At 32.0% G+C, this 144,179-nt stretch overlaps 6 protein-coding genes and 1 pseudogene across 15 annotated transcripts; 4 read left to right on the top strand and 3 right to left on the bottom strand.

Annotated features, from left to right (window-relative positions):
- The first annotated feature begins 3,554 nt into the window (after positions 1-3,554).
- On the top strand, positions 3,555-7,796 carry LOC118045801 (peptidyl-prolyl cis-trans isomerase CYP40). 2 transcript variants are annotated; one of them, XM_035054515.2, is made up of 10 exons: positions 3,556-3,820; positions 4,541-5,041; positions 5,265-5,352; positions 5,493-5,545; positions 5,770-5,874; positions 6,544-6,619; positions 6,983-7,020; positions 7,115-7,188; positions 7,267-7,361; positions 7,599-7,796. In XM_035054515.2, exons 1-8 carry the CDS (start codon positions 3,650-3,652, stop codon positions 7,166-7,168), a joined length of 1,086 nt encoding a protein of 361 aa, XP_034910406.1. In that variant the 5' UTR covers positions 3,556-3,649; the 3' UTR covers positions 7,169-7,188; positions 7,267-7,361; positions 7,599-7,796. The 2 variants fall into 2 exon arrangements, with proteins under 2 accessions (XP_073265196.1, XP_034910406.1); XM_073409095.1 differs by lacking the exons at positions 5,493-5,545; positions 6,983-7,020; positions 7,115-7,188; positions 7,267-7,361; positions 7,599-7,796 and having other exon boundaries at positions 3,555-3,820; positions 6,544-6,566.
- Positions 7,797-28,253: 20,457 nt separating this feature from the next.
- On the top strand, positions 28,254-33,277 carry LOC118045802 (CDPK-related kinase 5). The gene is made up of 11 exons (XM_035054518.2): positions 28,254-29,014; positions 29,477-29,607; positions 29,764-29,805; positions 29,938-30,046; positions 30,809-30,887; positions 30,987-31,283; positions 31,365-31,477; positions 32,054-32,161; positions 32,259-32,321; positions 32,400-32,567; positions 32,737-33,277. Exons 1-11 carry the CDS (start codon positions 28,442-28,444, stop codon positions 32,875-32,877), a joined length of 1,824 nt encoding a protein of 607 aa, XP_034910409.1. The 5' UTR covers positions 28,254-28,441; the 3' UTR covers positions 32,878-33,277.
- A 1,496-nt stretch (positions 33,278-34,773) lies between these two features.
- On the top strand, positions 34,774-37,582 carry LOC118045803 (uncharacterized). 2 transcript variants are annotated; one of them, XR_004687040.2, is made up of 10 exons: positions 34,774-34,929; positions 35,030-35,127; positions 35,310-35,427; positions 35,507-35,568; positions 35,652-35,703; positions 35,815-35,920; positions 36,139-36,237; positions 36,333-36,450; positions 36,526-37,083; positions 37,174-37,582. XR_004687040.2 is itself a non-coding variant. In XM_035054519.2 (9 exons), exons 1-9 carry the CDS (start codon positions 34,826-34,828, stop codon positions 36,960-36,962), a joined length of 1,194 nt encoding a protein of 397 aa, XP_034910410.1. In that variant the 5' UTR covers positions 34,774-34,825; the 3' UTR covers positions 36,963-37,582. The 2 variants fall into 2 exon arrangements, 1 of the variants encoding a protein (XP_034910410.1); XM_035054519.2 differs by having other exon boundaries at positions 36,526-37,582.
- A 1,176-nt stretch (positions 37,583-38,758) lies between these two features.
- Positions 38,759-41,482, bottom strand: LOC118045804 (uncharacterized). The gene is made up of 5 exons (XM_035054520.2): positions 41,006-41,482; positions 40,353-40,615; positions 40,115-40,208; positions 39,903-40,014; positions 38,759-39,377 (listed from the first exon to the last, which is right to left on the bottom strand). Exons 1-5 carry the CDS (start codon positions 41,139-41,141, stop codon positions 39,179-39,181), a joined length of 804 nt encoding a protein of 267 aa, XP_034910411.1. The 5' UTR covers positions 41,142-41,482; the 3' UTR covers positions 38,759-39,178.
- Positions 41,483-53,781: 12,299 nt separating this feature from the next.
- On the top strand, positions 53,782-68,989 carry LOC118045805 (uncharacterized). Of its 3 annotated transcripts, XM_035054521.2 has the most exons (24): positions 53,782-54,186; positions 54,260-54,372; positions 54,469-54,634; positions 54,774-54,874; positions 55,385-55,457; positions 55,562-55,697; positions 56,718-56,878; positions 57,428-57,552; positions 57,634-57,733; positions 60,002-60,098; positions 60,367-60,418; positions 61,109-61,210; positions 61,284-61,430; positions 61,574-61,736; positions 61,842-62,072; positions 62,158-62,312; positions 63,495-63,623; positions 63,731-63,848; positions 63,989-64,184; positions 64,382-64,493; positions 64,576-64,730; positions 66,051-67,476; positions 67,597-67,791; positions 68,163-68,989. In XM_035054521.2, exons 1-24 carry the CDS (start codon positions 54,051-54,053, stop codon positions 68,631-68,633), a joined length of 4,860 nt encoding a protein of 1,619 aa, XP_034910412.1. In that variant the 5' UTR covers positions 53,782-54,050; the 3' UTR covers positions 68,634-68,989. The 3 variants fall into 3 exon arrangements, with proteins under 3 accessions (XP_034910412.1, XP_073265185.1, XP_034910413.1); XM_073409084.1 differs by lacking the exons at positions 57,428-57,552; positions 57,634-57,733; XM_035054522.2 differs by lacking the exons at positions 53,782-54,186; positions 54,260-54,372 and having other exon boundaries at positions 54,498-54,638.
- Positions 68,990-70,436: 1,447 nt separating this feature from the next.
- Positions 70,437-75,155, bottom strand: LOC118045776 (uncharacterized; annotated as a pseudogene).
- Positions 75,156-82,210: 7,055 nt separating this feature from the next.
- Positions 82,211-91,789, bottom strand: LOC118045806 (uncharacterized). Of its 6 annotated transcripts, none has more exons than XR_004687046.2 (5): positions 91,585-91,789; positions 88,972-90,853; positions 86,014-88,065; positions 83,824-84,305; positions 82,211-82,626 (listed from the first exon to the last, which is right to left on the bottom strand). XR_004687046.2 is itself a non-coding variant. In XM_035054523.2 (4 exons), exons 1-4 carry the CDS (start codon positions 91,656-91,658, stop codon positions 84,261-84,263), a joined length of 4,053 nt encoding a protein of 1,350 aa, XP_034910414.1. In that variant the 5' UTR covers positions 91,659-91,789; the 3' UTR covers positions 82,211-84,260. The 6 variants fall into 6 exon arrangements, 1 of the variants encoding a protein (XP_034910414.1); XR_004687045.2 differs by having other exon boundaries at positions 82,211-83,126; XR_004687043.2 differs by having other exon boundaries at positions 82,211-83,134.
- Between the last annotated feature and the right edge of the window lie 52,390 nt (positions 91,790-144,179).

Here is a 144,179-nt window from a genome sequence, read left to right on the forward strand (position 1 = left end):
CATGGCACAATAAATATTTGATTCTTTCATAGCCTACTATATGGATAACTAACATTTATGCTATGAAAGGAACTTGATTTATTATTGATATAAGTAAACACCATAAATACTTGACAATATTTACAAGTATTGACATTACTCAAATAAAGTAATTAATATGATCATATTAATAAATTAAAATGAGTCATAATGATAAATCATCTTATGTGAACCTTTTGTGTGTGTGGTTTCAAATTGAGTAATAAAAAGAGTTTGGACTATACTTATTTGAAATATCATTAGTGGATCCTCTAACCTTAACAATCGTTTTATCTTTGTTTAATCTTAATATTAATATCACATCTCAAAGTTCTCTTCAACTCAGTTTCTCTTTATTATTTGTGGTTTTGTATAATTAACCTCCATGTGGATCGACCCCGGTCTTATCGGGTTATTTATTGCTTTAACATTCCTACACTTGAAAGAAGACACCAATCATTTGATTTTGTCAAGAGGCTAACAACCATGGCTAATAGGTTAATTCAAGAGTGGTTTTGAGTTTATTTCTAGTTTGATTTGAAGTGGTTTTGGTTGGAAGAATTGGTAGAGATAGATTGTAAAGGGTGGTTTACGATAAAGAGAGTATGGCAATCATAGATGGTGGTTCAGGTGTGTTGGTCATCGTGTTAAGAGAGGAAACATCGATTGGATAAAGAGGTTATGTGTAGATTGTTATGTTGTTTTTTGTCTTATGTGGAGATGGATTGAAAGTGAAGGGGCAAGAAAGATGGAAAGTGGTTATGAAGTATTTAAAAGGAGAGAGATTATTGTGGTGAAAGAGAGACTTGGTGGGTGATCTTTAGTGTTCCATCTTCTATGTTTTCCTAATGATGGTTCTATTATGGTTTTTCTTTATATTGCCTATTTTCTTTCTTGTTTTTTTTATGGAAAGAAAAGACTAAAAGTTTGGATTTGAATGCTGGAAATCTAGGGTTTTAATTGCCAGGAATTTGTTAAAAATATTGGATTGAGAAGCTGGGTTTAATCACGTAAGAATATGGTTTGAAGAGCTATAATTAGAAGATTCCAATCTCTTGTTTAATTATTTGAATTAATTTGGGATTAAATTGAATTAAAACAGTTCAATTGAACTTAATTGGATTGAAATCAATGAATTAATTGGATTAAATCGAATTAAATGGATTGAATTGCACTGGGTTAAAACAAATAGGATTGAAATGAAGTAATATAAATAACCAATTAATCCTTTAAATATTTTATCCTTTTCATTACAATCCTTGGATCTTGGATTTTTTCCAATTTTACTCAAAAAAGGTTAAATCTTGAATTCTATCTCAATTTAATCCATAAATCAAATCTTTCCAATTTAGTCTTTATTACTCACATTCTTGCAATTTCAACCGAATTTGTCATTAAATCTTTTTTTTTTTAATTTTTAATTGCATCCTTAATTGAGTCAGATCTCTAAATTTAATCATTTGTTGCAATTTCATCATTGACTCTCAAAATTATGCCTAGTTTTGATTATTTTTCTTCAATTAAGCCCTTCATTGATTTATAACTTGGCTATTGGTTTTAGAATTATTGTAGAAATTCAATTTTCTTTCACTCTTAACCAAATTAAATTAAACAAAGCCTTTTTTCTCAATTTTCTCTTCAATTTAAAATCGTTAATTGTGGCCCTAAAATTTCTCAAACTTTTTTTTTTTTCTTATTATGCTTAATCATCGGGCCACTTTCAACCCTAACTATATATTTTTTGTATTTTTTATGATTTTTTATACATAAAAAATAAATAAAAATGAAAAAAATAATGAAATTATTAAAATTAACTAAGGTTATTGAAAAAAACATATTTTTTGGATTTTTTCTAATTTTTGAAATATGTAAAAAAAAATAGGGGTAAAAAATTGATTTATAACAAAACTCATAACCTAGGTTATGAGACCTTAATAGCCTCATAGAAGATAAAGTATAAAAACGACCCAAGTCAACCCGAGTTAACCTGTTAAACTTTCTACCCGAGTAATATGCAATTGGGATAAACCCATAAAAAAAAATCAAAACAAAATATGAAGTTCCATTCTCAATCAATCAATTCTTAAATGAACTAAAAAAAATGATCTAAGAAAATGACACTGTAAAACAACTTGAGTCTATCCAGACTACCAAACCCATGAATTGGATCATGAAAGCGAGATAACTTTATATAAAAAAAATAAAAATAAATTATGAAGCATAATATCTAATCAAACCCAATATTGAAGGACGAAATTAAAATATATATATACCAATTAGAAGAAAAAAAAATTGAGTCAACTAGGTTAATTCATCAAACACGTGACACAAATCATGAGATTGAGATGACCCCATGGAAAGCAAACTATAATAAATTAAAAGCTAAATCTCTAATAAACCAAATGTTGAAGTATGAAATTAGAAAACAAAACAGCATAGATTAAAAAAAAATACAAAAAGAAAATATTATTGCAATGAATAGTGTTTTGTGAGGTGATTTATAATAAAACACCACCTCTTATAGTTTTTTTTTTTGTTAATGTTAATAAAAAAAAGGAGGATAAAATACAAATGGAGTTAATTTAAGTTAGCTCGTTAAACACATGATTTACGTTATGAGACCGAGATAACCTCATAAAAAGTAAATTGAAAAAATAACCTGGGTTAACTCAAGTTAACTTGCCAAACTTATGACTCGGGTCTATGAGACTAGGATAACCGTATAAAAAATAAATCAAAACAAATTATAAAACTCAATTCTTAATCAACCAATTATTGAAGGGATTGAAAAAAAATTCAATCTAAAAAAAGAATACAATAAAATAACTTGAGTCTACCCATATCATAAAACATGTGATAACCTCATAGAAAACAAATAAAACAAATCATAAAGCTTAATTCCTAGTCAATTTAATGTTGATGAAATTAAAAAAAAAAAAACTCAAATCTATTAGGTTAACTCTTCAAATCACAACACAGGTAAATAACCACATAGAAAATAAATCACAATAAATTATAAAGCACAATCTGTAACAAATTAAATGTTAAAGAATAAAATTAAAAAAAAAAAAAAGAAAAAAATTATTGCAATGAATAAAGTTGTGAGGTGGTACACAATAAAAGCACCACTAAAATCTAATTTCTAATAAATCAAATAAAAAAAACATAAATAAATAAATAAAAATGCAGTTACATTGAATATTGTAGTGTAAGTGCACCACCTCTTTTAATGTTTTTTTTTTTTACTGTGCGGCCCTTTTTAGTTTTTTTATAATGTTTTGTTAATTAATAATAATAAGAATGCACGCCAAACTAGACTTTGTGCCACGTATATGGCTGGTTGAATCACAAAGTGACAAGTAACTCCCAATGCCAATCTGGCCCACTCAAGCAGTGTAACGAACGGTCTCGATTAGCGTATAAATCAGAGGTAAAGGGGCCCAACAACCCAATCCTATGGCCACAATTAAAACTCTCATAGATAATAATAAATAAAGAAAGATAGAGACAGAACCGCGTATATAAAAAGAGTTGAGACCCTTCACAGCTCGCTTCTCTTTTAGAGTTCAAAAAAATAAGAAAGCGGGTTTTAGGGTTTTTGAGCTGAGAGATAAAAAAGATAGAAAAAGAGATGGCAAAGCCAAGATGTTATTTAGATATAAGTATCGGAGGAGAGCTAGAAGGGAGAATAGTGGTGGAGTTATACAAAGATGTTGTCCCTAAAACTGCGGAGAACTTCAGGGCTTTGTGCACTGGTGAAAAAGGCATTGGACCCAACACTGGTGTCCCTCTTCATTACAAGGTCGGACTCTGACTCTTCCCTGTTTTCACTCCCTGCTGTTTTTCATTTACTTCCCTGAACTTCCTTTGTATTTGCCCTTGCTTTTCTTTTGACTTAATTCTTGATGTTTATGTTTAAAGAAAATGACATTTCTTCTTCAAATTTCTACTCTTTCTTTCTTTTACTTTCGTTTTCTTTTGAAGTAACATTCTCTTGTTTCTCTGTCTTGCTTGTTGCTAAAAGAAATGGTTTTTTCTTGATTATACTATCTTGTTATCATGTTTATTGCTTTAATATTTCTAGCTTTGTTTGTGCATTGTGTATCGAGAGAAAGAGAGCTGTGGTTCTTAGTGTGAAGGGATTTTTTCTTTTCTTTTTTTGCGGAGTACAATAAAAAAGAGTTTTTGTTGTCTATGTAATTTTGTTCACCAGTAAAGCATTAGCTTCCTGGGGCGTTGTGGATTTTGTCAAACTTGTAAATTTGGATGTGTTTGGATATCTGTTAATACATTTTGATGTGGAGAAAGTTATTGTCACCTATGTTTGGTGTTTTTTCTTTAAAAGATCATATCTTTGAGCAGTAACCTAGTTTATTAATTGATATATCTACTTTGGAGATGACTTCCTAACTTTGGCTGCTGGCTTATAGCTGATGTGCTTAATTATGAAGCTCTGCTTTAGTCAGATTGTTTGTGATTCCATGTTTTGTATTACTGATGGAGGCTTATTGTTTAATTTCAGGGGGGTCGTTTTCATCGTGTTGTCAAAGGTTTTATGATACAAGGTGGTGACATATCAGCAGGGGATGGAACTGGAGGAGAATCTATATATGGATTGAAATTTGAGGATGAAAACTTTGAGTTGAAACATGAAAGAAAAGGAATGTTGTCAATGGCTAATATGGGCCCTGACACCAATGGATCTCAGTTTTTTATCACAACCACTCGAACTTCTCATCTAGATGGAAAGCATGTTGTTTTTGGGAAGGTAATCAAAGGAATGGGAGTGGTTCGTTCTATTGAGCATGTTGTGACTGAGGGAGGTGATTCTCCCTCTCAAGAAACAGTAATTGTTGATTGTGGGGAAATTCCTGAAGGAGAGGACGATGGGATATCTGACTTCTTTAAAGACGGTGATACTTATCCTGATTGGCCGGCAGACCTAGACATGAAGCCAGATGAGATTTCTTGGTGGATGAAGGCAGTTGATTCGATCAAAGCTTTTGGAAACGAACAGTACAAGGTAGCTCATGTACACAATTGTTTTTCTTGTTTTAGATCAGTTTCATTTGAATGAAATCATAATTTGTAGATACATACAGAGTTTTTCTTTTTTCTTGTTATGGGATTGTTCCTGTATGTTTTACAATATGAATTCCTAAGCCAGTTTGATCTTTGGATTTCCATTTGCTTGTATGATTATACTTCTGGTCTTAACTAGATGTTGACTCCTGTTCCTACCGCAGAAGCAAGACTGTAAGATGGCTCTTCGAAAGTACCGCAAGGCTTTGCGCTACCTGGATGTTTGTTGGGAGAAGGAAGACATTGATGAAGGTACGTTCTTCATTCCCTCCTGTTATGTTGAGAACTAGCACTATCAGTCTGCTACTTTAGCTTTTTTATTCCTCCTGGTGATTTGATGACTGCTGCTTCTTGTTTTCCTTTTCTTTTCTTTTTTCCTTGTTGTTATATAGAGAAGAGCTCATCACTGAGGAAGACAAAGTCTCAGATATTTACAAATAGCTCTGTACGTTCTGAAAATATTATCCTGGTCACAGTTCATGGGGACATTTATAGTTCTTGTAATTGACAAAGATCTTTGTAGTAAATTTGCTTTCTAATTTATTAAGAATGCTATTAGATTCTTGTTTTTAATACATGTAGAATTTCCTTTTTTCTTTTTTTGTCATTCATCTGTAATGTTCTCCTTTTTTTATCTGCATCCTTGATTATCGTACATTTTTGCCTTAGGCTTGTAAACTGAAGCTTGGAGATATTAAAGGAGCATTATTGGACACAGACTTTGCCATGCGTGATGGAGAAGACAATGCAAAAGCTTTTTTCCGCCAAGGCCAGGTTTGTATCTTCCCTTTATGAAAAGATTTGTTATGAGGTGCTCCATGCTTTTTTTCCATCGCTTGGAATTTTCACATCATTGTTAGGATCCAAAATAATTTAACTTGTCCTTTCTTATTTTATTTTTTATTTTTTACTTGTAATTTTCTTTCTTCCACTTTCCTTTTCAGTGATAACTTGCATTATGCTACTTCCTAGGATAATTGCACAATTCCTTGTCTCTTCTCTATGAAAAGAGGGTTTAAGCTCAACAATGTAAACAAAATGGTAGATCTGAACTAATTTAACAACTAGGGATCATAACTATGAATTAAGAATTGAAATGAAGCATGCTAAAAACTGGACAGAATGCAAGTGTGATGTTATTTGAAGCATATACAGTTTTAAGAACCAGCATTTTAACATGTAATGAAATCATAAATTTTGTCTTTTAGATTAATATGTATTTTAATTGATTCTAATTTCATGCGCTCATATTTCTCAACAAGAAAGTATTTCTTGATTTTAGTTCAAATAATATCATCATCTCACAGTTGGTTTTAGCATTGATATATCAGATGCTTTTGTCAGACTGTTTATTATAGCATCGTAGCTAGATCCCAGCAATAGCATTAGGAACCTCTTGATGTGTATACCAATATTTGTTTAATGGTTTCATGTCGATCTCAGGCATATATGGCACTCAATGACATAGACGCTGCAGTTGCAAGCCTCAAGAAGGCTCTAGACTTGGAGCCCAATGATGGTCAGTGATACTTTTTGTTTGGCATTCTAGTTATTGCTTATCAACAAGATTATCAAGATCTATTTATAGAAGCTTTGTGTTAAGACTTAGCATTGTGGTGGAAATGATGGAGCTTTTTGTTTTAATTGATGTTTTTGCCATTCTTAATTAATGATATAATATCAATTTTTTTCTTTCTATTATTGTTACTGAAGGGACTGTGTATATAATGTTATTAAAACCAAAGTTGGTTGAATGCAAGCTGTGTTTTTTGCCATGTTTTCTTTCATTGTTACATTAGATAAGTGAATTCATGGTCACTGTGAATTCTAAGAATATGCAAATATTACTACCTTCACCCTACTGTCTTCATGTGTATTTCAGGAGGAATAAAGAAGGAGCTTGCCAGTGCTAGGAAGAAGGTGAACAAGTTGTCTGCTGTTTTGTCTCTTTTTCTAAACGTTATATGTTCCTTCTTCCTGCTTCTAAAGGTTTGCTCTGTTGAAAATACTACAGATTGCTGATAGGCATGATCAGGAGAAAAGGGCCTATGCTAGAATGTTTCAATAGCGTGTTCAGCTGGTAACCTGGTATGGTAGTTTCCTTTGTATTTGCTATACTATAAATTATTTTGATGTTAGCTTACTATTTCTTGCTTTGTAATACAGGTTATTACCTGTTGCTTGGTCCGTTCACTTTTGATTTCTCACATGTGAGGTTGTATAATCAACGGTTTACGGGTCTCTGTCTGCGTAATCATCAGGTAGCGATGCTGCGCCTATGGCTATTTAATTTCCTTACAGGTTGTGTAATATGGCCCAGTTCGCAAATAAGAATACTCATTTTCTAAATGTATTGTTTTTGTGCAATTCTTAATGAACCAAAACCTGGGTTAAAGAAAAGAGATCTTAAAACTCCTATTGTGCACTTCCTCGTGGTGGATTTTCTAGGAAATTGTCTGCTAGTTGTGCTCATCTTCTAATGAATTTCTCCCATTCAGGTTTTCTTTTGAGGACATATAAAGCAGCCAGATCTTTGGAAAGGGCCTTATTTTTACCCTTGAGAAGGCAAATTGGAAAGGCACTGATTTTGCTCAGTTTTTTGGTTATACTTTGTGTACTGGTCGACGCTTGTCTCTGCTACTTTACTTGCTCAAATTGAATCGTCTAGTTTATACAATGGATATTTTGATTTCAAATGCATGATTTTTGTTTGTCATTCACAGCATGTGTTCCTAATTTTGCTTTTGTGAGATACTATTATACGGATAGGATACCATCCAAATTGATCTGAACAAATGAGAGTTTTTTTTCTTTTAGTTATTTTAAAATCCGATTAAAATTAGACCTGAAATGTAAATATTAATAATATTACTTTATATGTGGGATACTCATAGTTTGTTATTGAATATAATATACATACCTCAATATTAATGTTTATATATATTTGAATAATAAGTACTCGAAACATGATGAATGATGTACAAATATGAATGATAGGTAATATAAATATTAGTTTTAGATACAAATATGAGAATAATGTAATACAAACTTGATATGGTGCAGTTTATTATTCACTATAATAATAAGATGATGGTTTTGCCTTTTCTTAAAAAAAAAAAAACCACTTGTATTTGTTTTAGGGATTTTTTTATTTTTTTACATGATGTATTAGTCATTAAAAGATTATTTGTTATATAATTTTATTTTTTGTTTTATAAGCACAATAAAATAATTTAATTACTTTCAAATTCAAAATTTTATAAAATTGATTTGGCGCATGATTGTCTTTTTACTTATTCATGTACAATAAAAGGTATACTTTTTGATTCAAAAGATTAAAATCATAAGTTTAGTGGTTTTTTGGTTTTTTTATTTTTTATAATTACTAGAGTAATCAAGAGTATTTTTATCTCTTAACATCGATTAAATATTATTTAATTTTACAAAGTTGTTGGCATTTGTGATATATGCCCTAGCATAGAGGAGGTACTTGTGCCCTTTGAGCGGTGCATTTAGTGCCTCCCAACAACATAGGTATTCCAACATGTCGCTGAATGTGTTGTTGCGTCCACTTCCTCTAGATGTGGTCCATATCGGTGGTGGTGGGCTAATTTATCATTGGTCAATCTTTTTTTTTTTTCTTTTTCTCTTTACTACCCTAAAAATACATGTTGGTTTTTTTTATTGTTGATATTTCAACTTTTATTTTTATTATTTTGATTTTTAATTTTAATTTTAATCCATGACTATTTTATTTAAGTTTTATTTGTTTTTAATTTAGTCTGTTAATTCTAATATGTCATGTATAAGTTTTTTCAATCTGGTTTTTCTTCTTTTGATTTCTATTTTTTCTTTCTTGGCTTGTTTGTAAAAGTTTTGATGTTTTCAATCTCGTCATTTAATCCAAGTTTATCATGTATTGTTTTTTCTAATTTGATTCTCATTCTTTTGATATTTTTTTCCTTTTGTTAGATTTTTTTCTTTTCAATTTAATCTTCCATTCAAAAAGATTTCCTTGCCCTCTAAATTATTTTTTATTTTGATTTTCACTCTCATTATTTTAATTAATTTATTTTTTTTAAGATTCTTTAGTTTTATAATTTTTTTTTCTTGATTTTATCTTTCGATATTTGATTTGCTTGAGAATTGGGTTTCACAGCTTTTTCATAAATAGTGTTTTCAATATAATAACCCGGGTCACGAGTTTGAAAAGTTAATGCATGTTTACATCATTTTTTTTGGATTATTTTATTTTCTGATTTCATTGTTCGACATTGTTTGTTTTTAAAAAAAAGTAACTCGGTGGCTTTCTTCAATTTTATTTATTTTTTAGTTATTTCAATAACATAACCTGAGTCACAAGATTTGTGGATTAACCCAGGTTAGCTCACCTTTTATCACCTAAATTATATTTTTATTATCCTACATTAAAATTAACTTGATTTATTTTTGTTTTTTTTTCTTAATTAAGTTACGTATTATAAAAGAACTGTTTTTAACTTACCGTGGTCTGTTTTACTATACAATTGTTGGTTTACTATAGCTATTTTTTTATTCTTTAATTAAAATAAAAGTACTTTATTAAACCCAATTAGAACTATAAAGTAAAATGTAAGTCTTTTTTTTTTTTTGTTCTTTCATAACATGCTTGTATAAAAAAAAATACAGGCTCTTGGTGTAGCGCGGGCTAGGTCTAGTGTCTTGTAAATACTGTTAAATCAAAGGAGAACTATGAACTTGGGACTTGTGTCCCTCAACCTCAAGGCTAAACACAAACTCAATTGATTTTCTCAAAAGAGCCAAAATTATTAATATTAAATATATTAAAATATAAATGAGTTGTTAAAATAACTTTTTTTTCATTGAAATCCACATAAAAAAAGATCATATTTACACTATTTAAAAAGTTATATTAGCAATTTAGTTCTTCAAAATGACTTTGATATTGGACATGCTTCATATTAGTTCTTTATTGCTCCATCATTTCTGACGCACAATTCATTCAAAAATCTTCCTAATTGGGTTGGGGGCACATGATAACCCCAAAAAGCCCATGTTATTTACTTGGCTCCAAAATTGTACAAAACAGGCTTCCAAGCTCAATTTTATTGATTTTTTTTTATTTCTTAAATATATTTGAAAATTCTTAATTGGTATTTATTTTTTAATTCAATGTAATTTAGTCTAACTAACTAAATTTTGCAAACATAAAGTAAAGCTTGACTCTTTTTTCTTACATAGATTGACTTGCTGAATTAATACAAACACAAGAGCTACAAGAAGGGGTTTTCCATTAAATTATTTTATATTTATATTTACTTCAACTTCGAAATGAATTATTTACTGTACTATAATTGAATTTAATTATAATACTAAAATTGATTTCAATCTCACTTATTTAGAACAAATATCTTCTATTATGAATTCAAATCATTTCATTTTCTATCCTCCTCCCGTACCTATTGTCTTCCATAATGTTTTCTTCCTCTCTCTAAAAACCCCCCTTTGTCAACCACAGAGACCCTCTTTTCCTTTATTTGAAGCACAGATAGTACAAAAATGAGAAGAGAAAACGATGGATATTTTAGGATATTAATTTTCAACATTGATTCCTCCATATCATTGCAGCAAATAACAGGGGCTGGGGTCGAATTAATTTATTTTTGCACTGATCTTCAAAATTGTTCTTAACATGATAATTGAATTGAATTCAAAGTATTATGTAATCTATATTATAAAACTATGATAACTCTATAAAAAATAAATTAAAATAAATTATAAAAGCAATTCATAATCAACTCAAATAATAAAAAATAAAATTAAAAAAAATTAAAAAAATATCTAAACCAATTAAGGTTAACTTGTCATACCTGCAACCTGAGTTGTGAGATTGGAATAACTCAATAGAAAGTAAATTAAAAAAAAAAATTAAAGCTCACTTCCTAACCAACCTATGGTTAAAGAAATGAAATAAAAAAAATTAATTATAAAAAAATTATATAAATAAAAAAAACACAAATCTAACTTGGACTAACTTATAAAACTTGTGACCTAAGCTACAAGACCAAGATAACTTCAGAAAAGGTAAAAAAAAAAAAAATGCAGCTTCATTGCCAACAGATCCAATATTAAAATCGAGAAAAAAAAAACTATATCCATAAGATTGAGAGAACTCTATATAAAACAAATTGAAGGAAATTACAAAGCTTGATTCTCAAACAACATAATATCGAATGATGAAATTGAAAAAAAAAAACTAAATAAAAAAGATTGAGTTATTGGAGGGTTAAATAAAAAAAATATTCAATTAGCAAATGACCTGAAAAATAAATAAATAATATATGAAGCTCAATTTTCAAGTAACCCAACATTGAATGATAAAATTGATAAAAAAAAAATCAATTAGAAAAAACAGCAAGAAAACGCAACTTGAGTCAACTCAAATTAACTTGTTAAACCTGCAACATAGATCATGAGATTGAGATAAATTCATAAAAAGTAAATATAAAACGCCACTTCCATCAAATCTAATATTGAAGGTTAAAATAAAATAAAAATCTAAATCCATAAGATCGATATATAACACAATAAAAAAATTAAAAAAACAACATAAAGCATAATTTCTAAAATAATCTAATATTGAATGATACAGTTGAAAAAAAAACAATTGGGTTCTTGAATGGTGAAATTAAAAAAAAAAACTAATAAAAAAAACACAAAATTTTATTCCAATATGAATAGTGTTTTGTGGGTGAGGCCCAAGTGATGCAGCCACACTCATTAGTGTTTTTCTAATTAATTAATAATTGAGCAAAATGAATAGGATATAAGTTTTTTTACTGAAGTACTAGACATAATTTACTATGGATTGTTATAGTAAAATTATCATTTTATCCTTGGATGGAAAAGGTTGGAAGTTGGAACCATTGTGGTGGGGGAAATTAAGTTTTTTTCACGGACTCATTAATCATTAAAAGATTATTGGGGGCATATATAGTCTTTTATAAATTTCTGTATAATCAAATTACATTTTACCCCCAAAGTCAACAAAATTTAGAATTGTAGACTAACAATATTCTTTACCCTTAGGTTAGAAAAACATAAAGTTGTCGATCAAATGGTTTTTTTTTTTTGTTTTTCCCTTTTTAAAATATGGTAAAATTATGTATTTGCCTTTAGCAAAGATAAAAAAAAAAAAATAGGGTATGCATTTGGGGGTTTTATTTTTCCTTTCACACATGTTTTTTTTTTTTAATAATTTCCAGTGTCACAAGGGTATTTTGGCATTTTATGTTGAATTTTTAATTTTTTATTCAATAAAAATTACCGGCAAGTGTTCATTACACGCCGGTGAGCTGGTGGCATTCGTGGCATTTGAGCGGCACATGCGATGCCCCCCTATTGTATAACCTAACCTTTTGTTGTGTTCTTGAAAGCGCCTCATGTTCTTTTTCTTCTGGTGTGGTGTGTGATGAAGGATGATGGATGGTTTGTCGCCGATGGTCGTCTCACTTTTTGTTTTTCTTATTTTCCCTCTCCTACAATAAAAGAGCACTATTATCCTCTTTGATTTTAATATTTCAATTTCAATACTTAATTTTTTTATTTTTAATTTTCATTCTTATTCTTTTTATAAAAGTTTTATTAGTTTTCAATTTAATCATTCAATTATAATTTTTCATATGTTATTTTTCATTTCAACCCTTATTCTTTTAAAATTTAATTTTTTTTCCTTAGCTCTTTTGTTAAAGTTTTATTGGCTTTCAATTTCATCATTCAACTCAAGTTTATATTGTTTCATTTTTTTTTTCAATTTAACGCTTATTCTTTTGATTGTTTTTTTCTTTTGTTAAAAATATTTTCATTTCAATTTAACCCTCCTATTGAAAAACTTTTAGTTTGCCCTCTAATTTATTTATTTATTTCAATTTTCACCCTCATTCTTTTAATTATAATTTTTTTAGATCATTTTGTGTAATTAATTTTTTTTTCCTGATTTCATCCTTCAACATTTAATTTATTGGGGATTGAGTTTTGTATTTTTTTTTTCATGTGTAGTGTTTCCAATCTAATGACCCAGATCATATGTCTGAAAAGTTAATGTTGTTTGACATCTTTCTTTTTTTTTTAGCTCATTTTCTTTTATGATCTTCTCGTTCTCCTTTAGTGATTTTTTTTATTAACAAAAAGATTGGTTTTGTGATTATCTTTAATTTCCTTTCTATAAGTTTATCCTGGTCTCATGATTTAAGTCATCATTTTTGAATGCTTTTTTTTTCATAGATTTTTTTTTAAAAAAAAAATTGTTTTGTTTGTATTTTATTTTTAAAGATATTATTCTAATTCATCTATATTTTTTTTGATTTATATGGATAAAATTTATTTTTCAAGATATAAAGTATTTATTCATAAATATTATTTCTGATATGTTCAATCTTGCGTAATGTTTTTTAGGGGTTGGGTGTATGCAATCAGTTTCATTTTTATTTTTATTATTTTTTTATTGATTTAAATAAACAAGTTCAACTCACCCCATCGAGTAAATATCTTATTTTGTGTGATTAAATATCTTGATTTACATTTATTTTTTGTTTTTTTAACTTTTGTTTCTTTTATTTATTGTTAATAATTTTTTTGTTTATTTATATAAATGGTTATCAATTTTGTTAATTAGATGCTTGCATATATTTTTTTATTTATACTTTAAATTTTTCATTTAACAAAACACATCAAAATAGCCTACACATTGGTATTTTAAAAAAAAAAAATTGTAAAATGTGGCAGAGTACGAGTTAAATATTTATATATATAACATGTCATTTTTTATTTTTTTATTTTTTTTATTAATGTGAATGTTTGAGTCAGCTTGCGTGCACCTTAACTAATCTCACAGGTCCTGAAATTAACGACAATATAAGTCTCTAATGACTATCATATTAGTAACCATATGGCTCGAATCTAAAACTACAGGAGGAGTAAACTCAAAGTCCCAAACTCTTACTACTAGAAACCTATTAGATGATTATAACATGTCATTTTTTGTTCTAACATGTGATCCCAATAAATTGACAAGGCTTATGTTGCCTAATGTGGAACACATTGATTGAAGTTGCCTGGCCCTGACATTTAATCCGCATCACAAGTCATTTTAACATGGTAGCAACATTACCGAGCATGTTTATATTTGTATTTTAAAAAATATTTTTTTTATTTCAAAGTAATATTTTTTGGTATTTTAGGATCATTTTGATGTGTTGATATGAAAAATAATTTTTTTAAAATAAAAAAAAATATTATTTAGATGTATTTCCAAATATAAAATATTTTAAAAAGTAACAACTATCACACACTCCTAAGCATAAGAGACAATTCACATTCATACTTAACATAGTGCGTCAATTGAAAAAAACAATCTATTAGATGCATCTATAGTAATGGGGTGGGCCTTCTTTTTTCATAAAATATGATATTTTTAAAATATTTTTTTATTTATAAATATATTAAAATAATATATTTTTTTATTTTAAAAATTTATTCTTAATATTAATATATCAAAATCATTTAAAAATATATATTAATTTTTTTTTAAATAAAACTTTAGATAAACAATGTTTTGGTTTTGGTGTGAAATGCACTCATATAGTGCAATGGCATTATGACAGTTATAAAAAATCGTTACAGCTTCACTTCTGTTGGTATTGATGATAAAGTTGGTCTTAGCTTTCTCTTAAGTGGTTTTTTTTTTTTTTTCCCCTTCAAGATCATTTTGACTTTGGGCTTGAGAAAATAAAAATGCCTTTGGATTATGTCCACAATGATGATGGTCAAGTTTTATAGTGACTTTGAGAAACAATAAACACGAGATGGCATGACTGTGTACTGTCACGGGTTTATAAAACAAATATATTTAATAGTGTTATAATTGTGAATCAGCGCTAGATAAGTAATAGAAACTAAAGGTATGATGGAGCCAATATTTCATGACGAAAAAAAAAGTTATGTTGGTGATCAAAAACTTAGACACTGAACAAAATAATTTGTAGCAATCCATAGTATTTTATGAGAAAAGATACAGTGCTTTCGCCATATGATTTAGTTTTTCTGCTAATAAAAAGCAAAAAAACGTTACAAAGCTAAATTCTTTACCAACTTAATATTAAAAAAGAAAACCCAACAAAGATCATTTTGGAAGGAAAAAAATCATGACAAAAAACCTTTAAGCAATTGACAATGTTTTGTGAGGAAAACTACAATGCTTTTCCTAATAAAATAAAATAAAATAAAAAACCATTTAGAGAAGTACTGTAGCAATCCACAGTGTTTTGTGAGAAAAACTACAATACTTTCCTTATATGATTTAACTTTATTGTAATTATAATTCTTAACCAACTCAATATTAAAAAAAATCAACAAAGATAATTTTGAAAAAAATCATATGAGAAAACACTGCAACAATTCATAGTGTTTTAAAGAAAAAAATTACAAAGCTAAATTTTTAATCAGCTCAATATTAAAAAAATCAAATCGACAAAGACAATTTTAGAAAAATAATAATAAAAAAAAAACACCAAAAAAGGAGGGGAAATCGTGTTGGAAACACTGTAGCAATTCACAGTGTTTTGTGATGAAAGCTATAGTGCTTCCCCACATGATTTAACCTTATTTGTAATGATTTGTAATTATAATTCTCAACCAGCTCAATATTAAAAAAATAAAATTAACAAAGATAATTTTTAAAAAAATCATAAGAAAAACAAACCATGTGGAGAGACACTATAGCAATCCATAATGTTTTGTGAGGAAAACTACATTGTTTTCCCCATATGACTAAGCTTTATTACAAAGTTAAATTCTAACCAACTTAATATTAAAAAAAAATCGACAAAGATAACTTTGGAATAAAATATTACAAAAAAAGAAAACATAAAAGAAACTGGAAAAAAACCATGTGAGGAAAAACTGTATTAATCCATAGTGTTTTGTGAGGAAAAACTTGTATTTACTTGTAATTGCAATTCTTAACCAGGTTAATATTTAAAAAATAAAATTGGCAAAGATAATTTTCGGAAAAAACATAACAAAACAGAAAAAACCCATGTGGAAAAAAACATTGTAGCATTCCATAATAAGTTGTGAGGAAAGTTACAATGTTTTTCTCATATATTGTAACTGTGATTTTTAACCAGCTCAATATTTAAAAAAAAAAAAGATAATTTTGAAGAAAATCATAAAAAAAAACAAGAAAAAAAACCATGCAGAGAAACACTGTAACAATCAACAATGTTTTAAAGAAAAAAATTACAAAACTAAATTCTCAATCAACTCAATATAAAAAAAATTGATAAATATAATTTTGAGAAATAGAAAAATAAAATAGAAAAACTATGTGGGAAAACATCACAGCAATCCATAGTATTTTAAAGGAAGAAAAATTACTAAGCGAAATTTTTAACCAGCTCAATATTTAAAAAGTAAAATCAACAAAGATAATTTTGAAAAATAAAATAAAAAATAAAAAAGAGGAAAGTTGAAAAAAAAAAAAAAAGGAAAGCAATTTTGAAAAAAAAACGAAAGAAAAGAAAAAAGAGAAAGTTGGAAAAAAAAATGAAAAAATACAATAAAAAAAATGAAAAAAAAAAGAGGGATGCATTGTGGATTATTGTTGTAATCCATGGTGCATTTAGATGTAAGGAAACAATGATTTTCTCACACCATTTAGTTGTATGTATAATTAATACTTTCTATTAAAAATAAAAAGAAAAGAAAAAAAAATAGTATTGTGCCTTATTTAGAATATAAAGATATTTGAGAATATAATAGTAATTATTTTTTTAAAAGAAATTTAGAAATATATTAAAATAATATATTTTTTAAAATTTATTTATAATATTAGCATAACACAATCTAAAAATATTACAAAATGAATTTAAAATAATTTTTTTTTAATAAAAATCAGATTAAAAATCAATGTGCAACACCTCCGGATTCTTTACTAACGAACAAATCTTATGAGCGGACCATCATCGAGGCAGAGAATATATTTATCAATGAAATCATTAAAATCTTAAATGCTCTTATTAAAAACGACAAGTTCAAGCACCATGCCATGCCATACCATACCATAACATTATGTCATTTAAGCATATGCAACAAGTTAATAGTGTATAGCATTTTGTCATGTTGATGATTTAGGGCATGTTTATTTTTGTGTTATAAAAATGCTTTTAAAAAAATATTTTTTTAATTTTTTTTTACTTCAAATTAATATTTTTTTTTTAGTATTTTTAAATCATTTTGATGTACTGATATTTAAAATAATTTTTAAAAAATAAAAAAAATATTATTTTGATATATTTTCAAGTAAAAAACACTTTAAAAAACAACAATCATTACATTTTCAAACACAATCTAATTCAAATAAAAATGTCATTTAGGGAGAGCTTGTGTTCTTTACAGAAGTTTATTTCCTTAGTCAACTCGTCACCTACTTTCATTTTGAAGGGGTGTTTATGAGTATAATATTGATTATTTTTAAAATATTTTTTTATTTTAAATTATATTAAATAATATTTTTTTAAAAAAATTATTTTTAAGTTGAGTATATTAAAATAATTTAAAAATATATATAAAAAATTATTCCTAAATTGTGGATTTCCGGCTCCAAAAGGAAGAAGCAGGCACATAAAGCATCATCATTACCCTCATCATTCATAATTACAGCAGTCAAAATCTTATTCAATTGCTAACCTGGGCACCTTTTCTTGAACCAAAGATGTCTTTTGCTGTGTGCAAACTCAAAGTGGTATAATCAAGCCATCGGTCAGCTTCCCAGCATATATATGCGGGTTGTTATGATGTGTGTAGGAGTCTTTTGGGAGCCGATTTGCGAAATGAGTTCAAATTCTGTTATTTTTATCTTTAACCATACGTTTCACTTTCTTGAACTTCGAGCCCGTTCACACCTGTTTATGGTCTTATACCATATAAATACCCCTTAAATTATATGATTTTTTTTATTTCAATCCCTAAATTATATGGTATTTTAATCGACACCCCCTCATTTAGTTTTTGATTAGCCATTAAAAATAACATATTTTTGTGAAAAAAAACACAAGTAACTAATAAGAAAGAAAATAAATGTTGACGGCTGAAGTCTTTACTATAAATGATGTTTAATGATAAAATACCAAGATATTTTCATTGGCGGAAGTTGTTTCTTTTACGTATTTTGATCGTTGATACTTTACAAAAAGTAATATTTATAGTTTTTGTTAATTGACTAGAAAAAAATGGATTGAATTGTGATAAAAGACATATCAAATAGAATACCTTAGCGGTTGGAATAATCATACCATTTCCTTAATTTATCATGTTGGATTTCTTTAATTTATTCCGAGAATCCTTTATCGTAACTTATTATCATTATTATTGGTCTAATGAGACAAATAATCGAGTTAGAGTTGATGCTTTTTTTCATTTTTTTTTTTCATTTTGATTCTCTTTAAAAAAATGAAAAAGAAAAACAAGAGGCAACAAATAGTTTACTTTAGAGCGTATTTGGTAGTGTGGTAATGGTTGCTTTTCAAGTAACTTTTCGTTTCGAAATACATGTCAATAATGTTTTTTTATTTTTTAAAAATCATTTTTGACATCAGCACATCAAAACGATCCAAAAAGTACAAACCACACTTAATTTTAACAAAAAAAAAATTTCAAAATTTTGCAAAATGCAGGTAGAAACGCAACCCCAAACGGGCTCTTAGCAGATGACTTAATGCTTGCTTGTTTGAAATCCTGCCACCAAAAATAAATGAAAAATTTAGGTGTTTTGTTTTGAACTCATAATTTATTTTTCAACTCATTTCACTTTAAACACTTAATAAATACTTTTTAAAACCCTAAAAAACGAACTTGTCAACCTAAATAACAAAAAAAATAATAATCTAAAAACACAAATTAAATTAATAAAAAATTCTCTCCACCCTGATCTACTTTTTAAATCCATTTAGAAGCCCAAAACACCTCAATCACACTTGTATCTCCAAGAAGATACCTTGACAACAAGTTTTCAGCCCCCCAGCCCTCCATTCCGGAGCATGAAAAAAATCAAATCTTGGAGCAATATGTAAGAGCCCCAAAAAATAGGGTTTAAAATAAAATGTAAAAAGGTCTAGGGACTTAAAAAGATAACCCCCCTCCCACAGTAAACCCCCAAAACAAAGTGTTTATGAATTTCTTTCAATGTCATTTTTTTATCTTAATTAAATTTAATCTATAAATTTGTTTGATTTTTGTCAATCAAGCATTCATTTAATATCAAAATCTTTTTAAAACATTACAAGAAACCTTGCAAAGTTAATCGAGCCATATAATTAATCTAATTTTAAATTAACTAAATTTAAAGTGATCAATTTAAAAAATATCATTTTTATTTTTGGAGTGCAATCTTATGACTATTATGAAACTAGTTTAAGAAAACTTTTTGATTTTTTAAACGCAAAAGTTAGCAATAAGATGATGTGTTTTTCACATTAGGATTAGGAAGGGAAATAAATTACCATGATAAAATGTTTTGTTTTGTTTAGATCATTCTTTATTAATCAAGAAGATGGATCGAGTTCCTCTATATAATTTTAATATTAATTAAATAATTAAAAAAACAATTATATGGGGTCAGTTTTCTAATTAATATGAATAATGAACCAGATTAATATATTTTTTAATCATTTACATAACAATCTCGTATTGTACTTCAAGTGGTTAGCACACAAGTCGAAGCCATAATCGCTAGTTTAGACCTTGTTTGCTTTTGTGTTTCAAAAGAATTTTTAAAATTTTAAAATTTTTATTTTATTTTTTTATTCAAATTAATATTTTTTTGATGTTTTTAAATTATTTTGATGCGCTGATATCAAAAATAATTTTTTTTTAAATAAAAAATTTTATTTTAATATATTTTTAAATGAAACACAATTTAAAACAACTACAAATATATTCCTAAACACACTTTGTTACTTGTGCTTTAATGTTTTATTTTAGAAGACAAACAACACATTTGTTTTTTAAAAAAGAGATGGAATTGGGCTAGGTATATTGGCTTTTGTTAGGGCACCTGTCCATCTGCCTGATTATTTTTATAAGACTCAACATATCGTACCTAAGTTTTTTTATTTTATTGGTTTTTTTTTTATCTTGTCTTTTTTAAAAAAAAATTTATCTCTTAGTATAAAATTTTTATTGAATTTTATTATTTAATATTGGGTTGATGATAAATCAATTTTTTTTATCATATAATAAAAAAATAAAAAAAAATCTAACCTAATAGAGTTTATAATCCAACTCATGAGTTTGAATGGCCAATTAATGTTAAATTAATCTTTTTTTTTAGACTTGTCAAATTGACAAAGTTATTTTAAAATAATTCTTATACAATTTAATTTAAAATCTTAGATAATCAAAGAGTTGAATTGAGTGTATTCAATTTTTAATTGTGTTTTATTTTTTATCTTTTGATTTTTTTTAATTTTATTTTTTAATATAAGATTCTTGTTGAATTTTATAATTTAGTATTTGGTTGATAAAAAAATAATCTAATTTAATAAAGTTTATAACTCAACTTAGATAGACTAATTACGGTTAAATTAATCTTTTTTTTTGGACTTCTTAAATGGGCAAAGTTATTTAAGATAAGTCTTATTCAATTTAATTTAAAATCCTCGAAAATCCAAGAGTCGGATTCATGTATTCAAATATGAACAGTTCGTACCTCTACAGCCGTTTTTTTTTTTTCCTTCGACGGCAGCTAGCTGTCGTGTAGTTCACAGAATGGGATTTACGGATTCAAAGGGATTTACGGATTCAAAGGAATTTACTATTATTTTCAGCAAGAGATTGCATAAGGAATGAGATCACATAGGATTTGGAGCAGCATGAAATTGCATCATGAATGATATCAACTTGTCATGAATATTGCTCCGAAAAGACCATTGTAAGGAGTCTTGATTCTCTCAATAAAAAATAAAATAAAAAAAGTAATTTAAAAGCATCAGAGCTCTGTAATTACCAGCACTTGACGAAATCAAATCTCTTTAATTACAGGAAAAACCCTATGTCACATGGCCACCTCAGGCTTGCTGGACCGCTACTACGGTCTACATGCATTGTTGGTCGACGCTCTCTTTCATTTTTATTCTTATCTTTTCCGTTGACAAATTATAAGCAGCAATATCCCCATTTTTTGACGGGCCTGCCGCATCCTGAAAAATGGTTTGTTTTTGTGGTTATTTATGCGTTTAAAGCCAACCTAGAAAAACAAATATTTAGGACAGTTTGAGAATGCGGTTTTTTTTTTTTAAATTTAAAATTAATTTTTTTTTATTAAAATTTAATATGATTTATATGTTTTAGATTATTTTGACATGTTGATGTTAAAAATAATTTTTTTTAAAATAAAAAAAATATCATTAACATGTAGTTTGGCACGAAAAGTTATTTGAAAAGCAATCGTTACCACACTGTCAAATACACTTTTAGTACTGACTAAAGAACTTAATTTACTATGTGCATGGACCTTAATAATTTCTGTGTTAAAAACACAGGCTAACTGGAAGCAGCACGTGTCCATTGTTCATGTGAACAGTAAAGAATTTTACTGTTTACTTGAACAATGCTGCATGTTTTTACTGTAATGGCCGGATCGAATCTGGTTCAAATTTAAATATATTGAACCAGGCCTGATCCAATCAAAAAAAAATAATTAATTGTGTTTTATTGATGACGTAGTATTTGCAGAATTTGATCGCAATCCCAATTTTATTCTTGTTTATATTTTACTTGATGTTATTGCGCGCTTAAGAAATCAAGAAAACTGTAATTCTTGTCGAAATTTAACTACAATTTTAATCAAATATATTTAAATATTTAACAAACCTAGTGTTTTAAAACCTAGACCGGCCCGGCGGGTCGACCCGGGACCCGGCCGACCTGGGCATGAGACCGATCCGGGTGGAGGCCAAAACCCGCTTGGGAATTGGCCTGGCCAGACCCGGGTGAGACTCGGTCAATTTTTTATTTATTTTCCCTGTCATTAAACGACGTTGTTTAATGACATCTGAAGACTAAAATCCTAAAACGCTGAACACTGAAGAATAACGAAGCACTTAACAATTAGGTTAATCTGTATTTGAAGAAGAACAAAGAACTGAAGAAGAAGAACAATTAACCATTGATCTCAGCAAAAAAGGTTTGAATCTCCTTCTTTCACTCTCTGTTTTGTTTATTCTTGGCCGTTTTCTCATTTCTGGCATCAATTTCAGTTGCAAGTTTCAAGTTTTCAACCCGATTCAAGTTCATCCTGCTTTGACTGAAGTTCATCCTTCTTTCCTCGCTGCCATCGATTTCTCTAGACCAATTTCTGCATCAATTTCCTCAGCCCTCAGTATGTTTCTCCAACTTGATTGCTGCTACAGTTTCTGTAATTTCTTCTACCGCTGTTTCTATAGCCCGATTTCAATAGAATTGTGTTGTTTGCATCAATGGAACTAAGTTGTTTGTCTGCATGATGAACTCTAAATGATTTTATGCCCAATTTCTTTAGCTGTTCTATAGCTGTTACCATGATTTTATGCCCGATTTCTGCATCAATCTTTAACTGATTTTGTTCTTCGCCGATTAATTATTTGTTGATTTGTTTGATTCTGTGATGTACTTATGGTTTTTTTTATTCTGTGATGTGATGGACTTATGGTTTGTTTGATTCTGTGATGACTTATGTTGTTAACAACGGTTTGGCAGTGAATGATGTTGTGGTGTTACCAATGGTTTGATGTTGTTATCTCTCTTTGATTGTTGAATTGAGAAATGAGAATAATTTTCAATTAGAAGGAACAAATGACTATTACAATACTCTTGGATTGTAGGATTGGTAATTAGAAACTTATGCAATTTTATTGCATTATGTTACCACTGCAGTGTAGGAACTAGGAACAAATAGAAATGAACTGAGAAATGAGAAAAAATGGCAATTAGAAACTTATGCAATTTTATTGCATTATGTTACCATTGCAACGTAGGAACTAGGAACAAATGACTGGAGGATTCCCTTTTTTTTTTTTTACATTGCACAGCATGTTCATTCCTTTTTTTTTTTTTTTTTAAAGGGGGTGATTTAAATTATACCAGGTTTTAAAATGTCTTCACATGATGGTAGTACTCCAAGTAGTGATCCTTCAACGGCCCAATCATCTCAACCTTCAATTTCCATGTCAAGTGGTAGTAGAGGAAGAACAGATTTAGCATGGGGTCATTGTAGAGAAGCTCTTGAACTTAGTGTTGGATGTAAAAAAAACTAAATTAGTTTGTTTGTATTGTGCTAAAGTATTTGCGGGTGGTGGTATTAATCGATTTAAGCAACATTTAGCTGGAGCTAAAGGAGAAGTTGAACAATGTCTCAAATGTCCTCCTGATGTTCGACATCAAATGCTTTTGAACCTTAAAGGAAATGTTAAAACAAAAAAAAGAATTAGAGAAATACAAGTAGATTTTAATCCTTTGAATGCACAACAAAGAGAGCATGAAGAGATGATGATTAGGCAATTAGAAGATGATGATGGTGATGATGATAAGGAGGAGGATGATGAGGATGTCAGTACTAAAAAACATAAGTTACCACCGAAAGTTGCAAAAAAGAAAAAGATTCAAAGCACCGGTACTGTAAAACAATCAACTACAAGCTATGGAAAACAGAAGAAATCCGCAACATTAGGGACATATTTTATGCCAAGAACAACTCCTGGTGCTCAAAAGTCTCTTCAGAGGGCCAAGGAAAGAAGCAATTGAACGGTGTGATCTTGCTTTAACGAATTGGATGTTTGATGCATGTGTGCCATTTAATGCTGTTAACTCTGTGTATTATCAGCATGCCATAGATGTTGTAACAACCATGAGTCCTGTTTATAAAGGACCAAACTTGCTTGATATCCGTGGTTATTACTTGGCAAAAATGGTTGATGAAGTGAAGATTTATGTTGAGAGTTATCGGGAGATTTGGAAGAAGACTGGTTGCACATTAATGACTGATGGATGGATAGATCAGAAGAGGAGGACTTTAATTAACTTCTTAGTATATTGTCCTAAATGAATAGTTTTTTTGAAAACAGTCGATGTATCAAATGTCTCAAAAACTGCTAGATTGCTGTATCAGTTGTTTAGATAGGTTGTTTTGTATGTTGGGGTAGAAAACATTGTGCATATGGTGACTGATAATGCTGCAAATTATGTTGTTGCTGGCAGGTTATTGATGGAAGAATTTCCTTCAATATTTTGGTTTCCTTGTGCTGCTCATTGCATCAACCTCATACTCTAGACAATTGGTAAATTGTAGTCAATTTGTTGTGTTGTTGAGCATGCTTCTGGTATCACAAAGTATATTTATAATCATTGTTATCCATTGTATTTGATGAGGAAGTTCACTAGAGGAAAAGAAATACTTCGTCCAGCTCCTACTCGTTTTGCAACCAATTTCATTGCATTGCAAAGCATTTTAGCTCATAAAGATGAGTTGAGAGCTATGACGACATCTAGGGAATGAGTCTCATCTGCTTATGCTAAAGATATTAAAGGAAAAAAGTTTGTTGAGAGTGTGCTAGACTCTTTGTTTTGAGAAGAATGTGCAATAATTGTGCGAATGAGTGAACCTTTAGTTCGAGTTCTACGATTGGTTGAAGGTGATGATAGACCTTTGATGAGATATTTGTATGATGCTATTCATCATGCAAAAGAAGAAATGATGAGGAGATTTCAAAAGAGAAAGCCTAGAGTGAAACCTTTTATAGACATTATCAATAATCGGTGGGATGGACAATTTTATAGAAATCTTTATGTAGCGGCATTTTGGTTGAATCCTCGATTTCAATATAATGCAAATATAATGGATAAACATATGAGCACCATTTCTGCACTTCTAGATGTTCTTGAGAAGTATGCACATGAAAATCTATCATTGCAAAGTAAGATTACAAGTGAGATGAAGCTTTTTAGGAATGCTGAACATGACTTTGGCCGAGTGTCCGTAAAAAATAATCGCACCCTTATGCCTCCAGGTATATAATTTTTATATTTAAAAATATTATTTGACAATCTTACACTTTTACTTATTATTTTTTTGTATAGATGAACGGTGGATGACATTTGGAACCAGCGCTCCAAATCTACAACAATTGGCTATACGAGTGTTAAGTCAAGCTTGTAGTTCTTCGGGATGTGAGAGAAATTGGAGTATGTTTGAACATATTCATTCCAAGAAGAGAAATAGATTGGAGCACCAAAGGCTTAATGACCTTGTTTACGTCCACTGCAATCTAAGTTTGAAACAAAAATATTTTTCTTTTCTCTAATTTCTTAAATATTATTTTATCTTGTTTAGTAGGATTATTAATACTTATATTGTGTTTACCTTCACTTTTAGGAATTATTGGAAAGGATAAAATTATGATCCAATTAATGTTGAGACAATTTTTGATATTGAAAATTGAGTGGTCGAAGATGACCCATCAATCTTGACAACGAAAGAAGTAAAGAGTTTTCACCAAGTTCTATCAACTATGACCTTACAAGATACTTTAGATGATGGTAATTAATGATTAATTATTTAATGATAAATATTATTTAAAATAAAGTTTTGTTTAACACATAATATTTATGTCTTAATTGTGTTTGAAATGTAGATGTCATAAATGTTAATGATATTGAAGATGATTGTGATGATGAAGTTTCAAAGGAGCATGCTGATGATTTATTAGGTGTTGACGAGATTGGCTCCATTCCATCGACATTTGATCCAAATTTTTCTTCCATGGAGACAGAAGAACCTAATTATTAGTGAATGTGTTAATTCAACATAAGTGAATGTGTTGTTGTTTTAAATATTTTAGAATTTATGTTGTTGGATGTTTCGTTTTAAATATTTTAGAATTTATGTGGTTGGATGTTTTGTTTTAAATATTTTATAATTTATATTTGGTTTATGTTGTTGGTTTATAATTTATATTTGGTTTGTGTTTTGAATATTGAATTAAATTTATGTTGTTGGTTTATAATTTATATTTGGCTTATGTAAGTGTTGCATTGTAATTAGTTATGTATTTTTTTTTTATATATAGTTTTTTTGGGTTAACCCATCTGACCAGTGACCTGATCACTTGACCAGATCGGGTTTCAAAACTATAAACCAACCTCAACTAAAAATATTTTTTATAAAATAATTTTTATCAAATGATAACTATAAAAATTATTGCAATATCAAAGACACTGGGCACCGTTTTCGTGCAAAGATGGGTAACATAAAGTCATAAATGTAGTTATACAAGGCCAGATGAAAAATTATGGCCATCACTTTTCAGTTTCTTTTGATAAAATCATCTAATTTTATTGGATATAAAAAAATATATAAACCGTTAGCTTTATTGGATACCAAAAAAAGGGATTGAATATAATCCAGTCTGTCGTTATTAAGAAAAAATAAATAATCTTGTTAGATGCCAAATAAATTGTGCAGTCCAAATCTTATTTTTTAATTGGGATATTTCAGATTTTTTTTAAACGCATGCATTCTCCCAAGAGCCGTGGGATATTTCTTTTTAATTGGGATATTTCTTATTTTTGTTTTAAAAAAAATTTATATGGACTCTAAAAGGATTCAAGCGAGTTAAAAAATTAAAAAAAATAAGCCTGCTATAAGGAACCAAGGCGTTATGCGATGCATACTCCCCTGATTGTTGAAAAAAAAATTTAATTTTTTAAAAATTGAGTGCGGTTTGTATTTTGGATCGTTTAGATGTGCTGATATTTTTTAAAAAAATAAAAAATATTATTGGCATGCTTTTCAGCAAAAGTAACTATTAAAAAACAACCACTATTACACTTTCAAATATCTTTATAGTGTAAATTTTCCTCATTGATTGCTCTCAATTTCATGTGGATAGAGACTTGGTCATGCTTCTTAAAAAATAATGTACCTTGTCAGTGAGACATCGACTAGGATGTATCTATTGACTTTCAATTTTTTTTTTAAACAGCTTATATATCTAATTAGATATATGTCACACCTTTATCCATAGCTTAGATCAAGCTGAATTTAAATATAAATTAAAGGAAAATTGATTCAAAATAAGATGGTCCGTCAAAAACCTAATTAAAACATGATCAAAATCCATTAATTATTTTTTTAAATTTTAAATGGTATTATTTTTTTTTTATATAAAATAAAAAAAATTTGATTGACGAGATGCATCGAACAGTGCTATGAAATAATGTCTAGCCACCGGAAAGTGGCGTGTGTGCTAATGCGGGGGCAAATAAGGTTGCTGGCTGCCTCATACGGGTGGGCAAATAAACGGCGCTGTTTTGCTGTCAAGAAAATAACCCAACGTATCCAAATCAAGACAAATTTAGGAACGTTCCCTCTTTCCCTTTAATTATAAGCAAAAGAACCCACAGCAACAGCAAAGCATCAAGCCAAAAAGCACCCTTCCAAATTTATTTTATATATATATAAACCCATCCATCCACCGCCACCCAAGCAGAAGGCTAGGATCACCTGTTGGGAAAACCTCAAAATAATCCCCCTACTATCAAGTTATCCTCACTTTAGTTTCTTATAGTATTCATTTGTTTTTTTAATATTAATAAACAGTCATATGAGGACTGGTTTTATATTTAATCAGGATTTTGATTTTATATTTACTTCCTTTTTCAAAATTAATGTGTTTAGCAAGCAAATGCTCATCATATTTTATTAATAAGTTGACATAAAGACTTGAATAGGGGCGCAGATGAGCTAAATGCAAAACTCAGCTTACTAAATCTTGTTAAATAAACTATTTTTTAATAGCTATAAATATACTAATAATTCATTTTTTCTAAAAAGTTAACGAACCTTTAAAAATCTAATTAGGGGATGCTTTTATTTAAATACATAAATGAAAATTTTCTTAAAGTTGGAGGACTGATGTGATATTTGTCCGAACTTGTTCGTTTCGTAACAGAACAAAAACAAAAACTTGATAACTAAAATTAGTTTCTTAATCGAAACAGTGCTTAACCAAAAAAAGGCACCGTCGTTACCTTTTTATCCAAACAATTAAATTACAGATCCCCCCCTCCCCTCCCCTCCCCTTCTCTATATCTCTCATCATATCACCAGAAGAGACAGACTTCAAATTCCGTTACGGTTTTATTTTTCAAAATCCAAAACCCTAGAGGATTTTAATCGAATGCTTTAAACAATACAAATCCAACTGCGTTTCCTTCTTAACATTCTCTCTGTTTGGGGAGAGGTATAACAATGGGTATTTGCACCTCAAAGCCCTCCCCAAACTCCACTCTCTTCTCTCCCGTCGCTATACAAGCTAAGGACAACTCTATCCCTACTAATGATACAGCTAAACCGGATCCAACCACCGCAAGTCTTAACGATCACACCAACAAAACCACCGTAGAACCCGTTAAAAAATCTCCGTTGTTTCCTTTTTACAGTCCAAGTCCGGCTCACCGCTTTTTTTCCAAGAAGTCTTCGCCGGCGAGAACTCCGGCGAGGAATGCGGCCAGTGCGAACTCAACGCCGAAGAGGTTTTTTAAACGTCCGTTCCCGCCGCCGTCTCCGGCGAAGCATATACGAGCAGTGCTTGCGAGGCGGCATGGATCAGTTAAGCCGAACGGGGCGGCGATACCGGAGGGAAGCGAGACGGGGGGGGAAGGGTTAGATAAGAGCTTTGGCTTCTCTAAGCATTTTGGAAACAAGTATGAGCTTGGAGATGAAGTAGGGCGAGGACATTTTGGGTATACTTGTCAAGCTAAGTTTAAAAAAGGTGAACTCAAAGGACGACAGGTTGCTGTTAAAGTAATCCCTAAAACAAAGGTATTTTTGTGATTTTATTTAATTTGATGGGCGATTTTGTGTATTTGAGTGATTTTTGGGTTTTAAGTTTAGTGTTTTTGGTGTCTTAGATCTGTAGGGATATCCGTTTTGTTGGTTTTTATTTTTATTTTTTATGAATGTGTTGTTACTTTATTTTATTTAATGATATATTTGAACTGTGCATTGGCGGTAGATCTTTAGCTCGTGCTGTTATGCTTATTGATGATGAAGTTTAGAGTTTTGAGAAGTTAAATTTTGGGCAAGAAATTACTTGATAAATATGCTTGATGCAACTTGTTTGATCAGGATGTTTCCGTTGTTAAGTCTCAACTACGTGGAAAATAGTTTGTCTCTGTATTAATTCCTAGACTAGCTGGATCAGTTGTAATTATTTTATTTGCTGCCTGATGGTATTAGATTTTTGTTTCATTTGTTTATTGTGGTTTTTGTTTTTGTTGTTAGATGACAACAGCAATTTCCATTGAGGATGTGAGAAGGGAGGTGAAAATTTTGAGAGCATTGACCGGACATGACAATTTAGTACATTTTTATGATGCCTATGAAGATCATGATAATGTCTATATAGTAATGGAGTAAGTACTGATTGTTGTGCCTTTTCTTCTTTCATAAATTATATTCTTATCATGGTTATGTTGTGATAGTGATTGTAATCTTTTGAATTTCATTTTTGTGGATGATACTTTGCATCCATTTTAATGGATTGCTATGAATTATCGTGCATTCTTCAGGTTATGTGAAGGAGGAGAACTCTTGGATAAAATTCTTGCAAGGTATCATTTATAGTAGCCATGCCAGTATTCAGTTAATTTATATCTAATTGATGGACAAAAGAAGTGGAATTTAATGAAGGAGAAAGCTGGTCAGCTGCTCATGACTAATCAATTGATGCTCTTTTCTTGTAGGGGTGGAAAATATGCAGAAGACGATGCAAAGGCTGTCATGATACAGATATTAAATGTTGTTGCATTTTTCCATCTTCAGGGTGTGGTACACCGGGATCTTAAACCTGAGGTGAGATGCAGTCTAGCTTTGTGTTATAAATAAGCATAGCCAATTAGAATTCTGCCCTGCGACCTGTTGAGAGTTGTGTTCATGGGGATTGTTATTACCTTGGGCGGCCTCATTGCTGGGAATTTTGAAAGACTATTCCTTTTTTATTCTTTAAATTGCTCTTCCATTGGCTTTTAGTTAGGATTGATAGCGCTATCTGAGGCAGAGTATGAACTCGAGCACCTGAACCTGCTTGCATAATAAAGACCAATGTTTCATTTTTTAATCACCCTGCTATAGCATTACATTGCTGTATATGAGATAGCTTCAGACCAGTAGGGAGTCCTAGTTGTGCTGCTTTTTTTCTTTTGAGCTATAAGTGGAAGATAACTGTGCGTCTTTTGGGAGAGAATTTTTTGTAATTTTCTAGGCATCGAACTTCTTCATGTTTGGTTTCACATGCATTAAGGTTTTAATTTAACCTGAATGCAACTTGATGAAAGTAATTAAGATGAGGGTAGTGAGTGTGATAATTAGCATTCCCTTTTTATTAAGATGCGCCATTTTAGAGGATTTCCTGGAATTTGAATTGAAAAAACTGAGGGAAAAAAAAAACCCTGCAAGAAGAATAAGAAACAGACCCAATTTTGTGTTCTCATTTTTTGCTAATTTATGGTTCATTACTTTTGGGTGGTAAATTGTCTGCCTATTTTATCACTGCATGCATATTTGCATGTTGTTATTCTTGTATTCTTACCTAAGTGTAGCTGATTGCTGGATCAGAATTTCTTGTTCACATCAAAGGATGAAAACTCCCAGTTGAAGGCCATAGATTTTGGTTTGTCAGATTTTGTAAAGCCAGGTTTGTACTTGCTCTTTATTCTGAGATGTAGTTGGCTGCTTTGTTTTCAATAGCTCCATGAATTCACTAATAGTTTCTGAAATAAATTTTTATTTGCAGATGAAAGGTTGAACGACATTGTTGGTAGTGCGTACTATGTAGCACCAGAAGTTCTACATAGATGTTATGGTACAGAGGCTGATGTCTGGAGTATTGGTGTTATTGCATATATTTTGTTGTGTGGAAGCCGGCCATTTTGGGCCAGGACTGAGTCTGGGATCTTCCGCACTGTTCTAAAAGCTGATCCAAGTTTTGATGAGACACCTTGGCCTTCTCTTTCTCCCGAGGCAAAGGACTTTGTCAAACAACTGTTAAATAAAGACCCACGAAAAAGATTGACTGCTGCCCAAGCACTAAGTAAATGCCTTGACTGCTGTTAAAATATTCCCTGTTGGCTTTGCTGGAATCTGAATTGATATTTACTATTTCTTGCTGCAGGTCATCCCTGGATTAAAAATTCTAATGATCTTAAAGTGCCCCTGGATATACACATTTTCAAACTCATGAAGGCTTATATGCGCTCGACATGTCTTCGAAAAGCTGCTTTAAGGGTTTGTAATGCTATTTATATATGGGATTATTTTGCAATGTGCTTTAATGCTGTCTTCTTGAATGTGAAGCATAACCTTCTCATCATATTTTTTTATGCTGCTTCCATCTACTTATGTTGAGTGGCTGGGAAGTTGTCATTGTGGGTTAATGCAGGCAATATCAGCCTCACTTGATAATTTATGCTACCATTTTTATATCATATTTTAATTTGAAAATGTATACATTGCTAGAGAGAGAGAGAGAGAGAGTTGCCTGCCAGAAGTTTGTTTGATACATCTCGATTTTGCTATTAATAAACCATTATTCTTGATTAAAAGGACTGTCAATCTTGAGATGTGCTTAGCTTTGCATGGGCAAGATTAATGATTTTAATGGGCTCCATAAATGCAGTTTAGAAATTATTTTTTCAAGCTGTCATTGAACAGTCATGTAATATTTCTTGCAATTGGTTATTATTAAGCAATTTCAGGGCTATAATTAATCAAATTACTCGAGAGTTTTTTTGGTGTGCCTTGATCCTTGATGGCTATATCCTAATGATTTTATATTGAACTTCGTTGTTGGCATTTTGGCAGGCTCTATCTAAAACGTTGACTGTGGATGAGCTGTTTTATTTGAAGGAGCAGTTTGCGCTCTTAGAACCAAACAAAAATGGCGCAATAAGCTTAGAAAATATCAAAGCGGTTGGTTGATTTTGGAGTGCCATAGTTTCAGTTTCTTGTTGACTCATTTTGTTGTTCGTAATGCTAGTACTTTTTTTTTTTTTTTTTCAATTGTCAGGCCTTGATGAAAAATGGTACAGATGCAATGAAGGACTCACACATTCCTGATTTTATAGCATCAGTAGGTGTTTCCACCTGTATTGTCTTTTTTGGTTTCTAATCCTCATTTCTAACTGGTGCATGTTTTTGTCTATTGCAGCTCAATGCACTTCAATACAGAAGGATGGATTTTGAGGAATTTTGTGCGGCTGCATTAAGTGTCCATCAGCTAGAGGCCCTTGATCGATGGGAGCAACGTGCCCGTTGCGCCTATGAACTGTTTGAGAAGGATGGGAACAGGGCCATAGTCATCGAGGAGCTTGCATCGGTATGTCTGTCTCTCATTCTCCAGCCCTACAAGGAACTCTTTGCAGAGAGGCTTCTTGTTAGTTATATACTTGATAGCATTAATTTGCCTGCGCAAATTCTGCATCTTAAATGTGACTAACAGAATATGGCATGTCAAAAAGCAGAGGCTAATCAATCTCATTTTTCAGGAACTTGGCCTTGGCCCTTCTGTTCCTCTTCATGCTGTTCTACATGATTGGATTCGGCACACCGATGGAAAGTTGAGTTTCCTTGGATTTGTCAAATTGTTGCGTGGGGCATCTAGCAGGATTCTTGCCAAAGCTCAGTAGAAGTCTTGAAGCTGATTTAGATCCTCCAAGAGGGAGGTGGCTGTACCCTGAAGCTAGCGAATTAAAACGAAAAAGGGCGAGAGGCACCAAAATACCAATCCCAGAACTGGATATAAAGGTACATTTGCCCTCCAATTCATGGGACGGGAGAGATTAAAGTTTAGACCAGTTTATTTTTGCGGCACAACCTTGTATACTATTAGAATTGGAACGCTTGTGCAGCATGCGCATTCAAAATCTCCACTGTAAAGCTGTAGTTAAGAATTTAGTTGCAGGTGAATATTTCTTGAATTTGTTAGGAGATACTTGATGTTCTCACATTTTGGACTAGTCTCTGTCCATGATTGAATTGTATCATTTCTACTTTCATGCTTTCTAGTAAAGAGTTAATTTGTGCAAATGCCACCGCCGATGTTTAATGGAAGGCTAAAATCCATGGAATCGCCGCCTTGAATTCCACGAGCAACAAAGCATGGGGGAGATGGATGTGCAAGACATTGAGAAATATATCATTGCGGAAAAGATAATTTTAACATTTCCGGAAGCTAATATTAATTATCAGTTAAAAATATAGTATTTCGATTATAAATTAAAAAAAAAACTTAAAATTAGTTTGATAATATTTAACTCCTTTTATTTTCTGTTTCAAACTCGAAAAAAAATTGAAGAAGATTTCGTTTATTGTTTTTCTTTTTAACCTAAAACCCTTTGCTAAAATGTTTCAAAACAAAAAAAAAAATGGCTTAGAAAATTTGTGATTGTAATAATTAATTTTTATTTTTATTTTTGGTAAGAAACTAAAAAAGAAAAATTTATATTTTTATTAAAAACAAAAAGACAGCTACTAAGGCCATGTTTGTTTCCAGAAAGTAGTTTTCGGGAAATCATTTTCTAAACTTTTCTGTGTTTGTTTGTCATTAGAAAAGTTGGTCAATAGAAAACATTTTCCAGTCAATTTCAGTCAGAAAATTTTGACTTGATTTTCAGAAAAGTTTTTTTCTTTTAGCTGTGTTTGTTTTCTGGAAAATGGTTTCCGGGAAATCATTTTCCAAACTTTCTCATGTTTGTTTGCCAGTAGAAAAGTTGGTTAATGGAAAACACTTTCTAGTAAAAGGAAAATTTGACTTAGTTTTCAGGAAAGTGTTTTCCTAAAAAATTTGGAGGGAAAACACTTTCTGAAAGTTGTAAAAAATTTAGAAATGTCATTATTTGCTGATTATATCAAATTTGATCCTCAAACTTTTAATTGCTATATATATTTTGTTTTGAATATTTATTTTTCAATTTCATCTATTAAAATTTTATTTTTATATTAACTTTAGTTCTTATTTTTATAATTGCTATTTGCTTTTTCCTTATCATATTTTTATTGAAATTTTTTATCTATCAAATTTGGTCCTCATTCTTTTGATTGTTACTTATTTTATTTGAAATAATTTATGAAATGTTGATTATTATTATTTTAATTTCTTCATCTTTCATTTTTTTTAATTTTTTATATTTGATATCTATTATTTTGATTATTATTTATTTTATTTGAGATAATTTATGAAATTATATTTTTTTTTTCAATTTCATTCTCATTCAACCTTTTAATTTGTAAGATTTATTTCTCATTATTTTAATAAACTTAAGAAAAATAAAATATTAATAAGTTATTTTCAAGCTCATAACCAAACATTGGAAAATATTTTCTAACTTATTTTTTATTACACTATCAAATATTAGAAAATACTTTCTTAAAATTTACTTTCTAAAAAAAACTATTTTCCAGCAAACAAATGAGCCTAAACGTACCTTATTATTGTCGAAATAATAATAATGGGCTGGGCCGTTCATTCGAGTGACGCGTCGTCGAATTCCGTGACGGTCATTTTTTAATTTTTTCAAAACCCGAGATGATTCCCAGAATTCAAATGTTATTGCAGCAAAGAATTCTCTCTTAGACATGGCGCCTAACAGCGACAGGAAGCGCAAACGCCGTGTCGTTTGCCTCTCTTCCAGTTCATCATCAGAAGACGGTAGCGACGATGATGAAGTTGAAGAAATCAGGTCCTATTTTCACTATCAATTATTCATTTACTATCTATAAATAATTGGCGCTATATCTCATTGATTTCCTCTTTCTTTTGGTGTCCTTTATTATTTACAGCGGGGATGAAAGCAATTACAGCGACGAAGAGGAGGACGGCGGCGAGGAGGAGGAGGAGGAGGAGTCAGTCTGCGAAAGAGTCATTTCTCTTCTTAAAGGTGGATTTCAATTGATTTTAGTTACGAATCAAAATTGCAAGTGATAATTACACCAACTCTATTGAATGAGACTTACACCAACTCTATTGAATGAGACTCAAATGGAAATGTAAAAAGATGTTTGTTTTGGTGTTGGATTAGTGAGTTTTTTTATTTATTTTTGTAATTTTTATATGGTGCAGAAGGGAATGAATTAGAGGGTTTATATTTAAAGCATTGTAAAGCCTATTTACGCCATTATGGACTTAGGCTAGCTGGAGCCAAGGCGGTTTGTATTCAGAGAATTAAGGAGCATTGGAGGTAAATAACTCATCTCCGCCTCTAGAATGCTCGTGTTGGGTATAACTAGATATAATGCCATAGTGTATTTTGTATTCAGGTTAAAGGATGAAAATGGTGAAGAACTTTATCCAAGGTCGTCGTTTTTAATAAATTGTAGAGGTATATCTTCTTTTTTTTTGTAGTGTTTGTGTATGCACCTTTTGTTTCTGTGGAGGTAATTTGAAGTTTGTTACTTGAATCAGGTGATGTCTGTAAAGGAGATGTTGTCATGTTTGTGCAGAAAGTTTATTCGAAGTACTCAGTTGTCCCATTTCCTTTTATGCCATATACTCTTACATTATGATGTTTAATTTTGGATTGTGAATTTTCTATTGCATTGTTGATCAAGGTTTTGGTGTTAAATAGATTTAACAAAGTGACAAGACATGGGAAGATTCTCGGGAGGAGAACTGTAGCAGGCAGGGTTGTGAAGGAAAGCTATGGTTCTGCCAAACAACAGCATACATTTACGGTAAGTCTAAGTTCTCTGGTGAAAAACTTAAATTGATTTGGGTGCCACGTGACCTCTGTCTGGGCACCCTAGGGATCCATAGTTGCTGTGATTACAAATACTGATCTACCCTTGTGGGCACATGATAATTGCCTTCTACTCTTTAATTACTGGTTTTCATTGCAAAGTCTAGTTTAGTTTCTGGTGACTTATCTTTCTTATTGATGATTGCTTACAAGGTTGAAGTGCTGTGGAGTAAAGGAGTTAAGAAACTGCCTCCACTTTCTCCTCTGCTTGTGAAAGGCCGGAATCTCTACAAATTGAGAACTTTCAGACAAGTAGGTGGCCATATGATAAGACAAGAAGTTTCTCTAGTATTGATTTTCTAATGTGCTGGCGTTCTTATTTCTTCTTCGTCCGTATGGGTATATAGTGTTGGATTAATGAAGCGGAAAGACAAAAAGTCCTTGCTGAAAAGCACAAACGAGGTACAGCGGCAAGACTTATGAGAACAATGAAGAAATCTACGATGGCATGGTCTGAAAATGGAGGTATGCATAGAGTTTGTAAATGAATTTTCATTCTTCTAAAGCATTTATGCCACATGTCATTGACAATGTTGACAGATGCAAAGTGTCATAAACGGGCCCATCACAGAAGACCATCTCAAATGAGAAAGATGACTGAACTAGAAAAGAGGAAGCCTATTGATGGATGTAGAAGAGACACATTGCAGCTACTCGAAACATTTAAAAATCATCACCAGCAGGCCCTGGCATCACTGGATGTGAACAGAAATATGAACTTGCACGGATCTAAAACTTTTTGGAAACATCGAAAACGAGGAAACATCAATGTGGATATGGGCCCAACTCTTCAGGCTTTTGCATGTCCTAGCCAATGCATATCACAAATAGAACCTCATCAAAGGAGTGTGCCATGCCATTCCTCTCGATATGATACAGACTCCTCTTCAACTGTGATGGCATTGCCTAGTTGGAGGCCCTATGCCGGTACAATTGTGATGCATACACAATATCCGGGTTTTATGTCAAAACAGTAGAACCAATTATGACTATGCAAACTTTTAGCTAGAAGTTTGAAAGGAGGAGTTTTCATCGTTGAGAAGTCATCATGTGGGATATGAAAGCTGAGTTGGCCAGAAGAAACCAAGTTTTGCTCCGGTTAGTAATTTTCCCACCTGGTTGATACATCTTAGTCACACATTTGATATATGAAACTACAATTGCATTCATCCGTCAAGGGCTTACCAGGTTAAGAGAAGACAGAATAGCAGGGCATGAATTTTGTTGATCATGTATCGGTGACGATGATTGTGAAATGAGATAAATGGTGTGAAGGAAACAACCACAGCTTTGTGTTGATGGCTTTACCTATTCTCATTCAAAAACAAATAGCATATTCTTTTACTGCAAACTGCGAGAGCTATCCATGAGATTGCATCCATCATGCATTCATGAGGTAACTTTTTCCGTTGCCTTAGAACCCAAAGCTTGATTCCATGGTCTGTCAGAGTTCTAAGCCTGGGAATTGGTGCCAGCTATGGTAGTTAACCACGTCCCTTTTGCACAAACATTTTGTTCAACGTCATCTGGTGAAGTGAACACTTTTCTTTTATAATTGCATCATGAATGAAGACATGAACAAGAAGATACACATTCCTTTTTTATTCCTAGAATTCGCAAAGGAAATCTGTACATTTTAAGCTTTAACGATTCTTATCACATAGAGCCACTGTCGTCCATGTTGGTTGGAATTGATACAGTGTAGTGTGCTCCAAAGGGATTCTTGATAGAATTCAACCACGCAGCAAAAATTGAGTGGAGGAGCAATGCTATCTGAACCCTAATCCTTTTAAGAATTAGGCCAAGAGCTATGCAAGTTGTTGAGCTCGTTACTGACCCACGTAGTTGTCTTCCTAATTGCAACTGTGCTCTTAGAATTAAAGTTATTTCAAGAGATAAAAGAGAGATTCCTGATCAACCATTAAGAGGGAAGGGTCTCTGTCGTAACCAAACCACGAAATATGTCGGGTAGAGTCGTGATAGGCTGCGTTATTGAAACTTTTCAGGGCAAATTCGAGTGATATCGAATGATTGGAGTGGGAGCCATGCCTGCATCATTCAAGTATTGTGGGCATGACACATCACCCACCATAAACAATACAAGGGCGGAGGGCCCCCTGTACCACCAAAATGACGGCTCTCCGAGGAAATATTTCCACCGGCACCTTACATGTGAACCCTTTGACTAGAAGCTCCACTGCTTATCCGGTGTCTTTACACTAGGTGAAACTTTGCCCTAATATTATTCCCTCTCATTTTATCTGGTTCTAGTTGGTTGATGGGAACGAGACCGTTTCTTTTGTCTTGTTGTGATGAGTGGACTTCGTAGCCTGGATGCGGGAAGTAAATGGCATCCCCTGTCGCCATCTCTATTTTCACAGGAAATGATTTTTAACTTCCCTTTTATGATTAATTTTCGCTAAATAGAGTATATATATTCTATTAAAAACAATGAATAGCCTACACATATCAAACAAGATCGATCAAGATAATATTGACCCGTCCACAACCCCGTTTTCACAGGAGCAAAATTCCACCACACCGATTCGAATAAACATAGGGGAACCTTTATAGAGAGGCATGCAGTTGTCATTCCTAGGTCATACACAAGTACATGAGGGTTGAGTGTCCTAAATCAGGACACGAAGTCACTCGAATATCCATTCAACCTCTGTGCCCCTCCTGCCTCCCTCAGCCCCAGCTAGGTTCTCCTGTGGGGTCTTGACGTGACTCACTAGTTGGACACTTAAAAAAGAAAGATAATCTTACTGTATAGAAAAGAAAATTAAGCGTTCAATATAGCATGATAATCACCAAAACCAGTTCTTTCTTCACACTCGAAGAGAATATATGTACAAGCAACTCAAGCCCCGAAGGTGCTAAAGTGGAAGGGCTTCAAAACCCGAGAGGAGACAGTAACTTTGAACACAGTCCAGTTCTTCCCACTTGGAGAGACTCCGGGACTCTCTGCGTGGATGCATCCTCCAAGAGGATTCAGAAGGAGACCGTGAACCTATCATCACATGACCAAGGGATAAAACAGCGTGGCCTTATGAATAGGAGAAGAACCATAAACAACAATGATAACCAACCATAAAGAGAGAAAGCATAGCAGATCAAAGAAACAGATCACGATTGTGATAGCGACGATCATAGAATGATAGAAGGGAAATCTTGGCGAGGTAGCATGGGACTAGTAGAATCCGGGGTTGGAGTAAGAGGGACGGAGGTCGATCTCCTGGGTCCAAGCAGTCCGGTCTTGAACATGCAAATGCCAGTAGGTTTGAGCCAGCGAGTCTGGGTCCATCATCATCTCTCCAATTCCACCCGTACCTTGTTGTTCTTGTTGTTGTTGTTCCCCAACTGACGTTCTCTGAGAGCTTGATGGTCCCCTGCAATTGCCAATTTCCCTTCCCTTTCATTAGTTGCTAATCATCATCACCCTATATATATTGACAACTATTTATGGCCCCTTTTCATGGAGTAAACAATTTCCAACCAAGTTTTTTATAAATCTCTTTCCCTGGTTTGCATGTTGGTTTGACAGATAATAACAAGAATAATAATGATAATAATAATAACATTCCTTCCATTTATTGTGGTCGTTACCATGATGAAGTAGTAGTAGTGGGATAGTCTACATAGGCAGGCAAGGCAAGTATCAAACTCATTTCTCTTTGTGGTTGGTAAATGAACATGTGATGAAAGTATAAGTTTTGTAGCAGAAAGTAGAACAAAGAACTTCGAATCTTGCTATTTTCTCAGCATCTTGTTGTTTTACTTTACTTGCATAAATTCGGTTTTTATGATTACGGATTTTATAGGCTTGTTATGCATACATACATACATACATACATATATATATATATATATAGTTTAATGGAAAGTATAATATAAATAAACATTAAATTACCAACCTAGGAGGGCCAATCACACCATCGATGATAACATGGGCAACGTGCACACCTTGAGACTGAAACTCACTGGCTAAACATTGTGATAGGGCTCTCAAGGCAAACTTTCCACAACCTGTATTTTGGTGGCAAATAAACAAGTAATTGAGGAATAATATATATATATATATATAAAGACTTAAAAAGTGTAATTTCTTGATATAGGAAGTTCTTACAGAGCTCAGAGAAACCAGCAATGCCATTTAAAGAAGCTGAACAACCCGTGAATAGAATTGTCCCTTTCCCTCTTTCCACCATGCCCGGAAGAACCTAACATATTTCCATCAACAGAACCCACATGAAATAATGAACAAATTAAGAAGAAGAAGCCTTTAAATTCTTGAAAACGGAATTATAAACAGGCTTAGCTTTTGGGTTTTGGGAAAAAAGTCTTGGTAGAAAATTAAGGAATACCTGTTGGGCGCAAAGGAAGGCACCGACGGAGGAGACGGCGAGGGACTTCTCGAAAGAGTCGGCGGGAATATTGGTGAAGTTGGTGGGTTGCCGGTGGACTGCTGGTTGATACGCATTGTACACAAGTACTTCTACAAATCCAAGTGAAAGAACACCTTCAAATGCCTCTCTCACACTTCTTGAATCCGAGCAGTCTATCCTGATTGCAAAAACTTGAGATTTCTCCTCCCTTGCTATCTCATCTGCAAATCTTGATAGCCTCCCTACAAAACCCCATATCTCTCACTACAACATCTAATTACCTCAAAACCCTCTCTTCAGTCCCCTACAAGTATTAATTCACTGCACTTTCAAGTTTGTTTCTTCACTTGCATGTTTTAAATGTCAAACAATTACTAATAATCTCAATACATGTAAACTAATTGTTAGTAATTCCCTTTTCTTCTTGTCTAACAAGGGAGAGAAAAAAAAAAAAAAAAAAAACTGCAGGCATGTGTGTAGAAAATGGTGCTGCACAATCTCTTGCTATTTCAGGTTTCGCTATAAAATGGTATTCAATAATAATAATAATAATCTTGAGTTTCCCTTTCTTTTTCTTGGAAGCAAAAACAGGTGGCTCAGATAGAGTACTAGAGGGCTAGCTAGATAAGTACCTAAGTCACGGGCAAGGATGGCAACCGTGTAGCCTTCATGGGCAAACTTGCGGGCAATGGTCCGGCCGAGCTTCGGTCCCACGCCTACAATGGCTGCGATGCCTTTATTGGAGCTGGAGCTCGCCATGCTCCGCATCTTTGGCTAACTTGTGCAGGATTTTCTTCTTGTTTTGAGCTCTCTCTAGTAATAATTAAATTCACCAAGAATTGAACAAGCAACATGTAAGAGGTTTTACAAGGAAGAATCTGATATGATAAGATAAGATGGGGTAGAATATTTAGGACTATCTCCTTCCTCAGCCGTCTCTGAGCAGCATTTTCTTGCCTCAAGCTGCTCTCTAAACTTGGGGTGCTGCGGCGCCTCCCTATATAGCCTTTATTTATTTATTTATTTTCCTTCCGATGAAAGAATTTCTCAATATGGAAAATAAATTTTCCCTTTTATTTTACAATAAAATTAGTAGGGGAAAAAGAGTTGATGCCGACAGAAATTAGGGTACTCTTCTCTAAGGTATTGCACACAAAATACCAAGCTGCCATAAAATAAATTACTGCTCCAATTACACTTTTTAAAATATCAAAAATTGAATATTTTATTTATTATTTTGTGATTTTACAAGAAGTTTCATAAACATTTTTTAATTTACCACAAAATTGAATAAAAAAAATATACTTTTACGAGGAGAATTTAGACCCGCCACCGCCACCACCACCTCCACCACTAAAACCAAATGTCACCGCTTTGAGGTGGCAATTCGGAGAGGAGCCATTCCTTTACAGTTTACACTGTAGTCATTTGCCACATTGCTTCCGAAAGCAAAATGCAACTCCTTTGCACTTTGACTTTATGCTCATCTTATCTGCTAGCAATAGGTTTGATGATTACAAAAAATATATTTCTTTATTTAAGTTTTAGTACTGTGATTAGTATCTAGAAGATACTAGATTTATCCGTGTTGTGCGATCATTTTCAAAGTTGATTTTTACTTAATTATATAGTAATTAAATAAATATTTATAAGAGCTTAGAAGATATATATTATAGAGGAGAAAATGTATTTCTTCAGTTGAAGCACCCATGATTTTTTTTTTATATTTTTTTTTTAATAAAAATAAAAAATAATTAGAATAAATATTTATAAAAATCTTAATAATTTAAATCAAGGAGTGAAAAAATTTATTTATGGAGGCAAAACTCCCATTTCATTATTAATTTTTTTTGGATTATTTTTTTTTTAATTAGAAGCATGTTTCTTAAGCAAAAAAAATATTATAATATGAAAGACAATTTTCAAACAAAAAAAAGTTTTCATATTTTTTTTTATGGCTGTATGAAAAAAAAAAAGAATAATTAATTCACAAAAACCATATAAAAATAACAATAAAAAAACATTGGTTATTCATGTGGAATTGTTTAAGAACTCTTCCATATTAGGTTTATATATACTTAATTAAAAAAAATTATTGCAAATATAATGAGGTCTAATTTCATTTAGAAAATATGACATAATGAAATGATTTTTAAAAAAACTTTATGTTTATTTATTTTTAATAAAAACAATTACGGGTTTAGAAGGATAAGCATTTGCGCCTGGCCTCGAAAGAGGAAAGTCTAGGCACACAAGCTCTTATGCTTGGAATTGTTTTTATATATAATGAAAGGACAATGTGTAGGCTGATGTAATAAATGTTTTAAGCACCTCAAGTGGCCGAAAAACCTTGGTCAAATTTTTGACCATCAAAGCTCAATTTTTATCCTATTTTGACTAGAAAACATTTTAGACACAAAAATCCCTCAATATCTAATCCCAAAACACTTTGAAATTATTCCAAGAATAAAACATCAAGTCGAGTTTATAAAAACTTTATAGGCATCATCTATTTTTTTCTAGCATCATTGATGAGCAACACTGCCAGCACTGAACTCCCCTCTTCAAAATGAGTCCATTGGCTCCAAATTAAGACATTTTATGGTTCGAAAATGGTGGGATGAATTCTTTCTCTCTCCTCTCAATTTCCTAATAACTTTATCTCTCATCTTGTATAACTCAGGGATTGAAATGTGATGGAAATGAAGTTTGAGGACTAAAATGTAGAATTATAAAAAGATCAAAATGAAAAAAAGAAGAAGTAAAAACCTTAAGTATTAAAGAAAACATTTGACATGCATTGCTCCATTACAATGTTGTTAGCAATGTGACAATGAGTTGGAGAACATTAAATGAACATTTTACTCTGATCCTAAAAAAACCCTAAAATTACTTAAAAAAATAAAAACCCAACTGATTTAATAAAAAATTTTTTACGAGCTTTAATCTATAAGTTTTTGGCATTATTGATAAGCAACACTATCACTATTGAACTTTCATTGTAAAGACTTGACACCAAGATTGAACTTATTTAGGGTTGGGTGAATTTGTTCTCTCTCCTCTTAATTTTTTGATGATTTTTCTTTTTTATTTATTAGAACTCAGAGATTGAAACAAGATGAAAATGAAGTTTGATGACTAAAATGTAAAATAAAATACTCTAAGGATCAAAATAAAAAAAAAAATACCCTAAGTATTAAAGGAAACTTTTAGCATACATTGTTCTATTATAGTGTCATAAGCAATGCGACTATGAGTGGGAGAATACAAAATACCATTTTACTCCAAAACATTTCTCTTTTATTTGTTAGAACTTAGAGATTGAAACGAGATGAGAATGAAGTTTGATGACTAAAATGTGAAATAACAACCTTTAAGAATAAAAAAAATAAAAATAAAACCTTACGTATTAAAGGAAACTTTTAGAATACATTGTTCTACTATAGTGTCATAACCAATAAGGCTATGAGTGAGGGAACAATAAAAAACCATTTTACTCTAAAACACCCTAAAATTACTTTAAAAATTAAAAATTGAATCGAATTTATACAAAATTATGGGCCCTGTTGAGAAACACTATTACCATTGAACTTCTCTTTTTAAAATGAAATCATTGACACTAAAACTAGATTTTTTTTTTTTTGTGAATGTAACATGGTCAAACAATTTCTTTCTCTCTTCTCTGAATTTTATAACAACTTCCTTTCTCATAACTCATAACTCAAGGATTGAAACGTGATGAAAATAAAAATTTAATGACTGAAACATAAAACCTTGTAAAATTCCAAGGTTCAAAATGAAAAAAAAAATCCCAAGGATTAAAAGAAACTTTTGATATACATTGTTCTACTATATTATTGTTTGATCAATGCATTGTAAGTGGAGGAACAATAAAACATATCTATAATTTATCTTTTTAAATATACAAAATTTATATAGAAGGTGGTCTTTAATGTAATGACCCAAATTTTCATAGCAAAAAATTGATGGTAATTTTTTTTATGCCATCACGTTACTGATAATTCTCATAATGGTATTTAAGGATTTACCATAACAGAATTCATCTCTTAGTATAATGCAATACTCATGTGATTTCACAATACAACATCCTTATAAAAGAGAATATCACACACACACACACACACACACACATAACATCATGTTTATGCGTTTATAAATTCACATCTGTGTTCCATTACAATTATTGATACACGTCAATTCAGAAGTGTCGAATGATAATTAATATATTCACTCCTTCCAAATACATAACACCTAAAACATGCTATTACATAGTTCATTTCAAAATATGAGTTTTCCTACGCACCTTGATTGTGTGATGTCCCTTTTACAAAAGCAAAATGGATACAAGAATTATAATTAGTCTAAAACATGACAATAGTTAACTAAAAGTATATCGACATTACTTTCATTTATAGTCTAAGTGAGTATAATCCTTTCATTGTTCCTTATATACATAATACAACCTTAATATTCTTCAACTATAATATCTTTACTCTCTCATCCCAACCCGTTCATAGGTTGATAAGGACCAGAATTAATTCATTTGCCGCAGTTATTTTAATTCATTTTATTACAGTCATCCTTTGCGAGACCACTAATACATTTATACACCTTATTCTAACCTAGTCGTCCATCTCAGATGCTATTAACAATGGCTAATCCCAATTTTTCCACTTTGCCATCAATCTCAAATGTCATTAGCCATAACTAATCACAATATACACACCTGGTCATCTATCTTAGATGCCATTAGCTGTAGTTAATCATGACTTCCAACTCGCTCATTCATCTCGGATATCATTAGTCGAAACTAATCATAACGTACATACCTAGTCATCCATCTAGGATACCATTAGCCGAAGTTAAACATCAACGTAATCCAGTCATCTTTCTAGGATGTCATTAACTAAAGCTAATTATCATATATAACTCGATCATCCTTCTAGGATGCTGTTAGCCAAAGCTAACTGTAATGCTTATTCGAACAATCCATAACAATTTAGCATTCCTTATAACTTAATAATAGGTCCTTTATAATCCTCATACAAACATTGCATAACAGTTTAACATTCATTATAACATAATAATAAATCCTTTGTAATACTCATTCGAACATTTCATAATAGTATAACATTTATTATTACACAATAATAGATCATTTGTAATACTTATTCAAACATTTTATAAAAGTTTAATATTCACTATATAATGATATATCATTCGTAATACTCATACAAATATTCCATGACAATTTAAAATTCATTATAACACAATAATAGATCCTTTGTAATATTCATACAAACATTCCATGATAATTTAACACTCATTATAACACAATAATAGATCTTTCATAATACTCATTCAAACGTTCTATAAGAGTTTAACATTCATTATTACACAATAATAGATCTCTTGTAATACTTGTTCAAACATTCCATAATAGTATAGCATTCATTATTACACAATAATTGATCTTTCATAATACTCATATAATCATTCCATAATAGTTTAACATTCACTATAACACAATAATAGATCCTTCATAGTGCTCGATCAAACATCCCATAATGGTTTAATATTTACTATAGCATGATAATTGATCTTTCGTAGATAATTCATTTCGAAAATTAACATTATACTAAAAGGGAGTGGAAGTTACCTACCCGTTCCTCCCATGGGGTATCCTCATCTGGTTGAAAGTTTGATCTCGATCATACCACTTGATACATTAAATGATCATAAATCAACACATTTACATTCAACAACTATATAACTCATCACCATACGTATTTCAAAAATACACATGTTCATATTCCTGTGTTTTACACATTATACAATCATAAAATGAAATCATTGCAAGCATTTAATCATTTCTAATATGAAAGTTTGTTGTAGGAATTTGTTAGTGAAAACTGGTTAGTTGGTGACATGTAATTCGTCAGCAAAAAATAATTCACCGATAACATAAAATTCGTTAGCAAAAAATGATTCGCTGATGACCCAGAACTCATTAGCAAAAACTGATTCGCTGGTGATATAGAATTCATCAATGAAAATTGGGTTATTGTTGATGTTGAAAAAACTGAGTCATTGTCGACCCAGAAATCATCAACGCAACCTAGTTTTACAGCTGATGCTAAAATCATCAGCGTACATAGTCTATTGCTAACTTAGAAATCATTCATGAAAACTAAGTCGCTACTGACCTAAAAAACATCAACGCAACCCAGTTCTATGGAAGACGCTGAAATTGTAAGCGCACATAGGCTGTTGTTGAATTATAAATCATTAATGAGAACCAAGTCGCTACTGACCTAGAAAACATCAATGCAACCCAGTTCTACAGATGATGCTAAAATCGTTAGCTCATATAGCCTACTGTTTTCATAGATATCATTGATAAAAATTGAGTCATTGCCAACCAAGAAATCATCAACACAATCCATGTGATTGTCAATTTAGAAATCATTAGCGGCGATAGAGTTGTTTCTGGTTTTACCTCCCTTATTCAACCAAGCTTAAGGTTTATTTCAAGTTTTTTCCCTGCCAATGTTTCCCAACCTAGTTGGACATAGGACCTCACCAAATCACATCCCATCTACTGCAAGTTATCAATTAATACAAAATTAAATTTTGACACATATTTTCCTAAGGTTCACCTAGCTAATGCTTCAAAACTGACACTTAGGGTTGTCACAATCATCCATTTTATGTTTTCAATCATATCATGACAATACATCAACACAACCAATAGTAGTTTCATAATTCACAAGAGTTCATTTTCGACCAAAGGCTTATTTTCCTTAAGGTGTTCGTCGCAACGAATTCTCTTATGGTTCCCTCATTCCCTATGGCCAGGGCGTTACTACCCATTTCCCCCCTTAACAGTGCATGCAATTCATCATATTGTCACAAGCACATTCACAATAATAATTTACAAACACATATCTATCTACTTGATTTATAGTTGTGCATGTTCATTCATCACACAAACAAAAATCAAAGTATTAACATGGCATAATTCCTGTTTTAGCTCTAACATGTTTCTAAGGTTCAATGACAACACAATTCTGTCCATTACATCATTCCAACACTTTTTCACATAAATTCTTCAAACACATGCAGAAATCACATCGTTAACACCGACATAATTTCTGTTTTGGTTCTAGCATGGATCTAAGGCTCTAACAAGGTCACAATCCATGTATTTCATCACATTAAATTTGTATTTTGCCTAGCCTTCACTAAGGCTAACTCTCCTCCAAAGCTTATGCATTCAAAGCTATCCATTTTTTTTGTTAAATGATCTGGAATTAGACCCCCCCTGCGCATTCAACCCCATTTTCATACATTCTATAGTTTAGTTTTCCTTAATCATATATGTAAGAATCTTAGGCCATTTCTCTTAAAGTTTCCTCCTCCCTTCTGCCCTGAAATCCTTAAGAACAAGTAGGAAAATAATGTTTTTTCTTACCTTATGATTTTAGGTAACCTTAGGAAAGGTTTTAGTAGTTTCTTAGTCCTCATTCCTTCGGTTTCACCCTCCTTCCTTCTATCTATTCCAATTGGTCCTCTAGACTCCCCTCCTTCCATGATTTTGGTTTCCTCTCATTTCTTCTAACTCTCTTCTCACTCAACAGTTAAGGGAACTTGCATGCAGGTTGTCTTGGTTCTGTTTTCTTTTTGGGGATGGTGCTAGTTGCAACATTAGTTGCTGCCGGTTCTAGGGAGAGGCCTAGGCTCCTTCTTCTCCTTCCATGGCTTCAGCCACCTCTATTTTTCTTTAATTCCCCCTTCTTCTCCAACGCTCAAGAGTGGTGCATGCAACTGGGTTAGTTAGGTTTTGCTTTGGAAAGAGAGATTTCTGCAGCCAAGTTTGTTGGCCAGCTTTTAGGGGAGAGGAAGAGTTTTCTCCTTTTCTCCCTCTTTTTATTTAAACTCCTCGTAAACGAGTGGGGTATTTAGGGGTTGATTTACATTGCTCTTATCCTTATTTTGATTCATCATACAGTTGGTCTAATTCTTTATAGTTCCCATTTAGGGTAGGCCGGTTTTACTCCCTTACTTTTCTCTTAAAGCAAGTCGGTTTACTATCTTTATTTCTCTCCTAGCATAGGTCGACATAATACAAAATTTTGTTGGGTGTTACATTTAAGCTTTTATAAGAAAAGGAAAAAAAGAATTATCCTCGAGCAAAAATGGAGATGCATGAAATGGAGATGCATGGAAGAGAAAATATGATATTTTTTTTTCAAAATTGCCTGACCACCATTCTTCTCTTCTTTCCAGGTATTTTCTCACTATATTTTTTGAAACTTGTAATCAATCAATGACATTTTTTTTTATTAATATAGAAATAAACGGCACATACCATTTTATGATTGTTTTAATTTAGCTTTTGATACGATAATTTCAAGTAAATGCTCCCTATAATACTATTGCTTATATACAAAAAAAAAAAAAAAAAACTCAACAACTTTCACATTTTCCCCTCTTATCTCTTTATTATATATAGGTTGATCCACATACACTTTCGGACCATCAAAAGAAAAAAAGAAAACCCAATGGATTCAGCACCACATTTTTTATTCTTATGTATTAAATGAACTATTATCAATTTGTACTATCTGTTAATGTTAATTTGTAGAGAATTTCTATAAAATGTATTTTTTAATTAAAAAATATATTAATATATATATTTTTTAATTTTTGACACCAATACATTAAAATTATTAAAAAATATATCTAAAATATCAATTTAATATTTTTTTGAAAAAAAATTTTAAAATTCACTTTAAAAATTTAACCGAATCTTCACTTAAAAAACAAACCAAGTTCTAAAAGGGAGTAGAATAGTAAAGTGGTAGCTAATCATTCTATGCTTACCTTCACTTTATGCAAGTAAAATCAATGGTTTACTGATCAAATAATTAGTACTAGTTTACATGCCAATGTAAAGGGATCTAATGCATATCTAAGACAATCACAAATATGATAAGATTATTTTCAAAGATTCTTTAAAAAAAACTATAAAAAAAATAATTTTTATTTGAATTTTCATGAGCAATTTATTGTTGTTATTGTCGTCATTGCATCAAATACATAATATTTTTTTAAAAAATTATGTTTAAATTCAAATAAAAAATTATAATATTACTTGAGAATCATGTTAAAATTTAAAAGTGAGTGAATTAACATATTGTCTTGTTTAGTAAAAAATATAAAAAGAGAAAAGAAGAAGAAGAAGAAGAAAGGCCCTCCAGAAGTAAGGCTTAATTTTTTTTTTATGAAGGAGACAAATAACGTGTTGTTGTTTTTTTTGCCTAGTTTTTGACAGTCAAAGTGCCTAAAAACTGGACAGAAAATCGAATTGCATATTTTGGTCGAAACAAACCATTTCCAACCAACTTTTCACATGAAAAAAACTTGAGAAACGTCTTACAAACCTTAATAAACCCACTTATCCTCTTAGAGTAGCAAGATATCAGTTACAAACCTAGATATCAACCCAACATCATAAATCTTTCTAAAGCCCCAATTTATTTCTTTTAACGAGATAAATACTAAAAACCATCATCATTAAACACCTATCATAAAAAAAGAACATTTTAACATCTAACTTGAAACTTTTTGTTGCCAAAATCACGATAAACAACTACTTTCTCTCTCTACCCTCATTTTCCATCAAGGCTTTGTCTCTCTCTCTCTCTCTCTCTCTCTCTCTCTCATTTAGAGATTAAAACATGAGGAAAATGAACTTTTACACCAAAATAAAAATTGCCATGAATTTAGGAGCAGACTTGAATTTTTTTTTTTTTTAATTTTGTTTGACATTTCAGTCCTTTGTGTTTTACTTAGGTAATTTTATTATAATCTCAAAACTAATTTTAGCTGATTAGGCCATAAAAAGACTTAATTGAGAGGAAATAAAAATTTTGAAAATGAAAAAAAAATAGGGGTCCCTTGGTTCATTGTTCATATGAATAGAGAACTAACTGATTTAGCACCTAGCTCTTTCGGATGTATATAAAAAAATTAAACATAAAAAAATAGCGGTCATTTGGATTTATTCGATATTGTTATTGAACTCGATCTAGTGGGTCAACCTTAAAACCTCTCAATCTTAAAATTAAGTTGTGTGGAAATTATTATGACATGAACAAGTCAACTTAGCGAGTCTCAAGATAACCCGGATGACCATTAAAAAATGTGGTTTGGCTTCGACAAAATATTCAAAATTATCTTCTTTTTTTTTTTTTTAATATTGAGATGACGATATATTGGATTGACTTAGGCTACATGACTTACCTATTAAATCTATGATTCAGGTTATTTATTCCACTTAGTTTAATAATTGTTTTTTTAAAAAACTATTTTTTACTTAATTATACAATAACAAAAAATATATTCTCATAAAATCGAGCACAAATTAAAATGTTAAGTTTTTTGTTTAATGTTGGAATAACCTCATACAAAGTTAGTTAAAACATTTATTAAGATAAATTCAAAATCATGCAAATATTGAAGGATAAAATAAAAAAAATACAAAAATAAAAAGGTGGAATTAAAAAAAAAGAAGAGGTGACATGTAAAAAAAGAAAAAGAAAAAGAAAAAGAAAAAGAAAAAGAAAAAGACTAACTCTTTTGTTTTTCATATGAATAATAAAAGGGAGAGTTGACACCCTAACTCTTTTAGACATATTAAGTAATTGACTTATTTGGTGACCATATTTATTTATTATAATCATAATTGTTTTGGGTGCAGAAGATATCATATACGAATGAGATTTTAGTTCTATTTTGACTTTGAATCCAAAAAAAAAAATGAAAAATATTTTTGAATAAAAAAAATGTAAAAATATACACATGTCATTGAATTATAGTTTTAAAATGAAATTAACTTGGAGATCTTGTTAATCTAATATTCCATGTGTATTCTTGAAGTACTTTTGTTATATATATATATATATAGCATTTAAGTTAAATGTAAGTTACCTAAAACCTGTTAATCAAAGTACTTAATTTTAATCTACTAAACTGACCAAGGATGTACCTAGCCTTTAAAATTTAAAAGCCACAAAAATGCTCGCATCTACCCCCAAGAAACATTTCTTATTACCCTGTTAAAAAAAACCCCCCCCCCCTTTTTTTTCCCATCCAAATTAGCCTTCTTTTATTTTCCTTTTTTTTTTTTTTGTCTCTTTCAAGTTTGTTCTTTTTTAAAAAGCTTTCAACCTCATATTATTATTATTTTTATTAAGGTTGCATTTTAACAGTCTAAATGGACTTCATTAGGGCTACTTTCCAAGTGGTTTAATTTTAATTTTAAATTAAGTTGAATTGAGAAATTTTTTCTGTTAATCTCATTTTTTTTTCTCAACTTTAGTTTTAAATATTTTTTTATCAGTTTATTGGGTTGCTTTTAAATTAGTTAAATCATCTAGGCTATGTTATATAGTTTAATTTTAACCCTAGCTAGGAAAGAGTTGGGGTTAGAGTTTTTTTTTTTAAAAAAATTTTATTCTTATATGTTTTTTATTGGTCATCTAAGTTATTTTTGGATCGATCAAGTTAATTAGATTATATTAAAATAAATCTCATATAATTTAATTTCAAATCTAAATTAAGTAAAGAAACATGTTAAAAGATTTTAAACTTAACCTATTTAATAATAATGTTAAATGATTTTTTACAATATATATATATATATATATATATATTTGGTACTGAATAGCTACAATCTAGATTCCATGATATAAGCATCAGTTACAATAATAAGCACCAATATAGCAAATAATAAATTATGTTCAGAACTCAGCTGAGCACTTTCTTTCCAAAAGAAAAACATGTATCAATTAGGTCACAAACATTTCAATTATTTTATAATTAAGTTCTTTTGTCGAGACTTTCTTCAAAATGATGTCGTTTTATTGCATTAAACTCCTAAATCAAATAGCAAATATTAACAAAAATACCTAGTGTGAATAATTAGAAATTGAATTTACAAAACTATTTTGTTTTAGAAAAAACCTTAAAAATACCGTCCAAACTACACATGCAGTTTCAACTTTACCATAGAACATTTTTTTTGTTTAAATTTTATTTTTGAACTTTGAAAGTTTTTTAATTAAGACTTTCATCAATATTTCCTTTCAAATTGTAATTTTTTGGGGTAAAAAACTACACCATTATATATAACAAGAAATCTAATGCTTGTCATTGAATTATTATATAATAGAAATAAATAAAAATTAAAAAAAATTAAAAAAAATTAAATTAATTATTTTAAAAAATATTATTTTAAATAAAAATCATTTTAAAAATTAATCAATATCATCATTTTTAAATAGGGGTGAGTTCTCCCCTCAGTGGATAATTGGTAACTAATTAGACTCAATTTATTTTTCGGTTTCCATAACCATAATTTTGGGAAAGTTCTTAAGAGTAAAGTTAGAAAAATCTTAGACCTCGTTTGTTTACTGGAGGTTTTTTTAGAAAGTAAATTTCAGGAAAGTGAATTATTTTTTAATGTTTGGTAGTGTAATGAAAAATAAGTTGGAAAACACTTTCTAGTATTTGGTTGTATCATGGAAAATGAATTGGAAAATAACTTATTAATGTTTTATTTTTTTTCATGTTTATTAAAATAATGAGGAACAAATCTTACAAATTAAAAAGTTGAATGAGAATGAAATTGAAAAAAAAATATAATTTCATAAATTATTTCACATAAAATAAATAATAATCAAAATAATAGAGATCAAATTTAAAAAAAAAATGATGAAATTAAAATAATAATAATTAAAATTTCATAAATTATTTCAAATAAAATAAGTAACAATCAAAAGAATGAGGATCAAATTTGATAGATAAAAAATTTTAATTAAAAAATGATGAGGGAAAAGTAAATAACAATTATAAAAATGAGGATCAAAATTAATATAAAAATTAAATTCTAAGGGATGAAATTGAAAAAAAATTATTCAAAACAAAATATATATAACAATCAAAAGTTTGAGTATTAAATTTGATATAATAAGAAAATAATATGATATTTTTAAAATTTTCACAACTTTTAAAAATTGTTTTCCGCCCAAAATAAAAGGAACACACTTTCTTGAAAACCAAGCTAATTTTTTTTTTTGACTGAAAATTTTTTTTCGTTAACTGAAAATTATTTTTTTTTATCAAATTTTTTAATAACAAATAAATATAAATAAGTTTGAAAAATAATTTTTTAAAAATTATTTTTCCGGAAGCAAACACAACCTTAGAAATGGTAGACTTTTAAATCACTCAGGTGCAGCCCAAAATGGAGGGGACGATAGACACTAATTTGCCCAACCCAAAAGCCCAGCCCATCTATGTTATTCTGGTATTGTTCTCTCAACTGAACAGCTCTCTCTCATCTCTCCTTCTACAAAGTTTCCAACTTCTTCCTCCTGCTTCATTCCTTGTTTATGATCTACTCTGCCTTGCAATTCACGCCATCGAAATCGAAATCGAAATCCCTTCTTCTCCTTCATAAATTCTGAATCCAAACACTTAATTCATAAACTTCCATTGCAGATCAAAGCTTCCAATTTGGAAGAGTGATGACGCTATTATCCTTGTTTTTACACCATAGATAAACCATGTCCCATATTTTTTAAGAGAATGGAGTGGGCGACGGTGCATCATCTGGATCTACGACACGTCGGTCGAGGTTTTCACAAACCATTACAACCTCATGCTGCTGCTTTTCACCCTACTCAAACTCTCATTGCGGCCGCGATCGGCACTTACATCATCGGTAATTACTTAGGTTTCTGATAATTGATTTATGCATTTTTTTTAATAAAAATAACAATTTGTTGTTTTTGTAGAGTTTGATGCTATAACAGGAAGCAAATTATCGTCAATTGATATTGGTGCGTCCGTTCTACGCATGGCTTATAGTCCTATTACTAGCAGCCATGCTGTTATTGCTATGGTTGAGGTTAGTTGAAAACACTCGCAGTTTCCGCCTTTTAATTTAACATTTTAGGAGCATATAAATGTTTAGTGATTTGTGAATTATTTAATGTAATTTTAGGATGGTACAATTCGGTCATGTGATTTTGATACGGAGCAGAGCTGGGTTTTGCATTCACCTGAAAAGAAAATGGAACCTATATCTTTCGATACGGATGTTCATATGGCATTGACCCCTTTGCAACCTGTTGTTTTTTTGGGGTTCCACCGCAGGATGAGCGTAACTGGTTGGTTCGTTTTGTTCATTCTATAATGATGCTTTGTTTTTGTTTTTGTTTTTGTTTTTGTTTCTGTTGTTGTTGTTGTTGTTGTTGTAAATTGCAGCAATTTAGTGGCATTTTTAATTGTGAATTGTTTTGTGTGAAGTGGTTGGAACGGTTGATGGAGGAAGGGCTCCGACAAAAATAAAGACTGATTTGAAGAAGCCTATCGTAAATCTTGCTTGCCATACTCGCCATCCTGTCCTGGTAATTAATTTTCCTGTTAAAGACTGATTGTTTTAGTTTATTTCTGGTTGTTGTCCTCCGATATGGCTATAAATAAACCGTAATTTCAATCCTCTTTGTTTATCAAACATGAAAATAAGTATAGTTTTCTCTATACTGTTGGAAGTGCTAGTGAAGGAGAAGATTAAATATGATGGAAGTATACAGGGTCATGGTTGAAGCAAAAGCAGTTAACCATTCATCATGCCTGTATTGCCTACCTTTATGTTATCCTTGCATATTTAAGAGCGACTGATTTGTGTGGTCCTTTTAGATCATTGGGATTTGGATTATAAACAAATAGCAGATAAAATCTTCTCAATCAAATTATATTATCAGATCAGATTTGTTTAAGATATTAATGAGGTCTGATCCATTGCAATTTCTGATTGCTTCATCATTCTGAGTGCTGAATACTGTGTCTAAGATTATTGACTTCATGTTCAATAAAACTTCTACCTGTTTGGTTTAATTTTGCATTATTTCTTCCAGTATGTTGCTTATGCAGATGGTTTAATTCGAGCCTACAACATTCACTCATATGCTGTTCATTACACATTGCAACGTAAGATTGTTGAAAATACCAGTATTTTATTTTTGAGGATTTATTATATAGCCTTATTCAAACACAGTACACTCACCTTTTCTTTCTTTGCTTCAACTTTGCAGTTGATAATACTATTAAGCTATTTGGTGCTGGTGCATTTGCTTTTCATCCCATGTTGGAATGGATTTTTGTTGGTGATAGACGTGGTACCCTTGTGGCGTGGGATGTCTCCACAGAGAGACCTAGTATGATTGGAATGTAAGTTTTTCTGCCATAATACTGCTTTCCCGTTGGTTTAACAGGCTATATCAATGAGTTTTTGACATGCTTTTCATTTTTAATTCTTTCCTGATTTTTGTTGTTTAGTTTTGCTAATAGAAATTGTGAAAGGAGAGCCTATGACTCTTCCTTTACTGATGTGTATAGAAATTGCTATCAGGTTAAATTTTGGTATCTTTCAATGTTGGTTAGTTCATTGATTGGAAGTTAGTGAGTTCACTGATTGAAAATTTCTGAGTATAGTTGTGATGGATACACAACGTTCAAATCCATTTTGAACTAGCTATTAAAAATGCAATTCTTTAACTTTTTATAAACTATAAATTTGGAAGTATCACAGTTTTTTTTTGTCTTTCAATAAATGGTTGGGAAAGCTAGACTCTCGTTGTTTTTGTTTTGATCTTTTGAAAGATCTTGTGAATATAACTATACAACCAGAAAGTCAACATTTATCGAAGTAGAAAACCAATGCTTGAATGCGGTTCCTTTATATGACATATAGGGATCTAATAAAATCACTTCAGTGATGCACACATGTAGCAGGTGCACTCGCAGCTCTACTTAATCGTAATTCTTTCAGCTTTTTTAAGTTTCATACCCTGACACCATCCTCCAAAAGGCAATAGCCTCGTCATAGCTTGTCAATTCAAAAAGTATACAATTTTTTGCCAAGAAAAATATTAAAGGCAAAAGTGCATATAATTTATAGTGTCATATTAAATTTCAACTTAGGCTATTAGTTGGTGCAAAAGAAGAAGTTTTTGTATTACAATTACAAGGTTGTGGTGATGGGTTTTGAGTCTCCAGAGTTGCCACTTGTTGCAGAAGTGTTCAAATGGCCATGTTGGTTATAGATTCTCTTACAAAACCTACTTTGATTAGGCCACTATTGGCAATAAGCTGATGAATTTTTGGAGAAGCTTTGATTATTCCATTTCTCAGCCGCCGTGTGCTTGTTATATTTGGCTTCACTTCTATCTACCTTATGTGCAATTTCAGAACACAAGTAGGCTCCCAACCAATCACATCAATTGCATGGCTTCCGGTGTTGGGGTTACTTGTTACTGTTTCTAAGGATGGAACTTTACAAGCATGGAAAACAAGAGTGATACTTAATCCTAATAGACCTCCGATGCAAGCAAGTTTTTTCGAGCCTGCTGGTTAGTCACTGTTGTTTTGAACAATCATTCTGCTTCAATATCAAGTAATAAATTGATGTATTCATGTCTTTTTATATGGATTCATAAAGTTCTCTTAGCTGTAATTGAAAGTTATTTACTTCTTATTGGCGGTAAACACAAGGCATATCTCATTCCCGTCCCCCCATCACACATTTGAGCTTAAGCCCAAAGGTTGAATTTAGTTGTTTATGCTAACAAGGAAGGTCACTTCTGCAGCATGTTTTCTTTCTTTTTATTTGTCACAATGTAATGGATTTAGTGGATTGTTTTGCTTCTTTAAATACTTTCTGTACATAATTTAAATAAGCTAAATTGTTCCGCTGGGCTAGAAATGGAAGTCTTCTATAAAATGTTCAGGGGATGGGGCTCAAGTAATAGAAGAATAGAAAGGTCATGAAAAGACACCCATGATCCAGAGACTCAAGATGAATTTTGATTGATGTTTTGATGTTTTTATTTGTTCTTTTGTCATGCAATGTTAATGTTAGTCATGCTGACTAATCCTTCTTTATGCATGCTACTATACAGGAATTGAATTAATTGACATCCCACGTGTTTTATCTCAACAAGGTGGAGAAGCAGTTTATCCTTTACCAAAAATTAAGGCCCTAGAAGTTCACCCCAAATTAAATTTAGCAGCTCTTTTGTTTGCAGTTAAGCACAACCACCTTTATTGGTCAAATTCGAATAGTTATATCTGAAGCTTAAAGTGGATTCTTTTTTCTTCATGACAGAATATGACTGGTGGTGACAATGTAAAAAGTAGGGCTGCTTACACTAGGGATGGAAGGAAACAGCTTTTTGCTGTTCTGCAAAGTGCAAGGGGATCTTCGGGTGAATGGATTTTTCATTCTGGAATCCTGGATCTGTCAGGAGACTCTTTAATAGGAAACATCTTTCAATTTATTACAACTGATTTGTTAGCACACTGGGATATTGATTATTTAAAGTTGCACAATGATTTATTTATACTCTGTTTAGTTTTATAACCTATTCTGATTTTACTTTTACTGCATTTTATGTGAGATGATACGTACTGATGTGGTATAAATTGGAGAAACCAGTCAGTGTGCTTGGTAGTGTTTTAGGGCTTAGAACATAGGGGATTTTTGGTTTATAGAACAAGAGACTTGGGTTTTCTTTATTGAACTGTGGTTGAGCATATTATGATTTGATGGTAATGCAATAGCTGTTAGGTGGCTTGAGTTCTAGGCTCCAGTTGCATGGTTTACTAGCAGCAAGAAGATTTAGCTTTAATTTATGAATTTCGGGGAATTAGGATCCTGGAATTCCTTACTATGGAAAAGGGGTTGTGCTTGAATAGGATTTAGAGATGTAGAAGAGTGGAAATTAGCGCCAATTGGTGTGCAATGACCAGGTATGCTGAAAAATTGAAGAGCAAAAGAGTTGATTATTGTTGGGGGGGGGGGGGGCATACTGAGTAAAAAAAAAGAAAAGAACAATTTTTTAAGGAAATTGAAGGAGAATTCAATGATATTTGTAGCGATATGCTGTTTCTTCAGTTATTTAGTGTATATGGATGGAATAGAATGCTTTATCTTCATGATCATTTTCTAGAATAGAATAGTTTTCCTCTTTTACTGTGTAACTTTGGTGGTTATTTGAGGTATTATCTGGGTTGATATTGACTAAAATGGGATTCTATCTCGAGACGTTGCTTTTCTTTTTGGAGGATGTATTTGTGTGTTTCATGCCTATGAAAGTTACAAGTTATCAATATCTTGAAAGTTATAGTTGAGTTGTGCCTTCTCTAGATCCAAATCATTGTCAGATGGTTAAGTGGGAAGGCTTTTGTTTCAATTGAATTATTTGAAGGAAAATATAACAGTTGAGTGATGTAAAGACACGTACTGGGCTATCTTTTCCCCTAACTCATCCATCCCAAACCATGCCCTAGGTTCAAACCTGAGGCCTCCATCTATTGAGAGGGGCAGGGGGCACTGGACTAAACCTGATGATTTTTGAGTGCTATTTACCATTACTATTTCAAGTGCAGTCATCATTTGAACTAGACAGTAAACGATCAGAACTCTAGCACTGGAAAGGGTCACAAGAATGCAAAATATTAGAAACATTTGGGTGCTTTCATATATATGTTATTGCTTTATCTCTTTGACATCCAAATATAGGAGAATGTTACATTGTGGACCTGGATGCAAATTTTTGTTTTTCATCATTTAGTACAAGTTAATCAAATGCTTGTGGCAACTTCCTTAAAAAATTAATGACCTGAACCTCATTATTCCTTTCCACATCAAACAACTGATTTAAATTTTTTCCTTTTCAATAACTTTCCAAATTATAATAACTTGTTCTGAATCTGGATGTCATTCATGGACTGGACATCACCAGGACTATGGAAAAGCCTGACCTACTTTGATGTACTTGAAGTTGCTAGTTTTGTCCTGAAACAGAACATTTCAGGAGCAGCCTAAGAGCTACAGTGGATACCTGATTGGTTGTGTTCACCCCTTGATGCCCGGAATTAATTCAACGAAGATATGTTGTCTCTGTTTGGAGGCTTCCTGTTTGATCCAAGATGGCAATGATTTAAATATTCTTAGGTGTCTTTGTGAGAACTTCTATTCTAGCATCATCAGGTTGCTACAACTTAGCTCACTCTGTTAAGTCTTTGCTCGTAGTTCAGAGTCACGAAGTTGTTGAACTCATCATCATATGTTGCATTATTGCATTGTTTTAAAAATTTAGTTGCCCTTCAGCAACATGGAATTGCTGGTATCCTTGTATTGGCAGGACTGGCATGTGTGAAACATACTGAACGTATGTAAAAAATATTAATTTTTATTTGCTAGAGGCACCACAGGTTCTTAACTTCATATAATGTGATTCCTAAATTTTGAAAGTAGGAAGGTTGCTGTTTAATGGGAACAACTATGGTGAATGAAATTTGACTTCATTATTTATGTTCTTTATATTCTTTCGCAATACTTTCTGTTATTAAGATTGGATGATTAAGTTGGCCTTTTTTATGCTGTCTCGATTCCATGATATTATCATGTTATTGATATAGTGAATTTTTGGTTATTGTCTTGATATGCTAATGGTAGAGGTGACTTGCAGCTTCTGTTTTGAAAGAAAAGCTCTCATCCTTGGGCTCATCAGGAATTCTGGCTGACCATCAGCTTCAAACACAACTGCAAGAGCATTATCTCAAGGGGTGAGTTTGAACAATTACCAAGTTATTGGTTCTGACCAGCAAAGGGGAGGCTGGTCATGTAGCTTTGTAGAATAGTGGGCTCCAACTTTGGTTGGGTTGGTGAAATTGATTATAAAGTGGGAACATTGGTGGTCTGCTTCCTTCTATTCTGTGCTCTGCTATCAATGCTTAACACACAATCTTCTCTACTGCATAAAATAATAAAAAAGCTTATTTTTCATTTTATTTTGTTGCATCATTAATGAAAAATTATTAACCTTTGTGGCAGCCAGAGTCAGCTGACAATTTCAGACATTGCAAGGAAGGCATTCCTTTACAGTGTATGCCACTTCCCTACTGTACTAATGCTATTATCCAGTCAAATTCTGTGTTTTCCTTGCGTTATAAATGTTGAATAATAGGACCATCATTATTTTTTCATAGAAAAGAAAGGTTACTGCTCCCAGAACCTGGCTTTTACATTACTTGTATTGTACCTAATCATCTCTCTTCCTCTTTGCTGTGATACTATTGATAAATAAATGACTGAATTATCAATATGTGGAATGCATAATGTAATAATCATTGGGCCTAGCTGTGATAGGATAAAAAGTTTTAACCAAAATTGCGAGACTGTGACTTGTTTTTTTACGTGTCACACCTCCTTCAGTGCACAGTTGAGTCAATAACCATTGTCCTATTGGGTCTAGTTCAGTTCAGTTTTTGTCAGAGTCCTGTATAAGGTCAAAGGAAATACAACCTGGGTAAAAATATGCTTGATTTGTTGACTTCAGCTGGATTCTTTAACCAGACATTGAACAGATTATTCTACTGGAGCCAGAAAAACAAGCATTTCCTTGATTCATTGAATCGGAAATTATATACGTAATTATATTTCTTTATTGTTTGTCATCCATCTGCTTGTGTTCATTGCATAGCCTAGAAATCTCTCTAGAAATATCCTAATTTTGGGTTTTTAACTGTCTTTCTGTTCTACTGCTGAGTCTTGAACTTCTCATGAGTTTTTGCAGCATTTCATGGAAGGCCATGCCAAAAGTGCTCCCATATCTCGGCTGCCGCTCATCACTATTTTGGATACCAAACATTATCTAAAGGACATTCCTGTTTGCCAGGTAGCTGAATTAATTATTTATTTCAATTGCCATTGCCTGATTTTGCATCTGACAATGCTGGTTTCATTGGCAGCCTTTTCATTTGGAGCTAAATTTCTTTACCAAAGAAAATAGAGTACTTCATTATCCTGTCAGGGCTTTTTACCTTGACGGCTTAAACCTCATGGCATATAATCTCTGCTCTGGAACAAATAATATCTACAAGAAACTTTACACATCGGTAATATCAATACTAGTGTCTTTTTTTTATGCAGTGAAATATTGTGAGGCAATGTGTCTGTAATTAAATTTCAATTACTTGATCCTTTTGCTTACTGCTAGGCCATTTCATAATTTGAGCTGCTAAATCAAGTTTTATTTCAGATTCCTGGAAACATGGTATACCAAGCAAAGTTCATGGTGTACAGTAAAAAACAACATTTATTTTTGGGTGTTTATGAATTCAGTGGCTCCACAAATGAAGTATTCCTTTATTGGGAAAGTGCCGATACTCGGCCTGCCAACATAGAAAGAAACACTATCAAAGGTATGCTTGTCTATCAAATGTGTTTGTATATTGCCCATTGGTTTGTGCATGTGAAGGTATAACAACCTGCCAATCACTACCTTTGCTGAATTGTGATTTTTCTAGGTCTAGATGCAGCATTTATTGGCCCAGGTGAAAATCAATTCGCAATTCTTGATAGAGACAAGACTGGAGTGGCTCTGTATATTCTACCAGGAGGAGCCTCAAAAGAAACTGGTGATAAAAAATTATTACTTGAAGAAAACCATTCTGCCAAAACAAATGATGCCTCTCTTCGGGGCCCTATGCAGTTCCTGTTTGAATGTGAAGTCGATCGCATTTTCACCACACCACTAGGTGCTTGAAGAAATGATATATTTCATATTTGATATCATGTCCATTAATTGCATAAGATGATGACCCAAATCACACTTTGTTGCAGAGTCAACTTTGATGTTTGCTTCTAATGGGAGCCATATTGGCTTTGCAAAGATGGTGCAAGGATACAGGCTTTCAACTTCAGATGGTAACTATATATCAACAAAAACTGAAGGGAAAAAATCAATCAAGTTGAAAATGAATGAGATTGTACTCCAGGTAAATAATTTAATTTTCTGAGCAAAACATAAGATTTATTGTTTCAAAACAAAATGCCAAAGAAAAAAACAAGACCATGGGTATAGTTGAGCCTTAATTGAGAAGCAAATTCCTGTTCTTATCCCCCAATGACTAAACAGAGTCATCACCAATCCTTTTCACTGTGAGTACTGAACTGTGCTCCACAGGGAATGCTGTCTGATGCAAAATGTCAAAAAATAGCTGTGCTGCTGTGAAAAAGCTGGATCGTAGTTGTTTACAGTTAAAAGATCCCTGGTTGTCAATGTTGCAAAAAACCTGCAGAATTGTATTATCCTAAAACACATCATTTTGATTTGGAGAGCCTGCCTCACCTGTATGCACATGGGCCTATGGTCAACATGTATTTCTGTAGTAGATTAGTTCAGGTTGCAGTCAATTAACTTTGAGTAAATTTTATAATACAGTATTCAATTTTAATTTTAGTTACTGCATGGTTGGTTAAATACATGCTTGGTCATTGCAGTGGCCCAGGCATGCTGCATTTGATTGGTGTGGGCAAAGGTCTTGTATAGAATATACTCAATATTTTACATCCTAACTTGTGTTTTTGAAAACTGTGTTGCACTTAATGAACACGAATACATGCTTGGTCATTGCAGTGGCCCAGGCATGCTGCATTTGATTGGTTTGGGCAAAGGTCTTGTATAGAATATACTCCATATTTTACATCCTGACTTGTTCGTTTTTAAGATTTGCATTTAATGAACATAATGAATATGGTTATAGTTTTTCATGCAGCTTCTCTTTCTACAAACACCAATTGTAGGGAAACCAATAATAAAGGTTAAAACAAGAGTCCCATACTGTTGTCACAGTGATCAAATTGCCACTTTCAAGTTTTATCACCATTAGGCAAAAGTAACAGAGAGTACATTGTTATCACCTTACTAATATGTATTCAGTTTGACAATCGATGCATTTTTTTATATAGTTGCATCAAGAAAATAGACTTCAAACTCGCTGATTATATAAAGCCTGAAACTTAACTTTTAATTCACTGACCATTTATATGTAATATCAACCATTTTTTTGGTTTTGATTGGGTGAAAATCACTGTGTGCCGTGAAATGAATGTGCAAAGATGTTTTAAATTTTGAAGTTATTTACTGAAAACCATGGCACTGTTAATTGCTACTATAGGTGCACTGGCAAGAAACTCTTCGAGGCTATGTTGCTGGGATATTAACCACACACAGGGTGCTTATGGTTTCAGCGGATCTTGACATACTGGCAAGCTGTTCCACAAAATTTGATAAAGGACTTCCTTCAATATCCTAAAAAAGAAATTTTTTATGATGGAAGTGGTCTCTTTTATTGATGATTTTAATGATAAAATTGAAGTATCATATTTCTTTGAACACTTAACTTACGTGCACTTTAGATCCCTTTTATGGCTTGGACCTGCTCTTCTTTTTTCTACTGCCACTGCAATTAGCGTGCTTGGTTGGGATGGAATTGTGAGGACAATTCTTTCTGTTAGCTTGCCCTATGCAGGTACATATCTATTTGTATTGTGAATGGTTAGTCCTTTTGCTGTCATAGTTTGGTGTTCTCAGAAGTCGATTTATGCCATTATTGCAACTCTAGCATGCACTATTATCTTCCCGTTGATTTGTATTACTCTCTCTCTGCAGTTTTGGTGGGTGCTCTGAATGATAGATTGCTGCTTGCTAACCCAACGGATGTTAATCCCAGACAAAAGAAAGGGGTTGAGATTAAGAGCTGTCTTGTTGGACTCCTTGAACCTCTTCTTATTGGATTTGCCACAATGCAACAAACTTTTGAGCAGAAGGTTGACCTGTCAGAAATACTGTACCAAATAACATCAAGGTTTTGCTTCCCCTCTTTTGCACAAGCTATCTTTTGTGTCCAGTGGCATTTATTTGAATCATGAAACAAAATCTTGTTCCCAATGCTTATATGAATTATGACCTTTCGCACTTCTCATACAATTTTCTGCACTATTAGCTTGTTGCTGCACATGAATGCTAGAAACTTGACTTCTCTAGTGTGTTATCTGAACGAAGGTTTGACAGCTTGCGTATCACACCAAGATCTCTCAATATTCTAGCTAGAGGTCCTCCTGTTTGCAGAGATCTTGCAGTTTCATTATCTCAAGCTGGTCCACAGTTCACTCAGGTGAGTGAAACCTGATGTAGTACTTCCCACATTTTTGTTTTTCATCTAAATTGTTTCTGAACATGTTGTATGACAAAGCCAGGTGCTGCGGGGTGTATATGCTATCAAAGCTCTCCGTTTTTCTACTGCTTTACATGTTTTAAAGGATGAGTTCTTGCGTTCTAGAGATTATCCAAAGTGTCCTCCAACCTCACATTTATTCCACCGGTTTCGACAGTTGGGATATGCCTGTATCGAGTAAGCAGATGAAAAATATTTTTGCTTGTGCATCTATGTTTTATCTGCACAGTGATTGGTACTTTTTGATTGTTATGTATGTTTGTAAGGCGAGACTGTCAAGGTGTGATATCTTTATCGAGTCATGTTTCAACGAACAACATTCTAGAGGTTGTAGCTCATTTGCAGAACTATTTGTGTCAATCACCTCACTTTTTTGTGATTGCTTTTCTCTAAACTCCTGCAACTTTCTTATCTTTCATTCATTCTTCCTTTTTGCAATTTCCTATTTCTTTTCGAGAACTTTTTGGCATTCTTGCATGTGCCAACAAGATTTTTGGTGTTTGGGTCTCTTTTCGACAGTTTCTCCAGTCTTTCCTATATTAATTTTGACAACATTTGAGTCTTAAGGTAATCTATATCAAACACTTTATTTTAGGATTATTTGAATATATTTTTATTAGTCTTTTTTTTTAATGGAGGTCAATAATCTACATTTGTTTTATTTGTTCTTTATCGTTTGAACTTTTTCAGTTAAATCTATCACAGTTCTCTGATTATTATTTTTTCCAGACAACATATATGTGGTTTTTGCATTACTAGTATGCTCGTTTCTGTAACCTTAATACAACTTCTCAAGAATATCCAATTAATGTGCCATTGAACAAACATGGATGGTTGACACACTTTTAATTTTCTCCATTCCTCATAAATAGTCTTTGATGACAGGTTTGAGTTTTGAGTCGTCTAGACTAAGCCCATTCATGTGAGGAATTGTACTTCTTGGTTATTGTTTTGGGTGAAGAATATTTTAAAGATTGCTTCACATTTTGGTAACCATTTTAGTCCACTGCATTTCCCCACAACTTTCATGATAATAAAAATGGTCTTTGTTCTCTCATTCTTGTTTTCTCCCCCCTCCACATGAGTGAACAGGGAATTGGAATGATTAGTGTTGCATTCATTCTAGAATGAATACAACTTGAAGTTGCTAGAGAAACTCTTTAGCCAAAGTGAATTTTTCTTCACGTTTCATCATATTCTTTTTGCAGATTAAAATTTGTGTTGCCTAAAACATTAGATCTGAGGACTGTTGCGCTTTGTTTTTGTAGTATTGTGAATGTGAATGTAGTATTTAGAAACAGGTGTTTTTATTTTCATCTTACAATCGAAGATTCTCATTGTATTGATGTGCTGAATGTGAAATTTCATTTGTTCTGATTTAAGTTGTGATGATGGTTATCTGTTGTGGGTTATGGTTCTTGTTGAATAGCTCTTTCTTTCTTTGGTTCTATTTTTTTTTTTTTTTTCTATAAACAACTTGTAAATTTCAAATTGCAGGTATGGTCAGTTTGATAGTGCAAAAGAAACTTTTGAGGTCATTGCAGATTATGAAAGCATGCTTGATTTGTTTATATGCCACCTTAACCCCAGTGCCATGAGGCGTCTTGCTCAGAAACTGGAAGAAGAAGGTTTGGATTCAGAGTTGAGGCGGTACTGTGAAAGGATTTTACGAGTTCGCTCTACTGGCTGGACACAAGGCATTTTTGCCAACTTCGCTGCTGAGAGCATGGTTCCCAAAGGTCCTGAATGGGGTGGTGGGAACTGGGAAATTAAAACTCCTACTAATTTGAATAGTGTACCTCAGTGGGAGCTGGCTGGAGAAGTGATGCCATACATGAAGACTGATGATGGTACCATACCAGCCATTATTACTGACCATATCGGTGTTTACCTGGGTTCAATTAAAGCAAGAGGCAATGTTGTTGAAGTAAGGGAAGATAGTTTGGTCAAAGCTTTTATCCCTGCAGGTGACACTAAGCCAAATGGGCTTCCCAACTCCTTAGCTAAATCCATTTCCAACAAGTCAAATGGTCTGCCTGCTGGTCATGTGAAGCTTGATGCTTTGATGGGTCTGGAAACTCTTACTAAACACGCAGGTACATCTGCTGCTGATCAACAGGCAAAAGCAGAAGAGGAATTCAAGAAAACGATGTATGGAAGTGCTACTGATGGTAGCAGCAGTGATGAGGAAGGAGTGTCAAAAACAAAGAAGCTGCAAATTAGAATTCGGGATAAGCCGGTTTCATCTACTACAGTGGATGTCAACAAGATCAAAGAAGCTACAAGGCAGTTTAAACTTGGTGATGGTTTAGGCCCACCTATGAGGACAAAATCATTAACTGGCTTCCAGGATCCTGGTCAGATTTTATCCCAAACTCCTACTAGTGCAAATGCAGCTAGCACTGCCCCAGTTTCTGCCCCTGCTGATTTTTTTGGTACTGATCCCTTAACGCAGACTCTGCCAGTATCACAACCAGGTCTGATGGTCATGGGTGGAGGAGTTACAACTGGACCTATCCCAGAAGACTTTTTCCAGAACACAATACCTTCCCTGCAAGTTGCAGCATCATTGCCTCCTCCAGGAACTTTTCTTGCAAAACTGGATCGAATTTCTCAAGGGGTTGGAAGGAACAATATAGCACCCAACCCAGCTGCTGCTTCTGTGACTGATATTGGTCTTCCTGATGGTGGTGTTCCACCACAACCATCTCAACTAGCTGCCTCATTTGTGTCCATTGGACTTGTTGATGGTGGTGTCCTGCCACAAGCTTCTGGTCAGGCTGCCATTCCACCTCAGTCTCAAGTTCAAGTACCTCAGGTCCAGCTTTCTACACCTCCTCTTGATCTTAGTATTCTTGGAGTTCCAGATTCAGGAAAATCTCCTGCCCCTGCATCTCCACCGTCATCTGTGAGACCTGGACAGGTGAATCTGCGAGTTTTTTTTGCTTTAGTTTCTTATCTTTGATTTTTTTTTTTCCCTTTTTTTTCTTAGCTTGCCTTGTCCAGCTCACTGTTTTTATTCTTGGCGCTTGGCTCATGATAGGTTGCCCGAGGGGCAGCTGCACCTGTATGTTTCAAGACTGGACTTGCACACCTAGAACAGAATCAACTACCTGATGCCCTGTCCTGTTTTGATGAAGCTTTCCTGGCACTAGCTAAGGATAACTCTCGTGGAGCTGATATCAAAGCTCAAGCAACCATCTGTGCTCAGTACAAGATAGCAGTAACTCTTCTCAAGGTACTTTGATGTCATTTAAATTCTGGTATCCAAAAACAGTTTTAATTACCAACAAATATGCATCGTTAACTGGCTGACCAGTTTTGGCTCAACTCAAGCTGGTTGGGTTTGAATTGAAACCAGGGGACTGAAATATAATTTTGTAATTTCCTCAAGTCTATTTAAACAAGATCTTTGATTGCCAATACTTTCATTGATGTTCATTACAGATCTACTCGATACTGTCCTTTTTTTCTTAACTGCATGAATCTCTTTCGTCAAGTTTTGCTCTATCAATGCATTTATTAAATTATTTGCCATCATTTAGCATTAGCATTCGAGGTCCCTTTCTCAATGTCAGCAAAAATAATGCTTTAGTATCATTTGGGCAGGAAATTGCACGGCTGCAGAAAGTGCAAGGCCCAAGTGCACTCAGTGCAAAGGAGGAGATGGCAAGATTGTCAAGGCATCTGAGTTCTTTGCCTCTACTGGCGAAGCACCGAATAAATTGCCTCCGAACCGCCATCAAGCGAAATATGGAAGTGCAGAACTTTGCATATGCCAAGCAGATGCTTGAGCTGCTCCTGTCCAAAGCTCCACCAAGTAAGCAGGATGAGTTGAGAAGCCTGATTGACATGTGCGTTCATAGGGGTTTGTCCAATAAGTCTATTGATCCTTTGGAAGATCCTTCCCAGTTCTGTGCTGCCACGCTCAGCCGTCTTTCAACAATCGGATATGATGTGTGTGATCTCTGCGGAGCCAAATTTTCAGCTCTCTCTGCACCTGGATGCATTATCTGTGGAATGGGAAGTATTAAAAGATCAGATGCACTCACAGGGCCTGTTCCTTCACCATTTGGCTGATGTCTAAATGAGGAGATTTTGGCGCGCTCTTCTCTCAACTGCTCAGGAAATCTGGCCTTGAAAATTATCGGTTCCTTCCTTGCCAAGGAAAAGTTGCTGCTATGGAAATGTGCTTTGAAGAATATCAGCACCAGTATGCTTGGAAGGGAACTAGCAGCGCCTGTAGTAATTTGTTTGTATTTTCTTTCATGTGCTCGATATTTTTTACGATCATCATCCTGATTTTTTATTGCGATGTTTAGCCATAGAACATAATTTATGCAAGAAGTTTTGTAGAATATGTGATATAGTTTCATGTGGGTTGTAAATATTGAAAGTTTTCACTAAAACATGGAGTACTTTTACGGGTTGCTAAACGGGCATCTCTCCGTATTTACTTTTTTCTTTTTTTTAATTAATGTGAATATCTGTAAACATTTCGATTAATTTTATGGATTTACAAACTTATAATTTCTAAATTTTTAAAAAGTAAATTTAAGATTTAACCATCTGACTGAGTTATACCTGGTTATATCTACTTGCATGTATATCTCTGCGTTGAAGTCATGAAGATGACTAGTGGCTAAAAATGTTCTTCCCTACCTCTGCTTCTTCCTCTCTAACACGTCACAGTACCAGCCCGTGTGATAAAATGAAACTTGGGCTGCTCATTTCTACAGTACCAAGATCCATTTTACTAGTGGTTTTTTCAACAGAATTACATTTGATATGGCGATGAAGATGCAAGCTGGCTTTCAGGGATTCCCTGCCACATGGTAAACACCATTTCCACCAGCCCTAAAATTTAGTCTTTATAACCGGCGCAGCAGTTTCAGCCACCATTGCCCCTGTGCATTGTCGCATTTACTGTGGTGGACCGTTCCAAGGTGGAGGGAAGGACAGAATAAAATATCCAAAGTCCTTGGGTGATCAGAGATGGCTAATTGGCATCCACACAAACATGACCAATAAAATATTCAATTTACTTGGATAATCACTTACAGTGTGTTTTCGCCGTAGTTTTTGTTTGTATAAAAAAAATATTTTTATTTATGGTTTTTAAAAAAAATATATATATTTAATTTAAATTATTATGAGATTGATTTTTATTTATAAAATAAATATATAATTTATTTTAACTTTTACAAACTAAGATTTACATTTCGAGATTTTTTTTCATTATTAAACAAATAATGTAAGCTATGAGAATACTAAACGATATCTTTAAAAGTTAGGAGCACGCTAATCAAGAATCAAGTATCTAAGATGATATTATTTGTACTCATTTATTATTTGTTTTGCTCCTACCTTTCTTTTCATTGTTACGGTGTTTAAACTTGCACAATTTGATGTAACAAAACAAATATACCGTAAAAATATTTTACAACAGGAAAAATATTTCTTCTAAGAAAAAAAGGAGCCTTGTTTAATCATGCATCACAAGAGCGTAATTCCATACCTCTTTAGTATTTTATTAAAAATGTTTCAAAGTGTTTACATTTTAATCCTTGTACACATCATCATTCTTAAAAATAAAATAAAAATCTTTATACACATGGTAGCATGTGCCAAGGGACCTTGTTTCATAGCAAAAAAAAAAAAGTGATAGAAAAATTATGCAAAGTACAGGTTAGTCCCTAAACTATCAGTATATTCATAGTTGGATCCTTATACTTTAATTAGATCATTAGGACCCATACTAGAATAAAAAATTAGAGCAAGGATTGATTTACAGTAGTTTATTATTTTTCTTCCCCATACAATGGTTTATGGAGGGTAATATGTTGATTAAAAGTTCAAAACCAGTTAACACTACTTGAAATCTCGAGAAAAAATCACAAAATTGTGTGTATATATATATATATTACTAGAGATAAATTCGTAACTGGAGTTGCACTAAAAAATCGAGAATTGTTCTCAGGAGTCGGAGTAACCTGTGCTTGTCAGAGTCTAAGGGTACAAAACATCCTTGACTGTAATGTAAGGATTTGGACAAGATTATAAAACCCAGGGACCATCACAAACTGTGTCATCAACAAGAATTGTTCAGTAATGTCATCTCTAGCTTATGTAGTAGTAGTAGAGAGACTAACAGAGGTGAAACCATTCACTGAATCAACTCGGAATTATTGCATCAATGTATACGAAACAATTACCACAACCAAATCCCATGTTGTTCAAGCCCCCTGTTGCTAACATATGTCTCCATGATCCCTGTACTGAATCCCAGCATTCAAATGTTGATAGCAGATTCTAGGCAGGATCAGATATCAAAAGGGAGAATGTTTTATCCATGTAAAAGCAACCTGAAACTAAAATCATATGGCATTACTTGTACTAACTGCGAGAGCGGATCTCTTCCCCTTCTCTCAAGGCATTTAACTGCTTCGTTCCTCAGTTCATTGGGTAGCTGCAGACATACCCAATCACGCAAAGATTCCATGTCGTTTCCAAAATCTGGTAGATACCAATCCAACAGTTTAGGAATTATTAACTTGTTTGTCCTTAATATTCCAACTGTTGCCTGTAAATAGTCTCGCTTTGCTGCTTCTAGCTCTTCTTCAACTTGAGAGGCTGTGTAAACTCTTACCTGCATTTTTGTAGATGTAAGCATTAGTACATTTACCAACGTATATTCACAAAGATGAAACATAACTACAAGTAATCTTTGGATTACATCGTCTAAGATTATTCTTGATTCTGATAATGATGCACTAAATGAGCAGCTTCTTGGTAGTTTTTTCAGGAAAAAAAGGGAACGAAAATGGTGAGGTGACCTAGTTTGTGTATCAAATTCATAGAGAAACTTACACCAGGGGATGGCCAGCTTCCATAACAGGGTGCAGATGTAACCAAAGGCTCAGACCACTCAAGTACGAAAATGCCGTGTGCTTTCTTCTCATCATTTTTTGCAGCTTTTGGACAGGTCTATCACATTGAAGAAAGCATCTAGTTAGCAATTCAACGTTAAAATTACCCAATATAAAGAACATCCAAGTTCCAAGGAAAGAAACTCACAAATTTTAAGTGACAAGGAAGCCTCAAGATGGAATGCTCAATCATAATTTTGCATTTAGCAAGCGTCCGCCAACACTTATTTTTGCCTAACAGAATCATAGTTTGAAATAAGTCAATCTTAAAATCGTTTTCATCAAAAGCTAATGCTAATAGGATCTTAGAAACAGGAGGAGCATCGTCCTTTACAGAGTGTTAAATACACACTCGGTCACTGACTGCGTTGGAAAGTAAAATGACCATTTAGCATATCATACATGTACAATAATGATTCTAAGAAACTAATGACACAGCCATAAGAAATTAAAGCCTAGGCATACAGACGTTCACAATGCCAGCAAACAGTGCTAGTTCGCTAGGTTTCGTAATGTATTACAGGTTCTGACTTCTTAAGCATAAACAAAATGACGAGGCACTGATGAATATTAATAACATGGAAATATCATGAACAGAAGAAAAGAATCATTAGATTAAAAACTGTGCATGGATAGAGAGATTTACAAATGGATCCCACCTTTTGCATCAGAGCTACAACCATTTCAGGAGTCTCGGGTATCCCATTCTCCAAAATCGTCTGAAAGATCAACGGTGTGGTTCTATAAATGTTTGCATGTTTTTATTTCATATCATTAATCTCTGGACAATCAGTTTTGAGAGAGATCTTACATTCATCATGCATGAATTATAAGTGTTTATCCAGAAAGCAAGCTTCAGCTGATGGGTAAGACCCTCTAAATTTCCTCTAAATTTGCAGTGGCAAGCTTTCCTAGTAGAAACCTGAGCATTATTGAAAACACACGAGTAAATACAAGCCATAGCTGCTTGAACTTTAAATGAAGTGACGCCCAAAACTTACTTTAATCTCTGGAGCAAAAAAAAGGCATTTTTTGTACGGTTGAGATCGATTGAGCTAGCTTCAATTGTATAAAGATGCTTGTAAGGACCAATGCCTCTAATCTTGAACTCTGCAGAGATATTGCCATGGGGATCCTGAATTTCATTCCCTCCATCACCAACAGGAGATGACAAAGCCGCTCTTGAGTTCAACAGCTTTGTCATTCAATGTGCTCATCCTCAAGAAAATGCTGGACAAGCACTTCACTATATCCTCCGTTACCTTGTTTGGCGTGATGTTATTTTCGGATATTCTAGCTGAGCAATATAAAAATTATCATCAATTACAAAGACCATAATGTAATGTACGGCAGGTTCCTCATAAAAACTGGTGAGTAATTATGCACCTGTAACTTAGAAGGCTCCATGCTCTTCTCCGCGGATTCCCGCTTGTTTGGTGTTCTCTTCACTGGAGTCGTAATTTTTGCCAGCTTCTTACCCGGAGATTGCTTAACTTTTGCAGAAGCAATACATGATCGATTCTCCTTTCCTTGTTCATCATCCACAAGAGAAGAGGGAGAATTGGGTTTACCAGAAGCATGGTTTCCTCCATTTGCTGGCCTATTAGAACTCTGCCCCGAGCGCTCCATAGTAGGGTCAGAGGGAAACAGCCTTCTACTTGAAGCGCATCTAGCTAGAGAAGGTTGAGGCCTTGCTGCAAAAGGTGCTGAGTTGGTGTCATTAAGAGAGAGTGATTTTGATCGTGTATGTTTTGGTCTAGTAGTTGATGGTTGGTTATCAATGGCATCACTTGAATTCTCCACATTCTTCTTGGAGGAGATGCAGACAGCTTCTTGATAGAGTCCTTGTCTAAAATTCACAACTTGCTCTTCAAGCCGAACAACTTCCTCTTCTAATACAGCAACTTCAGCAAGTAGCTCTAATATCTAAAACAAAACAAATAAGTACCCACATTAATTACTGTTTATCATTTAAAAAAAAAAAAAAACCTCTAAGAGATACAAAACTTGGAAAAACCGAACATTGATTTTAAGGAATTTATACTGACATATAGAGGCAGATAAGGGGGTAAGCGAGGTAGAGCTCCCAAAGGCCTAGTAAAAGCTCTCTCGAGTGCTCTATGAACATTCTCTTCATGTCTAAGCTTCTTTTTAAGCTTATCAACCTGAACAAAGCGATATTCAATATAAAAACAACTCAGCTCTAATTTTAATAAAAAGAATTGGAATGGTTTTGTAGAGGAAAATTAATTTTAGTACATCTTGTAGCAAGGCCAATTTCCTTTCCCTGTTTGCTTTACGCCGGTTAGCAGCAGGTTTATGGGCACCAACTGTTATTATGCTCCCTTGAGTCTCCATCTTCTCCTTCTTGATAAATTCAATATCGATACAATAAATACATTAACACAGAATCAAGCTTGAAGAAGAAGAGTCCAATAAAGAAAAAAAGCAAAAAGAAGAAGCCATATATATTCTTTTCTTGAGATGAGTGAAAGAACCCAAAGCAGATTTTTGGATCCAAACTACTTACTTTTTATGGTTTTGTAAGAGCTAGAAGCTTAATTATCTATCTATCTTTAATGCAGTTTCTTAAAAAAAGTGGCTGAAAAGCTAAGTTACAAAGTTTTGCAAAATTAAGCCCATATTTAACCATTTGAAAAATTGAAAGAAATCATTTACCACAAAAAAAAAAACCCTTCAAATTCCTGAAATATAAGAGAAACAAAAACAAGAAATAGAACTCAAAAAGAAGAAGAAGAGTGGCAAAGAAAAAGGAGGTTACTTTATTAGTAACATGGTTTAAAGGAGCTTTCATAGCCTGAAGAGCAGTGCGGACTCTCGTGTTCATCTTTTTGATTGATCCCCACTTGAAAACGAGATAACAATGGAACCAACTTTCTCTATATCAACCTGCAAACAGAAAAGCAAATCACATGCACACCAACTCTCTAGCTATCACGCGTTAAAAAGATAAAGAAAAATTGAGAGAGGGAAAATAATGCAGAAAACAGTACCTACCTAAGCTTTTTTTTTCCTTCTTTTTTACAGAGAGCGGGAAAACTTGAAAGCGAAGAGGCCCAGAAACAGAAACAGAAAGAAATGCCTGCAGGCAGCTAGCTAGCATCGTAGTAAGTAGAGAAGCATTTGTTTAGTAGTAGTAGTAGTAGTTGCTTTTTATTATCTCGAACAGTGTGAAAGAAAGAAAGCAAACAAAAGAGTGCACAGAACTGACAATAACCTACGAGAATTGGAGCTCCTTCAAATTTACAATCCATCCAATATCCCATAAAAGTGCGATAAATTTTAGGACACGAACAAGACCCACCTCTTTAAATTTATTATTAATCAAAACAAGAAAACAAACAAAACCCAAAGAGGCAGACACTTACTTATACACTCATTCCTTGTTGGAACTCAAGTCATCAAACTCATGTTGTTTAGTTTTGTTTGTTCATCTCTTCCTCTGCATGCATTTGTAATGTAGACATGTAGTGGTCCAAAGCTGTTGGAGAGAAAGAAAGAAAGCAGTAGAGATGTCAAGTGTGAGAGTGGGGAGGTAATCTTTCAGCCATGTGTGGGTGTAGCTACTCGTTCTGTTCATCGTTATCTGACGCGCCTCTCCCTCTTTTATCCCTTTTTTTTCTCGTCCCTTCACTCATTCATTAACTTTTATCATATAGTACAAGAGCTGGGCGTGAATTGTGATTGTCCCTTCATTTAAGTGTGTCTACTCATATCTTAGCGTTATTATTTGAAAAATAAATACCAGGAACAAAGAATTAGGTTGAAATTCTACCGTTTTGAGTAGTTTCCAAGCAAATCTTATATTGAATGATGAATTATCACTATTATTATTATAACAATTATTATTCTCATTGTTGTTATTATTATTATTATTAATATCGTCATTATCATTATAGTTATTATCATTATTAGTATTATCAATAAATAATTTCATAATTATTAATAATATCATTATCATGATCGCTATCACTATCATTATTATCATTGTTATTATTATTGTTGTTTATACTATTGTTATAATTATTATTATCACTACTATAACGAATATTACCATTATTGTTATTATTATCACTATCTTTATTATTATTATTGTTATAACCACAATTATTATTATTAGTAGTAGTAGTAGTAGTAGTAATAATACCACTACTACTAATAATATTATTATCACTATCACTATCACTATCACTATCATTATTACTATTACTATATTATTATTATTATTATTACTACTTCTATTACTACTAATATTGTTATCACTATCACTATCACTATACTATTATCACTACTACTACTATTATTACTACTATAATAACTACTACTACTACAACCATTATTACTTCTACTACTATTAATACTACCCTTTTTGGATTATGGTAGCAGTGGCGTTTTAAAGTGTTTTTCACTTAAAAATACATCAAAATAATTTTTTTTTATTTTTTAAAAATTATTTTTGATATTAACACATCAAAACGATCTGAAAACATAAAAAAATTAGTTTAAGCAAAAAAAAAAAAAACTTTAAATTTTTTGGGAATGTGGTTTGTACCGCCTTCCCAAATAGGCTACTACCACCATCACCACTATCATTATTATCATTATTATTATTACTATTACTATCATCATTATCATCACTATTATTACTATTATAAATATTATTATCACCATCATCACAAATGACACTATCATAATAAACTATTATTATTATTATCACTATCATTAACATTATAATCACTATTTGTAGTATTATTATCATTATTACTGTTGCTTGTTATTATTACTATCACAACCACTACAATTACCATTATTAGTATTATTACTCTCATTGTTATTATTATAACAAAATCATAAACCTGTTTTGAAGGATAAAATAAAAAAATCATAAAAACTTTGATCAAAAGACAAATAAAACAAATAAGAAATCGAACGAAAAGGGACCAAACTAAAATAAATATTATTATTATTGAAAAAAAAAAACCATAAATTTGATTTGAATAGTAAATTTAAACTAGAAAAAAACTATGACAAAAGAGCCTAGGGAAAAAATCAAAAATCAAAATTAGAAAGACCAAAACAAAAAACATCATATACACAAATTAGAATTGAAGGACTAAATTGCAAACAAATAAAACTCTAACAAAAAAGAAAATGACCAAAATAAAAAATAAGAGAATGGATTTTGAAACATCAATTAGAAAATAAGGATGGATTTAGGAGGACTAAAACTATAAAAGGAATAAAAATAAAATAAGAAATTAAAAGAATAGGGATAGAAATAAAAAAATAAAAACATATGAGAAATTGTAATTAAAGACTGAAAGGAAAAAAAAAAACTTCTATAAAAGGAATAAGTACAAAATGAGAAATTCAAAAAATGAGAATTGAAATTGAAAAACAACAACTAAAAAGGACAATTGTGTACTTTAGTTGTCAGGAGAGAATAAAAACAAAAAGCAAAAACAATCGATTATCGATGGCAATCCAACTACCATAAGCCTGCAAGCGCCACATCATGTGGAATATGACACGATTGCACATCCTAAAAGACAATAGATGGCTAGATTTAGCCACTGGTTGATGTCACATTCGCCACCTAAATAGCGTAGGTGCCACGCACTTGCTAGCGTGTTAGAGCTTGCACCAGCAACTTTTTGGTTAAAAAGGTAAAAACAAAACGTGATAATACCAAAACGCCCCTGTAACCCTCTTAATTACATAAAATACTGATTGAAAAATACCAAAATACCTCCAAAGGCAAAGCTTCTCTTATGTCTTTTTTCTACGGTTAAAAACGTTCTTTTATTGTACATGAAAAGTGGAAAATCCTAAAACACCCTTATCCAGTAACTTAATATTTTTTTGATCTTGGGGGGTAAAGAAATATTTTTATTGTTTCAAAGCTTGTGAAAAGTCAAGCAAGTCCTTAGTCAACAATTTTAAATTTTGTTGATTTTGAGAGTAAAAGAGTATTTTTATTGTGTTAAAAAATTTAAAAGATACATACACCCCCAAACAAGCTTTTAACGATCACCAAGCCTAAGAAAAAGACCAAAACACCCTAGCTCGATGGCTTAAATTTATCCACTCAAGGGTAAAGGGGTAATTTTACTATAGCGATTAACAATAATTTATGTGTAGAGCTATAGTGAAACCCGCACATATTTTAGCTTTTCTTTTAAGATATCCTAAACTTGAAACCTTCAGATACAAAAGCATTTAGACTTCCAAATCTTATGATGGCCATCCAAAAGCATTGAAAATTAAATATATTAAACTTGAGAATCCATCAATACGAGATCTTAAGTGTAAAACTTTGTTACTATTATTGTTATATATAAATTCTTGAAGCTTAAAAGTTAGGGGTGGGGGATGTTTAAACTAAATACAAGTTCGATGATATTAGTATTTAATGATAATCATGTAACCTCATCTATCCATTAATGTTTTGGATTGAATTGTTATTTGAATTTAAATTTCTAGATTGCATAGTTACTGTATAATGACTATTTTTAGTTGATTTTGATTTTAAAATGTTTTATTAAAATAAAATCTAAAATGTATGAGTAAAACACTACATCAATTTATAATGTTTAGGTCTTTTCACATGGGTAAATTAGATATTACCATATTGATGGGGGTAGATAAATCTTTTCATATTTTTTTATGCACAGTTAAAATTCTCAACTACCCTCGATAAAAAAAAATTTAAAGCTTCTTTGCATGGCATTTTCATCTTTTACTTAGTGTTTTTTGTTACACTTAGAAAGATTAAGGGGCACTTTGATTTTTTAATAAACATAAAATATTAATAAATAAAAAATAGTTGTGAACGCCACCTGGACCCTTAAAGCAACGTGTTTAGTGGCCAAATGCCGCTTTTCTTGATGGAAGTGGAAGCATGCCAACATCCTTTTATTGGTGGTACGACGATGTGTGCAATGATATGGCAATTAGACCCCTGTGTACTTTTTTCTTCTCTTTCCTCTTCTCTCTCTTTTCTCCTTGCCAAAGTATGAAATTGTCCTATCATTTATTTTTATATCCAATATGGTCACCATTCTTCTAATTACTATTTATTTTGTTTTTTGTTTTTTATCTTTTTTGATTAATTTGTTTCTTCAAATTCATCTCTATTATTTGATTTAATTTGATTTTCATATCAAATTTGGTACTTATTTTTTTTTATTTTTTTAACCCATTTACTAAATGAATTTTGTTTTAAATTTCATCCCTTAAAATTTAATTTTAATTTATATTTATGTTGAATTTGTTCCCCTTTCTTTTTATTATTATTTGTTTTTTTTATGCTCTTTTTAATTGAATTTGTTTCCCCAACTTTATCCTTTAGGATTTTTTTGTTGAGAATTTTTCTTCATTTCTTTTGCCTTTCATGGGTTGATACTGACCTCATAACTAGGGTTGCAAGTCTTGAATTTTAACATGGGTTCACTTTAGACATTTTCATGTAATTTTATAAAATTAATTTATTTTCAGTTTTATTTTTCAATATTTGAATTTTTTAGAATTGGTCTCCGTGGTTTGTTTTTTTTATGGGGTTATCTCAATCTATGCCTATGGTAGCGAGGCTAGTGGATTAATTTGAGTTGACTTAAATATTTTATTCATTTCTTTTTTTATTAATTTTTTTAGTTTCATCGTTGAGCTTTTTTTTTTTATTTGAGAATTTTGCTTAATTTTTTTCTAGGTTTGTCTTCTATGCAGTTCTTCTCGACCTCATGACCATGATCACGAGTTTCAAGAGTTAACATAAGTTGACTTTGGTCTATTTTAGCTCCTTTTTTAAAATTGAATTTGTTTTTTTCCAAATTAATCCTTCAATATTTTTTTTTTGGAATTGATCTTCATGTTTTTTTTTTTTTACTTTTCTTTCTATAGGGTTATCTCAATCTTGTACCTATGGTCACGGGGTTAGCAGGTTGACCCATATATATTTTTTTTCATTTCTTTTGGATTGTTTGATACTTGTACTTACAATTTTATTCAACATGCTTTTGTTAGTAACTTTTTTTTTTAACTTTTTATTGGTATAAATAATTATTTGATTAAATAAAAATATTTATCATAAGAAACAAAATTACTAGAAAGAACTAAGTATACATGATTTATATTGTGAGATCAAATTTATTTAATCTTAATATTTATCTCTTGATAAAATATCAATTTCTTTAGTTAGATACATATATAAGCATTTCAGTTTATTATTGAATTTTTTATATAAAAAAACATGTTAGAAAAGCATGTATATTCATTATTTTTTTGTTAAAAAAAATATCTGAATGTGGAAAAGCTAAAACACCGGTAAAATAGCTAATTAATAACTATTTTATTTCAAAAAAAAAATTGTTACTTTAAAAAGAAAATTATTTTCTTTTTCAAACATAGCAGGATACCTCCCTTTTGATCAAAACCACAATTGCTTTTTAAGGGATTTATTCTTTTTAATTAAATGACAACTTTCTCTATTAATTTTTTATGTTATTGATTTATATTGGAAATTATTTATTAAAATGGTGTGTGTTTGTTTGTTATTACACTATTTAAATATATTTTGTTTACCTAAAATTACTCTCCTCAAATATATGCATATGTGCACGCACGTATCATGCAAGATTAAGAATTTAAAAACAACTTAATATAAAATAAATATTGTTAAAATATATTTAATATGCAACAATTATTGGTCATTTTATATCACAATAGAATTTAATCATGAATATTTATAAACATAATACAATAACCAATTACCGAACAATATTGTTTTTACCGTACAACAAGTATAGCACAAAAATACATTACAAAATATATCCTATTAAAATCAATTAACAGTTCGATATGAAATTAGGGTGAAATTGTGTAGCAGAGCCACTTGAATATGTGGATGTGGAAGATCACTTAATAAGGAATTATATATTTAATTGATTCTTATAGATTTCTTAATATATATATATATATATATATATATGGACAAGATATATAAATTTAATATCTTTGTGTTCGGATACATACTTACAATGGAAACTTTTCCCTAATTCAAAGATTTGTGAGAATTCTACTAGGTGGTTCATAATCAGGTGATGAACAAGGTTCACATAATAATTTTAAAAAACAATATATATATTAAGAATAAAACTACAGATGTAAATTTTCATTAAATATTATATTTGAAAATAAGATAAACATAATATTATAATATCAAAAAATAATTAAAAAAATCCCAATATATATGTAAGATAAACATAATATTATCTTACCAAATAAAGATAAGAAATAGTACAAAAAAAACTAATAAATAATGATTTTGGATATATACGTGTTATGGAAACATCCCCTAAAATAATTATAAGCAATGAATATTGTTAACACAAAAAAATATTAAAAAAAACATATCTAAAATAAATACTATGATTAAATCTACTATAAAATAAGAGTACACAAAACATAAAACAATAGATTTAAATTTGATAAACCCAACAAAAAAGAAAGAAATATATTAATTGCTAAGAAATTGCATGCACCAAAAAATAAAAAAATAAAAACAGTAAAGAAAAATAAAATTAATATGATTAACATAATAAAATCTTGCAAAAAGTAAACTAAAAAAAGTAAATCAAATATAAATCTTGCAAAAAGTAAATCAAATATAAAGCTACCATAATGGAAGGCAGAGATAAATATAAGAAAATAGATTCAAATTCAATGAACTAAAAAACATATTAAAGAGTATAGAAAATATTTGGATATGATCCTTTTTGGGCACATGAATAATATTAATTTCTCTAATTTTTAAGTTCTTAATTTAACTCTTCTTCTTCTTCTTAAGAACACTTTTCTTATAAGGGAATTTGTTTTTATCCCCTTTTATTTTATTTTTGCAGGCAATGAACATCCCACCATCCATTTCACTGTACATTCCAACAACCCAATGATCCCAAATGCCTCGTGAGATTTCCTTTGCATAGTAGCTGTGAAACTTCAGCTGCAAAATACATGCAATTAGATGCCTTTGTTGAGAAGATTAACAAAAATTGCCGAGTCACCGGCCCCCTCTAGATAACGATGGTTGGTGTTGGCCGGTTTTGAAGTAAAGTAAATATTTTTTTGTGATACCTGACCATTCACCAACTACTCGGTCGGAAAAGTCGTCTTTTTACAGACTCCATCTTCTCAAGAGAGAAGAATCAATGATCGATAATTTCAGGATAGGGATTAATGAAGATTTGTATAATTGACCCGGATGTTTATATCATGTAAAGAATAGACAATTAGATGGGAGTCATGAATAGTACAAGGTTAATTTTAATTTTAGCATGAATTTTAAGGGGTATAATTTAACTTGTTAAATTCTAGATTTGTTCTTTAAAAATCACCAGTTCGAGTCTCATTAATTTTAGGACCACTGAAAACTTATATAGTATTTAATTTCAAGGCTTGTGAAATTAACAATGTACAGACTGATCGAAAACCCAAGCAATTGATAGGAGTCATGAGCGGAAAAGGTTAATTCTAATTTTAAACAAGGATTTTAATATATATATATATATATAAACATGTAGCACAACTAAGATCACATAACGTCCTCATTGAGAAGAAAATATTCAACTATTAGAGTTAATTCACGCACAGTTCTGATTAATTATGTAGCACAACTAATTTTATTTATTTATTAGTTTGTTCTTCAATATCTGCTTGTAAAGGTATTTATTTATATTTGCATCACACAGTCAGTATAAATAATTATAAAGATAATTCCAGGAAAATTCCAATGACGAATCCTAATCATGATGGTCCCAAGCTGCTACACATGTACATTCTGGCATGGTCCCAAACATATCGGTCACCCACCGTGGAATTTAGGGCTCAAAGCAATGTGTGGCCGAAAGCTAAAAGGTGGAAGAAATTTAGGCCCTTCTATATTGTTGGAGAGTGGTAAATGCCTTCAATTTTTCTTGAGCTGCGGTTCCATATCTTTGCGGGCACAATATCGAGTGATCATATATTGGCCCGAAGTCCGGTGCCGAGGACAGAACTCCCACACGATAGAACTGTTGTTTTGATAAATTTAACAGTTGAAAGTCAACTTGAAAGGTGAGACGAGACATCTGTTCTTCCCTAGAATTCCCAGATTAATATCATTCCCATAAGTACATTCGGTAACTAGTTGGAAAACATAGAGAATTCAGCTGTCCTTTGTTGTTTGCCCAGCCATAAAAAAATCATCAGAAACGATTACAGGAGCAATATCTCCTATGGTTTACGTGATTTTGCATGTAAAGATCATAGAATCATTGATGTTAAGGAACAACAACAACTACTACTACGCTTGCCACCTCTTAGACATTATCATCTGCCCACTCTCCCCATAAATATAAACACCATCAATAAATGATGTCAAGTTTGAGATGATTACCTTATGGATTGTGCACCAACCACCAAGCTGTACTATACACAGAAATTAGTTACCTTCCTCTGTCCGAAAGCATTTGTTAGAATAAAAAAGGGCCCATATATGATGATGACAAGTCAGTGTCTTTACTTGCTGTAGATGGTGTCCAATAGAGACAGAAGAAACTGGACCACTTCTTATGGGTCCCCCTCCCTCCTGTTAAACTACTCCACCATAATAACATGCATATAAATTCCAGCAATTTATCTTGCAAGTTGAGAACAAAAGGAAGAATTGAAGATTGAATGGTATAGTCTAAGACACATAATATAAAATGAAAGCAAACCATAACCAGGTGATGATGACTAGTAGATTGGATTCTGTTGTTAGGCTAGCAAGGTCACTGTCCTAATTCCATTTTCGTTTCCTTTTTTATTCCAGCTATTTCTAGAGAAAACATTGGTCCCAAGAAGGCCCAAACACTCATTGGTTGCAATCTAATTGTTATCTTTGCTCGATTTCTTGGGAACATTTGCTCAGGGCTCTCCTCTCTCGTCAAAATCACCATTTCATTGACCAAAACCCGTCTTGTCTGTTTACGTCCTAACGACTCCAATTTCCAATAATGGCATGCAGTTGTCTTGCAGCTTGCCCCTTGTATTGTGAAAGTTACAGCTTTCTAACAATCTTAATAGCAAAGGGGTCTGCCATGCAAATTACAGGTTTGCAAGTGTGCACGCCTATGCATGAGCGTGCATTGACAGTATTGTAGAATACTGTAAGAAATCAGCAGGAAACTGCATTCACCTCACCAATTTCGGAGATGCATGATGGAAAGTTCTAAAGTGACTATTAAGTTGAAACAACGTACTGATTGGAAAGAAATTTGATGGCATGGTCAGTGAGCATTTACCTTGTTTCTTGCATATGAAGCAGCTGGTTTTTCTGCTACTTGGAATTCAAAGGGAGAAGCAAACTTATCACAGTCAGTGCCCTTAAATCTGAGAAATCCTCAACCATCTCTTGCATCCCTCTAGCTCACGAAACAATCACTGCAACATCCTCTTTCCAGCTACCTTATCACAAGAACCGTATGCTCGTTGTTTCAAGTCTTGACAAATAGTATACATCTACACCCTACCATTCCATGATTTAGCAGATGGATTTGAAGGGGAACTTCCTCCAGTGCCATCGCTTTCATACTGCATGTCATCCAAAGGCAGCCTCACTGCGACAATTAGATGCAGCGACTGAAGAATACTTCGTGTCATGAACAAGAACATTAACCCATCCAAACACAGCACGGCCAGATTTAACTTCTATCCTTGATGAAAGTTTAATGAGACGAATTCATATCTGCATTTTCATCAACTTTGGGTTGCGTAATCTTATTTTCTGCAGATTGAGTATCCTTGGGTCAATCATCTACAAGAGGCTAAAAACACCCCACTATAACAAAAATTCATCCACCAGTACATACGCACATCATTATCAGAAATGAGAACAGGGCATTCATATACAAATACATGCGCAAAAACAAACAAAAGTTGTCGATGAATAAACTAAATCATTACAACAATACGAGTCTAAAACCCCAGGTGTATACGGGTTGCAACTTCTCACAGCCATACATTTACTTGCAACTGAATTCTTTCCCGTCCCCTCAATTCTCATTCACTCACCCTAACTGGTGCTGCTGTTCTTGAATTGCTTGCACATTTCTCAATGATCTCAATAATCCCTTGTAATAATACACTCAAGAAAGTGTGCATGCCTTGTAACCGCAAGTAAGAAATATATAGTTGTACTTGAAATACGATGCATGCACCATTAGCATCACAAGTCATTTATCAAGGAAAACTCTAAGGCCATCTTCGCAAATCATTAGAGAACTAGTTGTAAAATTCCTTGATAAGTTGGAGCCTTGAGTAAGGTTCAGCAGCTTGTTATATGATGCGGTAACCACATATTTAGAAGTGCTAGGTTAATCAACATACAATAGTTTTGCCTCAAACTCTCTCTTCAAACCTTGATTCTGAAAAAACTATAATACAAAAACCAAATACACACTAAGTGGTACTTGATACCTCAACCATGTGGGCATACAATGAAATAAAGTTTGCATATTCGATCCTAGCATTTCTTTATCACATCTAAATGTGATTCCTCGTTTTGGCTGCAGATGCATAAAGATAACTGACACAGAAGTCAGATATTGCATCCCAGGTTGAAAGTTTCAATTTACTTTTCCCTTCATTTCCATAACCATGCTATTAGATCATTACAAATTTGAAGTAGAGGGAGTCTAAATGAACTGTCTATGTTTTTTTTTTAAAGAAAAAAAAAAACGCAGAAAGTTCAAACAAATGCACCCTTCAACATAAAAACGAATGTTTTCCTAATAGCAGCAAAAATAAATCAAAATAATCTACCAATCCGCTCATGCTCAGTCAGTCAATGATCTCATGAATTATTGTTACCTGGCACATAAGCATGGTACCATCAAGCAGGCATATTTTCAGAAGTGTAGCATTCATTGATAATAATAATAATGATAACAACAACAACAACAATAATAATAATAATAAAGAATCCCTCTCCCCTCCTCTCAGTTAATAGCATCAGTTGTCAGTTTGATGGTAAAACATCATCAGTATATAGGCTCATTAATATTAATATAGGAAGTCACGTTCAATAGCCGCTCACTGTGCAAAGCATTGGCTGCTAGTTTTTTCATTTAGTGGTATCATTAATACCAACTTATCAAGCAATAAGAAATACTTCTTTCCCAGTGGAAACAATCTAAGAAAGGACCTCCAACAGGCAAACAATGAGAGCTTGGTTTAAAAGCTTTGAGATTGAAAATAAGAAAATAATAGTTGAATAATTTCCCAAAATTTTTTTTGAAAACTGCAAAACTGAAAGCATATAGCTCACCACCATATGAAGAAGGTAGCATACTTCTATGTTAGTTTTCCAATTTCTTAACTTATTTACCAACGGAAAAAATCTTTAAAAAAAATGCAAAAAGAGCTATAGAGAGCCGGGTGTATTTTAATTATTTAATAAATTTTCATTAACCCTCTTGTTGAAAGAAACTCACAGATTTTGGTTGAGATTTCACCACCAGGGTTTGTGGACCCCCTACAAAGAAGCTATTGGAATTGTCTTCTGTTGCTATTGTTTTCATGGTTGTATTATCCTTTGGGCTACCCACCAAATGGAGTTCAGAAAAATGGTCACCCCAGATATCATATGTATATTCAACCCCCACCTTTTCATCTACTTTAACACTTCTTTGGTTTAAAAGTTTTGCTCCAGGAGCTCGAGCAATAGGAGCAATTGTTGATGTTGATGACAAGGGAGAAGAAGAATGCAGACTGGGGGCAGCATCACTAGAACAAGGAAATGCAGGAGAAGGTCTAGAAAAGGTCTTGCTGGGCACTAAAGGTTGCTCACGACTAGCAGAAAAGTAGTTGTAACCATAGCATTTCATAGAAACCTTGGGCTCCAGGACAACTGTCTTGGTAGCAGATTCAGAAACTAGAACCTTCCTGAACTGTTGGGCTGCCACTTGAGTGAATGGATTTCTCACCTCAATAGTGTCTGCATCAGAAGATGGCGACCATATTCGGTTGGGTGTTGCAGATACAGGAGATGGGGGAGATGAAGCGGTGGAATTTCCACTTTGATTACTCGATACTTCATGCAGTCCTGTTACACATGCACTCAAACCCTTCCTCCTCCTTCGCCTTCTTCCTTTCTCTTTTCCGATCCTGACTGTAAAGTTGGGAGATTGGGGAGCATCAAGTGTATCAGAATTCTCAACCGCTATGGATTTTGACATCAAAGATGGTACTGCTTTATCATTTTTAGTACAAGACAAAATGTTATCTTGTTTGTGATTTTCTAGAGTTGATGTCAAATTATTAATAGTTAGCCACTGTTCCAGGGGTCCATCATGACCATCAGCATATTTACCAATAGATGTCTGATTAGAGGCCTTGTCTTCCCCAACTGATGTTAACAAACTGTCCATTCCCCTGGACATAGAGAACTTACTCTTTCTCTGGTTACGATGCATATGAGAAACTTTTCCTGCACTTCTTACAGTATTAGTGGAGCTTTTCTCACTGTTATGATAGTAATCCTTAAAGCAAAAAGCAACCACTTGAGGAAATATGCAACAGAATATCAGAAACATTAAGGAAGTGGCGAGGACGACTGCAGCAGAGAATTTCTTCAACTGCATCCAGAATACTGATTTTTTACAGAGATTGAACATGTACAAAGGAAGACTTGCCTTTATGGGTATCACAAGAATTCCACTAGTCAAGGCCAGTTCAAGATCTCCGTGCACCATAGCTGCGGAAAAATCAGACTGGTATGAGATCAGAAGCTTTGTTGACTCCCCTGGTTCAAGAGAAAAACCTTTACAAGTGTGAACGATAAACCCATCCAACCCAAACTCAGACCCAGAAACTTCAATACTTTTCACCTCAAGTGGCAAGTCTCCCATATTCTTAGCATACAGCTCTTTAGATGAGGGCACAGAACAAGCATAAGCAGTCTCTTCCATGTTAAATAGCCCATCTGGAGGAGAAATATTCAGGGGCATTGGCAAGTTAAGGTTAAATTCTATGCTCTGAACAGGCTCTGAACCATCAAGCAGGACTAGAGAGAGTAACCCTCCAAACCCTATCAAAGATAACCACTCTACACCAGAAAGATTGTTTCTTATCAGGGCTGAACTTCTCCACCCACAACGATTTGAAGGGTGAAAGAATATTGGTCCAAAAGATGCTTTGCCATAAGGATGAACATAAGCTTCTGTTAGTGCTCTCTCTTCCATTGAGAACCCATACCTGGCAGGAGCAGTCAATTCAGCATGGACAAAAATTCTTGATGAAGGGGGATCCATAGAACCATCTGTGCCCCTGCACTCATCAATAATCTCTCCTGAGTTAAGAATGAGCTGCATTACAACTGGTTGTTCACTAGGATTCTTTACAGTGATCCACCTAGAGTGATGAGTTCCAACCTGAACCATTGGGAACAACACCTCATGATAATCAAGCACAGACATGCCACTCATGGTACCTTGAGATTTCCAATTGCCCAGTACAAATTCATCTGCTTCTGCTGTCTCTATCGCCTATAAGTTCACAAAGACATCTTAGTCAGCCAGAATGTATAGCATCGAAATGAAGAAAAAAGGAAAAGCAACTAATATGCACAGAGAAATCCCTTGGTTGCATGCCCTTGGGGACCTGCCTCACATGAAGGGCCAGATGCTCTAGGATGTGTATGCATGTGTGCATTCACAGACAGACATTCAGTTTCAGACACAAGCACAAGAACAAGCTGTGAGCGTGTCTGGAGCAAGGAAGAAATAATCCATTCTATATCCCAACCACCATCAAATCAACAGAGCTTTCCTTCAAGAGTAGGAAATTAAAATGTCATTTCTATTTGATTCCTCCATATACTTCCACCTATCACCATCACTTCTCACAAATAATTGGGCGAATGAAATTAATAAGTGAAATTACTAAATCCTGAATAACACTGCTAAATTATATCAAACATAAAATTTAACGATTTGGTAAATATGTGAGGCATACATATAATCCAGCTTTACAAAATCTAGTAAGGCCATACATGTAATAGCCCAGAAGTTTCACTGATTGCCTACATGATTTGATTATAGAAGTTCACTAAGCAAGCAATTTGCACAACTTGAAGCCCCATCCAATTTAGACAGCAGTTGAAGTTTTTGAATCAAGCAAAGGAAAACAGGTCACTGCTAATATATTATTACTAGCTGTTCCTTCACATGCTAATGCTATGCATGTAATTTTTGTTTTTAGCACATTAGTTAGCTGCTTATACATAAATCACAGGCTACAGTGACTGCTATTTCCATCACAAGAAAATCACAAGAATCAAGGCTTAGAACAGATTAAATAAGACAATCTGAAGAGAACAATGCACTGATACAAAGCCATATGAAAGATGAAGTAGACCACAGATTAGAAATGATGAGTCAGAAACAGCGAACCTTTATCTCTAACAGCGACAGCTTGCCACTGCACAATGACCCTGTCCTTCTATTGCCAGTTTCAGTCCTTTCACCAGATTTGGCATCTTCGGAGTGATTGTCATATCCAATGAATGAATCCTTCTGATGTCTCAAACAAATATGGACTATATCCTGGCAAGGAATTTCAATTTGAGGACTACTCGAGTCATTTGTCAGGACCACTAATTTGCAGTCTTTATTCGTATTTGACATTTCAGATGTAGAATCATGTAATTGAACAAGTAGATGCGTACATGTAATTGTAGCAACTTGTGTGACAGTGCCAGGGAAAAGTAGCAAGCCTTCAATGTACTTGATCTGGAAAGCCTTCACTGCTGCAACTTCCCTAATACTGACAAAATTCAACACATGAGGAGCTTCATTCCTCAATGAGATAGCAACAACAACGGTGCTGCCAACATCATATGGAACCAGAGTTTCAAGAGAAACTGAAACTAAACCGGCAAAGCCACTGTAAGCTACTTTTCCATCCCATTCAAGCTCGAGAGGAACCACTACAGTATCGGTCTTGTCCTGAGAGGACCTCAGCAACTGTATACAAAAAGCACCATAAACATTTCCTTCAGATTCAAATGAGAAGTCCATCTCCATGATGGTTCCACTGCTATGAGGAAGGATCTCCCAACTTTCCTGGGGCTTCATAGCCATCAATGGAAAACCCATTTGGGCATTCCTAACAACCAACCAATCCTTGACTCCCAACAGGCTGAGCTCACCAGGACCTCCCAAAATTTCCAAACTGCAGGTTGCTTCAGTGTTATGCAAAATATTCCCTTGAGAAACTGATATCCATGCACTTACTTCCTTCACATAGAGGGTTTCATCAAAAGGATTAAATAAAGAAAAAGTCTTCCTCAACTGTCCACTAGAAGGAACATCAAGGCTGAATAAAGGACTAATATTGTAAGGCGACTCAACCGCATAACCCTTGACCTGGACCAGGAATCCACCAGAGCTTGTCTGCAAGATCAAATGAGCTGAGGAAAAGCCCAACCATCTAGGCAAAAACACAAAACAAATTGAAGCTACTTCGCCTGGTCCTAACAAAACCTCACTAAAATTGCAGGCATAGAACTGTGTATTGGTACTAAATGGTTCAAAGAGATGTAAAATGCTCTCATTACAGGTATTTGCCACTGTTAAGAATGCTACTGAGGGATAATATAAATGCCTCTGGCCCCAGTCAATTACAGGAGGGCTGATTTCTACATGGGGAGGAGAAACATCAAAAGCACTATATTTCATCATCTCAGACTTTTTCCTCAGCCTCTCACTTGTGCTCTTCTGAGTTAGTAAAGGACCTTTACACGAAGAAGGGTCACATTGGTCAGCTTTACTGGTTTGAGTGGATGATAACTCATCAACACCTTCCCTAGAGTTCACAGAACAGGAAACAGCCAGGCCATTTGATAACTGGAACATACCATGATCCAATGACCAGTTCTTGTTCTCTACCCACCTGCCACCCTGAGTTGATTCTACAGATACCGAACCATCAGACTGACTCCTAGAAACTTCTAAAGCAGCTACTTTAAGCTTGTGTTCTTTAGGCGAAAAACCAGGCAATGTTGAAAGAAAGCAGAACAAATGAGAATTGGTACAAATATTCTCAAAATTTAAGTGGGTCACAGAACTTCCAGCTGCATAGCCCAAACTAGTATCACCAATGCTAATATCTTGAAATCCAACACTACCATCATCCCCATAGGACTCACAAGAATCATCTTCCATGGAATTCTGCATTCCATTCGTCAAGCACGGTTCGCACATAGCAAAGCAAAAAAGGGCACACGACAGAACCAGAATAATATGGAATGCTTTGACCTGGTGAACCAATCCCCTGAAATCAACCACCAAATCAAATGTCGTTAGCAATTCAATAAATAACTGTAAATCAGTAATTTCAAACTAAAAAACATTGAGAAAAAAGGAAATGAAAGTAAGAAAGCACTAAAAAAAAAAAAAAAAAAACTCAATTTGCTCATACTATTACAAAACATATATATCAAGAAGAAGAAAAAAACCCATATTTATTACAACAACTCATAATTTTCAAGCGAAACATAAATCCAACTAAAAGAAAAATGCACCATAAATAAAGATGATAGTCGATATCTAACAAAAATTTGGAAGCTACTCTTGTCCCAGTAAATATTCAACCAAAAATTGATAGTAATAACCTCAAAGCAGCTATTACTACTAAAACAGGTTTAAAAATCTATTCTATTATATTCTCTATAAGTTACTTACAAAAACACAATCACCAAATACTTTAATCTTTATACCTCAAAGCCACAAACTTTGCAGCTCAGTAACACTGAAAAGGAAACTTTTTTTAGAACAAATAGAGAAAAAAAAAAAAAAAAAAAAAGTAGAGAATACTGAAAACAGAAACGTAAAAAAAGCAATCAGCTTACAAAAAACGGCAATAAAATGTTTTAAAAATATATAAAAATAAAAAGAGAAAAGGCAACAATAGAAATAGAAAAATAAAGCGATAATAACCAAAAACTGGTAGTTGAAAACATTAAAACAAAAAAAGGGGGGGAAGAGAGTAAGAGATAGAGTTACGGGAGGTGGAACATGAAGAGCTTGTGCTTATGTTGTTGGGGAGATATGATTGTTAAGGTGTGGATGTCGTCCATGTCTGTGAGGGGAAAGGAATCATCTGCTGATTTTCTCTTTCTTTTTAGGGTGTGATTTTCAGAGACAGAAATAATTTATTGTTTGAGCATTTTTAAGAAGACTGAGGTAGAGGTAGAGGTAGAGGTTAGAGTGTGTTTGTTTGGACGTTAAAAAAAAAAAACTGTTTTTGAGAATTATTTAAAAAAAAAAAAAGGTTTTAAATTGTTTTTTCGGTGATTTTAGATTAATATTATAAATAAATTTTAAAAAATAAAACAATTATTTTAATATATTTTTAGGTAAAAAGAACTGAAATTATTTTTGTGTTTTTAAAATTATTTTTTAAAAATGATTTTTTTTTTATTTTAAATTATTTTTTTATTTTAATATTTTAATATCAAAATTAAATTTAAAAAATAAAAATATATATTATTTTAATATATTTTTAAATAAAAATTAATTAATATCAAATGACTCTAGCAGCATAATATAAATATAAAATTAAATAATTGAGAGAGTACACAGCAGTCATTTTAGAAATGCAATCCAACTGTGTCGTTTTGTAGAAATTGGAAAATTAAAAAGAAATTGACATTAGAAAATGGGATTTTTAAAGGATAATTAAAAATGTTTATTGCTTATATTGCACGTTCTTAAGTTTGCGAAGAGAGAGGATGGTATTCCAGTTCACCTGTCCTGTTGGTTTGGAAGTTTCCAATTCTGGTTGTATTTATGTTTTAAATAATTTTTTGTATTAAAATATATATTATTAATAATATTTTTATTTTTAAAAAATTATTTTTGATATTAATATATAAAAATAATTTAAAAATATTAAAAATATATTAATTTAAAATAAATAAATAAATACTATTTTTTTTTCAAAAACACTTTTAAAATATAAAATAAACAGGAAGTCAGATATTACCTGTTATCTATAAAATAAGATTATAATTATCATTGTTTTTATTTTTTATTTAAAAATATATTAAAATAATATTTTTTAAAACAAAATTATTTTTATATTAATATATTAAAATAATCTAAAAATACTAAAAATATATATTAATTTAAAGTAAAAATAATAAAAAATAAATAAATTTTTTAGACAACCCAATCAATCGGAAACTCAACTCCCAGCTGGAAACAATCTTTGTGGTTTTTTATATCCGCCGGAAATATAAGAATCAAAGTCCAGGGTGGTTGGTGAGTCTCCTGATAGGAGACTATGGGTTAGGAAAGCAATTTTGAATATTCATTATAAAATATTTTTTTATTACCAATATCCATGTAAAATATTTAACAAAAAAAAATATAAAAAAATATTTTCTTATAAAATATTATACACACAGCTAATGAACCCTGAAATGTAATTAATTTAAAAAAAAATACATACTTAAAGAAGCGAGCAAATAGTAATTTAAGGGATAAAATCCAATAGCTTTACAGGAAAAATAGTTTTGTATTTGATATTATGATAGTTTTTTATAGTTATGATTTAAAAAAATATAAATTATAATTTTTTTATATTCAAGATTTCAAGATAAAATTTCAATTAAATTTATATAAATTTATTATATATATATATATATATATATATATAATTAACTAAAATATTTTAAAACCATAAGTTAAAGCAAAACATGCTTTTTATTCGCAACTCGCCACACTACCCCTACTGGGCTCGGGGGTTGTTGGCGGTTTGCTAATTTCATGTTTGAATTTTGAAACTAGAAGAGGACAGTGCTCGGTTATACTACTAGCATTATTAATGATAGGCAGAAGTCGCTGTCTCTCTTCGAGAATTGGCTAAAATGTATCTATGATGTGCCAACAACCTCTGATATAAGATATTGAAAGAATAGTTCAACTAAACAAATTTTAAATTTATTTTTAAAAAAATTATTAATTTAAATTCTATAAATCTTATAATTATTAAAAATTTATATAATTATTAATTTTAAAGCCTCAAAAATTAGTTGAAGTATACGTAAATTAACTCAAACACTCATGATTACAAAAAAAAAATACTTTCTTATTCGGAATATTGAAAAAATATAGTAGTTTATTATTTTTTAAAGCGTTTTTTATTTGAAATGTATTAAAATAATATTTTTTTTATTTTAAAAAAATTATTTTTAACATCAACATATTGAAACGATTTGAAAACATTAAAAAAATTTAATTTAAAGTAAAAAAATATATAAAAAATTAATTTCTTTTAAAAACATGTAAAAACAAATGGAGTCAAAATCAATTTATCTTGCATTTCTATTTCTTTTCTCTTGCTAAGAAATGTGGGTCTACATAGCTTTATTAGACAAGAGAAAAGAAAAATAATTTTTTTTATTAATATTGGTGTCGTGCTAGTTTATGTACACTTCGATTAATCTCGCGAGTCTGAAAATAACAACTATATAAATTTTCAGTAACCCTGAAGAATTTAAACTCATGACCATTAAAAACCAAACTTATAAATCTGATTAGTTAAGTTACTTTTTAAATTTAAGAAAATAAATAATCTTAGTTGTACAAGAGGGTTTTTTCTAGGCTCATTTATCTTCTATGCACAAACAAATTATGCAATAGTTGGTATAATGGTAGCAGGACTGTCGCGGATAATCTTCTACACCCATTTAAGATTACTTGTAGAGATCAAATTCGCATGCAGTACGGAGTAGGGAGACATTATCATTGCTCAATCGTTTGTTTTTGTCTTGATTTTATTGTGATTGCTACGAAGTATTCTTAGATGCTTTGTAATTGAGGTTATTTTTAAAAATATTTTTTATTTAAAAATATATTAAAATAATATTTTTTTTATTTTTTTAAAATTATTTTTGATATTAACGTATCAAAACAATTCAAAAATATAAAAAAAATATTAATTTTAAATAAAAAATAAATTTAATTTTTTAAAAAATATAGATTAAACCATATTTCCAAACGATATATATTATTGGGTCTTATATTATTGGGTTTTTTTCTAGCGACAGGCGTATAGAATCCTAAGGTTTTTTCCATTATCAGAAATAGACCCCTTAGTTTTATCATCTAGCACCGTCCACGAGGAGTTTTAAAATACCAAGTGGAAAAAAAAAAAAAAAAAACTATACGTTCATTTTGTTTATCACTATACAGCCTTAAGGTGCAGAGAAGTGGACACAAACAAATACAAGGTCATATTGAACACATGGACATGGGTTTTGGTACACATAACGATTAACTAGTCATGGGCACATTTCATATTGACACAAGTTGTGCATTATAATACAAGCGAAAATTAATTAAAAAAAATTAAAAAAATATATGTCTTTTATTGTGGCACAAGACATAGATGTAAGGCGGATTGCTAGAATGCAATACATTGTGGTAATATTTTTTCTTGTCATTGAAAAAATTAATACAGTGTATGATCATTAAATTTTTTTTTTTTTTTATTTTATTTTTTAATATCATATTAGCTCGATTGATTTTAGGATTTTATATACTCTAGAGCATTCGAGGTGTTAATAAATATTTCAATATTATACTAAAGGTCTATATTACAAATAAAAATTTTAGATTATATTTCAAAAAACAAAACTAAAATAGCAAGGATTAAAATTAACAAAAAAAAAACATTTCCATTTTTATTATTAAAAGGGAGTGAATAAACTTTAGCTTTCCCTGAAGTTTTTATTTTCTAAAAAAAATTGTTCTAGTGTTTTGTTTTTATATTATGATCTTAAATTTTATTTTTTTATATATTTAGTTATTTTTTTTATTTATGTGGTGTCTCCGGATCAGCTAGCGCACGCTACGACTAATCTCACGGCTTACTGAACATCCTTGCAAACCTAGTGAGCATATAAGGTACCGCGGGGGTGACAGGCATGCACAGTGAGGTTTGAACTCAGGATGCAGAGAAAAGGAACAAGTTTCTTCAACCGTTGGGCCAAGACCTAAAATGCTTTATATTTTAGTTATTGAAAGTTAAAGAATGAGAGATAAACAGTCATTGAAAAGGACAAAGAATAAAGAAAGTGTTCGATTTACAACTTTACAACAACTAAAAAGTTCGATACTTGTGTTAATTAGTTTGTTTTAAGAGTTCAGCATAATAAAAATAGTTTTTTCCTTCAAATATGCCATAAAAAGTAGATTGCAACCATTAATTTTGTTTTTAATTTAGCTTGATTTACTATTTTTAAGCTCATTAATTGGTGTTTTAAGGTTGAAAACGGTTTTATAGAGTTTTTTAGGATATTTTTGAGGTGTTTTTAAGTTAACAAGTTAAAATTCATTTTTTTTAAAGCGAAAAATTAAAAGATAAATTTTTTTTAAAAAAAAAATTATTTGATGTTATTATTAAATCCAACCCAGCGAGGTAATCTTGAAACCTCCCAACCCGACTCATTACCTAGATTAGATTTAAAATTAATACATATGAAAGTTGTTCATATGTGATCCAATCAACTTGATAAATTTAAAGAAAACTTGAATGACCGGTGAAACCATTGCTTGGCTTTATAAAAAAATTCAAAATAATATTTTTTTTTAATATTAAGACAATATTATATTTAATTAATCTAAATTTCACGACTTAACTTTAATCCATGACCTAAATTATAGACTCCACTTATTTTTAAAAACATTTTTTCTTAGACTAGTTTTATTTAATGATATGATAACAAAAATCAAAAATATAGAAAATAGGGGAAATTTTAAAAAAAATCGACACTTCACTTGTTAATGTTCACATTTCATATAAACAGCGAAGAAAACAAGGGAAATTTTGACTTTTTTTCCTGTGTGTAGTAGTTAATCAATGTGTTAAGTCCTTTCCTCTTCCTATTGTTAGTAATTATTTTTAAAAATATTTTTTATTTAAAAATATATTAAAATAATATATTTTTTTATTTTTTAAAATTTATTTTTAATATAGTATATCAAAATAATCTAAAAATAAAAATAAAATAAAATAAAATAAAAACACTAACATGTTTGAAAGTGTGGTTGTAATTACTTTTCAAAATGTTTTTTACTTATAAATATATCAACATAATATATTTTTTATTTTTTAAAATTAAGAGAAAAACGATGGTTAACCTAAAAACATAAAAGAAAATTAATTTAAAATAAAAAATAAAAAAATTATTTTTTTTTTAAAACGAAAAAACAAACAATGCTGTCAATCAAACACAAAAAGTCAAAATGCACATGAATCATACTTATGCTTTTAAAAAATCATCTTGATGAAAAAAGCTTCTTAATTAACAAATAATTAATTGTTAACCTCAACTATCAAACAGAACATAATTTCATCGCGGACCTTTTGCACAATTCGCGCCGTCCATTTGGGAAGTGGCCATCATTCACCGTTGGATTTTAAAACTCATCTGTCGCATACTGATACCAGATTCCTTGGCAGGACAGGTGGCGGACCCTCGTACTATTGTCCATGTAAATCAATCAACCAACCAACCCTTTGGACACAGGGTGTGACCTTACGAAAGAGCTTTGATTATCAAACAACTTAGGAGAGACGCGACCCCACTTTGGGGACTTGTTGAACGAAAGTTGACGTCTTGGACATAGTTTGTTTTCTCCCGCTGCAATTTTATTCGAAATTGATGGATGACTACTCAACTTTAAAGGAAAATAATTATTTATTTATTTAGATTTGAGTAATACTTGAAATTCAAAAATTATGATCAAGTATAAATATTACCCTGCCTAACTTGGAACTCTTTTAAAAAAAAAAAACGATTTGAGTTACACCAATAACTTAAAATTACACATTATATGTACATTACAGGAAAATAATGTTTTCTTGTAAAAATAATATAATTATAATTTTTATCAATTGTGTTTACCATAGAGGTGATAAAATTGTGATTTAGAATGTTTTTTTTAGAAAACATGTTTTATATATATATTTTTTTTTTTTTTTATACTTGATATTTTTATCATTTTACATTTGGCATGCTTATCACCATTTTTCTTATCTTTAATTTTTTTTGTAATATTTTTTTACTTTTTTCTTTACACATTTTTTTTGAAAAAAAAAATATTATTTTCTATTTCTCACATTTTGAATATTATTTTGGCATACTTTTCTTTTTGTTCTTATCTGTATTCTTTTGTATTTTTTAATTTTTTTTCTTTACATATATTTTTTTAAAAAACTATTATACAAAGGACTAAGGAAATAGTGTTTCAATGTAACAACTGTAATATTATTCCATTCTTATGCTACATTAAAAATTAACTTGAGATATTATATGCTTTTATTAACATATATAATCTTTACTACGTTTTATTATATGTAAGCATCAATTTTTTTGATTCAACATTATATTTTTTTACTCGATGTAAAAAAACATACTAATAACACCTACACATTAATTCTTTTTGCGTTAAAAAAATTATTCAACCTGCAGGGAGACGAGTTAAATAGACATATTAACACTTTGTTTTTTGCATTTATTGACAGAAATGACTCTTGATGTATTTAATTAATATGCATGTATAAAATTATATAAAAAAAGCACATTTGAAAAACTTGCTTAATTGTTTTTCAAAAAAATTTATCTAACTTGCAGCAAAGTGCAGGTCAAATACACACACACACACACACACACACACACTTTTTGCCTCTCCAACCGCTTCTTCTTGTTCTTTTCTCTTAACTTTTTTTTTTTAAATCAATTTTTTTTTTGTTCCTTTCTTATAGTTATTCGTATTCTTTTTTGTACAAATCAAACCATTAAATAAAGGTTGCATTTTGGGTTTTCTTGTTCTTTATTGTTTTGCTAGGATATTGGTGTTTCTCATGAAAGGAAGAGGCTGGAATGAGTTTAGGGCTAATTTTTATTAAGTTTCGAGCTGGTTTTGGCTTATTTTTCATCTAGATTTGAAAGAATCTCAAGTTGTGATTTTGGCAAAGAGGCTATTAGATCAATTTGTGGTTGTTTTGGGGTTGCTACCAGGTTGATCTATAATGATTGTGGTTTAGGGCTACTGGATTTTTTGTGTTAAAGCTGTGGCCAAAAGGGGTTGTGCTAATGTTGAGAAGAGATGGAAGAAAAAGGCTTGATTTTTGTTTTTTTTTGTTTTTTTTTTTTTTTTTTTTTTTTTTATGGTGAAGTTGTGGTTGAGTGGGGCTATGCTAGTGTTCAAAATAGATGGAAGTAGGGGTTGATTTCTGTCGAGTTTTTTGGTGGATTAGGTGGTAGGTATTCTTATTATTGTATTTTTCTTGATTGACTTTAAGATAAAACCTCTTTTTTTTTTTTTTTGCATAAATATATTGAAAGAAAAGATAATGAAACACATAGAAAGGCAATGACTAATGATAAAGTAGCCTATGAGTCTGGTGAGATGTCAGATCAAACTCTTTTAGGCTTGGCTACATGCAGGCCTAAATGTTTATGAGTTTGGCAAGATGTCAAACCCAACTCTTTTGGGTTCGGCTATGTACGAGACCCAAGATACCAGGACCAACCCCCCTTTTGAGCCAATGATTCCTCTATGGTTATCATCTTCCTACACCCTAGATATATAAAAAGTCATTTAAAGGTTATTCATACGTCAATTAGTATTATTGTTGATTATAAGAGAGAATCTTATTATCATTAATATCATATACAGATTAACATAGAGTCGTCTTTTACAAGCACATGATACTCCCACCAAATTAATGCAATGTAAGGAGACATTTACAATCAATATTAATATTGATAGTAAGGGTCTTCCTTTTATTTGGATGTGAAGAAGAAAAAGACCTACGATCCCTGAATGAAGAAAAAGGAACATTCAAAGTTATAAATACTCTTTGAACAACCCAGAAAAGAGGTTCACAATCTTCACTCTCTTACAACTTATTCTTAGTATTTATCATACATAATATAAGAACAAATATTCTTGTTCTTAGAACTTAATGCTTATTTACTGTAACTCTTTATAATAAAGTCATTGACTTAATTGTCAAAGGGTTCTAAAATCTTTTTAAAAAAGATTGGTTTGTAAGAAATTCAGTCTCGCTCGTTAACCCTTAGAATCCTTAGCTATAGAGAATAGAAAATTGACATGAACATGTGATCATCCATCATCCAAACATGATGAAAAGTAATTCCTTTACATTCTGGATTTGTAGAGCATCATTAATTGGCATTATCTGTGGAAAATGTTCAAAAAGCCATCCATTATTTTCTTTTAAAATGATGAAAAGTAATTCCATTACGTTCTGGATTTGTAGAGCATCATCAATTGGCATTGTTTGTGGAAAATGTTCAAAAGGCTATCCATTATTTTCTTCTAAAATAACCTTTTGAAATTTCCAAACTACCATAAATGACTGATGATAAAAAGACTCTTGGGATGAGGAATGTTACGGACCTCCCTGCAACAATTGGCACATCTACCCTACAAGTTCTCCCAAATATTCAATGACTTATTAACCATATACAATCCCTCACTCAAGTCTTTCTAGCATCTTAAGGGCAACATCAAACTCCTTCTTCTTAACATGACCTAGCAAGGGAGACACCTTTTCAGAAGGCAACTCTTTTAATTTCAGCCCCACAACAACAAAAGTCTCATTTTTCTAGAATATAACTATCTTATCCAGAAGAGGTGGGGCAGAATGATGCAAAGATCTTTTCACTCGAACAACGTGCTAACCCCTTAAGGAGACACTCCTATAAGGATGATGTATTCTCAAGAAGCCATCACTTTAAACATGACTCCTCAGGCCACTGTAGGAGAGAAGTTAGTCCTCAATCTCATCACTCCAGATTGGGATCTTTTAACTCCTTTGAACCATTTAGATGGAAGGCAAAAAGTAGCACTGTAAGGTTATTCCAAGAAGAGACCTATAGCCACTAACAACTAAAAATGTCTCATTTGTCTAAATAAGTACTGCATACTCAAATCCATAAAGAGTACATCTCCATAAAGATGACTCTGGATAATTATGATGGATTGACAGATCCATGAGAGCATGCCTAAAACCTTTACAACAACCAGAATTAATCATCTAGGACATCGATGCCATGTGTAAAATCCTACTAATAACCTTTAGTGGGTCGGCTAGAGTATAGTACAACAATCTAATGTTAGGCTCCATTATAGGTTTCATAAACCTTTGTACAAAACTTGTATCATGGTTTAACACCAACAACCTTGCTAAAAAGAGTTTTATATAACTCTTTGGCATGACCTAAACAATAGGAGAACTCACTTAAACTTATCTAAAGAGGTTCAATGAAGATATGTTAAAGGTGAAGGAATTGATTGAGCCTGTCGTTTTAGAAACCCTGATAAACATAGTAAGAAAGCACTCCTTATAGAGAGACTTGTACACCCTTCCTGACAAGAGCCTGATAAGGGTAAAACAAGTCATGAAGAACCATATTCATATAGAGAAAGCTAATGTTATGTAGTATGAGCCTCTTTGTTCTTACAAGAAGCTCAAGATGAAAAGCCCTCCAGAAGAAACAACTCATCCCCAATAGGGAGAATAACTTGAAGCAAAACCAGAAGAGGTAAGTAAGAGAGCAAGATCATTACCTTGAAAGGAGGTATAATCTCTATTTGAATGCCACAATAATTAAAGTTTACCATTAAAAGGAACAATTACTTACAGTATCCACCCCTATGTTGTCCCCTCCATATACTCTTACCTTTATAAAATTTTGTCTTTTCCATAAAAATAAAGGGCATGACATTGAGAATTGCACCATTATGAGAAAAGGAGATAGAGAGATTGATAGTCAAAGGATATTTGAAGTAGTTTGTAAAAAAAAAAAAATTCTTGTGCAAAGTATGATAGAGAAGAGCTTAGTCGACCCCACCAAACTTTCTAGAGATCAATGTGTTCTTAACAGACGCTTCAGTAGGTAGGGACACCACCAATAATAAAAATATATATATAGAAAGAAAGTCTCCACTACGGCTCGACAACAAAGTCCATGGTATAAGCTCATCATTTTCACTTTAGAAGATAAAAAAGAGGTGACTTACCCTCATAAAGATGCCTTTGTCATCTCCATGACCCTAACCAACCACAGGGTCCACAGGGTGTTGGTGGACATCAACAACTTCATCAACATCCTCTCTAAAGATATGATGACTTAGATAATGATAGATCCCTTAAGGTGACCTAGTGAAAACTCCATTGATTAATATCGAGGGTTAGGGGTGCTTTGATCTATCAGTTATAATTGGCACACACCTTAGGTTTATCTCCCTCTAACAGCCTTTTTTGGTGATAGACATGACAATAACATGCAATACCATAACCAAGAGATCTTCCTTCTACCATATCAATGCCTTCATTAACATACGATACTTAGTCTTGAAATTCCTAACCTCAGAAGAAGTGGTCACGATAAGGGGAAACCAAAGAACCTCTAGACATCAAATGTTATCATGCCTGAAGGGCAACAAGGCTTTGGTTATGGACCAACAATGGTCTTTAAAGGAGAGGGAAAAAGTCAAGATGAAAGTCATAAGAGAATTAAAAGAGGTGTCTTTAAGGTAAGAAAGAGTACCCACCAAAATGGGTTTTTACCTTGTATCCATTCCAATATAAATTACTAGTTGATCTCTTTTCTGCCTATAAAGAGAATTTTGCTTTCTAAATATTCGGGGGATCAATTCAAACATAACGACCTATAGATTCTAGGTTAATCTAAACCATCCACTCATCCAATAAAAAAAGAGAAACCTTGGAGGAGAAAGATAACATGGAATAACCACCGAAATGGATAAACTATGAATTGCTAATTTCATACGTGAGGTCATGTATCCCAATTAGCTGGCTAATATAGTGATAGTGGAAAAGAGCATCGGAAAATGAAGACTATGCATTGACTTCATAAACCTAAACAAGGCTTTCCCAAATGATAGTGTACCCCTTCTGAAGATTAACAAATTAATAGACTTCTTAGTTGAATTCGAGTTCTTAAGCTCTTTATATGCCAACTTTGGATTTCATAAAATCCCTATCCCTATACACTTAGAGGATGAAGAAAAAACTTATTTTGTCATGAAGGAGGGAATTTTCTATTTTCGTGCCAGGCCTTTTGGTTTTTTAAAAAACAAGGGTTGCATACCAACAGATGGTCAACAAAGTTTTTAAGCACTAGATTGGAAAGAATGTGGAAGCCTATATAAATGACATGCTAGAAAAAAATATGACCTTTTAAATAACACCTGAATAACCTAGAAAAGGTTTTTTTTATTTTTTTTTTTCCCATACTAAGAAGTTATTAGATGAAATTGAATCCAACCAAATATGCCTTCACCATTAAAGGGGGGGATTTTTGGGTTTGTTAGTGAGCATCAAAAAAATAAAGCCCAACCTTGAGAGAATTTAAGCGATTTTTAACATCAGTCCTTTACAGAAGATCAAAGATGTCCAATGTCTTAGAAGAAGATTGGTTGCCCTGAACTGGTTCATATTCAGGCTGGGAGAACACACCCTAACTTTCTTCAAAACCTTAAAAAGCATCACCCATTTTAAATGGACGTCATAATGCCAAGAAGCTTTTGAAGCACTCAAAACCTATACAAAAATAAAGTCAGAGGTGGTTTTTAGATGAACAAAGATAAAAGGAGAAAAAGTCATATACTTTGCAACAAGTTTGGGTATTTCTCTTTAGCCATCTTATTGGCTTCGTACTTCATTGAGGTAGAAGCCAACAATGTGAGAGCTTTCTCATTATTAAGACTCAAATAAGGCTTGTTGTTCAACTTACTAGAGGTATCTTTCAATGGCGGAACAACCCTAGATTTGGTACATACCTCCTTAGTGGTTAAATATTCCAGTGTACCTTAGATCAACCACCTCTCCCTCCATTTCTTTGGGTATACAAGCTTGCCTTTGAGAGCTTTTCCCATGGCTCCACCAGGTATATTGATAAAAGTAAAGAACCACTAGATTTCATTACCGTTATCAGTACTCGCAACCAGTTGGTAACAAGCTTAGAAGAGGTTTATGGTGGGCTTTATACCGATAAGCTTGAGAAACTTGTCAAAGGATAACAAGATCACTCACCCACTAGAGTGAAATTGTACTGGACCTAATCTATAATATCTAAAAAATCGCTAATAAACCCTTGAAGAGGAAATGTATGTCCTAATTCATATATGCACAGGGGGTTATATTTTCAAAGCTCCCTCAAGTTGAAGCCAAGGTTTCCTTACTAATTCTCTCTCTTTTTTAGAAGGCAACTAAGTCACATATGCCCAGGTTGTCGACCATTGATAAAAAACCATCTCTCCAACACTCAAGTACTGACAACATCATCTATAATGGACAGAGGTGACCTTTCCCTCCCCTAAGGAACCATTGATACATTAGGTGAAACAATGTTCACACTCCTACAATCAGATTTACCCTTATAAGAATCCATTTTCTCTTAAGAAGAAAGAGAAAAATACACAAGATAAAAATGCAAAAGTGACTTACTCAAGAAATCTCTAAATTAACTTGACAACAACTGCGAAAAGTAAAAGAAAAAGGGAGGTAAATGTTTGGGTTTGTGAAATAGATGATTTATCACCACATGTGTTGGATGAAAGACTTATTATATCATCTCAGATCTCTAAAAATCCTAGAAGAAATTAAAAAAAAATTATATAATAGAAATTATGGTGTAATGAAATGAAATAAGAAAAAAGAAAAGAAAAGGGAGTTCAGAAGATAAAAGAAGAAAGGTTTATGGTAAAAAATATTTATTTTTCCAATAGAAAAACTGGTCTAGCCATCTTGAGAAATGACTAGACCAATTTAATAAATTGGTCTGACCATTTCTTAAAATGGTCACACCATTTTGGCTACTGTCCCTTTAAAAATAATAGGGAGTAATCAACGGACAAAGATAATATTTTTGTTTCTTTTTCCTTCCTTTCACCTTAAAGGGCTAGAGAGTGAGGTTTAGGAATGTAAAAATAGTGTTTTGAGAGAGAAGAACACATCCATGTTAGAAATTAAGAAAGATCAAAGAGAGGGAGGGTTTGATTAGAGAGAGAAAGTTAAGAAAGAAGAGGAAAAGACAGAAGCTTTGAGAAATTTTTGATGGCTTGACTTTCAAAATACATTTTGTAACCATGTATGGTGCTTGGAACACCTTTATATCAATTAGAACAAAAGTTTAGTGATTTTGATAAAAAAAAAAATGATCAAAATTGAATTATAGTTCTTGAGAAGAAATTGAGGGAAAAATGAATCTCCTAGAAATTAGGCTTCTTGGATCCTTGTAGGTTATTGTAGGAGCAAAATCATGTTGAAATAACAAAGAAATTTGGATGAATAGTGAAGCCTAAAGGTAGACTATAAAAAGACAAAAAAAGGGTTAGAAATATGGGATGACCTAAATACAAATGAGACTTTGATAAAATTTTGATAAGATCTTAACGACTTAGAAATATGGATAGCTTTAGATTGATCCGATTGAACTACCAAATAGATTGGTCGATAGTTTCCCTGACCAATTAAAAAATTACATTGTTTTTAGATTTATTTTAAAGGAATTTGTGCCTAAATTTTAGGGATGTTGCATTGGTATCAAAACATGGTTTGTGATTCAATAGATTTATAAATGTGAGTGGTGATAAAAATGATGGTAAAGAAAAGCCAATGCTGATGATAACATGATGAGGATAATTATGAAGGTATTAAGTGGGTTAATTGGGTTAAGTAAACCTCGACTAAATGGTCATTGATGTGGTTATTTTGACCAGAATGATAATTAGAAATGATTACTAAAACTAGAGTGAATGATATGTAAGAACTAAAGAAAAATGATTTAGTTTGATTTCTAGACGATGATGTTTTGTGTAGATCATTTGAAAGAAAGAACAACAACAACAACAACAACAATAATAATAGTTTGACAAATATAAACTACTTGAAATGTATGAGAAGTTTGAGTACTATTAAATTATGATAGTACTCAAACTATTATTATGAAAGTATTAAGTGATGGTAAAGAAAAACCAATGCTAATGATAACATGATGAGGATAATTATGAAGGTATTAAGTGGGTTAATTAGGTTAAGTCAACCTCAACTGAATGGTTATTGATGTGGTTATTTTGACTATAATGATAATTGAAAATAATTACTAAAAATAAAGTGAATGATATGTAAGAGCTAAAGAAAAAATTATTTAGTTTGGTTTCTAGATGATGATGTTTTGTGAAATCATTTGAAAGAAATAATATAATAATAATATAATAATAATATTATTATTATTATTATTATAAACTATTATTAATAATAATAGTTTGATGAATATAAACTACTTGAAATGTATGAAAAGTTTGAGTAATATTAAATTATATTAAATTCATCATGGTTATGTATGAAAGTTTAGAGAATTCAGAATGCAAAGATTGAATGACTACCAATTTGGTTTGTATTATAACATGATTTTAATATAAATAAATGTATACATACCATAAAAATTTGTTGTGATTAAAAATGGTGGTAAATTGTATACGCAACAAGAGTTTTGGGGAGAAATATATGAAGTCTAGAATTGTTTTGGTTGCACAAAAAGAGGCATAAAAGGGATGTTATAACAACCTTATAGTTAAGTGTTTTTAAGGGTTATTTGGTTATTGATGTTGCCACCAACTAAATTATTTTGATAATTCAAGATACATGTTTCTATTATAACAAGAAAATTGCTCAATTACATAGAAGCATCACAACCAAGATCATAACAACCAAGATCATAACCATTTATCTTTATTTGATGCGGTCAAGATATTATTAATAGATTTGACTAAAGGGGTTTTAGTTGGAATTTTTTAAAAGTTCTTTTTTATTCAATGATATGTTATTTTCGAGTTCTTTTTTATATATCTTAATTAAGAGGGTTATGAATGTTAAAATATTATAGCATTGTATTTAAATTCTGAACTTAGATTTTACACATAACTTAATAATTCAAGATCAAAAAATTTATATTCATGAAGTGATTCATCAAGACACTTGAAATTTTTGACAAGAGAACATGAATTGAAATATATATATATATATATATATATATATATATATATATATATATAGAAACAATAAACATACTAGATTACATGCCTACCATTTATTGCCCATAAAATATTAGCCTACAAGTTATAGGTTATAAAAATCTTGCAAACTTGATTCAATTATAGAGTAATTATTGATTTTATTTTATCAATTAATTTATAAAAAAAAACTATGCCAAAGTTCCAATCAATTAAAGAATTAATTAAAGAATAACGTTAAAGATTTAAATAGCAAAGTCAAATATTATAACCCATAAATAGAAACATACAATTTATTTAGCATCAACTCAAAAGAAAAAAAAAAGAATTAAATTTTTTTTTAAGTAATAATGTGGTAGTTTTATGGTTTGTTAATGTTAAGCTACACACGTGTATGTTATTCTGTTTTTGGTTGAAATCAATTAAAAAACTCTAAAATCCAAGTCCAAATAAAAAACAAATTGATTTGGTTCAATCTTGAAAAGGCAAATTAAAAGAAATGGCATATCTTAATCTGGTTTGATTTATGATTTAAATCGGATAATGGGTGATTGTGGTAGCCACTAGGAGAATGAGTTTGAATTATTTAATTGATAAAAAATATATCCTGAATAATTAATTGATGAGTGATGATAAATAAAATGATATAACCCTTTAATTTCGCTACAACATGAATCAAAGATACGAAACAAATTTGTATAAAATACTATTAGTATATAATTTTTTAAAAAGATTTTAAGAATAAGAATATTTTCAAACTACTTTCTTACATCAAGATTAAATACCTTGTAAGCACATGATTCACATTTATATCAAAATTAGTATATTCATAGAAATAATTTTCATGCTTTCTCTCAAGATTCTGGAATTGAAACATGAAATACTAGTGATTACGGCACCTTTGGCGACTCTTATTCCTATAAATTAACGGGCTAAACTATGGAAGGTTACACTCAAAATGTATGGGCAAAATCCACGATTCTGGGCTATCTTCATCTTATCTTTTTAGCTGGACGAATCCTCTGGTTAATTGCAAGAATATTGCTACAGTGATGCTCACAAGTATACAAGAAAAAAAGCAGGCAACTTGCTCCAAATCAAGGAATCTTTGTGTCAATTATGTCTTTTGAATGAACTTGCTATAAAGAATCCTGCTTTTGACCCATAAATTGGTATAAACATCAAAAAGATGGGTTTCTTTCTGTTCTTTTCTCCATAAATTGGATAGCATGACTATCTTAAAGGGCAAAAAGAAGTTGTCTCGCGAAATATGGAGATTTTTTTTTGTTTGTTTTAACTTCAATCACCAGTTCTGTGCTTTTGTTTTTGAGCACGTATTTCTGGGTCATGTATTCATAGGAGATCAAGGACATCACAATAAGCCTGTGGGCTGATTGAGTTATGGGCTAGCTGGTATGGGCTAGAATCTTACTCCAAAAACTAGGCTACTATCAAAATTACGAGCGCCCGGGATAATAAAAGCACTCAATAACTTCAAAATTGTATTTCATGCAAGTTTTCATTTTGTGAATTTGCCTTGGATTCGTATTTTTTTGGGTTTCTTAAAACACATATACATAACAAAAATAATAAAATTTAAATTTTTTCACGAGTCTCAAGATTCTGTTAGACAAATATAAAGTTTTTTAGGGTTTATATAAAGATTACTTGAAGATGAGATGTTTTTGTTTTTTTGCTTTTAATAATAGCTTGAAGGAAAAAAAGTTTGGAAAAAAACTGAACAACTTCACTGTTCATATAAATATTAATATTTTATATTAATATGAAGATCCATTAAGTTTCTCATAGTTTTCTATTAAAATAAATATTTTTTATGGTTAAGTACTTCCTTATGAATTAATAAAACTGAACAACTTCACTGTTCATATAAATATTAATATTTTATATGAACATGAAGATCCATTAAGTTTCTCATATTTTTCTATTAAAATAAATAATTTTTTATGGTTAAGTACTTCCTTATGAATTAATAAGTGAAAAAAAAGAAGAAGAAGAGAATCTCGTGAAGTGCTCATTCAATTTCAGAAATCTCAGTTCATAAAGGCATTTAGGACATAAAGTGGAAAATTAGTTTATTAACTAGTGTGTACTGTACTGTATTAATTAAGCAGTATTAAAAGCCGTACACAAGACAACGCATGCTTCAAGTTGCAAGTTCTTTTTAGTAGAACCCACGAGGCTTTGTCTCCGTATGAGACCAAAATACACCAAAATAGAAAAAGGAATCATTTTGAGAACCTACCAAAAATATTTCTTTCGAGCACCTCTTTACGATACTCCATTATTAATAATATATTAAAAAAGAATTAGCAGGGAGGAAACGTATCTTTGTCGTTGACGATCATAAAATCCAAGAGAAGCATGTAATTAATTAATTAATACAATCAAATTGATATTCCTGTGTTAAATATTTCTCAGTGCACGTGGGACCAAATGACTTTCATGTTTAATTAGGTTTAGTACGGTTCCACATGCATTACAGGGCCATGGATGCAAGCATTCCAGCTTGAAGATTCCCCTTCTTTACGGCATGGATTGCACTGTATGCTACTATGTAATGACAGCTCGAGGCTTTTTTTTTTTCGAGAACAAAGTGAACGTTAAATATTTTTCTGCTTAACGAGTCGCAAGATTTGAATTTTTGAGTTGAGTGGTTACCACCAGCATTAAGATCAAGGATGGGTAAATATATAGATGAGTGGTGTAACTTAACTAGTCAGATTTTAGATTTGTTTTTCAAAGATTACCAGTTCGAGTGTTATAAATCTCAGGGTTATTAGAAGCATACATGATCGTTAACTTTAGGGTCTCGGAGGATTAGTCAAGTTGCGCGTAAGCTGACTCGGACACCCACGATCAACTCAAACTTTGGAATTTGAGTGCTCGAAATTAATTGCGATCATCCAACAGTTGACTGCGGGCCATCCATAAGTGCTCGTTTGTAGTGTTAAAGAAACTGTACACTTGATTTTGATTGAACGCACCAAACGATCTTACCTCCAACCACAAATCTAGATTGAGATCTGGATGAGTTGAAGGATCGTCCTCATATCTCTTCTTCAACCGAATGTTATATGTATCTTGAAAAAAGAGTCAACAAATTAAAAAAAAAAACTTAAGAAAAAAATGGTTGAAAACCAACTTATTATAAAGTGCCTAGCTTGGCTATCGATGAGTATTGCACCCATTTTTTACTATCATTACTCTGCATGTGCATTTCCACAATATGCTCCATCGGGCTTAGCTTGTTTCCAAGAATCGTAGCCCGTAAAAAAAAAAAAAAACTGTTGTTAGTTAAATATATTTATAAAAAAAATAAAGAAAAAAATGGACATATAACATAAGAATTTTACCATTCGCTTTGCATGCGAAAGAAACAAAATGGAATCACTAGTGTGCATGGTAATGAAACCATGAGCATACTAGTTTTGGTTCTCCACACTGGATTGTGATTGTCACATGAAATGCTTGGACATCATGTGTTGAATGTATTCCATCCAAATAGCCTCCAAGACATACGGCGGTTTGAAATCCTTCCACATCGCCATATTTTTGCAGCTTGAAAGCTCTCTTTGTCTCACATATTTTTTGGCTTTGTTTTATGCCTTGTACGAAAAATCACGCAACCTATATAATATAAATGAATTATTTGTTAGTAAATAAAAAATAAAATTGAATAAAAGGATTAAAAAAATTATATTGATTTCAATCTTACCTAGTTGTAGCATGATTCTCCCAAACCCTCATTGCAATAACATTGTCAGCTCCATTCAATTCAAAATTTTCCTTGTAGTTAAAATTTGTAAGAAAAAAAAAATTTCATTAATTGTAATAAACTAACTGAATTAAAATAATAAAAAATATTTAAGTTAATACCAACCTTAAACCTTCTGAACTATGCATCGATCATAGATTTTTATTTAGGATATTTAGAAACATGACTTCATTGAAACAATGAATTTTAATCGATAATTTCATCGTCAATGTTATGGTTCTAACAGTCTGAATATTTGTAAACCTGGAATTGAATTCATTAATTAAAATTAAATTTTCAAAAATTATTAACATGTCGTTATGAAGGGAAAACAAACTTACATTGCAAGATCATTCTTCCACTGAGCCTAGTACTTCTAGGTAAATGGATCTTCCTATGAAGGGACCCCCTTCAAAATGGCATCATAGCACTCAACGAGCCCGCGTCAAGAGTGGTTGCTTGTGTCTTAGGTGTCTATTCTTGATCGGTACCTAAAGACTTATGGTTGTTAGAATCACTGCTAGAAGAACTAGCAGTGATCCTATCCGTATGATGCATTATTGACTTTTCTCTAGACATTTACACAAATTAAAAGATTAAGATATAATAACTCGGCAGCATCTCCTTTATACAAAAGACTACTTAAAAGTTTTGAATTTGTAAATACACAACAATTTAATTTGATTGCCATAAACTAGTTGATTTTATTTAGTTTTTTCCCTGTCATTGAGTGAAGAGTTCACTCAACTTGCACTCTACCAAGTTTTTAGATTATTATTATTTTTTTAATTTTAGAGGTCATCGGTATTTCCATTGATGTAAAACAATTTATTTAATTTTTTTTTCTAACAATTTGGTTAATTCTGAAATTAAATAGTAAAGGTGTTTTGTTTTGTTTTGTTTTTTTCTCTCCTATAATATTATTGACTTACTTTTTATAATTCCATATTTCAAAATTCATAAAGAACTCATGCATTTCTAAACACTATTCAAAACATCAAAATCAACCCAATTTGGTATATAAATCAAGATTTTCATAAACCCTTAATTTACAACAACTCAAAATTATATCAATTAACTCTTAATTTTTAACAACTCAAAACCCTAAATAACAAATTATGCAAACACAAAATTATTCACCAAATTAAAAAATATATTTAACCAATTGAACCCAAATTTACAAAAATCTAAAATAATAATTAAAATTAATTCTATATATTTAATTGAAATTGAACAAACAAATTGAAAAACACAAACAACTAAAATTCAACAAAATTGTTCTCATATGAAAAGAATTCCAACAATAACATTCATGCAAATATCAAGAACATAAAAATATAAAAAAATAAAAATAATGCAAAAAAACAAAAAACACACAAAAAAAAATTCTTACCTATATTTTGTTGTGAATTTCGGCTGAAAAGAGAGAAAAAAACAAATAACAAGATAAAAAGAAGTACAAAACAACCTAACCTAGATGAAGTTACCAATATAATGGAGACTTCCTTAATATTCTCTCATTTAAGCTCGGAGTGGAAATACACATATACATGCAACGCACATTAAAAACCACGAGGAATACAAATCCATAATAATAAAAGTGAAATAACTGCGACTAGGATTTCCATTGTCTTTTTATTTTATTATATAATAATAATAATAATAAATAATAATAATAATCGAAGGATTTCCATTGTCTTAATTAGTTGTGGATGGAATGGCCAACACCTGGACAGTGGCCAGGGGTTGTTGGTCGAAAAGCCTCCTCGAATCCTTCACTAGTTCTAACTAATAGTATGGTCCAAGTGATTGCCTCCTGGGCTTGCACTCTTTTGTTTAGTGTATCTTGCGATGCTTTTCGGCATGCTTCAATCGAAAAGTTCTACCATGACTTCTCAAAACCAATAATTTCATTACATTTCTATTACCTAATTATTCTAAGAAAGTTCATATTTCCTATATTAACTTCGTTGTAATTAAAAAATTAATTAGCTTTTTTTATTAATTTTCTCAAGAAAATCTTTCACGGGAATTTGTTTTGAATATCCAGTTTTCAGATTTATAAATTAGTTTATGATTGTAATGTAATTTTTAAACGCCTTGCTTGGACAATACTGTAAATCTAGGCTCCGTTTGTTTGCAGGAAAGTGAATTCCTTTTGGAAAGTGAATTCCGGGGAAAGTGAATTCCTGGAAAGTGAATTCCGGGAAAGTATTTTCCGATGTTTGGTAGTGTTATGGAAAATGAACTGGAAAACACTTTCCAGTGTTTGGTTATGTCATGGAAAATGAGCTGGAAAATAACTTATTAATATTTTATTTTTCTCAAGTTTATTAAAATAATGAGGAACAAATTTTACAAATTAAAAAGTTATATGAGAATGAAATTGAAAAAAAATATATAATTTCATAAATTATCTCAAATAAAACAAATAATAATCAAAATAATAGGGATCAAATCTAAAAAATTAAAAAAATAATAAAAAATAAAGAAATTAAAATAATAATAATCAATATTTCATAAATTATTTCAAATAAAATAAGTAACAATCAAAAAAATGAGGATCAAATTTGATAAATAAAAAATTTCAATAAAAAAATGATAAGGAAAAAGCAAATAGCAATTATAAAAATAAGGACCAAAGTTAATATAAAAATAAAATTTTAAGAGATGAAATTGAAAAATAAATATTCAAAACAAAATATATGTAGCAATCAAAAGTTTGAGGATCAAATTTGATATAATCAGCAAATAATGATATTTTTGAAATTTTTCACAACTTCCGGAAAGTGTTTTCCCCTCAAATTTTTCAGGAAAACACTTTCCAGAAAACCAAGCCAAATTTTCCTTTTACTGGAAAGTGTTTTCCATTGACCAACTTTCCTACTGGCAAACAAACACAAGAAAGTTTGGAAAGTGATTTCCCGGAAACCACTTTCCGGAAAACAAACACAAGAAAGTTTGGAAAGTGATTTCCCGGAAACCACTTTCCGGAAAACAAACACAGCTAAAAGGAAAACACTTTCCTGAAAACCAAGTCAAATTTTTTTTGACTAAAATTGACTGGAAAGTGTTTTCCGTTGACCGGAAAGTATTTTCCGTTGACTAGAAAGTGTTTTCCGTTGACCGGAAAGTGTTTTCCGCTGACCAACTTTCCTAATGACAAACAAACACAGGAAAGTTTGGAAAATGGTTTCCCGGAAACTACTTTCCGGGAAACAAACAAGGCCCTAATAAAGTATGAAGTCTTTTATAATAAAAATTTGAAAAATTAAACTCATTGATTTTGTCAAGAGAAAAGGCATCTCTCCTACTCTTTTCCTTGTCCAGCCAAATATAGCACTTGTATGAAAAAAAAGGAGGATAAAAACAATACTTAAAGACTGTTTTTGTACTTGCAATATTGTATATAATATATAAGTTAGAACACTTGAAAAATTCTCCTCCTGTTTGAAGGGCCTAAAGCAAAACCAGCACATGCATGGATTATTCTAAATTCTGCTTGTGATTCCCTTCTACAGCATCCAAGTCAAAATTAAGAGAGTGTGTCCAACACCAATATAATATTATAAAATCATTTTTTCTTTTGGTTAATTAAATAAAAAAACAAATATAATTCTCTCGTAGCACACCCTCATGAGAATCTCCCTAGGACGGTTACTGTATATAATATTCCAACGCAAACCCTAGCTTTTCTAAAATTTGCGGCTGCCTAGCTATCTAACCTCTACTAAACAATCAAATGCAAGTTGGGTGGTGGTGTTTTTATTCAAGAATCTGTAGTCTGTAATGCACTCATGGTGCTCTGGATCCTATTTCACATGGTAAGTACGGACCTTTTCTGATCGTTTATGTTGTATAAAACAGCCAACGACTACCCGAGATGTCTTGCCAAATTAGAAGCTAGTAAAATACTTAGACAATTGCACATGCTATACTTTGATTCGGATTAAATTTTTGTAAATATAAAAAACATATATGCTTAGCTAGAGTTTCAAATTAATATTAAAATTTCTTGATTCAACTTTTTACTTAGCCTGAATTTCAAATCATATTGTCTTGCAGTTTTCTAGATATGACTCAATCAACTTGACGGGTCTAATAACAATTGCTATGACTAATAAAAATATGGTTTGACTTTTAAAAAACATTTCAAGATGACATTTTTTTTTTAAATATTAAGATGACAACATATGAGATTGACTCGGGTTAACCCGGGTTCACCAACCAAACTAGTGACTCGGATCATTCACCAAACTTATGACCTGAGTAATAGACTATGTCGCACCCTCGTGGTGTCGGGGTGACCCTCAATTGATTTTGGGTTTTTTTTTGTTTTTTTTATGGATAAAGGGAGTTGCTACCTTGTATTTTGATCACTAGAAACCCTAACTGGTCTTTCAGAGATTCTAAGGCAAGGGATTGGTTGCGTAAAGGGAAGGTATTAACAACCCTAGTACGCCCTACCTAAGGTAAGCAGCTTGGTGTTTGGTTTGCTTTATAATTGCTATGGTGTTGGTGTTTTCTAATCCCATCAGTTTTTCTAGGTTTGATTCAAACTAAATTTATTAAGATAGAAATCCAAGGAGATTCTATGTGCTTTAAAAGCTTATTTTTCTCTTAGTATTTCAATAGTTTACGACTCGTAAATCGCAAGGAGGAGGGACAAAAATTTAGAAATCTAGGGCGCTTTAAAAGTCTATTTTTGCCTTAGTATTTTATACTCTCACGGCTCGTAAACCGTGGAGTAAAAAATTGAAATGTCCAAATTATAATCAAGTTTTATACTCTCATGGCTCATAAACCGTGGAGTAAAAAATTGAAATGTCCTCGATTATAATCAAGGCTTCTTTCGAGAATGTGTGATGACTTATTATTCCTAAAAAATTATTTTGGATATTTACCACTTAGGTTTTTTTTATCCAAATATTAACAGTGAATAATAACAAGTTATTCCCAATAATATTTTGGATATTCATCCCTTTGGGATTTCTTTATCCAAACATTAATGGTGAATAATAGATAAATTCCCCCCAAAATAAGATTTTTTATGTTTTTTAGAATATTGGCCAGTATCCTTTGGTGTTTTACAAACATGTTGTAAAATCCAGAAATGCAAGAAAATAATTTTTGTTGTGTTTAAGAAATCCATGCAAAAATATATTTTCAAAACTTCCAATATTTTTTTCCTAAAAAGGAGCGTTCAAAACATGTTAGGGTATTGACCGTATGCAACACACAAGAAAACATTTTTTTTTGATATATGTGTATATATGTCACATTGTGTCGAAAACCGGGTATTCTAAATACGAGATTGATATTTTTTTACAACATAAAAAAAATTCAGACCTTAAAATAAATATGCTAAAAAATCATAAATCTATTTTTCTTTCTTTTATTTTTTTTTGAAAGAAAAAAAAAACCCGTATGTCCGGTCGGGTCACTTGCCTAAGCAAGTGACTTGGCTGGGCACAAAAAAAGGGTGCAATCCTCTCAATGAACAAAGTAAAATGCATGCAAAAAGACCACATTACTGTTCAAGTGAATTAAAATTCACTTGAATAGTGCAACCATAAAGCAAAAAAATGCATGGTGCGAGAGGTGGAGAACATACCTAGGAACAGAAGCGAAGAAGCTACAGCGACGTTGAAAGCGTGATGGTTGATCGGCCCGTTTCGTCTGCTTCAAACCTTTTCCTCCTGTTTTGTATTTGCATCTATTTTCTAGTTTTTTTTCTTTCCTCTACGTCTTCATCACTCTCTCTCCACTAGTTCCTGCACTTTCTTCTTCCTTGTTCTGCAGATGTTATATGCAGAAAAATGAAAGCAAAGACTGAAAGGCAGTCCTTACTTGTTTATGGTTTCTCTTTCTTTTCTTGTTTTTCCTGCTCTTTCTTCTCCCTTTTCTCTTCTGCTGCTTGCCTTCCTGATCTCACAGCAATGCAAGGATGAAGGAAAGAAACTCCCTCTGTTCATTGCATTTTTTTTCCTCTCCTACAGCCTGCCTCTCTTGCATTCTTGTCTTTGTTTTTCTATTTTTCTGTGTGCTCTTTCTTTCTCTTTTCTATCTTGCTTCCCTTCTTTTTTCCCCCTCCCCTTCCTAGGTCATTAAAGGGGCTTATAACCTAAAACGAAACTCTATTTATGAAACAAATATTACATTAACTCTAGGGTGTAATCTCGGGTGAGCAGAAATAGGAAACCAAAATATTTTAATTCTGATTTTATGATCATATCTAATTTCTTTCCAATATTTTAGAGGATGGTGCAACTCCTTTCTTTCCTTCCATAGTTGGGACCATGAAGCCAATTGCTCCATTTGAAATAAGACAATAAAAACGTGGTCTGCAGCTCTCCATTCAAGCGAGAGAAACATGGAAACCAAACATGAAATTGTAGATGAAAGGAAAGAAAAACCGGGCTAGCTATGCAGATAAAAACTTGGTTCCTCAATTTCTTCCTTTGGCAAAATTCCTTCTAATTTTATCTTCACTCAACTTCCTTATTTTAGCACATTTTCCATTTGGTCCTTGGTCCAAAAAAGGGCTTCAAAGTGGTCTGTAATTGATCTTCAAACTTTAAGCATCTTGCAATTGTGTCCTTGTAGACTCGGGCAAAAATCCTTCTCGCGACAGGAATCCCTACTTTCACACTAGATATTCAAACGGGAATATCTTGAGCTTCTGATATGAAAATCAAGCGATTCAAAAGCCCAAATTTATCTACACATCTAGGACTACAACTTTGATGAAGGATTCAAAGTGAGATAAAATCGTTTTAGAGAACAGAATCTGGCAGTAATCTGGTTGGTCAAAAAAGGTCTCCTAATCTAATTCAGAAACTGACAATGTCAAGCATCCCTATATGACTGAGAGTATGGTCTAAGAACAAACAATAAAATTTATGATGGAAATAGAGTCTTTAGTGCAAAACTCAGGTCAATATTCTTCTCGCGGCAGAATTCTCTGCTTTCACGTTAGATATTCGAACATGAATATTATGAACTTTTGATATCGAAATCAAGCGATTCAAAAGTCCCAAATTCATCTACACTTGTAGAGATACAACTTTCATTAAGGATAAAAAAATTAGATAAGTTCGTTTTGAATAACAGAATTGCAACCAAACTCGCTTGGAACCTTTCTCGCGGCAGGATTATATGTTTTCATGCTAGATTTTAAACAGGAATATCTTGAGCTTTTGATATCAAAATCAAGTAATTTAAAAGCTCAAATTCATCTACGTGTCTCGAACTACAACTTTGATATGACAATGTCGAGCATCCAAATCTGACTGAGAGTTTGCTCTAAGAACAGTGATCCTTAGGACCTAATAAAGGTGTAGGTCAAGTTTTCAACATGTCATGAGTGACATAATATAGCTATGATGGTCAGATATCATATGAAACCAAGTCAGAATTAGAGCCTAAGTTGGAATAAAAAATTGTAACAGCAGTAGATCAATTTTTTTTAGAAAAGCAAATTCTGAGGGATTTATATGAAGACTCCTTATCAGCCTAAAAAAAACTGACGCTTTTGGTAGCAAAGGGAGATGATAAAAAGAGTAGAAAGCAACTCAAACAGGGTTCGAAAAAAAATATTTCTTTCTCCTCCGCTTTTGTCAATTTTCCAGCAAGCATGAGCTACACTTCTGCACTTGGTTTAAAAGGGGTACACACCATCTTTAATACGTGGGGTCCAAAAATGAGTAATAACACACTCCACTTGGTTTAATAACTTTTTTTTATATTAAACTATTTTTAATTAAATTATATGATAAAAAATAGATATTCAAAAAATTAAGCACCAACTCAATATTGAGATATTTTTTTCATATCACAATAATCTTTATAGAAAATAAATAAATAAATCATAAAGCTTAATTTTAACATAATTTTTTAATCAAGAAACAAAAATGATGTTATTTATGCTTTATATAAAAAAAAATGAATTGATAAATCAAAACAAGCTCTTAATAGTAATTAATTACTAAAGCGAGAATCTACTCCTTATAGTAGAAATAAAAAATAGTTCTACATGCAAATATTTTACATTGACTATCATTTGGCTTTCTTGGGCTATTATCATAAAAAATTTAAGATTTTGATGAAATAACACAACTATAAATTTTTTGATAAAACAACATACATGCACTTGTTGTTGTTCCAAAATACAATAATAAGTAAATATTGCATTTACAAAATGTTACTTCTTCCTATGTTGCTTTTTGGAACTGTACAACTAACAAAATATATGAAGTGTCTAACAATTTCCAGTAGCCAAATTGGTTGGTCTGCTTTACAAAATGATCTTAGCTTTTTATAACATGTATTTTCTCATTCTTTGTATATAATGAACCATGAAAACAACATTTTTTTTTGCAATGTTTCTTTTCTTATAATTTATGTGGTTCTAAAATAGCTTATAATCAAAATTTGTTATGGATTCATGGTGAATTACCTATTAACTACATTTTATCTTGTTTTCATATCTTGTAATTAATTTTTTTTATCAAGCATTTTATAATAAAAAAATCCATATGAATTTAGGGAGAATTACCATAATAACTCCAATTCCAACACTTATTGGATTTGTTAATCTTACAATTATATGGTTTATGACACTTGTAATTTAAACATGATTTGGATATAAATGACTATCAAAGTTAGTTTTGATAGGTGGCTATTTACATGACATAACAATTGAAAAATACATTTTCACATCCATTCAATACAACTTCAACTTACGAAAAGAAGCATAAGCAAGTAACATAAGAATTGCTTCCAACCTAACAATGAGTGTAAATCTATTAATTCCTTCTTCTTCTTGGTTAAACATACCGGTGATTATTCCTCAGTATTGTTAGGGATATATCCTTCGTAGCTTCCTCTTTTCAGTTTTACATTTATAAACATATTCATGGATGCTGTAATAAGGTCTCTCATGTTTTAGCTAATATGGAGGGGAGGTCTTCTTATCAATTAATCATACTGATGGAAGAAATCCCAATAGCTGTAACAGCTATGGCCTTAGACGATATATCCCATTCATTCAGTTGAACGAAATTCAGCACTTTATCAAAAATTAAGAAAATAATCCAATAGAGAAAGCAAAAGCACCATAAAAGGAAGAGATTGACATAGATAAACTAAATTTATTTTTCTAGAAGCTATTAATTTAGTTCAGCAAACCGCTTTCCCTTGGAGGCCCAAGATAGGGTTTTTTATTTTATTTCCCCCCTCCAAGAATAAAATAACAAATGATGCTGCCTTTTCTGTTCCATTTTCAATCATGTCACCATAACCAGTGCACTATCGTATTGTAAAGTAGAAAAGATTTCGTAATGATGGCATAATGAAGCCGTCATGCCCTCTACTTTTGCACTCTTTAGAAAATGAATTTTGCTAAATATTGATTTTAATGGAAGAAGAGATTACCGAAAGAGATGAAGAGATTGGAAAGGACATAATTAAGCAAATACAAAGACTTATATTTCAAGCAATTTGGATATACAATGGCGCTACACACACACACACACACACACACAGTTATTGGCTATAGTACTAAACTTTCAGCCCTAGCTAGATACTATTATGCAGAGACTATTGAATTAAAGGACAAATTAAGCTAGGAATTTAAGGATGCTAATGTTCGTCACAATCTTGATCATATGAACAGGATTAATGGAAATCACCTAGCTGACTCGGGCATTTACATGTTATTGTTACCAAATAATAATGCTTCATATGCAATCTATTTATGTCCATGCTCTTTTTGTTTGTTCCTTAATAAGAGCACCCACCCATTCGTCTATGACATCAGCATTCCATGTTCTATGCTTTCCGTTCTTCGTTCGTGTTTTGAAGAACATGACCAATCCCAGGGCTGTGACCCGGTACAGTAGGTCGGAAATCATCTGTGACTCCTGTGACTGAATGTTCAATGCTGGAAGCCTTTGAGGCAGTAATTTCACTCTTATCTGCTGACAACGTATGGCTAATACCACGGCTGTTACCAGTTGTCTTTGGTTTGGATGCCGTGACAGAATCTCCGGAACTGGAGCTAGTTTCAGGAGCCTTTGGGTCAATATCTTCACCGTCATTCTCTGAAAAAATATGGCCAATCCCAGGACTGTGCCCCGGTTTTGTGGGTTTGAATGCTGTACCAGAACGTTCGACACTAGAGCCAGGTGCCGTTGGAGAAACTTCCTCATTGTCATCATCATCATTGTCAAGAGCATGGCCAACCCCGGGACTGTGGCCTGGTGTTGTGGGCTGGAAATCATCTTTGAAATCAGTGAGAGAATGTTCATTGTTGGAGTTCGTCCCTATTGTCTTTGGATGCCCAACACCAGGACTAACGCCCGGTGGTGTTGGCCGGAAATCATCCTTATAAACAGCAGCAGAATTGCCGAAGCTTGGGACTGCAGGATGGGGCATTTCTTTTCTGCCTGCCTTGGAATGGTGAACACCAGGATTGTGAGTAGCTGCGGGTGCAGGTAGAGAAACTTTCTGGTTCTTTGCATTGTTGTGGTGTGATTTGGTATTCAAACCCTGCTTGGCCACATCTTCTATGGAGTCCTTTCCAATGGAAACAAGTTCCTGCTTATTCGTTGACTTGATTGGCCTGCCTTCAGTGAACAGAATTTGAAAGCAAGTAATAAGTGCAAGAATAAATAGAGCACATTTGCATGTTTCCGCCATAATCAACCAGAGTAGGAAAGGAAGTGAAGGTTTTGTTGTCTGATAGTACGAAATGGCTCGAGGAACAATTGAAGTTGCTAGGAGGAGTAGTAAAGATGATTAAGGTTGAAGCCACCACATTGAGAAGAAGTCTTGCATTGTTGGCGGTATTTATAGCCATAACAGCCACGCGCCTCTGCAAATCCTCACCCCATAAACTATGTTTGTGGTCCTCAGAAGATTATCAATTTGGACGGTTTGTATGCTGAAGGGTCCTCACAAGATTGACTATCTTACCGACTTTTTTCCCAGCTTCGCACGTCGCACTCACCACCACTGCTGTTTATAATTATGTGGTGCTTTTGTTTTCTTTCCTTTTCAATAAACTTTGATTTTGCACTTACTTTTGTAGTCAAAATTAGATTTTGCTGAATCTGAATTATTGCAGGATTAGAAATATATATCTTGTTCTCGTACACAAGAGGAAAGGAGGAGTAGCGGGATTTACTTCTACAATCAAACAAACTATTCGAAGATGGTTTTATCTATTTTGATGAATTTATATGCTGGAATTTTTCATTATTTATGGAGGAGCAATTAGACTATCTCGTATAGCTTTAAGTTAGTAGTCGAACTCAAGCTCTTTTTTATTATATATTATTTATTTATTTATTTTTCGTTTCGCGCAGGCTACAAATCCAATTCATGGGTCTTTTAAAATGTTCTTTTTAAGCCATTAAATGGTAAGGTTGAAAGCTTGTAAATTTTAATGTCAAATCACTCATACTCTATGTTGCTATTTTGGTTCAAAATATTCTTGTTTGATATTAGATATCAGAATATGGATATGAAAATTTATACATTTCATTATATGAAAAAAAAAGAAATTTTTTTTATGGTATTTCAGGAAGTAAATAGTAAGATTTTATTAGTTACTTCTTATGGTTTATTTTGAAGAAAAAAAAACAAAAATAATATAAAATCTATGATCTACAAAAAAATTATTAGAATATTTTTACTTATTATTTTTTTCTTGTAGTTTTATCTTTTTATTTTTTAAAATAAATTTTAGAAAATAACTAGTTAGATATAATTAGTTATTCTTTAAACACCATAAAATCACTCGCGAAAAGGATACACATGCATATCAAACACGCATCCATGTGTACATAAATCTATTCACATATGAAAAAACTTGGTCCTTGACCTTTCATTGTGCTGAAATGTTGGTTTATTGTTTGAATACGATACTGAGGGAGGCCATCTATTTAATCAATTAATATTTTTGACAGCTCGGGCTGACATTGTGTCCAAAGCAAAGTGCCATCCTTCACCACCAAGGTACTCCAAAATGATAGCTAGGGATTATACATTTACTCTCCACTTAAAGATGTATATATTAAATGTTGATGGTTTATATACAAAGCTTGCAACTAATTTTCCTCGACAAGTTCAAGTGAAACACATCTGTCCTCAGTCTGCTTATTTGAACTTAATTGTTTATGGTACTTGCAAACTCTCAAATGGGTTTGGAATGATTGCAGGCTGCTAAAAGTTAAGAGATTCTTTTTGAGTGGTGGCCACAAGAGAAAATCTTTCCTTGATCGCTCTTCTCATTATTATTGATTCTCAAGCATTAATTTCTGAACATATACACACTGAAAGGTTTCTAATTGGCTCATACACCACAGAATAGAAATGCTAATTGCCATTATGAAGACAATTGAATTTATATTTTTCCTCGCTAGGTGGTCATTGGAACCTACAGAACCTTATTCAAGTCAAACTCCGAAAACCAATAGCACTAACTTCCATCTTCTATACAACAATATCCCATGTTTTTTCTTAATTCTTAAATATATGAACTTTACCATGATCATTACTAATATGACATTGTATTGGGTATGATAACACTTCTATTTCATATTTGTAGGTTAGGGGTTCTTATTCTAATAGTTTTGGTGCCTTGAAATAAGTTCTTATTGTATTTTTCTCCTTTCAGAGTTGTTTCAGCCTTCTAGTAATCGTTGTCTATCTTGTTGTGGGTTAGGTGACCATGTGATAACAAGGTTCACAGTAATTTGTATATCAAAGCTAGACTCTGAAATCAGGTCATATCTTTTCGAAAATTCTGTTTTCTTTGTGTTCCATAAGTTTAATTGTGTTTTTCAATCTTCTTCTTCTCTTTGTGCTTTCGACATCTGTGTGCAAGAAAAGAGTTATTTCATTTAGTTATTGTCCTTAAACATATCAATAGCATAAAAAGTAAAAAAAAGAAGAAGGAAGAATAGACATTATTCAAGCTTGTTTCAATTCTACCGCAAAAACACGAACAATAAAAAAACTGAGTCAAACCATCTTGATATCACTTCAAAATTATTTTAATGATTATTTGTGTCAAAAAATCATTTCAACCCAATAGTTTAAGCTATTAAATAAGGTTCCAAGATATGATTTATATTATTCTCTAACACATCTCCTCAAGTGAAAGCTTTTTGGGTTTAAAACTTGCATATGCCCATAGTACCTTGTGCTTAATTTTTATCAAATAAATAGGGATGGTGAGATTCAAACTTGTAACTGCTAGGTCATCAAGACTTTGATACCATGTCAAAGAATCATCTCAACCCAATAGCTTAGGTTGTTAGGTGAGGTCTCAAAATATGATTTATATTAATTTGGAGTGAAATACCTTTATATATTAAATTTAGGACCTTTTTTTTTTATGTCATGTGATTAGGGTTCAATTATGAGTTAAATTCTACTCCAAACTAATTATACATGGATTTTTCATACCTAGACAATGACCTATAAATTAAGATATATTGTTTATTGTGTACAAGGGTAATACATATTAAATTTTATGTTAATCCAATTGTTTGGTTTGGGTTGCAATTAAAGTGCTTAAAATTGGGTAATGGGTCAAATATACATTAAGCTACCAAAACATGTTTATTACTATTTGTTTTGACCTAATAAATTTACTTTTATTATATTTAGGTTATTTAGAAAAAAAAAATAAGTGGTTTCATTAATTTTTACTTATGTTTTATTTTGAGTCTTCATGTCGTCCATATTTTATATGAATTTGTTTGCTACTCATGAAATCATAATTGTAGTGTCGCACCCTTGCGGCGACCCTCGATTGATTTTGGGTTTTTTTTTTTTTTTGTAAAGGAGTTGCCACCTAGTATTTTGATCACTAGAAAACCTAACTGGTCTTTTCAGAGATTTTAAGGCAAGATACTGGTTGAGTGTAAAGGGAAGGTATTAGCATCTCTGGTACGCCCTACCTAAGGTAAGCTGCTTGATGTTTGGTTTGCCTTATAATTGCTACGGTGTTAGTGTTTTCTAATCCTATCAGTTTTCCTAGGTTTGATTTAAACTAAATTTATTAAGATAGAAATCCAAGGAGATTCCATGTGCTTCAAAAGCTCATTTTCCCTTAGTATTTCAAGAGTTTGTGACTCGTAAATTGCAAGGAGGAGGGATAAAAAAAATCCTTCAAATCAGTCTCGCGAACTTGGGCTAGATCCTTCCTGTGGCAGAATTATCTACCTTCATGTTAGATATTCAAACGGGAATATCTTGAGCTTCTGATATCGAAATCAAGCGATTCAAAAACCCAAATTCATCTACGCGTCCAGGACTACAACTTTGATGAAGGAGTCGAAGTGAGATAAAATCGTTTTAGAGAACAAAATCTGGCAGTAATCTAGTTGGTAAAAAAGGATCTCTAGGTCTAATTCAAAAACTGACAAATGCTAAGAATCTTGATATGACTGAGAGTATGATCTAAGAACAAATCAATAAAATTTGTGATGGAAATAGATTTTTTAGTGCAAAACTCGGGTCAGGATCCTTCACAAGACAGAATTCTCAACCTTTTCGTAGATATTCAAATGGAAATATCTTGAGCTTCTGATATCGAAATCAAGCAATTCAAAAGCCCAAATTTATCTACGCATCCAGGACTACAACTTTGATGAAGGAGTTGAAGTGAGATAAAATTATTTTAGAGAACATAATCTGGCAGTAATCTAGTTTGTCAAAAAGGTTCTTGATCTGACAATGGTGAGCATCCAAATCTGACCAAGAATTTACCCTAAGAACAATGATCCCTAGGACCTCATAAAGGTGCAGGTCAATTTTTCAACATGTCATGAGTTACAGAATATAGCTAGGATGGTCAAATATCGTATGAAACCAAGTCAAAATCAGAGCCTAAGTTGGAACAAAAAATTACGATAGCAGCATAACTATTTTTTTAGTGCAAATTCTGAGGGATTTATCCAAACTTAAAGACTAGATAAAAAAGGAACGAATTTAGCATTATGAAGACTCCTGATCAACTTAAGAAAACATGATGATTTTGGTAGCAAAGGAGAAGGATAAAAAGAGCAGAAAAAAGCTCAAACAAGGTTTTCGAAAAAAAATATGTATTTCTTTGCTTTTGTCAATCTTCTAGTGAATATGAGCTAAACTCCTACACTCCGTTCAAAAGAGATATACACCGTCTCCGGCACGTGGGGTCCAAAATTGAATAACAACATGTAGTTACATTTTGCTTGTTTTCAGTATCTTATTGATTCCATTTTATATATAATTGGATTGCATTATGATATCCATTGACTTTTTTTTTTATGATTTTTAGTTCTGAAAGAACTATAATAAGGTGAGCTGAGAGATAAAATACATAATGAGAACAATTTGGTGAAAAACCTTAAATTATACGAAACACGAGAGTTGTGAGGATATATCTTTTTGTTACTAATACTTTTTTACAAATTAAAAAATTTCTAAAAATAACAAATCTATGACACCAAAAGTGAATTATACATTTCAGATGCAAGTTTTATCCTAACAACTAAAGTTGTTGACTAGGGTGATGAAGGAACTAAAAGATAAAATGGCTTTGACGAGAAAAAAAAAATAGAGGGATGGATTGTTTGGGGATGGAATCTTATCAGAGAGGAAACACTATTTAAAAATCCATTCAAAATGTTAAAATTGACTTTATTGATTTTGTTTATGAAAATACAGATGTATATGATGATGATGATGATGATGATGATGATTATGAATTGGAATCTATGAGCTAAGGGACTAATGTTGGGCTAAATAGGGCTAAAAGGCATTTTAGTTTTGGCCAGGGTGAAACATTTTGCTAGAGTGAGAATTCCTAGGATTTTGGGCATCACGATGATTTAGGTGGAGAGTTTGGAACTATTAAGTTAAAAATACATGTTTTCCAAGGAAATAATGATACATAGACATACTTAGAATGGGTAAAGAAGGTTGAATTAATCTTTGATTGTCATCACTACACAGAACTAAAAAAAAAGAAGAAGCTAAAACCAGTTGTCATTATGTTTACAAATTATATAGTAATATGGTAGGATCAACTTGTTATGAGTAGAAAAAGGAATGGAGAAAGGCCTAGTGATGCATGAGATGACATGAAAACTATAATGAGGAAACAATTTGTTTTTAACTTTTATTATAAAGAGTTCTTTAAGAAATTACATAATTTACATCAAGGGTAAAAAAGTGAGAAAAATTATTATAAGGAGATGAAAATTAAAATTATCAGGGTTAAACATAGGGAAGCTACTATGGCTAGGTTTTTTAATGGGATGAATAGAAAGATAACTAATTTTATTGAGTTCTAACACTATATGGAGCTAAGGGACATGGTTCATATAGCTACAAAATGGAGAGGCAACTTAAAATGAAAGGGAATGTATGGACAACTTACAATTTAGGTTCTTTTTTTTTTTTTTTTTTTATCATGAAAGCTAAATTTTAGGAGAGAGGGGTTGCCCAATCGAAACCATTCACTAGCACCAAAGTCAAACCTCTTTAAATGAAGATACATGGGAGACTAGAATATCAATTGGTTTGCAGGAAGTCATACCAGCTCGGGTGAGGATGTGAAGAATATATTTATGTTGACGCAGTATTAAACCCATACTGGTAGACTGAACTTCAATACCCAGAAAGTAGTGAACAACACCTAAGTCACGAAGCTTGAACTCAGAGCTGAGTAACTGTATAGGGTGATGGAGCATAGTAGAGTTGCTACCCGTGAGCAGAATATCATTAACATACACCAGGAGATAAAAGATATTAGTACCATCAGATAAGATAAACAGAGAGGTGTCAAACTTGGAAGCTCGGAAACCGATGGAGAGCAAAAAATCACTTAGACGAATGTACCATGCTCTCGATGCTTGTTTCAAACCATACAATGATTTGTGCAATATGCACACATAAGATGGAAGAGAAGAGTCAATGAAACCTGGAGGCTGTTTCATGTAGACCTCTTCAGTAAGAACACCATTGAGGAAGGCATTATGAATATCAAGCTGATGAATCTTCCAATTTCGCGAAACTGCGATAGAGAAAACTAATCGGACAGTGGTCTGCTTAATAACTAGACTGAAGGTTTCAGAATAATCAATACCTTCCTGCTGGGTAAAACCTTTAGCAACAAGTCGCGCTTTATAGTGCTCAATACTACCATCAACACGATGTTTGATCCGATATATCAATATAACCATTTACTACCAACAACGTTCATCGAAGGATAAAATGGAACCAAAGACAAAGTGCGATTTTCACGTAAAGCGGTGACCTTATCACACATAGCACTATGCCAAATAGCATACCGGTCAACATTAGAGAAAACAAAAGGCTTAGAAGAGGGAGAATACAGTACCCATGTGGAGGTTGAAGTAGCGGTAACGGAAGCAACCAGATTAGCTGTCTTTGGTTGCTGTGGTTTAAGAGTTATAGGATGTCTGCTGTGTATTAGTGGAGACGCAGGGGAAGATGGTTGCAACGAGGAGACCTGTGGCAGCTGATAAGAAGACAAATCACTATAAGTTGTAGACTAGCGGGAGAGGATGATAAAGAAGTAGCCTTAAGCACAGGACTGTCAACAGAGGAGGGGCTGGAAGCAGAGACTGAAGCTGCAGGAGTGTTGGTCAAGGAGGGCAAAGCAGAGGAGGGACTAGAAAGTTCCCCAAGACCATGAGGAGAGGAGAATAATTGACGATATGAACCTGCATCATAAGGGTTAGATAAACAAGCATGGGATGATGTGGGTGAAGGCTCAAAATGGGTGGCGGTGGGTGTTTAACAGTAGCGGAGGAGACCTTTGCAGAATTATCAAATGGAAACACATATTCATGGAAGCGGACATGACGGGAAATATAAATACGGTGAGATGCAATGTCAAGACATTGATAACCAAGATGCGAGGAACTATATCCAAAAAACACACATGGAGAGGAACGAAAATCCAATTTATGATTATTATATGGACACAGAAAAGGAAAACATAGACACCCAAAGGTATGCAAAAAATGATAATCAGGAGACCGTTGAAATAAACAATCAAACGGAGAGCGATGGGCAAAAACAGGAGTAGGCATGCAATTTATAAGATAAACAGAGGTTTCAAAAGCATAATTCCAGAATAAAAAAGGTGTTTTACATTGCCCTAAAAGAGTAAAACCTGTTTCCACAATATGCCTATGACGACGCTCAACTGTTCCATTTTGTTTATGAGTGTAGGGATAAATCAGACGATGATGAATACCAATGGTCTGAAAAAATGTGGATACTTTTCGATATTCACCGGCCCAATCAGTTTGAACAGATTTTATTTTTAATGAAAATTGACGTTCGACAAGAGTCTGAAATTGATAAAAAACAGAGTAAACATCAGACTTGGCAACGAGAGGATAATACCATACATATTTAGTATAAGCATCAACAAAGATAATAAAATAATGATAGCCATCTAAAGAAAAAAGAGGAGCACGGCCCCACATGTCACTAAAAATTAATTCAAGTGGAGCAGAAGTTTTGTGACCCGTAGGTCCTAAAAACAAACGCGATGATTTTCCTAAAAGACAACTTTGACATTAAAAATTAAGACATTTGTTGTTACAAATGTCTTATTTTTCAAGATTAATAATTGAAAAATACATGAAGTATGATGACCTAGTCGACGATGCCATAAATCGGCAGAGGCAGAAGTGCAGAGAGACCAATAGGCTTGAGGAACTGATGTGACGGAAGACTTGGTCAGGGCATAGAGACCATCTTTACTTTGACCTGAGAGACGGACTTCATGGGTGTTTAAATCCTTGACATAAAACACACGAGGGTGAAATTCAAAATAAACATTATTATCAAGACAAAATTTCTGAACAGAGAGCAGAGGTTTCGTGATTGCAGGAACATGAAGAACATTAGATAAGGTGAAAGAATGATGTGGTGTATATTTTTTTGTATGACCAAGATGAGATATAGGAAGGCCTTACCATCACCAACATGCAAATTATCATTACCAAGATACGGTTCTGAAGCGGTTAAGGTGGCAAGATCAGGTGTGATGTGTTTATTGACATTGGTTTCCGGAAACCAATCAACAGAACTGGTTGAGGAGAGATTGCGCTGCACCAAGTTGGCATTAGGTTGTTGGCCATAACCTCGCTGCTGGAATTGAAGGCAATGGGGAGCTGTATGGCTGAAATTCTAACAAAGTTGGCAGCGTGGATTCTGCCCCTATTGCGCTGCCAAGAGCCCTTGCCTATTGTCACCGAAGGAGGAGTTTTGGAAGCTGCGGTGATCAGGTCTGGAGCCAGCAAATCAGTTGCCTCTGTTGTTGGATTGGTTGGGATGCTAGCCATCGTTGAAGCGGCCCCTGCTGCGGCCATAATTGTTAAAAGTCTGGCGTTGTGTAACAAGAGCAAAAGATGGAATGCTAGGTGGGGGTAACAGAGGAGCATGTATGGCAGCATAAGATTTTTAAAGAAATTCATGTGTAAGGAGATGGTTGTGAAGATCTGCATATGATAAAGGTTCCGCCTTGGTAATAAGATTGGTAACTAAGTCTTTAAACTCTCCCCGAAGACCACGAAACATATATAAATTGAAATCTTCAAGCGAAACTGGCCGACCAGCAGCAATTCATCAAATAAGGCCTTCGCTTTTTGCATAAATTGAGTTACTGATTCATCACCCTGTCGAAGATCCTGAAGAGAGCCATGAAGTTGCATAATACGAGAGTTGGAGGTGGAAGCGAGAGCTCGCTCAAGAGTGCCCCAAGCTGAACAAGAACTTTGATAGCCAACATTATGATGCAAAACTTTTATAGATAGAGAGGAAAGAAGAGCACTTATGTTTGGCTTAATAGATCTTAGTTGTTTTAACAACAATCCAAGGCTTATTTTGGCTTAACTTATGTTTGGTTTTAGTTGTTTTTAGCTTCAACTTAACGTTTGTTAGGGCTTACTAGTTTCTTTAGGATTTCAGGTTTAATCATTTATTTTGGGTCAGTTTTGTAAGTGGATCTATTTAGCCCACAATGATAGATTTATTTGGGTTTTTATTTTCAAGAGTATAAATATTATTTATAAGGATAAAATATTAAGACTTGATAATACTATTGCTATTGAATTTATTCAGCTTGTGTGAGAGAGATTTCAATATTTTTTGGTTTTCTAACTAACTAAATTGACTTATCAAAGATTAACTATTTTCGTGGTGTTTTTTTTATTTTTCTCGTTTTTAAATTGATATTTGTTGGATAGAGGTTCTTATTCCAATAGTGTTAGTGTCTTGAAACAATTTTTTATTATATTACATTTTTATTAAAGTTATTCTGGTTTTTTAGGATTTGTTGTCTTTCTTGTTATTAATTGCATCACAAGATTCGCATTAGGATCAATGCACCATACGCTGATTCCCTCATTTAAGCCTTCAATTGAAAAGTGATGCTATGTGTAGTATATTAGTCATAAAGGAAGAGCTAGTTCTAGATTTTGTGCCTTTTCTTTTGAGGCTGTATATTCTTCCAAGGAGTTTCTTGCTAAATTTCTATCCAACAGTAAAACCACTATAAGCAATAAAAAAAAAAAAAAGAAATTTGAGAAAACGATGGATATCGAATTAAGTTGCTGGACATGAACAACCACCACTAACTAGTAATGGATGGTTCATATTTTTGCCGAAATTTGACTGAAGATCTTTGCCATGACTGATGGTCCATGAGTAACACTGACACGACTTTTTGCGTTCTGAGATCTTTAATAAGCGCACCTTGTTGACCATTGTATCTCTGGTTCTTTAGACTAGTAAGTATTTAAAGGTTCGACTCTTCTAAGGAGTCGCCGACAGCATGTTCTTTCGTAATAAATCATCAAGTGTCGGTAATGGTGAGCTAAGATCTCTCCATTATTATATTTGATGGTCCATATATATAGCAGTAGTTTCTTAGGGGAAACAAAACACAACTTACAGTATCTTTCGCCATCATTACGAGGCATATGCAGTAAGAAACAATAGAACATGCTTATCGGTGACTAATTATTATGGTACTTAAAAACGTGTGAGCATAAGATGATTTTCGATCTTTACTTATTTTATGAAAGATAACCAGTAATTCCTTACAGAAAAAGATCAAGACTAGCCTCACCCACGCGTCAATTACTGTATGTTAATTAGTCTGGAGATATTATGACCTAGTAAAACCCCATTTGACACCTTCAATTTAATGTGACAAAATTATTGTATTTTGTCAGTTTAGAACTAAAAGATGGCTAAAAATTGAACGTCTCAGCTCTAACTCTCAACTTAGGTAGGACTGCTTATTGGACATAATCTGTTGATGAAAAATTTGCTTATTCAGGAAATGATTTTCTATACAGCTCAGAAGGCGTTCATAGGTGGTCCAATACTTTCAGAACTAGACAAGTTATAGATTCGAAAGAGCTGGAAATTGGATCCTTCAAGTAGAATGTTGACGGTTCATCTGTAGGAAAGCCAGATATTTCTGGCATTGGTGCAGTGCTGGGAGATTATCAAGGAAAGTTTTCTAAGCATTTTTTCGCCTCCAACAGATGTAAGCAATTCCAAAAAAGCAGAAGTCTTTGCTGTTAAGAGAGATCTTGAACTAAATGTATATCATCTTCTTGTCCATCAATAAGTCCACTAGATCTTCAAATCAGATTTTATGAATGCATTCAGCTCGATTCAAAAGGAGCGACGTGATAGGCCCTGGAGGCTAGATAATGTTCTTAATAGTGCTCTGAGTTTGGTAAGCTTCACTAAACTTAATAGATGATGTGGAGTGTTTTGTAGATGTATTTATGGAATAGTTACACAAGACAAAATTTAAGATGTCTTGATGCACCAAACAATCAGCCTAATAAAAATAGCCATAATTATTGAATCATGTTTAATTTTTTCTAGAAAATAAAGGTCAACTTCAACATGGAGTTTGCTTGCTATAACAAGTCATGGTTTAGAAAGTTCTCCAATTTAGTTTAGAAGATGTTCACTACACCATTAAACAGTTTTACCGATGAATTCATTTCGTCGGTGTGAGGCACGCAAACTGTCGGAAATATTTTTATCGATGGCCTCCTCGATGAAATACGTCCGTCGGAATAGTAATCATCGGTAATTTCACATTCCGTCACCAATTTTATCAGGAAAAAAAACCAAAAACAGACGGTAATATAGACAGTGAAGCATGTCAAAAAAAAATAAAATTTCGCAAGAATTTTACCGACAAAATAATTATGTCTATCTTTTCAACGGTAATTACCAACGGAATATCTGTCAGTGATTGTGGTATTGGTGGTAAATATTTCAGAACTCTTTGTCAAATACTGATGGATATATTCTGTCAGTAATAGTAATGATAAATACCGACATAATATATCCGTCGGTGATTGTGGCATGGGTGGTAATTTTTTTGCAACTCTCGGTAAAATACCGACAACCTGTTTCCGTCTGGAAAACCATCGGTATTTATTTAAAATATTTTTAAAAAAAATTATTTATTAACAGTAAAAAAACTTAATAACCAAATAAATTTGTATTAAACATTAAAAATGTAAAAATAATGTTAAATAATATTCATCCAAATATTCATTACAAATTTAATGTTTAAAAAAAAAAAATTAAACTAAAATAGCTGCGGAGTTGGAGGAGGAGGAGGAGGCTGGTTGTTCTCGGGACCATACGATCAAAAAAGAGTTGCACATGTATCATCACCCATCTTTGATCTAATCTCCACGACCATTTGACGGAGCTAATCATAATCCGTCGAGAGGTGTTCATATTGTTGTTTCAAGGCTATAAACTCCTCTGACTGGGTGCTCGATACTAATGGAGAGCTCCCAACGGTTGAGACATTACGGGCCAACCGCAAGTTTTCAGCCCTAGACCTGATTTTTATCAGGTCCACCAGACAGTCCGACCTCCATCCACAAATCCAGATCGAAATCCAGATGGGTCGACAGATCATCCCAATATCTTTCCCTCAATTGGCTATTATAGGTCTCTTGAAAATTAAAAAAAAAAATCATCATAATCAATTCAAGAAAATAATAACTTGTGAAATAAAATGATTGAACGAACATACCACGAAGTGCTGAGCATGGTTGTCCATGTACTGCTGCATCTCTTTTTGGTGGTCTTGACTCCGCACGTGCGTCTTTACAAATAGCTCTATTGGACTCGACTCACGTCAAGAGACGTAGCCTGTAAGGAGAAAAAAGGTTGCAAGTTAAATATATTTATAAGCAACAACAAATTAATTAATGATATATTTCATTTAAATTAATCCTACCATCCACTTCGCATGTGCGCTGAATGGGATAGAGTTGCCGGTGTATGTGGTCACCGAACTATGAATTTGTTGGTTCTGGTTGTTGGCACCAGGCTGTAAGTGTTGTGAGAACCACTCAGACGTCACATGCTCAATATATGCTACCCATATATCTCTCGAGATGAATGGTGGTTTGAATTCCCGCCAATCAGCCACCTCATTTCATTTTTCAAGACCGTTGTCCCTCGCATATCTTTTCGCTTTTTTTTTTGGTGTCATACCAAAAATAACACAACCTACTTCCATAGTAACTAATTAGAATTTAGAGCATAAAATTATAAATAAAAAATAAATATTATTTTCGATGTTACCTAGTTGCTTGCGTGATTCTCCCATACCCTCCTAACAACATTGTTGTCCGCGTTATCCCACTCAAATTTATTCTGTATATATAAAAATTTATTTAAAATAAAAATCATACAAGAAATAAAACTACAAAAATTATTTATTAAAAATAAACTGGAAATGAAAATTTAACACCTACCTGCAAAATCACTGAAACCAGGCATCGATATTAGGTGTCCACTCAGGATGTTTGGAGACCTGACTCCATCGAAACAATGGAATCTCCGTTGAAACAATGGAATCTCCATCGATGATTTAAATGCCGACGTTATTGTCCTAGTAGCCTCAATGTTTGTGAACCTGAAATTAAATAAAATTAATAAAATAATAATTAGTTGTTCATAAATTATGTTATAAGCATATAAAAAAACTAAAACCTAAACAAACTTACATTGAGAGATCATCCTTCCATTGTGCCTAGTACTTGTAGATGAATTGACCTTGTTGTGAAGGCAAACCACCTCTGCGCTGTGAAACCGCACTAGAAGAGGCAGCATCACAAGTTGGCGTAGATGCCTCGCCATGATCAGCACCTAAGGAGTTATCTTCCTTACTACTAAAAGAACTAGCTGCAACTATTTGCTGATGACGTGCTATAGATTTCATTCAATACATGTACACAAATGTATAAGAATAATTACATAATTAACTTTGATTATTTTAAAAAAATTCGGCAGCACCTCTCCTATAATGGAGACTACCTACAATTTTCAAACCTACAATATTTACAATAACCATAATCTAATTGACTCCATCAACATCATATATACAATCTAACATCTATAGAAATTCAATCATTTAAAAAAAATTCGACAATAACTCTCCTATATTAGAGACTACCTACAGTTTTTATACCTACACATTTATAATTACACAAATATTGCAAAATCAACTCTATACAACCTAACATCTATAGAAATTAAACACCTATATATTTTCAACTAACATTAATACAAATTCATAAATAACAATTAAAATTAGTCAAAATAATAAAAAAAACATAAAAAACAATAATATCCTAAAATTAAGATAAACTAATTAAATTTAACTCTATATTTCAATTAAAATTTAAAACATAAATTCAACAATAACAATTATGGCAATACAAAAAATAATATCCTAAAATTAAGATAAACTAGTTAAATTTAATTCTATATTTCAATTAACATTTTAAACATAAATTCAAAAATAACATTTATGAAAATACAAACAATAATATCATAAAATTAGTAAATAAAAAGAAAAAACTAAAAAACAATACACGAAACATCCTAAACACAAAACAAACAATACACAAAACTAAAGCACACTACATAAATTCAAAATAAATTTAGGAATAAAAAATGTTTACCTTAATAGTGTGTTGATTTTAAGATTTTATCTACAAACAATACACAAAATAAAGAACACCAAAAAAATAATCATAATTAAAAAAATGAAAAAATTCATAGCCAATGACCATTTTGTAAAAGGCGTCGAACTATGGGAACTCAATTGATTGAAATCAGGGGTAAGTTCATAAGAAAATCAAAATTTTAGGGGCAATTAAAGGCTAAATTAAAGAAATTCACAACCAATGACCATTTTGCAACATATGTTGAACTATGAGAACTCAATTGATTGAAATCAAGGTGAAGTTGAAGAAAATTGAAAGTTTAATGGTCAATTGAGAGTCAAATTGCAAACATCCAAGACCAATAACTAATGTGAAAAGGGTGCTGAAATCTGGGGTTGAAATTGAAGTTTGATAGGGGTAAAATTGCATAAAATCAGAAGTTTATAGTCAATTAGGGGTACAATCGAAAAAAATTAAAACATGGAGGACCAAATTAAACTTTGGCCAAAACCCTAAATACCAATTATGGCATCGTTTTACAGTAAAAAAAAAGAAGGAATAGACGACGCGTCGTCTAGTGACTGTTCTTTTTCTTCATTTAAACTAGAAAACATTATTTTAGTAGCCTCTTTCTCAAAGCATTTAATACTTCATCCCTCCATCAAATTTGACAAAACTTATACACAAACAATGGCCTTACATCTGACTAAACCCTAGTGTTGTCCATTATGGCTTATTGATGTCACAGCAGCTATGGCACCACCCTAAAATGACCAGCCCGACCAGCTCTTTTGCATTAATTTTTCAGGTCATAATGGCAACTCTAAGCCAACAATTAGGATCCTTCTTAGTCGCATTAAAGGCCAAGATTTGACATTATTAAAGATAAAATATCCTTCTTTCACCCCATATAAATAGAGTTGAATTTCATGGCCTGAAGGTGAAGAAATATGAAGCCAAAGTTTGAAAACAAAACCAACCCCTACCCTAATCATTTTGTTCAATTTATATTACGGTTTAATTATAGACTTTAATATTTTAGGGTGTAAAACTACAAACTAAAGCATACCTTCGGGTATTAAAGATTCAAAGAAATAAATGTAATGCTAAAATTTAGACCTTAGAATGATTAGAATTTAACCTGATAAGGCAGAGACTTCCACACAAAAGGAGATCTACCTTGTAACTTTAGAAAAAGACCAACAAATAAAAACTTGACCTAGAAAAAACAGCCAACCAACAATGTTGCTTATGTCAGGTAGGGTGCACTAGGGGTGATGTATTTTTTCCATACATAACCAGTCTCTTTCCTGGACTCTTGCAGACCATAGGTTTTTTAATAATCATAATGCTAGGTGGAGACTCATGAACCTTATAATCATAATTTTATGATTGAACCCACAACCCTTTCCTTCCCTATACCTCTTAGGAGGCTAAAGTATGCCATTCGACGTCGCCCCATAACAATTCTAGTGATTGTAAAAGGCAGAAATCTATCAACATAGTCAAAAGGTTATATGAAGAAGAACAAATTAAAGGTGAAGGTGAGCTATGTGAGCTTAACAAAGGTGACGAGGAAGATCTATATAATTGTGATGAATAAGGTCGGGGCTATATGGTTAAAAAGATGTTAATGCCAAATATTAATGAAGATTAACAATAAAATAAGTTATTTTATACTTGATACATGATAAATAATAACCTATTTGAGTTATTTATTCATTAAGCTAGTTACAAGAATATTATAGGCAAACATATGAATTATATATTGAAATTTCCATTAGAACTATATCATGAACCATATAAGATTAAATAGATTAAGGTGGTAGTTAAAATAAAGGTAACATAACATCGTAAGGTGCCTTTTCTATAACAGATTAGAGGGATGAGATATATTGAGACATAGTAGATATGAATCATTATAACTTGATATATGGTAGGCTTTAACAATAGATGTAGAAGTTAGACACCTAATTAAGGATAATGTGTATAAAATTAATAAATATGGTATGAAATATATGTTTTAAACTTTGAAAGTGAAACCAAAACCAAACTCTTTTAAAGTATACAGAAAGGCTTTCCTTAGTATAACTAGTTTAGAACATGAGATCCAAAAAGATATATGTGAGACTAGACAAGTTCTTGCATTGATTATGTAGGCACATGTGGATGAGAGAAAAAGAACAAATTGTAAATAAACCTAATATAGTTAAACCTTTACTTGTTAAATTTAAGGAGATTTTACTAGATAAGTTTCTTAATTTAATTTCAAGGTTCAGTTTGCCTTCGTTCAGTCTCTATTGTCTTAAAAGATATTCAACATCAGAATAATTTGGTACCAAGAGCTAGCCTTTGAAAATTTTCCATACTATTAAATAAGTCCTAAAGAGGATGAGGTATTGATGGAGAAGGGAGGGGAGTTATTAAGAAAGGGGAATATTGAAGATAGCCTAAGATCTTGTATAAATCAATTTTTTTTTTCAAAGAAAGATAGTAGTTGATGAATATTTAGAGATAGAATAAGCATTAATTCAATTTTAATACTTTAAAATTTTGACAAACAATTTGAGTTAGAATGTGATGTTTGTGGTGTAGGAATTGAAGGTATATTGTTCTAAGAGAAAAGACTAGTGGCATTCTTTAGTGGGAAAGTTAACGCTATCAAAAAGTAGTAGTTTTTATTCATATCTCTAATGTCTCTAACAAAAAATCTTCATTAAAATCTCAAAATTATCTCCATAAAAATCTCAATGATGAGATCTTCATATCTCCACAAAAATCTCCATAATAAGATCTACATTGCTCTAAATATATCTTCATTGAGTCTCCATACATGTTTCCAATGTCCCTAAAAATATTAGGGATCCTTCAAGTCTCCGCGATCGCTTGATTCTAAAAGGATCAAATATCCTTCCTCGAGTCTTTATGACCACTTGTCTCCAAAAAGATCAAGGATCCTTCTTCATAAATATTGACTAAAATTTACATGAAAAGCACTCTTATGCAAACATTTCACAAGATATAAAAGGGCAAACATTCAAAAAGCCTAACAATAGTAACATTCATGTAGCCACAATAGGTAACATTTATACTCTAAATATTTTATCCCTCTAATTCTGCTAGTTAAGTATTTCAAACATGTTTTCTTAAAACACTTAAAGGGTAAATGATGATGTATATTTTTACAAAACAAAAGGAAGAGAGAAGAGTAGCTTGTTTTAGCAGCAGCATAAACAACTTACATTGATAGGTTATTTGGGAAATAGCCCAAACGAGTTGGTAACCTAAATGGTCTGCATCTTATTTTCCTCCCATTTTAACATTAAAAAATTATTCAAGCCTAGACCAACCACAACAAAAATTCACTAGCTATTGACACATACTCAATGTACTTTTTTGAATTTACGAGGAGTCAGAACACGGTGTCACGCACTACAAGACACAAACTTTTTTATGATTTACTGAAACATTCTCCAATATAGTCTTTGTAATTACACCCTTTTAAGTAGGGTTAACATCATCTTTTTTAACTAATGGTTGATAATGCAAACACACACCACATTATATGCAAATCAAACACCTTTTTTCTTAACCAATGATTATTTATTGTCAATGCATGAGTGATGATCACCTACTTCTCCACCAATAAAGGGTCAGACACTTCAATCAATGATAAACACTAATATTTCCATCAATCATATGTTATTCAGGCTCTGTTTGTTTACAAGAAAGTTGTTTCCTTTTGGAAAGTAAATTCATGAAAAGTGAATTATTTTTCCGATATTTGGTAGTGTTATGGAAAATGAATTGGAAAACATTTTCCAGTATTTTGGTTATGTTATGAAAAATAAACTGGAAAATAATTTATTAATGAATTAATTTTTTTTCAATTTTATCTAATATATATAAAATATTTAATATAATATTGAATTACTTACAATAAAAGAATGAAATCTAAAAAGTGTAATGATGAATTTTTTTTTTATTATATCCTTATATTCATGTATAGCTTATTTTATAAAATATAACTATATATGTCATATCATATTATAGAGAAATAACATTATGAAATATTTCTTAAGTAAAACCTATTAATATATATTTTTTAATTTTAAAAGCTTAAAATAAGTTTTTTTTTTTCATATGAAGAAAGCCAAATTAGTTTATGGTAAGAGTTAGATATTTGGGGGTTTTTTTTTGTATGAAGATTTTTTAAAAAGATAAATAAATAAATAAAATATTTTGATGGGTTTTTTGGATAAATTTTTTTTTACGGGTATAGGTAATTATCCCTTTAATATATATCAAATAAGCATCAAGAAATAAATATAAATATCTAACATTAAACATAGTCATGCATAAATATTAAGTTTTGATGTCATATACATACATATTAGTTCAAATTAACAAACATAAACACGCTGGACGGAATTAAACAAGTAAACATACTTGTCAAATAACAAACATATAGTTTCTTATCATAGACAAATCATTTTAGCAAGCAGGTCTGTAGTAGTGTTGGTTCATAAAATTCTGAACCTAAATTTTCCTCAAATTAGCATTTTTTACCATAAATACTTTTGCCAACATTTCATTTTGGACCAAGTGATCAAATGCATCCCCAAGAGTGATCTCATCAAAGCCTTCAATTTTCATCACTTGTGTACACAGCGCATTAGCATAAGTTGATTTTTGCTGAGTCTTGAATTGCAAATGCTACATCTCCAATCTGTTTAGACAATTTTTCAACACCATCATCTTTATACATGCGATTTCTCTTCCTGTGTTGCCTCTTTTGTGTACTAGAGGAAGATGTCTCTTTTTCCTTGGAAGTTTCTTCATATTCCCCTTCATTTTCAATTGAAATTGATTGCTCTTCAGTGTTCTCTTCCAAGTTGACATCAGCATATGATTTGATATAATTTCCTGTTGCCATGTCTTTTCCAACAACAATTGTCATTGCCTTGTACATATCAAGTTTTTTGTTAAGATATTTGTCATGATTGGGATGTGCCCGTTCATAAAGTGTAGAATATGCAATTTTTTAGTTCATTGTATAACATTTTAGAAACAAAAGTAAATATAAAAATTACAAAGAGTATAATATTTATCATACATTTACTTCTTCATCATATACATCTTTCGAAACTGTAATCATCTTAAAACAATCATCCTAACCAAAGCCACTTTTATTTTTAAGTTTGGTTATTATTTCCTATTCTTTTTTCACAATCTTGAGATGATTGTCCACATGTTTAGGCTCGCATTACACGTTTAACTTTTGACTAATTTCTATAGCCACCTTAACAAAAGATTCTACTTTAAAGGTGGAAGAAGATTTGCTTCCTTTAAGTGCCTCCTCAGCTAATATCTCAAGTAACATGTGAAACATAGACTTAGACCATGTGAAGTGCTTGGCCCTTCCATTTTTCATTATATGGAACTCATTTCTATAAAAAAAAAATTATAAATTTATACAAAATAAAATCATATAATATTTAGATTTAATAAATTTCATATAAAAACTACAATTAATAATTAAAAGAGAATACATAAAATACATAAGAAATTATAATAAAGTCAACATCTACTCCAAATACATAACAAAGATAATACAAACTCAAGCAAGACATAATAAAAACAAACACATAAAATTAACACTCAATTACTAGTTTATTTAAGTGTTATAATCATTCCCCATGATTGATGCAATCATTTCTCTTTTTGTTATCCACTCTCTATTCTCTTCTCTTTCCTCCCGTTGACTTAAGTTGATTGTTCGTCTAATTTGTTTACTTTTCGAACATATTTTTTCCATAAAAAAGTCATAAGGATGAACTCCCATTATGTGATAATAAATAATACAACATGCAAGCACAACATCTACTTGTGTTTCATAAGACCAAAAATATTTTCCATCAATTGATCTAACACGACTATTTAAAATACCAAACCCTCGCTCAATAGCAGTTCTCAATGAAGAGTGTCGAAGATTAAATAGATCCTTTTCATTTTTTGATGAACATTCTATAAACTCATTCAAGTGATATCGAACTCCATGAAAAGGAGAAATGATTTCTTTTCGAATACCGTAACTAGCATCACCAAGATAATATTTCCCTACAAATTAAAAAAAAAAAAAAAAACATATTACTATCTTTATGTAATAAGACATTTTATATGTTATTGCATATAATACATACTTTATTATATACCTTCTAGAAGTTTTAGACCATTAGGTCTTGATAATGCATCACCTAACACCCGTGAATTATGTGCACTTCCTTCCCAGCCAGCTAAAATATATATAAACTTTAAATCAAAAGATATAGTTGCTAAAACATTTTGTGTTGTTTTTTATTTTCGACCTCGAAACTTTCCTTAAATCTCAACATGAACATTTACAAGAACATGGGTACTATCAATTGCTCTCACACAATCCTATATAAACATGAAAAAATAATTTATAACCTTTTCTTCTAGATGTAATTAATTAATGTATAAAAATATTGGTATTGTTCTGTATATTATTATAACCTTAAAAGAAGGATAGAATCTTCGATTATTCATTATCTCTGCTGGAACTGTATACTCTAGATCTTTAATAAGGTGTTTGTATAACTTAAGAACTACTTTTAAAACAATTCTAAAGTAACAATGGATAGTTTCAACAGACCTATAGTATATACCACTAATAACACAAAATCTTTGGTTTTGGCCTACAATTTGTAAGAATGCAATTACTTGCTCCCTAATAGACACATTTTGAGTTGATCGTAATAGGTTACAACTTGTGAGAACATCACACAATCTATATAGGACAACAGGTTTCATACGAATTTGTTCAACGCAATGTCTATTACCTCGATTCAAAATGCTGTCAACATAGAATTCTTGTTGAGCAATTGCATTTATACGTGGTTCTCTTGGTATATAAATTCTATTTCTTTCTTATTCAATAATAGCTACCTCTGTAGCTATCACAGTTATAGCTGCTCTCATACATGTTGCATGAATTATCTTACTATCCATAACATGAAAGTGAAAGTGAAGTTTTCTGATAACAAAACCTAAAGCTTTGGGGAAATAAATATTAAAAAAAATCATATAAAATACTTACACAATCAATACAATAAATTATCCTTAAAGAAGCTGACAATGTATAATAATTATGGCAATGATATCTGATTCCCTAAAAAAACAAGGTCTTAAAATATATTATTTAAGACCATAAAATTCAATTTCTCGATGATAAAACCCTTTTTGAAAATTATACAATTCATAAGTTCACAGCGATCAATAGACATTGCACAATGAAATCCATATAATTACCAGCATGGTCCCACAAATTTATCAATATATAACAAATATAATCAAACACTAATCATGAACTAATCAAAGCAAATTAAAACAAGCACATTTATAAATATAACAAAATAAAGCAATAATTATAGCAAAAATCATGATTTTTCTATAATGCAGGTGTTATCCATGTTTTTTATGTATTTTGTTCATTCCCCTTAAACGTCCTCTCGGTCTCAGGGTGGTTTCCCCTCACTCTCTAATTCCCCTTTTTTCTTTGTTCTCTCGCACCATTCCATGTTCATTCTCTAAAGTCCTTAACTTTCTCTCTCGGCTGTTCTCTCCTGGTTCTTTTTCTCTAATTCTCATGTTCTCTCTCGGTTCTCTCTAGTCATTCCCTTGTTCTTTCACTAAATTCCTTAACTTCCTCTCTCTGTGCACAAAAATTCAAGCGGCAGGAGGGCAGGAGGGCTAGACCTCAAAGACCTTCTCCTTCTTCCTAGTTCTCATCCCTCTCTCCCCCGGCTACATGTACTAATAATGCTGGGAAAGTGAATTAAAAAGAGAGCAAGGGTTATTCCTCAATAGATTCACTTATTCCCCCATCTTTTACTTTGCCTCTCTCTCTTTGTGCTTCCACCCAGGCGTAATCCCTTGGTTATGTTATGGAAACATGAGTCTTTTTTTGAGAGGGGAGAGGATATGGTGGCTAGATCCAAGGACGGGGAAACAGGGTAGAGACTAGATGGGGAAATTTGGGGATTTTTATTTCTCTGTGTTTTTGTGGTTCGTTTGGTTACAAACGTGAGCTGCCGAATGTGTAGGAAAAAAATATGCTTTTTATAGCTTGCTTGTGATGAATTTGACTTGTTTTGTCTGTGAACTCGCCAAACATGAGGAGGTAAGATGAAGAAGAAAATTGGGTATAGGAAAAAATTTGAAAGGTAGAAGATAAACCATGATGGTTTGTTTGAACAGCAAATATAAAAATAAAGAAATACTAGTTTTTTTAAGAACATACACAACAAATTAAACAAGATCAAATGATTTTTTTGCTATAATTCTTACAGATCTAAACGAAGAAGATAAAAACATAAAGAAAATAATATAGAGAAATTTGAGGAAAAAAATACATGAAATAAAGAGGAATATTCAATTGTTCCAGAGATATGCTTCAATTGTTCCTGCTTCAGCTGTTTTCAGAAAGAGACACAAAGAAGAGGATTTGAGACGTGTTTTATGTAAAGATAGGAAAGTGTTTTTCTTTTGACAAGGAAAGGAAAACACTTTCTTGTGATGAAAGCAACTTTTTTTTTTTATTGGAATTAACTTTTTTTTACTGGCTTTTTGGATGGTTACCAAATAAAAAAATGAGAAAAATG

The sequence above is a fragment of the Populus alba genome, chromosome 5 (assembly GCF_005239225.2).
Source record: "Populus alba chromosome 5, ASM523922v2, whole genome shotgun sequence".
NCBI classification, from domain to species: domain Eukaryota; kingdom Viridiplantae; phylum Streptophyta; class Magnoliopsida; order Malpighiales; family Salicaceae; genus Populus; species Populus alba.

Bases quoted from the DNA above. Each gene is read 5' to 3' on its own strand.
- LOC118045802 (XM_035054518.2), top strand. From the start codon at position 28,442: ATGGGTATTTGCACCTCAAAGCCCTCCCCAAACTCCACTCTCTTCTCT. The intron at 30,047-30,808 runs GTGAGATGCAGT...TTGCTGGATCAG, and splicing joins ACCGGGATCTTAAACCTGAG to AATTTCTTGTTCACATCAAA. The intron at 30,888-30,986 runs GTTTGTACTTGC...TTTTATTTGCAG, and splicing joins GTCAGATTTTGTAAAGCCAG to ATGAAAGGTTGAACGACATT.
- LOC118045803 (XM_035054519.2), top strand. From the start codon at position 34,826: ATGGCGCCTAACAGCGACAGGAAGCGCAAACGCCGTGTCGTTTGCCTC. The intron at 35,128-35,309 runs GTGGATTTCAAT...TATATGGTGCAG, and splicing joins AGTCATTTCTCTTCTTAAAG to AAGGGAATGAATTAGAGGGT. The intron at 35,569-35,651 runs GTATATCTTCTT...TACTTGAATCAG, and splicing joins GTTTTTAATAAATTGTAGAG to GTGATGTCTGTAAAGGAGAT.
- LOC118045806 (XM_035054523.2), bottom strand. From the start codon at position 91,658: ATGGACGACATCCACACCTTAACAATCATATCTCCCCAACAACATAAG. The intron at 88,066-88,971 runs GTTCGCTGTTTC...GTGAACTTATAG, and splicing joins TGTCGCTGTTAGAGATAAAG to GCGATAGAGACAGCAGAAGC. The intron at 84,306-86,013 runs GTGAGTTTCTTT...CTCAATCTGCAG, and splicing joins TGAAATCTCAACCAAAATCT to AAAATAAGATTACGCAACCC.
- LOC118045801 (XM_035054515.2), top strand. From the start codon at position 3,650: ATGGCAAAGCCAAGATGTTATTTAGATATAAGTATCGGAGGAGAGCTA. The intron at 5,875-6,543 runs GTTTGTATCTTC...TGTCGATCTCAG, and splicing joins CTTTTTTCCGCCAAGGCCAG to GCATATATGGCACTCAATGA. The intron at 6,620-6,982 runs GTCAGTGATACT...TGTGTATTTCAG, and splicing joins AGACTTGGAGCCCAATGATG to GAGGAATAAAGAAGGAGCTT.
- LOC118045805 (XM_035054521.2), top strand. From the start codon at position 54,051: ATGGAGTGGGCGACGGTGCATCATCTGGATCTACGACACGTCGGTCGA. The intron at 54,635-54,773 runs GTTGGTTCGTTT...TTTTGTGTGAAG, and splicing joins CCGCAGGATGAGCGTAACTG to TGGTTGGAACGGTTGATGGA. The intron at 61,211-61,283 runs GTAGCTGAATTA...TTTCATTGGCAG, and splicing joins AGGACATTCCTGTTTGCCAG to CCTTTTCATTTGGAGCTAAA.
- LOC118045804 (XM_035054520.2), bottom strand. From the start codon at position 41,141: ATGCGGAGCATGGCGAGCTCCAGCTCCAATAAAGGCATCGCAGCCATT. The intron at 40,209-40,352 runs GTATTCCTTAAT...GAAATATGTTAG, and splicing joins CCTTCCTTTGCGCCCAACAG to GTTCTTCCGGGCATGGTGGA. The intron at 39,378-39,902 runs GTTGGTAATTTA...TGGCAATTGCAG, and splicing joins GGTGTGATTGGCCCTCCTAG to GGGACCATCAAGCTCTCAGA.